This window comes from Cylas formicarius, unplaced genomic scaffold, assembly GCF_029955315.1.
Source record: "Cylas formicarius isolate icCylForm1 unplaced genomic scaffold, icCylForm1.1 PGA_scaffold_1__22_contigs__length_36826433, whole genome shotgun sequence".
Taxonomy (NCBI): Eukaryota; Metazoa; Arthropoda; class Insecta; order Coleoptera; family Brentidae; genus Cylas; species Cylas formicarius.
Genome location: NW_026844264.1, coordinates 4388570 through 4532748, shown reverse-complemented (window position 1 = coordinate 4532748; position 144179 = coordinate 4388570). Strand labels below are relative to the sequence as shown.

Genomic DNA, 144179 nt, shown 5'->3' with positions numbered 1-144179 from the left:
ATAAAAAGTGAACTTTTAACAAATTTAAATAATTTTAAAAATACTATGTTTCATTTGAAAAAATTTGGCAACATTAGGCACAACGAGTAACTGTAGAACATTGTTTCACGATCCGTTTCCATTTCAGAGCGTCAGATCCGGCTCGTTGCTACTGACCGCGACGAATCTCGCGCAGATTCATCAAAATCAGCAAGAAGCCGACAACTCCCTGAGCACCAGAGACCAAAACATACAATACTACCTCGAACAATCTAACAGAGACAACGATCTACTGGCCGCACTGCCCAAGAAGAACCCCGAGCCTGACAATGCATCGATCGCCAGTTCGATGCACTTCACCGTTGTCAACGTAAATACCAGACAAAAGCAGCCGAAACGTAGCTGCTGTAGAAGGCATCAACTGACGATACTCGTTATGACCATGTCTGCCTTGTTCACCGTAGGCATATTGACCGCCATATTTCTCTTAGAAAGTAAAGCTCGACATGGATGAGGAAAGTTTAGAAGAACTAACGCGTGTTTTTTTTCTTTCAGTGCGAGCCAGAAATCGGAATCACTAACAGACTTCCCAAATGAGATGGTGTTATTTCCCAGTATGCGAGAACTTCCATCCCGCGAGGACGGCTATAGTTCTAATTTAGAACAATTATTTATATTTTATTTATAAGTTTAATACAATTTTATCCTGTTTAGCATGTAAAGTCCCAAAGCAAAAACATTAAAATAATGAAATCAGTTCTTAAGTAATTATCAGCGGTAGCAAAATTGGTTGTAATTTTATATGCCCTTTAAAAATTGCAAATTTAAAAGTGTATAATCAATATCCACCGGCAACAGCCTACTTTAATACTTAATTTATATAAAAATTACTGTGATATGTAAAGCAAGCATTAAACATAATGTTGTGTTGTACAGTATTTATCAAGGTATTTATGCATAAAAAAATTGTCGCATGCTCTGTACCGCGATATTGACGTGTCATATCCTTGTTTGTTTAAAATAAATGTATGAGTAAATCGCCGTTTTTTTTTGCTATGCATGAACCTGTCATCCTGTCATTATCACTAAATACAGTTTGACCCACTTACCTCAATATCCTGTAAGGTCTGAGTCCATTTGTACTTCTCCAAATCACACCCATTCCCTTTATTGGGCTTAAGTTTGCCTTTCTCCGACTCATCCTCGTCCTCATCGATTTTCTCAGATATAGAAGACTTTTCGGCTGTAGAAATGCTGCTGCTGCTACTAGATGACGGAACTCCTACCAAATCGTTCAATATCATTAACGCAAAAATGAGGCTGGAGAATCAATTGCGGCTTTACCTTTGTCTTTGTCGATTTCCTTTTGCAATTTTTCAGCTTCTTCCTCTGTAAGTTCTGTAATTTGGGCGGGCTGCGCCGCTTGTGCGGTCACCTGTTTAGCTTTTTTGGCGGCTTCTTTCTCCTTTCTTTCTCTGATTTCGGCCTCATGGTTGGAGCGACTGATTTTTTCATGTTTCTTGAAAGTATTCATCACAAGCTGGAAACATTATTTAAACAACAGGCACCTACAAAAGCGACAACCGTACCTACCTTTTCCCAATCGCCTTCATTTCCCCCGGTAAAAAAATCAGTTTTACGCCCCAAAAAGCTTACAAATGTATCGAGAAGCTGAAAATTGAAAAATTAAGGTAGAGGTTAGGATGCGTGATTCTGTTTTTTACCTGGTGCGGTCCCTCTGGATGATGTTGCGCGATTGTAAGAAAAAGAGAATCGAATTGCTCCGTTTGTTTACAGTCTCCGCTCATATTGTAACTCAGACTTCTTCAGAATCAACGAAATATATTTAAAATATCGACCAAACGTTTTAATACAAACTTGCAAGCCGGTTTTGCTTTTGACACAAGCACGGATTAGTTTATACAGATTTCGAGACACAGCATCGCCACCAGTCCGTAAAGAAGATGTGGTTTATCGCTTGTACATTTTATATTACATTTTTTCCATAAATATTAGAGGTGTATAGTTTTGACGGCTAACCTAATTTCGTGTATAAAAATAATAATTTATACATTTTTTCAATAGTTAAGCCTAGATTAAAATAACACAAAATTTGAAAGTCTATGATGGAACGTATGAGTTATGTGATTCGTCGTATGTCACTCACAAAGGCTTTGCGTCTAGAATCCGTTGTTTCCCATCAAATAATTTTCTTGCCTATCACACTATTACATACGTTTTTTAATCATTTATAGTGCATTGGCAAGCATGACTGGAACATACAACGCGTGACAAGTTGTTTATCTGTGAAGAAGAATTTTCAAGTGCGGTTTATGATGGTTACGAAGGAGTAATCGAGTCCTTCGAGTTAAATACGTGTTTTTCTTTGTTCAACATTCATTGTTGTTTCTGACTTAGCTTAAGTTTAGTTTGGAAAAATTAATTCAAGAACTTTATGTTTTGTTTAAAAAGTTAGGTTATGTAAAAACGCATAATTTCTTTTTCATTTTTCGAAGTATTGGATACTAATTGCTATGGCTGAAGTTAACAACACCAATAATCCCAATGTGATGAACGAAATATCAACTTTGATAAAAAATTGGGAAGACGAGAATGGTCAGCCCAATTATGACCCCATCCCTACACTCACTAGGTAACATTCATTTCAGGCCTATATTCATATTGCATTTGAATTGTATTTTTAGGATGGCGGAAATAATAGAAGTCGAAACCGAGAATTATTTAAAAATGGACCCTGATCCTTTTGATGAAAGACATCCTTCGCGTACAGATCCTGACTGTAAGTTGGGACAGATTTTAAAAGCCATGTTTCGCAAGGATAACTTTATGAGCAAAGTAAGCTTTTCTGGAGGAGTGTGATTAATATGAGACATTTGATAATGTTTCAGTTGCTGAATGATTATTTACGGGAGTCATATTATAGTCGGTCAGGTATTACAGGTCAGGACATCGACCAACTGAATATAGCAGCATGTCGCTTATTGTTGGACGTTATGCCTGGCTTGGAGACATCGGTAGTGTTTCAAGTAATAGTTAGTGTCAATGGTAGTTGCTTTGATGCAATTTCACTTTTGCTTTTAGGATATGGACGGCCTGATTCATCGACTAATAAAATGGACCACAAATTCTATTGAACCGCTCCAAAGCTACGCCACTGGGGTGCTAGCCGCGGCGATGGAAATACCAGAAATTGCCACCAAGTTCAGAGAACAGAACAGCAGATTGGTGCCGCTGTTGATACAGAGATTAAAGCGATTGAAAAACTCGTCCGAGTTCTGTAAAAACTTTAACAACTCTAACACACAGCGACCCTTTGCCCATTTGTCTGTAATGAAATCGCCTCCTTACAGAGGAGATGGGATTATAAAAGTGAATTCCAATATGACTATAGGTAAGACCTCGAGTAAACTTGATTGACTGCAAATAATTACCCTGGGATAAGTTTAAAGGGGAATCATAAAAACATAAACGCGCTCTTACCATATTTGTGCACTTCAACTATAATCTGCTCATGAACAGCCCTTTATTGATAATTTCTTATCCTCACTCTCCTGCTAAAGTAAAAAAAAAGAGAAGAAAAACTGTCATTTTGGCTCTTTTATTTCAAGCGTCAGTCTGCGTCATCATGTACTGCTGTGACTCACTTTCATTATATATGGCCAGCTCCTTTTTTAGTTTCTATGGTATATAGAATATAGCATTTCCTTGGGAAAGTAATCCTTAACAATCTTTTTTTTTTTAATTATTTCTGATATGTTTAAGATACCTCAATAAAATTTAGACCTCTAAAACTTAAATTATTGTGTTACACACACATTGCAGGCCAATTCCAGAACTTCAAAAAGTTAGTACGAGAGGTTTACAAGTAGTGTTACCAATTCAAGAATTTAAGCGCAGTACCTATAATTGAAGTTTCTGTAGTAAAAAGGCTTAATTAATGTTATTATTGACTAACGATAATTCTGGAAAATGTTACAACGCGCAAAGCAGTCTCAAAAATAATCTGTTATACAGGAAACAAACTTGAAAACTTTCAGATTTTTTAACTATCGCCCTCTGGAATAGGATAGGACTGTTAAAAACATCTGCAAATTAGTCTAAAATATCCACAGGCTTGTTCAAGACCTGACCTTTGAGAATCATGATGTTTGGTAAAGCAGCAATCTCAAATTTACCTTTAATAAAAAACCAGGTACAACAGGTCCCTCATGACTTTACTGCACTCTCAAAATATATTGCTTATACATCATCCTACATCTCCTGTTTTCTTATAGTTCTTATGACATGTGACTTTTGCTTTAATATTTTTTATATACATTCGCTGAAATCCAAACCTATCTTAGAAATAAAAAACAATTTTGGGGGCTCGTTAACAGAACCCCGAACCACCTTTATTAGCGTTAGTTTTTATTATTCTATTTAGAAATAGTAGGAGCGTTTTTTGAAACACGCTGTATGTTAATATTTTTAAAAATCTATTAATTTTACTACAATGCTGATTTTGGTAAGTTAGTTCAAGAATTTCCACTAAATTTGTATCAACTAATCAAAAAGGAGGATAAAACTTCTTAAAACTTAGCAAATTGCTATTGTAGATTATAATCAACATTTAATAAGGTTGTCACGGATATGGGGTTAAACTAGTGGGCAAATAGAGTCCTAAACAAAATTTGAAGTACTGTTTTCGAAACTTTATTTAGAAAATCGCGGGACATGTATGTAAAGCTTAATTTTGGATTTTTAATATTAAATATAAGCGAATCATATTTTTTTCTATTTTTGGATAAGCAAAGCAACTTTTCAAAAAGGAATAGTCGTTTTTTATTTTAACAAAGCGGTAAGAGGTAATTATCAACAGAAGAATTTTGATTTTTTTTTTGAAGATTTTAATATTTTATGTATTATATTATAACTTTTTTTATATTATTATATTTCCTTTTATAATTCCTTGAAATTTGTAAAAAATATTTTTGTCGATTTTTTTCAATTTTGAAAAGTTTAATATGCGTACCACCTCTTATTGTTCGAAAAGACTCCAAAAAACCAAAGGCCCTTTCAAACTGTTACTACGATTGTCTTTCCAGCTAACGGTATCGCGTCGGAGTCGGTGGAAATCGAGGAAAACGCCGTCGACGACGAGATTTTAACGAACCATTCCTCGCAGAAGAGGAAAAAGAGCTTAGAGAACGAGTTTGCCAGCCCTCAGGTAACCATTTTTGATTAATGCTCAACGTAGATCTATCTGTTTCGCACCGCCGCAGTAATGCTAATGTCGTTGCTGTAAACATGTCAAAGATTGTGCTTTTATTGTCTGATCAAGTAAAGTTCTTGGATTTGCATTTGCATCACTCCGCGACTATTCTTTAGAAATTCTCAACTTTTTTGTGATAATTTGCTAACACAAACATTATTCTTTCCCATTGCTTTTCCTATATCCACACAGATTTGAGCTATAGTGTTGTCATCAATACAGAAAAAGATGATTAGGACTACAGTGAAAACTATTATATAGTATATTATTTTTTACATTAATTGGAAATCATTTTTTCAGAAAAATGTATTAGTAAAAAGTAGTTTTAATTTCTTTTTTCATATTTTATTTTATTTGTAGCAGTACGCCAAATAAACAATTATTAACAAAGAATCATTTAAAGGAGTTTCTAAAGTTGAATCAATTGCCTCTCAAAGTTCTGTACTGACTCGTATCTTCTTTAAATACTTTGTTTTGTATATATCGCCATAAAAATAAATCTAAAACTGAAAGGTCTGGAGATCGTGGAGGCCATCTTACAGATCCGCTGGTATCTATGCTTTTTTGAGGTTGTCTTCTAAAAATGGTCTTAAAAGTCCAGACTTTATGCTTTTATTTTGCAGACTACTTAATGTACCACTTTCTATAGAAAATTTTGAAAAAGAATTAAATATTCTAAAACAAATAGCTTTTAACAATGGTTACGACACATCTACTCTGAACTCTATCTATCCCATGTTAAAAACAAAATTTATAAAACAATAAAATACATACGAGAATCTAGCAAGAAATTTTCGAAACATCCATCTAAATTTGGTATTAATATTGCTTTTAAAACTGAAATTACCATAGGACATTTTCTAAGAAACAATAAAACTAAATTACGAAAAACTCAAAAATCCGGAGTTGAAATGTGGATCTTGTCCCAAAATTTATATCGGACAAACAGGTAGAACATTTAAAAAACGCATTGACGAACATAAAAGGGCGTATTAAAATAAAACTTCAGATTGTAGATTTAGAAATACACAGCTTTGAATATACTTTTGATATTTTACATAATCATTCAAAAAGCAAAAAACTAAAATATGACCTATTTTATTTAATTGATTGATTTCATAATTGTGACGTATGTATTTGTCAGAATAAGGGGTTGTAGAAAATCGACAATTTTGCATATTGCATATCGAAATTTTAAAAAAGTGGACGTAATTTTATATTTGCAATTTTCAATTTAACGTTGATCCCACGGATTCTAGTATTCTCTGCTTCAAAAATTGTCGGTCATTTTCAATGGGTCTTTGATATGTGACTTGGTTAAGACGCCGCCAAAGAAACATATCGCAAATTATCAAAGGCGACCATAAAATTGTACCATTGCAGCTTAAAATACATATTTTGATGGTACTGAGTACACAATTCTTCCTTCTTGTCTGATAAATATGTTTCCAGCATTTGCAATAAGAATTTGCGTTACAAGTGTTATCAAAAAAGTACATTGAGTCCATAGAAATATTTCCTTTTTTAAGTTTTGGCTGATTTTCTTTTCTTTACCATCTCACGTGTTGAGTGCCATTTATTGCGCCTTAACACATTTTCATCATATCTTTTCTTAGTCTCTACATTACTAACAGATCCAGTTGGGGTCAATTTATTTACCAACTTATGTATGGAATTTCTGCATAATGGAATATTTGGATACTTATAAGAATTTTCCCCTCTCCATAATTTTGGATTATGAATATTTCCGGTTCTAAAGTCAACATTCTTCTTATTTTGACAAATACGTTACTATTATGAAAGGTGCAATCCACTGAAATATAAATATTTTGGATTTAATTTTGAAATTTCGAATTTTTGCGTGAAAATCTGTAATGTGATGAATTTTAAGGATTTTGAGGATTTTGCTTTTAAGCTGTCGAAAATACCGCTTTATTCTTTCACAAATTTTATTTTTTTGTTATTTTGTTTTTTTTGTCGTAGCCTGTTTAAAATAAACAAAACGGGACACATTACCATATATACAGGCGCCGCGCAAGCTGATGTTTTCACAAATCGACTCATGCAGCGAAGGCTATAGTAATTCATTATTTTTGGTTTTGAGAAAAATACGTTTAAAGTATTTGCTTTATTACCATCCATTAATATTTTTTCTATCTGATAATATATCTCAATTTTGTTTTTCTGAGTCCTATTGACATGCTATATATGTCGTAGTAAAAGTTGTTGGTAAGTATATGCACTGCATAATAGTAACTCCAACACCGTCAAAAATGAGTTACTATAGTCTTCATTGCATGAGTCGAAATTATACTGTAGATATCGTGAATTTCATGATTTTAACTATATATAGTGTAGGGATCTGAATATCCTGCGTCGGTTATTGAATCGAACTTGCTGATAACTCTCTACATCTTCGATCTGTCAAAGACAAAATTCCTCTCGAGATACCAGTAGTTTACAGAATTCCATGCATATGTGGCAAAGAATACATTCGAGAAACAAGAGCTGATGGCAGTTACCCAACATATCCATGAAACGTTTTGACCCTTGTGGCAATAAAAGTGTGGTTCATGAGCGAATGTTTTAAGATCATGAAAGAAAAAGAAAGTACTGTTGAAAATAAAAAGGAAAGAAAACAACCGGTCATGGTTATCGATAGGATTAATTTTTGTATTAAGTGGTTTGAGTTTAGTTAGGTTATTGGGGCGATTATAAAGTTTCTATATATTTTCTGTTGCAACGTGGAGGTTAATTAAGTCCACGAAATCGAAAAAGCTAAATTGTGCACATCCTAAAAGTCCTAAAAGGGTTTTTTGATTTGATCGAGATTATATTTTAATCTTTTAAGCTTTGTTGGTAAAAATAAATTTTAATGCATAATCAGTTATAAATAATTAAATCTTGATGTCTCCTGCGTCGCAAACTCGCTGACGTTTCGCCAATCATCCTGCTTAACTGATTCTGGCTCGCATTTTACTGTGTACCTGTGTACCTACTTATATATTGTTTAAAGGGGGCGGAGCTAAATGAAATAATTCGAGATCTATAGAAATCTATAAGCAACCAAACAATTTTAACAGCGATAAAACTGAAATTCTTTCATGTAATCAATTCATCTACCAACGAGAAATCTTGTTTACCTTTTACCAATATGGCAATCTGTCCCCCTCCTTTAGTTCCCACCACCTCCAACAATATATAAGCAAGTACAGACCAGAATGAGAGTCAATTTCAGTTAAGCTCTGAACAATGATTGGTAAAACGATTGGTCACCTCATTAAAGTGCTTGCGAAAACTCTTTGGTTTTTGAATTTCCCGGATGTTGCATCCACATCAATAAATAACATGAAAGGTTTTGGAAGAGGAAAAAAACTTTAAAATCACTAACCTCAAACAGAAGTGATTTGAAAATTTTTAAACAGTAAAAGTTAATTTGATCGATCATACAGGAAATATTGGATTTTAAGACTGCTCTGTTAATCTCAAAAATCTGTAGGAGACACAACAAAATCTTTAATTTCAAAAATTTATCTGGTGCAAAAGAGTTGGCACCATCGCCCAATCTCAGATGGTTGACATTTTTCAAAGAAACTTCCACAGGCTACAGTAATTCTATTTACAAATCTGTTGGCTTCTTCTTCAGCAACTTTAACTTATAAACAACCGACGCAGGAGGAATCCAGAAAAATTGTAAATAGTATTACGGTAGCCTGTAGAAGTTTCTTTGAAAATTTTTTTTTAGTAAATGAACAATGTAGCTCTTCATCTTTCTATTGAGGCAGATTATTCTATATATGTATACCTGAAAAAAATTTATTTATTCAAATTGAAGTTGATTTTTGTGGAAATACCCATCATACTTTCTGATATTATAAAATGTAGGTCCGCTTTTTGAGCTTTTTTAATTTCTTTCGATATCTTTGTCTAATGATGAATGCCATTTATTTATTGATGGTATCAGCAAAACGAATGAATCAGATAATGTTCTCCTGTGCGATTGTATGTTGCATTTTAAGGTTTAAGTAGGTTTTATGGGCGCGTTTTCATAAATGAGAATTAAATTTTAAATTACCGGTTAATCAGTGTTAGAGTAAACCTTTGGAAGTTTCTTTTAAAAAAATAAATAAATTCGTCAAATGTGGTCGGAGCTAATTTGTCTACGATCTATACCAAACCGCGCTTTCGTCGCTTATAGACCTCCGACACGGAAACCAGCAGGAGAAAACGCCTCAAATTGGATAGCGGCTCGTCGGCGGCCCCCTCCCCGGACGCGAGCCCGCAGAAGGTGTGCAACGTTTCGGAAACGAGCAACTCGTCGTGGGCCGAACTAGAAAGTTTCATGATCGGCACCGTACAAATATTCCCTCCTACGATTGCGACGCGTCAGATACTGATCCTCAGGTATTTGACGCCCATAGGCGAGTACCAGGAGTTCCTCAGCCACGCATTCCACGACAACACCGCTCTCGACTTGATCCTGTGCTACGTCAACGTGCGGATGACCAAAGAGGCGCGGTTGGCCTTCGAAGCACTGAAATATTTGGCCGCGTTGCTGTGCCACAAGAAGTTCTCCATCGAGTTCATCCAGCGGCGCGGTCTCGAGGCGCTACTCGAGGTGCCACGCCCCTCGATCGCCGCCACCGGTGTCTCTATATGTTTATATTACTTGGGTTATTGCGAGGAGGCGATGGAACGGGTGTGCCTATTGCCAAAATACATAGTGACGAATTTGGTTAAGTACGCGCTGTGGTTGCTCGAGTGCTCCCACGATTCGGGACGCTGTCAGGCCATCATGTTTTTCGGGTTGACGTTTCAGTTTAAGGTCATCCTCGACGAGTTCGACGCGCAGGACGGCCTCAGGAAACTGCATAATGTCGTAAGTGACACGACAGCGTTATTAAAATACCTTTTCTCTATAAACTACTCGTTATTTACGTACATAAACTACTAGAGGGGGAAGTTCTAATATTAGGTTCAATTAAGTAGTAATCAATTAGGGTCTTCGTAAAATGGAGTTTTTTGCGGAGTCTCTAGTTCTATTTATTTAAGTTATTTATTAGAATGATAACAATCTGTGTGGGTGAAAGTGGAAACTTCTTAAATTAGGTTCAAGTAGGTGCTTAATATAATCTATCCATTCATTCAAGTAGGATTTTTTTAGAGCTCTAGTTTTATTACTAGATTTGCAGCTGAGTAACTTACAAAATGAGCAAGTCATAGAGTGGATAACAATCTGTTCCGGTAAAAATGGAGACCTCTTAAATTAGGTTCAATTCGGTGCCTAATTACAACCCATTAACTTCCAAAGTAAACAGGATTACACAGTGGATAAAAATCGGTGGTGGCGAAAATGGCAAATTCTTAAATTAGCTTCAATTAGGAAGCTTAATATCAATCGGCAATTTATCAAAATAGTGTTTGAAACTTACTAACTTACAAATTGAGCAAGGTCATACAGTGGACAATAATCTATGCCGGTGAAAATGAAAAAAACGTAAATTAGGTTAAATTTGGTGCTTAATATCAACCGGAAAACCATGAAATTCGTCCAATAAAGTATGGTTTTCGTAAAATAGGATTTTCTATAGTTGTACGCGTTTACTACAATAACAACGTATTAATTTATAAAGTGAACGAGGTCACACAGTAGATAACAATATGTGCTTGTGAAAATCGAAAGTTCTTAAATTATGTTCATCCGGCAATTAAGATACGGTTTTCTTAAAATAGGATTTTTGCAGTGTTCTGGTTTTATTTATTTATTAGAATTACAAGGTATTAACTTCCAAATTGAAAAGGGTTATACATTGGATAACAATTGGTGCAGGTGAAAATGGAAACGTCTTAAATTGGGTTCAATTAGGTGCCTAATATCGTCCGGCAAATGCATTAAACTAGTTTTTGCAGAGCTCTAGTTTTATTATTGGAATTGCTACTTATTAACTTACAAAATGAGGAAAGTCAAACAGTGGATAACAATATGTGCCAGTGAAACTGGAAAAATCATAAATTGGGTTAAATTAGATGCTTAATATCTCGACAATCCATTAAATCCATACTTTAAAGTGTGGTTTATTACAGTTACAAGGTAATAACTTACAAAACGAACGAGGTCACATGGAAAGTTCTTTGCTTTAATTGGGTTCTTAATATCGTTCCGATGTAGCGTTTTTGTAAAATATGTTTTTTTATGAACTCTAGTTTTTATTTATTTTGTTTATGTTTATTTATTACAATTTATTAACATACAAAATGAACGAGCGCATGTAGTGGGGAGGGTTTTTGTAGAGTTCTAGTTTCATTTATTTTATTTTTATTTATTTTAATTACCACTTGTTAACTTAAAAATGAACGGGGCCCCAAGACATTGCCCCCAGGGCCCACCTTATTCATTACATATCAGGAGGATCCAGACCACTCTTCTTAGTATGACGCTTGAAGTTTTTATCATTTTCTAGTTACTTATTTCTTTATAGTTTAGGTTTGTGAGGTATAGACCTGAGCGACGCACCTAGGACAGATCTTTTTAGACATTCAACAAAACGTGTATTATTTTTTAAAGCACCAATATATTTGTGTCTCGTTGATAATTTAAATTTTTGAAACTTCTAAACGACTTTTACGTATCTTTAGGACCTACCCTAGATCATGCATCTTTACCGGAAAATAATCTGATCTTGAAGGTGGATTAAAATGTGACGACTTTATACTAAGCGTTATTTTCGGCTATCACCCAATTTAAAAATATAAAAACAACTTTAAATATTCGCAATTACTAAATTCGCGCAGATATCAACGTTGCCGATATTACTTCCGGACACCGACACGGGTCAACTGAACGAAGACCAAGAGTGCGCCGCGAGACAAATCGTCAGACACGTGTGCGTCGCTTACAGGCGCTACTTGGAGGCCCACCTTTACACCAAAGCGGAGCTCATCAAAAGGTCGCAGATGCGACCCAGCGAAAAAACCAACACTCCCCTCCTACCGGCGCTGCCTCCTTACAAGGTACGTAGTGCTGTCAGGTATTTGACGATGCTGTAAAATTAATGCGAAATATCTTCTCTGATATATTTAGTTGGGTAACAACTCCAGCCATTCGGGGCACTAAAATAAAACCATTAAAAAAAAAATAAACAAATATCTGTACTGCTTAAAATAAGTTAATTTGCTGATGATTCTACACTACAAAATTGGATTTGAGTAAAATACATGATCACTACAAAATTTCGGGTTTTAAAATTGAACAAAACGGAGACTCCTGAACATCAGATTAGCCATTTTATTTCCCTTTAAAGGTCTTTTCTCACTTACTTCTTTATGTTTTCGTTTTTTATACGTCGTTCCTCCTTCCTTTGGTCATGTTCATATCACCTGGTTCATTCTTATTTCATGGTTATCTCGTAATAACGTGGATTGTTTCATTTGATATTCTTTCGACTATCGATTTTCCTGCCGCTGTCCTCCATTTCTGGGGCCTCATTTTATGGTCAGTGCTTTTTATAATAGAATTATGTGTTAGATGTAAATCATGCAGTCTAAGGTTCCTCTGTCTGATGTATTGATTCCCAGGTATTTGTGCTTCCTTCTAGACACTCTGCTTTATGTCAAGCCTAGCAACTCCACGTAGGCAATGACAGCTTCCAGAATCGTCTCCTTGATTACCTTAGGGGATGGATATGATTCACCAAGCATGGCTTCGCACCGAAACGAGAGGTTAGAACATTGGCACAGAATGTGTTCTAATGTCCCGTCTTCCTCTTCACACACCCTGCATGTGGGAGTGCTACTCAAGCCTTGTCTGAATTGTTGTTTGTTGATTAAGCGATGACCCGTAAAAATATCTCTGGCCATGCGTAGCTTTTCCCTGGACATTGGTATTGTTTGGCTGCCTTTTGGTTTGGATAGCTCAATAGCATCCGAGCTAGCGAAATAGTACTCTTTATCATCTCATTGTTTTTGAAATTGCTTCCGGGACTTTTTCTTTATCAACCCTTTAATAACTGACTTCGCCAGACCGACAGGAGGCCTATAATGTCCGGCAGCCTTAGACTGACACGTCAATGAGGGCACGGTGACATTCTAGTCCTAGTTCCGACGTAAAACGTGGTCTGTGAAGTACCAGAACTGCTGGTCTGCTATATACATAGGTGCATAGGGTGCATGCGGCTACAGTAATGCGATCGACCTCCGTCACAGCGTTACATCTATGAGAGTTTGACTACGACAGTTTCGAAATGTAGTTTCATTTCCCTAGTTAGAAATGCAAAGGTTTTGATCCATAAATAATGGGTTTGGGCTTAAGAAGCTCCCGAAGCGTTCGCAAGGTTACAAGGTTCCGCATTGCTATAACTCAGAGACGGCAGGTCAAGGATGTGACATCATCATTCATAACTTATGCAAAATGCGAAAGTTTGATGTGCAAACGGAAAGGCATTAAATTTCAATTCACGCGAAAGAGGTTACAAATACCTATTTGATGAAGATAGTGATTTTCGAAGTGTAGGCGCACTTGGAACCTAAGACAAAGACGTCGTGAATGCCTATGGTTATTTCTGGAACCCTGTTGCGCGCAGGCTCAACGCGTCACTTCCCCTCAGCAATAAATAACAAAACAGGCGTCTGCGGGCGCTACGGTGTACCTGTACTACCTTCGTTAAATTAGAAAATATACACTTGAGTAACGAAGTAACTTTCCACCACATGAACTGCAAATCCGAAGAATACCGAACGAAAGGTAGATGGAGGTAAGCCTCGGGTCCAAAAGTAATAAATAGTTGATGATTTTATTTATTGATCCACGACTTTGGTTATAGATGGTTATAGAGTTGATAATTCCGACCAACGGTTTTAGGGACCCTCTAAGGACACACAGATACAAACTACTGGAAGGATACCCTTTTCGTAGCCCTTCACTGATCCTTGAACGATCACAATGGCGGTACCAACCTTTGATCAAAAACTACACATAAAGCCCTATCTGGTGATATATCACGGACGAGAAAATGTTAACACGTAGCTAAGTATCCTAGACAACAAATCACAGGGATATCTTGCAGTTCGGAAAGACCCAAGGAAGGAAACGGTACCTCCTAGATAACCCTTTCTGATTGATTCTAAATTTGCGGCGGTTTCATCATTTATTATTATATTAATTGCTATATTTATATTATTACGGAAATTTTGGAATAACATATCGAAAAATGGTAGCGTTTTCCCTTTCCTTTTTTAATAATGCTTTTATGTTGTAAAATAAGGGCACTTGTCTCGCGCACCTCCGTAAAGTAAAAATTGAACCGTAGCACCCTCTTTTCAAAGAGTTGCATCTACTTTTCAGGCGTGCAAACTGTCTCCGGAAGAGATCCAAGGGCACATTGAGCTCCTGCTGCAGAACATGCCGTTCCGGTCGCACTGGTCGCCCGTCGACCACCTTCTCAAACTGGGCGGGGTCACTCTGCTCCTCAAAATAATCGCGTTCGCGTACGAGTGGAACTACAGCGGGCGCGCAGAAACAGTACGCTCCGCCCTCGACGTCCTCGCGATCGCGTGCGTCATGCCTAAGGTGCAGCTGTTGTTTTGCGAGAAGGTCGACCTGCCCGAGGAGAGCATCACCGTTGGATTTAACATCATCCTGGGCGCGGCAGAGGGCGAAATCGTCGCCGACGCGGACGTGCAGAAAGCCGCGCTGCGCGTCATAGTGAATTGCGTGTGCGCGCCGGTGAACCGCATCGGCGGTTCTGTCTCGAGGTTCTCGCAAGGCTCGACCGCGTCGCCGAATAAAAAAACCAAGTTCAAGAGTTCTGAGGAGTTGATCCAGAAGGTGTGGGACTGCGTGCGATCGAACAGCGGCATCATGGTGCTGCTGCAGCTGATGAACGCCAAGACCCCGATCACGGACGCCGATTCGATGAGGACTCTCGCGTGCAAAGCGCTAGCGGGTCTCGCTCGGTCCGAAACCGTCCGTCAGATAGTGTCGAAGCTTCCTCTGTTCACCAGCGGCCAGTTACAGAACTTGATGCGCGACCCGATCCTGCAGGAAAAACGGCAGGAACACGTAACGTTCCAGAAATACGCACTCGAGCTTCTGGAACGTTTGTCTGGTAAAACGAAGTACGCGGGAAGCGACCTGGAGGTTTCGCTCGCGAACATCCACCGGATCCACAAGGCGAACGTCGTCGCGCAGACCAAGATCCAGTTCAACGATCGCCAACTGCTCCAGTTGATCCACCAGCACCTAGTGACCAAGGGGTACGGCGACGCGGCCGCCACGCTCGTCAAGGAAGCGAACCTGAGCAATGCCATCTGTTCGCTGTCGTCGCAACAGCCGACCAAGTTCCGGTACACGACGAACCTCACACCATCGCGCACGAGATTATCGTTCACCTCGCCTTCGACGCAGAGGGCGCTGCAGGCGTCCGCGTCTTTGGAGAACCTGCCAAGTGGGAGCGGGGGCGTCGTCGTCAACGGAGCCATGCCCACCACGATCAAGCTGGTCAAGAAGCAGCCTCAGATGTTTCCGACGACGCCGCACACCGTAAGAATTTGCTGATGTAGATATCTGGTGTTCCAGAAGGGAAAACATGATTTTCCCTTTCATAGGTGGCCAGGGGGCGTAATTGTTATCTTAAGTTTTAAAACTCGCGTTCTACAAGAACTTGTAATTGTTTAATGCTATTTACTCAATCTCTGCAAGGAAAGTGGGGAGGGGCGGAACAATTTCTTAAGTAAATATTGGTGTCTAGAAAAAAACATTTTTATAAACTTGAAGTCGTTGGTATCACGATTGCGATTGCTTAGCTTACCACTAAGTGACTTTTTCCCGACATAATCTCGAAATAGTTAATTTTAAGGAAAAGGAATAAAGGCAACGATATCAGCCCATTGGAAACTACATCTCAATATCGGTATCCTAAGCTAAAATATGAATAAGATGCTCGGATTGGGTTTTAGGAAAAATTTCCGCTTCCAAGGGTTGTTATTAATGTCTTATTAGCCCTAATTTACCGAATGAAACGCTAATTTATTAGTTGAGGTTGTGACGGTCTCAAAGATACCTTTGAATAAATATTGATTGATCATATGTGCTATTCACGTGCGCGGTTATAACCACGCAGTAGATAAATAATTTTACTCATTTTTTTCTTCTCATTTCTCATTTCTTCTTGTACGAATTCGCTAGAAGCGTTAGTGGAGCGTTGATTAGAGTCTAGACCCGATACGGTATATATAACTATAGCATTTTAACTCGAATGAGGCCAGAAAGTGAAAAGAAACCAGTGATAGTAAGTGCAAGATTAGGCTCAGATGCCTGTTTGGATATCGAAACATTTACTTCTCCCTGAGGCGAGATTTCATTGACATTCTAAACTTTGACACAACCTGGTGCTTGTGATGCATGGATACATAACGTCAATCGCCCGTTCTTCTAGGCCTATTTCGCTGTTCTGGTCGTAAACCGATTACACAATCTTGGAGACCTATAAATTTGGCCTGCGTAAAATGGCCTGCGATCGAGATGTCAAAGTTTTGTAACCTAAACTTGTATTTATAGTTTTATCTAGTCCAATATTAGCCGCTAATTTGGTAATTTTCCATGAGGCACAATATCCTTAGGTTATATTCGGCCGTTTGAACTGTCAAGCCTCCACTATTTACAAATCTTTTGGATTACTCCTACGTCGGTTGTTTATAAATCAAACTTGTTAAAGAAGAAGCCTATAGGATGATTGGCGAAACTTCAGCAACAGATTTGAAAATAAAAAAAATGTCAACCATCTGAGATTGGGCGATGGTGCCAACTTCTTTCCACCAGATACATAGATTTTCGAGATTAACGATCGATCAAATTAACTTTGACTGTCTCAAATTTTTTAAATAACTTCTGTTTAAGGTTAGTTATTTTAAAGTTCCCTTCCAAAACCTTTCATGTTATTTATTGATGCGGATGCAACATCCGGGAACTTCAAAAACCAAAAAGTTTTCGCAAGCACTTTAATAACGTGACCCAATTATCGACAACATGGTATGCCTTGCTTTTACAAATAAAATGATAAACATTTTTTTTATAACACACACTTAACGTAATCCAGGAACGAGATTTCACTCTTAAGAATCGGAAAATTAATAAAATCTATGTCAAAACATCGAAGAAACAACAAAACGAAAGGAATAATTGCCAGCACGCACGGGGTGGAAGCTTGTCTGGCCTCTAGCGTATTTAGAATTTATTTTATTGTTCGGTCTTCCCGAACATCCTGCCCTGCGTTAAAAGCCTTACTTTCCAACTAATTTAATGATCAAGCGCATTTTCATCATTTGGTAGTACACATACCTTGGTAATGCTTCTGATGTATGCACTATTTTTATGACGTCACGAATTTGGTGAGCTCTTCGAATTTAAAAACTATTCTTTGTAAATGATATTTAGTACTCTTTATGGCCGCCTCCCATAAGCGACTACGATCAGACTCTTCGGTGGAATAAACTTCTACTTAATCTCTTTGTGGCATTGTCACTATGTATTACTGACGGACAACCTCTGCGGGAAATAAATCATTTAAGTGTCATTATAAATGCATCTGTAGAAAGATTCTAAACTAGTTCTATATGAACAGCCTTGGTGACCATACAGATGACCACGCAGCTATACGATTTATTCAGGGAAACACTTTTTATTCTAGAAGATTTAGTAAAGAATGGATGTCCGAAATCTACTCCCACCTTGGAAAATGGTGTAGAGGGTTGCGTGCGATTTTTACTAAAGATTAGCCATTAGTTGTTTACAGGATTGTGCCTTAAATCTATAACATATGACACAATTACGAATTGTCCTTTTTAATCTCTACTAAACCACTAAGAGGCCAAAATCTTAGCCGAAAGTTGGAAAGAACCGTCTGTGCACCTGCATGGGAAAGTTTCAGATTTTCCTCCCTTAGTATTAATGAAAGAAGTAGATTTTTGGACGGAAGTAACAACGGGTGTTTCTGTTCATAAGGCAAGTCTGCATATGCCAACCTGACTCGCATTCTCAGGAGTCCAGAAGCGTCTATAAAAGGAGATAATCTAAGGAGAACCTTATTGGAAGTTACCTTATTGGACCTTAACTCACGTAATTCTAAACAACTAACTCGTAACAAAAATCTGAACTTGGATCCCCTCCGATAAAATGGAGTACAGTTTTCACTGTTCTTTCTTCTGGTTGGTGGTCCCTGTGAAATCAAAACCTTTAAGATTTATTTCAGTATTTTTTAGGAAGTTTGGACCACCGAACTAGAACTCTGAATACAGAATCTAATTTGAAAGACCAGCAGAAATATGTCTCCAATAAAAGCCCGACGTTAGTCGTTGAATTTTTTGAAACTCGATTTGATACGAAAATAGACCATCTTGAAGAATGAGAATTTATTCAACACAGTACTGTCTGGGAATGTGTTGCAAGAATGTTCACTATTTAGAACTGAAAGAACCTTTGACGCCACGTTTGCTAGGAGTGGTACTCCACAGAGCTCAGATATTACCAATTTGCAAGGAACAGTACCATCTGAATACATTGCTCGAACATAAATTGCATCACAAAACTGACTTGAAGAAAACATACATCTGAAAATTTTCAAATTGTAGAGTTCCAGAATTTTCGAAAGAAATTGTAACCATTCTGAATGAAACTCGTCGTAAGCTTTTCATCTCAGTCAATTTTAGGCATCCAGGTCTTCTACATGAAAATTTTTGCCACTATAATAACGGGAACAATAACTCCTAATTGATCGAAATCTGAGGGAGAACATGCCTTTTCGTAGTATGACGTTTCTCTTCTTTCTTCGGAAGAATAATTGTAAACTGATTAAAGATGGAATCCGATGCGCTACACAAAACCTTACTTCAACACATAAAAACGCATTTTTGACGACAATTTTGATATTTTACATACAGCCACAAAAAGTAGAAAATTAAATTTATTGGGAGCCATGGAGATTAACAAAATGAGACATTCAAATGTATTGCTTAACGATCAATTAGATTGAAATACCTCCCCTTTATTGAACTTAAATTCTCACAATAACATTAATTATGGTGTTATGGTCACTTTTCCGTATATATAGTAGCAGGTAGTTTGCAAATATTACATTTGATAAAGACACGTTGTTGTCGAAACAATTGTCATGTAAAAATATATAATATCGTGAAAATCTGAACTTTCAGTTCTTATTTATTTTGTCAAATTTGTATTATTTTATTATTCGCTGGAATGCAGATTATTCTGTCTCACCTACCTGTCTTTGCCTTGTGCAGGTGTGCAGATTCTCTGTAATAGAACTTTAGATACAAATTTTAATTTTTATTTAATTTAATTATTTACATTTGTATTTGAATATAATTCATGTATTTCAAATACATCTTAAAAACATGTGTGTTTGAAATTTAATATCACTGCTCCTATAATATGGACTGGTAATACTGACTGAATTAAATAAGAACTACCATAATACAAAAACATTTTTTCACCTTCCATTTCAATATAAAAGCTATTCAAGTGGAATAAAGAGGAGATTTGGTTGGTGAATTTAGATGAACACATTGATTGGATTTTATCAATTTCAATAAAATGACGTATTCTGTTTGTCTATAGATTGGCAAAATCTTACACTGTCCGTCGGCTCAGAACTCACGGCTGCAGAAAAAAGTGAGCGGCGAGCCATTGATCTGGGCGCCCGGACGGAGTATCCAGGAAGACCCCGCGGACCATCCTAGGGTGACCCTCGACTCTATCATTACGGAATACCTGACCAACCAACACGCCCTATGCAAGTACCCGATGGCGACATGTCCGCAGTTTAACTTGTTCGTGCCGCACAAGTGTCCGGATCCGAAGCCGCGGATCACTACCGCCAACAACTTTATAGTGAGAGCCGCGAGGAGGACTCTGGGGTACCAAGCGAAGACGATGGATCGCCGGTTCGTCCACTCCAGGTTTTGTCCCGTCCAGACGATAAGGTCGTCGACGGACGAGGGGTTCTTTACGTGCGCGAAATTCCTGCCCGGCAATAGGTCCGTGATAGTTGGTGACTACAACGGCGATGTGCACGTATACAACAAGCACACGGGCAACGAAGAGAGTAGTTTTTCTGCACACGACAATTACATCGTCCACATCGAGCCGAACAGGACCGGGGAGTTCGTGCTGACGAGTTCCACGTGGGGTCATCCCGTGTCCGCCCTGTGGGGCATCAAGAATTTCGAGATGAAGTAAGTCCGTTGTCAGAGTCCGCTCGACGTGACCATGGTATTGAGTTATTTTAAGCTTTACAAAAATTTATTATTCTTTGCTACATTCGAGAAACTTTAAAGAACTTCTTAGCCCTTCTTGTAGGGTACAAAAACGCGCAATCTGGAAATTTTCCTTACTGTATGTCACTTTACAGCAAAATTGTTAACATAGTCCCTTAAAATGTTTTACTTGGGATTTAGGATTTATAATGTGTTTCATATTTCGATCTTCCGTTGCGGTCCACTTCCCTATCGACTCGGCCCTCGTAAAAGTTCGTTATTGCTTAAGAAGGATAACTTATTCAGATCATCAACCGGGCCCCAATTTAGCGCACCTGATGTTTCCCACCATTGAGCACAACATCTATCGTTTCGTCATCTTCATAGCAGAACCGATCTTGTACCCTCGGTATGTTAGGGTGCAGTGTACAGTGTACAGTCCTAAATGAATTTTCAGATTTGATCTTTTCATTGTTAGTAGGGCGCGGGGTCGTGAGATTCTTCGTAGGACTTTCTATTACTGTCAGTTTCCCCGCTTCATTTGATTGCATTGCCTACCGATTGGCATTATATAACCAACATCGGCTGTTGATCTGTTGATGACATATAGCTATCAGGTAATACAGTGACGCTGCTGCGAAAAAAGTTGATGCGCCCTAGGTGGCTTTTATGATATTGTACAATTGGGAATGATCTTTCATGTGTGTGTGTCATTCCCGACTGACTGAGTTGCGACATTGTCTGGAAAAGTGATTTATTTTGGTCTCTGAAATCACAGTTATTACCAGCGTCGAGTGAAGTCATTCCTGTAGTCACAAAATACTAGTAGTATATGCCATTTTTTTATTTGTTTCTTTATTTTTGAGTCCACTATCCCCTGATATGATGTCACTATAGCTTATTATGACACCTTAACGCCTCTTGGCGGTTTTCTACAGTCCCGAAAGCCTACGGGGGTTAAAATATTTTGGCCTTCAAAAAGCCTGACTGTCAAAAAATACGTTACTTCTTTTCCATACAAATTGCTCCCTTTCCAATATCCTTGCGCAAACCTCGATAGCATGCACTTCCATTTTAAAATATTCTGCAAGATTGATAATTCCGTCTTTCGGTGCTCCTCATAAATGACAGCCCCAACGTGTTCATGCGTACCTCCATGAGACTAGTCTTACACTGAGCCCACTCATCCCTGCTTGACAAGTTCACATCATAGTCATTGATATCTTAAGCATCATATTTGATGGCATCTCCAGAATTCCTTAAATTCCAGATATTTTTTCTCAGTTGAAAAATTTTTTGTTTCACGTAGTAAAGAAAAATATTTTCCTTGTGTGACTTATATGTTGTGCTTTATTAATGGCTTGATACTTCGTTTTTTGTTATTTTCTGGAAAATTGTATAAGACATTCAGAATTGTGTTGAAAAAATGTCACGGAAAATCTGTCGGTGTGTCGGTCTTGATGTTTTCTGGATATCAACATTATAAATTTGTATCCATCAAGTTGGTGTTCGGTTTTTATCTTCAGTTCACAGGTTCTGAAATTCGCTTATTCGCCCTACTTGAGGGAACCTCAACACTCGAACTACGTGTTGTAGACCATATTTGGTCCTCTTTTCTTATGTCATGAAGCCTTATGTAAAATTGTTTAATGTTGCTAAACGCAATTTTGATCTTCCTTTATTTGAAGCTAAACATCAAAATAACAGACAAGCTGATGAAGGCTCCAGGATTCCTCTGATAAAGAAGCCTAAAGGCGTTTTCTATGAACTATAATTTGGGACACTCTGGTCAGGTTCGAACGACCTATCTGGCGTTTTAGCTTAACCAGTTTCCGTTGTGATACAATAAAACACAGACAAAAACATAAAGCGTAAAGCTCAGAATTGGTTATTAATTTTGTATTAAATTGCGCCGTAAATATTGATACCTAACGATTAAAATCGTCAAATCAAACAAGGTTGGCGCTACGATAAACCCAAACGCACTTCCCCATTTTAGGTATCCATTTCACGACGAAGAACACGTCGAATACAGCAAAGTAACGCAGGATAGGATACTCGGGACCAAAGGCGAAGTAGCTACGGTAAACGACCATACCCTCACGTACACTCTACACACCACTAATTTGTGTGATTATAGATATATGATGCAAACACCGGTTCCTCAATTACTCGCCTAATACCGACGATCAGCAACCAGTACACGAAAAACAAAGCCACGTTCAGTATGAACGACGAACTCATTCTATCTGACGGCGTCCTGTTCGACGTAAATTCGGGCAAACCCATCCACAAGCTGGATAAACTGAACCAGACCCAAAGCGGGCTCTTTCATCCCAACGGCTTGGAGGTGATTTCTATTTACCCATCCCGCAGTGCCATGCTATATGTTTTACGTTTTAGATCGTGTCGAACACGGAAGTTTGGGACATTCGAACGTTCCACCTGCTCAAGACTGTGCCGGCGCTAAACCAATGCGCGGTAACCTTTTCTCCCGTCAACAGCGCCCTCTACGCGATTTCGATGGAACAAGAGATGGATGACGGCGACTCCTCGTTCGATTCCAGCTTCAAGACGTTCGATTCGAACGACTATTCGAGCATCGCGACCATCGACGTTAAGCGGAATATTTACGAATTGGCCGTGAATTGCTACGACACCCAGATAGCGATGGTAGAAAATCAAGGGATGTACAATTCGGTGCAGGAGTCGGTAGTGCGGCTCTACGATGTAGGCAGGAGGAGGGACGATGAAGACGAGCAGGTAACGTATGCCCGCAGCAGATGGGGGATATTGCGAAATTTGAAAGCGATTATTTGACCTTATATTTGATTGCTTGGCGTTGTTTTTTTATGTATAGGAAGAGGAAGACGACGATGATTTGGACAACGATAACAGCGAAGACGACGGATCGGATGGAGATGGTGAGTAGATTTTTTGATTAGCAATTGTAATGAATTTGCCAAACCCGCTCGTGAAGATAAATTGAGTCCAGATTCCACAGAGCAGTGTTTAGGTATTTCGACAATTAACTAAACTTACAATTACTTTTTAAAGCTACTCTGAAAAAAAAACAAAGTTCATGCTAAATATTATTTAAAATTTGCATGACAGATATGTATAAATCAATTTGATGTGCTTGTATATTTCGGAAGCCATAGCTCTGTATTATAATGCTATTCCTTTCGTTACCACCTATTTCTTGTAAAAAAATGTCGAAAAGATGTGAATTTAGAAAAAAAATCCCACTGACCAATAAGCAGCGTTATATGTGACGATGTTCTTATATTTATTTAAATGCTCCTGTTCCCTTAGTTTACACGTAATGTGATAATTTGACAAGTTATATATATAGTTGAAAATAAAAAAAAACGCAATTAAGGTAGTGTACCAGAAAAGAATTTCAACACAAATTATATAAAATGCATGTATATAAAGTGACTGCGCCCTGGATTCTACTGAGGATACTCCATCTAGACCAGTTTTCGATAAGTTTGTGCATAACAAAGAGCTACAAGGGGTGTCTAAAATGGCAAAATTTAAAAAAAAAACACTGTATATCTAAAAATCCAAAATAACTATGGCATGTAGCCTTGGCTCACGAAAGCAGCTCTATTAATAAGAAAGATGCACCGTAAAATCATCAAAAATGGGACACACTGTACCCCGCGATCCATTATAAATGTCCACACCCGCCCTACTTTTTTTCTCAGAAAAAATGTTAATACAAAAGTTTTATGGTACAATTGAACGTTTTTTTAAATCTTATGAAATCTCATACAGGGGGATCCGTAAAAATTATTTTACGGATAAAGATAAACATATTTTTTCTTCTTATGGGATGCTCTGTATATATTATATAACACATTATGATTATTTTAAATTTCTAAGGCAGAAAATGCCAAAAGCAAGTTTTCACATTATTTCCATTCTCCGTTTCATAACTTGTTTTGAGGTCTTTATTAGGCCAGAAACACATTTCTCAAACTGTTTAATATTTTTTATTATGTAAACAATAACAATAATTAATATGATTATAAATCAAACTTTGCCGTGGTTAACTACATTATTTATTTATTTATTTAATTATTAAATTCTGCAAAATGTAGAAAGGGACCACCATTCATTTCTAGACATAATTGATAGCTCTTTTAGTTTTTCTATAGCATAATTAGAATGATTGGTACGTATATGATTTATTTCAGTCCCTGTTTTCTTATTTTGCTGCCTAGTAAATAAAATTTAATTTTTTAAATGCTCCTAAAGAAATTTATGGAATTCTAAGGTCTGTTAGCTGGCCATATCGTTGTTCCGTGTCTTCCAATCACCAAACTTTATGCAAATTGCGAAGTCGATCACGTATAGAATTTTAATGATTGTTTAAAAAAACATATTATAATTATTACTAGAAAAGATCCAGCAAAAACCTGGGAAATATAAAGATAAGATAAACTTATTTGGAGACACCCTAAAGTTGCCAGTATCAGAAAACAACAACTCGTGGTCGTCTCAACAAGCAGCGATTTTAGTGGCAAAATTAAAAAATTCAAAATATATTTTGTCAATATAATATAAATTATTTGCATTTTTCTCCTTTTTAAATATTTGTTTCTTAGAAGTGATTAATAAATATTTTTCTAGATGGTATAGGAAATTTAGAAATGCCTTTCAATTTTTGGGGTTAGAGTAAGTGTCAAGAATCTAGGACACTATTTACAATACTTCTGGATTCCTCCTGCGTTGGTTGCTGTTGAGTCGAACTTGCTGACGTTTCGCCAATCATCCTGTTGGCTTGTTCAGAGCATCTTAGTAGCACAGTTTTAGTACTTTGTAACATTAGCCATGAATATAAAACAAATTGACAATATGAGAATTTGAGTATCCTTTCTTATTAAATTTAAACTTTTACTTTGTAGTCTACTTACAATGTAGTGCATAGAACGTGAAGGGAAAAAATGGTCAGCCGAACAAATACGATACAATCAAAAAACCTGTTTATTTCAAATATGGTTCGGTTCGGAACGTTAGAGTCAAAAATATAGAGGGTGTTCCATTTAACAAGAGTACATTTTCCTAATTTTTTCGTAAACCCTACATTTAATGGTTTTTCTGTTTTCACCAAGGTAATCAGTGGAAAAAATGTTGCTTCGTTTGCTAATTCAAACGACTTTGTATCTCTACTCATAACAAAGGTACCAATGATGAACACTTAATTTAGATCAACGTGTATAGTATATAGAATGTTGCCAACCTGCTAGAGATAGATATAATTGAATTAAACGATGCCTGCTCCAGATTTCTATTATACATATTTCAGATACGTTCATCGTTTCGCACCGAATCTCAAAATATACGGTGTTTCATTTGAAATAAGCAAGTTGAGAGTAAGAGGTACTTACTTGACACTTACCTTAACCCCAAATATTGAAAGACGTTTCTAAATATGTTTTTATCTGCCACTCTTTTTTTATCTCTCTCTCTCTCTCTCTTTATCTCTAACTCTTAACACCTAAGAAAACTTTCAGTTGTACCTACAACTTTTACATTTAACTTTTTTTTCTAAAATCCCAAAGAAAAAATGTCTGGACATTTATAATGTACTTATACTTTATGAATAATTCTAGATCACGTAGTAATCGATTTAGGGGCGGACAACGACAACGGGGCCAACAACGATAACAACGAAGACGACGACAATGGAAGCGACAGCGACGAGACCTGGACGACGTTGTCGAGCGAGTCCGATTCGTCGGATTCCGTTATGGGAGACATAATGTTTTTTTAGCTTTAGATTTAAACCGCGGCGAGCCATTTTTCTTATTAAATCAATTTTTATCGGGAAATTTTATATTCGGTACTTCCCTCAGCCCACACATACACAAACGCGAGTTTATGGGCGAACGAAAGTGTAGTGCGCGGTGGATCAGTCATCATATGACGATAAAATTTTCAATGAGTGATTACTGTTTTTTTTTTATGGACAGAGTTTTTATTGTAGTGGAGATTACGTAACGAGAGATAATATTGGTTTGTGTGGGCATCCTGTAATCTGTATGTCTATAGATGGTTAAATGCACGAACTATAAGTATGTACATACATATTCCATGTGATTTCAACCGGCGAATAAAAGATTGTAAATACACTCCGGTTATTTTATTTGATACCAAGTCATCCTTTTTTACAAGTATTTAACATTTCAACATAGAATGTTTATTTGGAGGTCGAAATAATTACAAAAACCAAATCGCATTAATAGGCTTTGTTTTCTTCTAAGCGTCATGGTTATTTCAGACTTTAGAGAGCTATATTGCTATGTACCGTGTGTCCTAATAATGGCAACGAAATAAGGTGTTCCATAAATGCGGGAATGGTGCTCAGGACACGTAATTGTTATCTTTAATTTTAAACCGCAGTTTCTACTAAAATTTACAATTAACCATAGTAGTGACTAACTGTTTTAAAGATGAGAGAAATTCAAACCACTTTTGTTTAATGATGCTGGTGGCTCTATCTATGCAAGGAAAGTGGGGTGGTGTGTGCTTTTTTTATTGACTAGAGGTAAAAATTAAAGGCGTAATCCTACAGTTTACGTATATAGTAGATGGGGTGATAGATAACAGAATTGTCGGTTTGCGCACCTACAGTATTTTATACCAATTTTTCGTCATCTGTTAGGAAATATTCAATTTTCGTTTCTGTCATAATTGTTTGTTGTAGCAACTGTTAAATCCTGGAGAGCGTAACGCAAAATTAATTTTCACGCCTATAAATAATACTCGTCAACGGCCATCTCCTCGTCTTTGAACAGCTCCCTCACTTAAATCTGGTACGCTGTGGCTCACTCTAGCAGGACCGTACGTATCTACTTCAATGATGCGTTCTGGTCGACGGCTAATTCCTCTGTGGGCGGATAGATGGTGGTGAGGGTGTTCATTTGTTACAACCTCCTCTCTGGTTTTAAGGCAGGCACGGAAGAGGAACCAGGATGGATGTGTGGGTTTCTTGGGTCGTGCGCGTTTTCGTAATGGTACTGTTGGTTGTATGTCCTCTTAAGGGGAACAATGATACACTCTTAATGGGACATTTTGTGAATTGAGACGAGCGACCTGGAATGAAGTTGGAGAGATTTCCTTGTTGATAATAAAAATCCCATCCCATTTTCGATCGAATTTAGGCGTTGTCTTCTTCTTGATGATCTTTCTAAATCTCTTACTAAAGTTGCTAAGAGTGATTTTAAATCATGATTTTCTACTTTCTACCATGTTCGCTTGTGGATGGAACACTGGCCTCAAATTTTGTTTAGTAGCATACTTGTCTAGAAAACTGTACCTCAGAAAGATTTTATCTATCAATATTTTGGAATATCCTTTTAGAAGTAGCGTTGACTAATCGGAACAGAATATCCACTGTTGTCAATTTTCGTTGGTTAGCAAAGGTCCAAAAAGGTCGATGGTACCACTTCAAATCTTCACCAGCTGGCTTTTGATTACTAGCTCTATCATAATGAGCTCCTGTAGGGGTGTATCATGATGTTCTTTCAGATGGTGGTAAGGGTGAACTTTTTGCCACTATTATTTGTGAGGTTAATACTGAACAAAGCAGAATATGTGAACATGGGGAATAGTTAACAGTGGTGATTATTATATTGTGTATATGGACGATAAACAGCAGCAATAACGCAGAAAGTTGACACTTGATGGTTAAAGAAAGTGCAAACAGGGCGTCGGAGTAAATTTGCTGCCTCTAAACCGCTTTTTGTTTTATCTTCATGAATTTATGACGACATTTTTCTTAATTTCTTTATAGGATCCTCCAAACTAGTGCTCAATAGCTTGAATTTTAATTTCATTTTGTGTAGTTTAAAGAAGTTTTCAAATATATCTTAAAGAACAGTTCTACTCACCATCGGCTATTGTATTGTGTTTTTGCGAAACTTTTTGAATAAACTCAGTTTGATCTAACTCTACTTAGTCGATTTTAAGTCGCATTATGGAAACAAGTAGTATTAAGTAACCACAGTTTTACATAATTTTCCTGTGTAAATCGAACAAATTTGGCAACGCTGTTAAAATTTCCCGTGCTACTTTCATATATGAATAGCTAAATTGCAGGATTATCAACTACAGAATACGTCTCTTAATTAATGATTTTTTAGTGAAATTTGTCGCTATGAGTAAAGTGAAAAACTAGAATTTATAGCGAAATATTACAGTTAAAAATATTTAAACAGGGCAAGTCGTATTACGCCAGGAAATAGATCAAATAGAGCTGCCAACTTTGGATTTCGGTTAAACATTTAACGCCCTCTTTCCAAAATGTTTCTACCTTCGACTGCGTTCTACTCCGCCACTGGTTCTACGACTGACTGACAAAATAGGGTGAAAATATTTACGCAAACTTGCGTTGCCTAATTACATTGAAACAAGGAATAAATAAAATAATTTTAGTTCACAGCGGTTACGATCATTTATATATTTTTTTAAATCGATACAACACGAGGCATTTTTCGGAAAGCATTTTCGCCATTTGTAGAATCACTGCGTCACGAGTAATGGTCGATTACGTAGTGAATCCATTCGATGTAATTAAATACGGCTGTGTAAATCCCATATTTGTTTTTTTCGCCGCAACCGTCCCCGAAGCTCGTGATTCCCTGGACGCTGTACTTTTGCCTCCTGGGCTTCAAATTGGAACACATCAGGCCACCGCCGCTATCACCCGCACACGTGTCTGACTTTCCTGATCTCCATCCCGCGCATAGCATGTTGGGGCTGATCAGGAACTCCTTGTAGGACTTCTTGCAAGTCTTATGTCTCACCAGCGGTAACTAGCAAAAAGATCAATACTAAGGGTGGTCTAGGCTTTAATTATATATATGGTAATCGTCTTAGTATCACGGGAGAAAAATGAAAAGGCGGTAATTGTTTGACTGGTGTCCCATGTTGCAATGTTGCTTAGTTTATATTTTAATTATGTGCAATCTCGCTGCGCGCTACTCAGTATGCAAAGCCCTTACGCGGTAAAACTTTGGTAAATATAAACATTTGTACCAGTAATTGTGATTCCCAGTTATACTTTTTCAAATATTTCGCGCACCCTGTAGCTCGATGCCGATGAATGGTTTTCTCGAAAAAAAAATTTGGGGCACATCTGTTGCATCAGGGTTTTGTTCGGTGGTCTATGGTGTTCCTATTCTACGGTCTTGAGAGGTTAGAATGTCGTACTCTTAGACAGGTATCTCGCGCGTTTATATTTGAACCTCATAACGCTGTTTTAAAAAAAGGTTTTGTAGTGAAGTTCTCTTTTAGTATAAAAAAGCCTCCAATACGACATCGTAGGTGTAAATGACATCAACGCGTCCAGAAAAAATAGTGATGTTAACATGGACAGCTGGTAACAGCTTAATTTATCGACAAAAAAAAAATTAGCTTCGCCACAAACAATCGAAAACAATCCTGATGGTTTAAATTTAGACTGAACTCACATGCCAGTAAGTCTCATTCCTGATGTCTACTTGATGTTCTTTTGGGATTTGCGATTTTAAACTTATCGAACTATGATAAATTAATTAATAATAAATAAAACAAACGGTTAGCAAGACATAGATATTTTAAACAATAACGAAAACAACAAAAATGCCTAACTGAAACACAAAAGAGATGTGCACAATCAGAAAATGAACTTTATGCAATTTGTTTTGATGTTAAGATGTGTTTATAGTTAACAAATTTCCGTGGAAACTGACAATTAACCACTATATCAATTTTTAAGAAACCTTTATACAAGAGCGCTGTTAGAATATAACCTATGATTAGCAAGTTCAGTCAGCGAAACGAAAACAATCCGAATTGTCTAAATTGAAGATAACACGTCACATGCCAGCAAGTCTCATTCCTAACATTTACCCGATGTTCATTTTGAATTTGCGATTTTAAAAGCATCCAAATGGGATAAAATCGTTAGTAGTTTTAAAAAACATAAACGGTAAGGACGACATTAATGAGAAACCGTTTCAATGAGTAGAATAACAATTCAAATAGATATATATTATAAAAAAATAATATAAATATCATTAAAATGTTGTTTACTTAAAAAGGATAGAAAATACCTAAAAAATTTTGCAAAACATTAACCGAAACACAAACGAGATAAGCACCAGTAAAAAAGGAATTTAATTCAATTTGCTTTGGTTAGTTTTGGTTAATTACCATCAGGCAGTAATATAAGTTTTTAAGAAACTTCAGCGTATGATGTTGCATTTACAAAAATTTCATATTGAGGTTAAGTTTAAGCCAGGTAAACAATTAATTTTGGTTGATACTCTTTTAGGTGCCTATTGGTTAGTTTCTGTCTGCTAAACGAAAACAATCCTGATTGTCTAAATTATTCCTAACGCTTACTCGATATTCCTTTGGGATTTATAATTTTGAAACTCTAGCTGTGAGTAAATACTTAGTAATCTTAATGGTTAGGACGACATGAATGAGTAACCGTTTTACTAAGTAGAAATGCTCAAACTCAAACATATTTGAATCAATAAAAAATTTATTAATATTATTCAGATGTTTACTTTGCTGAAGACGGATAGCAATAAAACGTACCTAAAAATTCAATGTAACTTTTTAACCGTTGTCTAAATAATCAGTAATCCTTTCCAACGCCCGTTAAACCAACACATGAGGCATTTGTTTTTACAAAAACGATGCGTACTTATGAAATAGTTTCAGCATTGCCATGTCATCAGAGAACTTACATGCCCAACATGAAATAATTAATACTCGTGTGGATAAAATATTGCAAAAATCATATTATTAACTTAAATCTTATCGTAAAATAAAGCTCCTTCCAAATTACCGTACCGCATCCCCCGGCATCACACAGCTCTGTTTATAAGAGGTCTTTTAGTGATAATACCGTAAAGTGTCTGCCGACATAAAAAATCTGAGTAACATTACTTTAATACTGTGGGTATGCTTCTTTTTATGTATAAATAATATCTCAGGTGTAACGTTTTACCGTTACCTAGGATTACGGGTGGAGTCCACATCGACGAAGAAAGCACAGAAGCCTTATATTTCGAGTGGCAAAAGTCAAAGAAAGACAATAGAAAAGCACCTTATTATTTTTTTCCATTCGAACCTTAATAAAGCGACTGGAATACCCAAAGAACCTACACTTAAGCTTGTTGAAAGTGTCAGAATAGGCAGAACACTCCATCAGAAAATCTAGGACGGGACTCCGAAGACAATGGACAACCTAAAAACGTTATTGGCCGTTTTGGAGGGGGTGGCGTTGGGATACAGAAACCAAATAGATTATATTACGATCAATCAAAGATGGAAATCTCATACCCTGGTCCGGACTGCAACTGGGACCATCAGTTGTTAGTTACAGTTCTTCGCATTGAATTAAATTCCTAAAGGAAAAGGACTAAGACAAAACAAATGGAGATATATTCGTCTGAAAAAAAAAAAAGCAAAACTGGACTTATCGAATAACAACAGAGACAAGAATATCAACGTCTCAGTAGACTTTTACAAAGAACAGTCAACAAGATAAAACACCTATTGTCCAGAGATCTGTTAAAAAAAGAAATAGTCAGATATTTGAAGCTAAAGACATCAGCTATTAAGGATAAAAACAGCATGTTGCCAACTGACAACCAATAACACGGAGATAGAAGCCGTTAAAAAATAATAAATAGACTGTTATATATAATCAACTTAGGACCTACGTGGACAACGAAATTGCAAGAGAACAGTCCGGTTTTGTGAAGGGTAGAGGCACCTAAAATCATATTCTTAACGTTAGACAAACGGTAATTTGCTTTATAAACTACAACTAGGCTTTCATCTTTGTCAACTGGTGTAGGTTATAGAAAGTATTCAATCAAATGGGTGTTCCAGGTCACTTAATCAACTTAATCCATCCACAAAGACGTGTGAGACCACATCGCGAAGCTATAACTCCCTAGATGACTGGGAGAGTGTAATTCTCGTTGGGAGATATCTAATAAGCATCTTGCCGTATGCTGATAACACCACCATATTTGCTACAATGGATGAGGAAATGGCGTTTCTCTTAAACAGGATAGAAGAAGAGTGGAAAGTTTGGTCTAAGAATAAACAGAAACAAGACAAAACTAATGATAGCGGATAAGCCTAACGTCGTTAACTGGACTCAGTTTTACATATCTGGGGTCAAAAATAAGCAACATGGTTAGAGGAAGTTAAAGGAAGAATAGCTGTGACTAATAATGCGACTTACCAGTATATGGGAAAGCTCATATGTAATCAAAAACACTAAAATGAATCTGGTTCGAACGTTGGTCTTTCCAATGTGGAGATTGCTTAGAAATCCCTGAACCGCGACGATAACTAAATAGTCTATACTGAAAAAGTTAAGTTTAAGTAAGAATGTCATCATGATGAACGAAGAACAATGGAAAGGGGAATTGAAGCATTCCAAAGAAGTCAGTATCATCATGACTAAGGAAACGAGCAAAGAGAGAATATTTCATTATTTCACAATTTTCTCCTGTATAATCTAAATTTTTTTTAACCTTGTTTACACATTGCTTTCTGTTGTCTTTTTTTTGCCTGGTGATTATATGGAAAAGCATATTGAATTCAAATATCACCACCTCCAAATTCTGTCTCACCTTGGTCTCGTGAAGCACAGGGACCCCGTACATATCGCTGGTACGTATTTTCCCCCACCCCATGACCGAACACAGCTGACCAGCTCTGGGTCTCCGATTAGGAAGGCAGGCGATGGGCGTCCTGACGCTTCTGGGCAGTAGAAGCAGGGCAATGTCATTGTCGACGGTTTTATAATCAAACCTGAAAATAAAAGCGACTTCGGGCTAGCTCTGCTAAGCGTGCGCTACAGTTCTTACCTGGGATGTGGAAACATTTTGGACACGATCATCTCTACGTCGCTGCCGTCGTCTGAGCGAAGATCATGAGCATTCAATTTAACCCGAAGATATCGACGAATGCAATGACTTGCCGTGAGCACCCATCGGGGTGCGATCAAGGTACCACCGCAGAACACCTCCTAGTAAATAATATCTTTTACCAATGAAAAAACGCAGATCGAAAAGAAAAGTAGATCACAATGAAACAGGAAACATGGAAATATAGGTATAGAAATTTCCTACACTTAATTACTAATGGTACAATGTGTTTATTTTTCGTTGCTATTGTCGTATCTCAGTTACTGTTAGAGAGTTGGTTTTCGCAGTCTTGTGCTCGATTTTCGTGAAACAAATGATGCCGTTTTGGAACAATATTAGCTAGCTTTGTTTTTGAGATATAGCGCGCAAATCAAATTACAAACACAGATTTTAAGTGGGGCGCAAAAGAAATTTCAAACACCCTGTAACCTCCTGTATTAAAACACAATAGAAAATGGTATAGTTGGGTTATAAGTACTCCTGAATAAGAATTTCTTTAAAAAATCCCTAATAGTACTTCTTTTTCTTGTCAAATTCAAAACATCAATGGATGAAAAATATTAAGTAGGCGCAAAGAACATGAAAGAGCCTTAAGAAATAATAAAAATAAAAATAAAATAAATAAACTCATCAGCAGTTTCCGAACAGAACCACGAAACCGCACATCAAATTTTATTCGATAAAACTAAAATTCTTGCATGTAATCAATTCTTCTACCAATGAAAAATTCTAGAATCTATGGAAATCTATAAGCAACCAGACAATCTTAATTGCGACTCAGAGCATTACCTGTCACACCAATATGGGAATCAGTCATTCGAGACGGTGTTTATGGCCCTCATTTAGCTCCGCCCCCCTCAAACAATATATAAGCAGGTACAGAGTAAAATGGAAGCATGGAAAACAGGATGATTGGCGAAACGTCAGCAATTTCGATTCTTCAACATAGTACGGTAGCCAGTGGAAGTTTCTTTGAAAAAATAATACTGCACATTAGATTGCAAAATTTTTTGATTCTGAAAAAATAACACTTGGTTATCAAAAAAACTTTTCATCTGAAACAGGAACAACAGAACTCGTGCAATATCTTTTTGACATAATTGATGAGAAGACTGTTGTTGCAATTTTGCTTGACCTTTCTCAACATTTCGTTAGGCTTTGTTACAGGAACAATAGATCACTGTATAGAGTCATACATATCAGAAAGGAAGATCGCGATAAAGGTTGAGGATTTTTATTCTGATCCATTCAGTGCTGAGCTCGGAATCCCTCAGGAAATATTAGTGACGCAATAAATGGAATGGAAATTGAAATCGCTATACAAAAATTTCAGACCTACTATATATTCATACTAAATCCTAAGAAAACTATACTAGTTGATTTTAGAGGCCAACAAAGATGATATATCCGCAGAACTTAATTGTCAATTAAATATTCTGTTTCTGAACAAAATTTAATAGTCCAAATTTTACTATATTACCATGAAAATATTTCTTAAGTTCTACTCTTCTCTTAAATTAAATTCAATCCAACAAAAAAGAATAATTCGATTAATATACAACCTGAAACCACTAGAGTCCAGCAAAGATGTTCTTAACTAAAAAAAAATACTCTGACAGGTATTTATTTACTTAAACTATCAATTTATGTACATAAGAATAAAGAAAACTACAAACTAAGATTTGGAAAAATTTAATAACTATTGCTATAAAAAATTACCTTCTGATTCCGGACAAATATACTACATGTCTTCTACTGAAATCAGAGACCATCCGACAGATGGCGCAGTTTGAATAGTACACGTACACGTCTTTCAAGATTAATTAGTTTTTACAAGTAAAAATATACTAGATGCTAAATCATGTTGACCGTATCGTGACAATATTTTTGTCATAATAAATGGCCCAAAAAAAAATTACTCATGATGATGCCGTTATTCAGAATTTGCAATTAAAACGAAAGTTAAAAATAATTTCGTGATTATGTTTTTTTTTTCAAATTACTATTCGGGTGTGTTGCTTTTGAGTAACAGGGTTTCTCTTTTTTTTGGTTTTAACACAATATATGTTACTAATTAGATTGCATTTGTTGTGTTGGTTTTCTAATTATTTTCTAGCTATTTAATTTTTTTTCTACTCCCGTTTGTAAAATACCTAATGACACACCGATCTAGCGTGCCGGAAGCGACACTTTTCCACGTCAGTTTCGTTTCCCACGGATCCGAGTCATTTCGGACATATCCGGAATTTTACCGCACGAGTTTGGGAGCAATCGGATGTTTTCGGAAATATTTCCCAGGCTTTGAATTTTGAAGGTTGTCAGTTCTAACGGTCATGTCAGTGAATGTATTCGCGTTGTTTTGCGAAAATGTACCCAAACACTAACGGTCGTAGGAAAAGTATAGTATGCAACACGATCGGTAAACTTTAAGTCACTCGTTTATTCAACATTCGCTTCGCTGCGCTCCGCTCGTATCAAATAAACTCGTGAGTTAAATGCCGTTTACCGCACTTGTTGCATAATATACTATTTTTGGACATCAAATATGCAGTACCAAATTTGGTAATTTTTTGGTGTGTAATCTTGGCTTAGTATTTGATGGTTCTTTTAGATTTACCGCTCATATAAATAGTTGTTGTCGAAGAACTTATGTCAGAATAAAACATATATATAGTAATCGTCACTTTATATGTTGTTTACACAAATTGTTTAAACAGTTCTGATTAAAAAAAAACTGTTAATTCAAAACTCATGTTTTAGGCTTATTCATGGAATAAGGAAGTATCGGCCAATTTCACACAAACTCTTTGAAACAGGGTGGCTTAGCATGGAGAGGAGGAGAGAATTATATTCTGCTTACTATTTTTATAAAATTATAAACTTCAAAAGCCCTAGGTACTTATACAGACGCATTGTATTCAGAAGACAATTGCATAATTTAAATGTCAGGTTTAGGGGAAAGATCACTCCACCATTTCATAGGACGGCAATGTTTAAGCTTAGTTTTTATACTTTTTAAACGAAAATATAAAAATTATTTTTAGCAACGCATACATGCATAGTTTCTAGTTTGTTTTCTGCAACATATAGAGCTTTTTATTTATTTATTTATTTAAGTTTTTATAAATTTTTTTTTATATATTATAGGTACACTTCTTGGCCTAGGTTATGTTTATAAATTAATTAATGTCATACTGGGTTAAGTAGTTGAGGGAGATACTCCTGTGAATTTCGCATCTGAACTTCGCCATTTTTTGAACATTCGTTTACTTACTTCTCGCTATTCATTTGTAAAATTTATGTTCGAAAATAAAGACATTATTATTATTATTATTATTTAACCATAGTTTATCTATGTCGATATTTTAATATTTTTATTTATTACTTTTTGTCAGGTAACATATTCGCTCACTGAAAAAATTAAAACGTGTGAAGCTGTTGTTGCCTGTCTTTATGTATATAATTAATTCAACTATTTTCAATAAAACCTAACGAGTTAGATGTATAAGATGAAGATTGTACACTTAAATATTAGGTTATTTAAAAAATTGAAAGGAAATTCTTTTAAATTATCATTTTGACATTTTCGGATTAAGTGAGACCTGGTGGTTAAATGTCAACATTTCAAATAATGTTCTTAAAATTGATGTCTACTCTTTTGTTCGTCATGGTTGCGATGTCAAAACTCTCAGCAACTCTATTGCATCTTATCTTAGTGGCGGACAATGAAAAAATATTAGGGGCGTGAAAAATTGATGTACCTAATATTAGCTAGCATGCTCTAGTTTACTGTTCTCCCTCGGTATTACGAAAAGATTTCTCTGCAAGATCTAAGAACCATCCAAAATTTGAATTTTGTTCAGTTTGATGCTGATCTAAGATCAATTTCGTGACGTAACTAACTTGTGTCTTATGTTGAAAAATAGGGATAAACCCCTTATTAAACATAAACGTTGTAGCTGATTTTGAAAATTACATTGAAAAATGTGGTTGCCGCTGCAGTTAACTTTAAATGAAAACACACTACAAATTAAAATTACAATAAAATAAAATGTGGTGTACCCTAAGAGATTTGGATCCGTTAACTTCTGACAAGCATATTCCATCTCAGCTCAGTGATGTAGATATAATTAATTACTTTGTTAACTCTATTCCGAAGTTCGTACCAGATCGAGAAACTCAAACGTTCTATGAAAATACTGTATTACCAGATATTATACTTATAACTTGAATTATTAATAATATTAAAACTAAAACTACCTGAATATTCTAACCATTAAGCTTCTTCTACCATTTTTGCTATTATGCTTTACTCATATCATAAACTTGTGTCAAGAAAAATCGGAATTTCCCAGCGAATGTAAGAGGGTGCGAATCGTGCCACTACCCAAGATCCCTAATCCTGCCACAGTTTGGGAACTTTCGACTATTACTAAGTATTATACTAACGTTTTCAAAGGGATCTGAGAAAATAATTGAAAGACAGCTGGTTAGCTACTTAAACAATTTTGATATAATCGCCGAGAAGAAATAGCGATTGAAGCCCTTCTCAATATTACTGATGATATTTTTAAATCTTGGGATTGCAGCAACGGTTAACTGTGTTAGTTTAGTTAGAATATTTTTTATGTTTTTTGGTTGAATGTATCTGCAAGAAAGCCTATCAAAAATCATCGTGTCAATCGTGAACAGGCCGTGTTAGTCTAATCGAGTTTTATATAACATTTGTATAATTATAATTATAATTTTTAAAAATATTTAGACATATTGCTATTCTTCCTAATTCACCACTCTTAATGTGCTTAATGCCATCTCGTGAAAGCTACCTAGTCATGTACGAAGTTGCATGTTAAAAGAATTTTATGCTTGAACCCCTGTATGTATGAAATACGAGATTTGATGGCCGTAACCTACTTCCTTGTCGACGTCGTAAAAATTATCTCTCTTGCGTTCAATACGAAATAAAAATTTTATTACTTACGAAAAACTGATTGACTATGGCCACATGCCACGGCCACTTGTAACGCTGAGCTTCGGTTCCGCCGATGATTTTCAGCATCCTCGGCTTGCTGAAAGACACTCCGCACTTTTCCGGTTTCGTTCTCGGTTCCCTGGTAATGAACTGGTTTTGGCTGTATGTGTAGTGGTACCTCCTTTTGTCTACGGATCAAGTAAATCGCTTTGAACCAATTTTGGGTAATAAAAAAAACATTGAAATACTACTGGACATTTTTCTAAAAGAAATAAAACCAAATTTTTGTAACACTATAAAGAAAATCTGAAAATCTGGCCCGTTATAGAGAATTTGAAGCTTTACTAACAGTCCATTGCCAGAAAAAAGCATATGTAGGGTGGTTCAAAAGAAATGTCAAAAATTGTTTAAAATAAAGGATAGTTTCTTACATAAACGTTAGGTCAAAAGCTCAGGGAGATTAGTGATATATTGTATTACCAACATGGCTTAAAATTGATGCTTTCAATTTTTCAACTTCCACAGGCTACTTTACAAAACTGCTGCGTCGGTTTTTGCTGAGTTGCTAACTTTTCGCCAATAATCCTGTCGGCTTTTTCAGAGCTTGACTGAAACTGGCTCGCATTTTACTCTGTACCTGCTTATATATTGTTTGAGGGGGCGGAGCTAATTGAGGGACATAAACACCGTCTCGAATGACTGATTCCCATATTGGTGACAGGTAAAGACCTGAATCGCGGTTAAGATTGTTAGGTTGTTTATAGATTTCTATAGACTCTCGGATTTTTCGTTGATAGGAGAATTGGTTACATGCAAGAATTTTAGTTTTATCGAATAAAATTCCGCAACTGCTGATGAGTTTATTTGTCTTAGTCTTAAGGCTCTTTCATGTTCTTTGAGCCTAATTGATACTTTTCATCCTATCTCTCCATGTATTTGCCGCAAATGGAATTTTGTCTTTGACGGATCGAAGAAGATGTGAGATTTTTGGACAAGTGGTAAATTTGGTTTAGACGTTATATTTCTTTAGAACTTTTGATACATGGTCAGTGATGTTTTGAATGTAAGGTAGGACCACAGTCGCAAGGGTAGGATTGCTTTCGGCCTGATTGCTATTGGAAGGATGTGCTGAAGTATATTTTGTGATGGAACGCTTAATATATTTAATGTGGAAATTATTAACGAGAACAGCAGAGGTAAAGTGTTTTAATTCTGAGTGCAGTGACTCGCGCTGAGATAGTTTTACGGCTCTGTAAAAAAGAGAGTTGATAACCAATGATTTTTGGGCCGGATGGTGATGTGACCATGCATTAAGGTATCGGTCTGTGTGCGTAGGTTTTCTGTGAACACAATGTTATGTTTGATTTTCTATTGATAAGAATACCTAAAAATGGGAAGTAATTATTAGTTTCCAACTCAATGGTAAAACGTATTTTGATTTTAGATCAAAGGTGTCGACAGCTTTTTTCTCGTAGGTTTCCATAAATACATTCGTGATGACTGGTGATAGAGGAAAACCCACAGCTGTTCCCTATGTTTGTTCAAAAATTTGACCGTTATAAGAAAAATATTTTCCGGGCAAGCATTTTTCAATTAAGGTGAGAAGGTTTGGGTCCAGATTCTCGAATTTTAATATATCTGAAATGATGTTGAGAGTTTCAGGAATAGGAACTTTGATAAAGAGGGATTCTACATCGAAACGAACAAGAATAACTTGTGTATCTAATGTAATGCTTTTTAATTGTTCATTGAACTGAAAGGGGTTAAGTACGAAACTATCAATTTTCCCAGTTAAGGATTTTAATAAGGAAGTTAGATATTTTGCTAGAGAATATGTTGGAGAACCAATGATGCTGATACTAGGATCTTTGGAAGTCCGTAGAGACGAGGAATTTTAGAGTCTTGAGGTGTGACAGATTTTTTCAGTCTAATAGAGAAGAAGCCTTAATAATAATTTTAAGGTTGCGTTCCATAGATGACGTAGGATCTTTTTTAAGTTGACGATATGGTCCGTCTGTAAGAATATCTTGAATTTTTTCTGATATTCATTTGTATTTATAACCACCGCAGCATTTCCTTTATGTGCTTTTAGGATTACGATGTCAGGATTAGATTTTAGAGATTTTAGGGCAATGCGTTCAGGCTCTGCATTATTAGATTTAGGAGGTTTTGACTTTTTTAAAGGATTTTTGCGGTTTCAAATCGAATTTCATTAGCTGTATTTTGCTAGTGAATATTTTGGAGACCAATAGTGCTGACAATAGGTCGGTTTTTGAATCTTAGGGAATCCGTGGAGACGATGAATATTAGAGCCATGATGGGTGACAGACTTTGTCACGGAGAAGAAGCTTTAATAACAGATTTAGGGTTGCGTTGCGCAATATTGGATTTAGGAGGATCGGGTTTTTTAAGGATTTTTGCGGTTTTAAATCAAATTTCATTAGCAGTTTGAGATGGCAGTTTGCTTAGGATAGACTCGACATTTGAAATGATTTCCTATCTCGGGAGTCGCGGTTAATATTGTTTGGTTGCTTACAGATTTTTATAGATTCTCAGATTTTTCGTTGGTAGAACTGCTAATGAGTTTATTTGTCGTAGTCTAAACTTTAACTCATCTAATCTAAACTCATCAACACGTAATCAATTCTTCTACCAACGAAAAATCTGAGAATCTATAGAAATCTATAATCAACCGAACAATCTAAACCGCGACTCAGGTGCTTACCTTTCACCAATATTATCAGTTGTCCGAGACAATGTTCATACCCCTTCTTTAGCTCCGGCCCCTCAAGGAATATATAAGCAGGTACAGAGTAGAATGCGAACCAGTTTCCGTTAAGCTGTGAGGATGATTGGCGACACATCAGCAAGTTCCATTCATCAACAACCGACTAAGGAGGAATCCAGAACATTTGTATTAGAGTAGCCTGTGGAAGTTTCTTCGAAAGATTAAGTATGCAGAACTCTTGTATGTAAAATTATTTTCTAAGCGTTAAGACATCAATATATCAAGTTGCTAGGTCTGTCACCAGCTTCATCGCATTGCTTCAAACCAGGAACCCTTAAAAAGCGATTTTCGCCCCGCCCTCTGCAAATAAGTAGCCTTGTCTTACCTCTTACCTAAAGGGTTTTTCATTAGCTTAGCTTCCATCAAGTTGAGCACGTACAACTCGCATTTGGTCTTCTCGTGGTAACAATAGGCCGTCTCCTTCTGCACATCTTTCCTGCACCTGCCAGGTTTCCTGCATCTCCTCGTTCTCGAGGTCCGACACTGCGGCGAACACGCGGACCACTTCGTCCATCTGCTCCATACGTCGGAAGGAGCTTGCTTGGTCAAATAACTTCTGCTCTGAATGGAATTTTTCGAGATTTTAATGAAACTTAATTGCTAAATAGCAATTAATAATAAAAAGTAAAGTTTAGTAACAGCGAGAACACGCGATTGAACAAGTGATTTGACGCAGCGATCTGAAACTTGCATGGAGAAAAGGTAAACGTTAAGAACTATTTCTTTATAATTAAATCCCTTCTTCAGAAATCCTATTTCATCTGCACGACAGACCTACATGTATAACAAAGAAACAAAAAAAAAATAAAACTTTTTTATTCATAGATACACACATTGCAACTCTTACATAGCAAATTGGAAAACAAAATCTAAAAAACTAAAATTTTACAGTGACAAAATATTATTCGCGTTTAGAAAAAAAAACAATATAATTAATAATCCAACAATACCATTATACCATTATACCGTTGATAAATAAATGTTTTTCAAAACTTCCCCATAGAAGATAGTGCCTTTTACAGAAGTTTTTTATTCAAATCCAGTTATGAATATTCTCCTTGCATTTTAAAACTTGTGTTATTTTCAACCGGAAACTTTTTTCATTCTGCCTTAAATTGATTTATTAAAGCCACTAAATCTGTCAAAGAAAACTCCAATTTCGCGAATGCTATACGTACCAAAGAAAAACGTACGTTAGGGTGTTTAAACTTTAAATGGCTAAGCAAATCTCTTATGGATTCTTGACCATGAGGACAAATAACATAACATCAACCCATAGCTCTCCATGAAAGAAAAATATATTCCAGACAATCATTCCAATCAAGATGAGAAGGTTTGGTTCCAGATTCTCAGTTTTTAATATATCTGAAATAATGTTGAGAGTTTCAGGAATAGGGAATCTAGTAACGTAGGATTCTACGTCGATACTAACCAGAATAAATGAGATATTTTTTTATTTGTTCAATGAAATGAATGACATCTATCAGTTTTCCCCGCAAAGGGTTTTATATATGTTTTGTTAGAGAATATTTTGGAGATAAATAGTGCTGAAAATTGGTCCATTTGTGAATCTGAGTAAATCTGTAGAGACGATGAATTTTAGAGTCATCAGGGGTAACAGACTTTTTCACGGATTCTGATAGAGAAGAAGCCTCGAGGGTTGCGTTCCACGTCGAGATTAGATTTTAGAGATTTTAGAACAATGTGTTCAGGCATTGGAATATTAGATTTAGGAGGTTTGAGTTTTTTAAGTAGTTTTTACGACAGTGTTTGGTAGTTGAGAAGAGTAACCATCAAACTCACTGGCGTGGACGTTAGTTTTTCAAATTTTGATTCTGGGTAGAAGATAAACGAAGATTTTTAGCTTTGCGATGAATCATATTTGAAAGGGTATCGAATTTGGGTAGATGATTGGTAGATGATTGGCCACCTAATGTTGCACTACATATTGGAAAAGTTAAGTAAATATTGAAAAGTATTAAAAATATTTATATGACTTACTTAATAAAAGTTATAGGTTTTTGCAAGATCTTCCAGAAAAAAAAAATTCATGGTGTGCTCCATAAGAAAATAGATATTTTTCAATTTAATATCATCTAAATATATTTATAGGAAAAGCTATTCGGTTTAGGTATGAATTATTATTAATAGAAAAAGTTGAAGGATTGTAAAACAAATTCATTTAAAAATCAGGTATTATTGGATTTTAGAAAAAATGAACTCATACATCTATCACATTTTCAAATTCTAGGTTAAATTTCACGCATGCAGAATTCATTTACCGTACAATGTGAGCAAAAAAAAAAATAAAAAATATGTCAAAGAAATTATTTTATTAGGTGTTGAAAATGCCCTACTATCAACTTCTTAACAATTTGCTAATCGTTTTAAAAACCCTCCCGAAACATTATTAACGATATATTCATTAGTTTGCCTTATTTGTAGTCAATTCTGTATATCCTCCCGTTCTATTGATCCCTTTCTATCAATCTACGTCCAGGAAATACCGTATTTAAATATTCACGCACTTGTCGAGAAAAATAGGGCGGAGCGAGAGTAGTAACTAAGCCATTTTGAAGCAATTGTAAATAACATTTTGATGGAAGAAATAAGGTCCAATAATTTTGTTATTCAAAATCCCTGCCCAAACATTTATTTTTCGTGGATTTTCTCTCATCCGTCGTTGATTATTTGTACTTCAATACATAAAAATTTGTTTATTTACACTAAACAAGACGTTGCTTCATTACTAAACAGTATCTAACGATGAAAAAATAGATTTAGGTTGCATGTTTCCATTATAGTTCCACGAAACTGTAATCTGCGGTGGAGACCATCTTCGTTCAGCTCCTGATGATAATGCTTTTCTTCTTTTATTACACACAAAGCACAAAGCTGTTCGTTGGCTAACATCAGTATTTGAAACTACTTCGAAAGATACGCGATGGGAATTGTCTTCAACTTCTAATAAAATATTTAATCTTGTCTTCCCATTAGTTTTTGGTTAGACGAACTTTCCCATGCCCTGTTTCTTTCAATTTTCTCTCAGTTTTCGTAAATGTGGATTTTGTAATGGGTCTTTTGGATATTTTGCGTTAAACAACTTCTTCAAACTTCTTCTTCTCGTTTCATCTACATATCCAATAAAAATTGAAATTTTCATTGTCTGGGTCTGGGACATACAATTAAATTTCTGTTTTTTAATCTATTGCTCATAAAAAATAAGAGAGAGGACATTCGAAAATGCATTTAACAAAACTAGTGTCCCATTTAAAAAAGGAACTTAGTAGACATTTGCTTGTTGACCCACTTTGTATATTTTCTGTTTGCTGCAATAAATTATGATGTGTGGGAGAAGTTTTCTTGAAATCCAATTATTAAAAAAATCGCATCATATTACTAAGATTAATTCTAAATATTTCAGCGGTTGAGACACTGGAGTTGATAGTACTAGACAACCCGAACGTATTTAAAACTTACCGTGTTCAAATGAACGACGTGGAATTCAATTTTCTTGCGCACTTTTCTCTTGCACCGTTTCTTGTGGCACTGGCGTTCCTCAAACAGCCTCGAATTGTGACAGCTGGGATTCACGCAATTCTTGATTCTACGCTGCAGACAGTCGTGACATCTGCTCCACTTACTCCAATCGCTGTACATAACGGAGGTGTTTTGCGTAGCCGTTCTCGAATCAACTAACCGCGTACCCGTAAGTTTCTCTTCTTCGAAGGTTGCGTTAAGAATTGCCCCAATTTTTTTGCTGTCCTGAAACCACGAATCATGTTTTACTAAATGAATCAAGGTTGATGCTATAGCGCAACTAATACGAGAAGGGAAGAATAAGAAGAAACAAGACATATATATATATATATATATATATATATATATATATATATATATATATATATATATATATATATATATATATATATATATATATATATATATATATAGTGTTCGAAGTGTTTTCGGAGCGCGAGCATTGAAGATGCCAAGTGAGATTTTGGCGAAACGTCTGCAGGATTCCAGTCGGATGCAGGATTTGCAGGATTCCAGTCGGATGCAGGATTCCAGTCGGAGTTCAACGAGCGAACGGATGATATCCCGGAATATAGTGTCATATATATATATATATATATATATATATATATATATATATATATATATATATATATATATATATATATATATATATATTCTCACGTATTGATTCACGGATGGAAAAATGTGATGACACTATATTCCGGGATATCATCCGTTCGCTCGTTGAACTCCGACTGGAATCCTGCATCCGACTGGAATCCTGCAAATCTTGCATCCGACTGGAATCCTGCAGACGTTTCGCCAAAATCTCACTTGGCATCTTCAATGCTCGCGCTCCGAAAACACTTCGAACACTCGTGTTCGAAGTGTTTTCGGAGCGCGAGCATTGAAGATGCCAAGTGAGATTTTGGCGAAACGTCTGCAGGATTCCAGTCGGATGCAAGATTTGCAGGATTCCAGTCGGATGCAGGATTCCAGTCGGAGTTCAACGAGCGAACGGATGATATCCCGGAATATAGTGTCATCATATATATATATATATATATATATATATATATATATATATATATATATATATATATATATATATAGTATTCGAAGTGTTTTCGGAGCGCGAGCATTGAAGATGCCAAGTGAGATTTTGGCGAAACGTCTGCAGGATTCCAGTCGGATGCAAGATTTGCAGGATTCCAGTCGGATGCAGGATTCCAGTCGGAGTTCAACGAGCGAACGGATGATATCCCGGAATATAGTGTCATCACATTTTTCCATCCGTGAATCAATACGTGAGAATATATATATATATATATATATATATATATATATATATATATATATATATATATATATATATATATATGTATATATATATATATATATATATATATATATATATATATATATATATATATATATATATATATATATATATATATATATATATATATATATATATATATATATATATATATATATATGTGTGTGTGTGTTAAAAAATATTCCGGGATATCATCCGTTCGCTTGTTGAACTCCCACTGGAATCCTGCAGACGTTTGGCAACACTTCGAGTGTGTTCGGACCGCGAGCATTGAAGATGCCAAGTGAGATTTATTTATTTATTTATTTATTACAAAGGTGCCCTAACATGAAGAACTAACTTCACAATTTACAAGGACACACTAACAATTATACCATTATTTAATTAACAAAGTAAAACTTATAAGCAAGTACCTACCTATATCTACGATAAGCAGAAGATAAAAAAAATAAATAATAATAATAACAATCAAACTTACCAAACTAAACCAAAACTAACACTGTATATTAAGTGCGTGAATTACAAAAAACAAATGTAAAAAAATAAGGAAAACAAATCAAAAATTAAAATAAATTTATAGAAAAACCCTAATTGCTTGATTTCAAAACGAATTAAGTGATAACGCAAAGATGTCAATGTGCGAAAAATAATTATTGTAATGTCTATGTAAAAGAGATATTGGGGAATTGTTACCTAAGTTTGTATTAAATCTAGGCACGTAAAATAATGAAGGAGTTCTTGTTATAACGACTCTGGCATTGAAGGAGAGTTTTTCCAACAGTAAAGGACAGTCAATCCTACTATTAATAATATTATGCAAAAATATAGCACTGGAGATAACTCTTCTAACAGATAACTTCAGTATATGGTAGAAATTAAGACTAGCTTCATACGAATGAGTTAGTAAGTTACGGTTAAATCTAAAATTTAAATGGAAAACAAACTTTTTTTGTATTCTCTCGATTCTGTCTATATATTTATGATACTGAGGACTCCATATCACACCGCCATAGTCAAGGTGAGATCGAATGTAGGAATTGTATAGAATAATAAGCGATTTGTGATCCTGAAATTCCTTGCTAACTCTTAATATAAAACCTAAATTTTTATAAGCTTTTTTTACTATATTCTCAATGTGGATATCAAAACTTAATTTTACATCTATAGTTATTCCAAGATCCCTAATCTGCTCTACTTTTTTTATTTTTACACCATTGAACGTGTAGTCAAAGTTTATATCATTTATCCGCCTGCTGAACTTAAGACAGTAACATTTATCAATATTTAAAAATAGGCGATTTTTTACACAGTATTCACAAAAACGATCAAGATCTTTTTGAAACTTATGACAGTCGTTAAGGAATTCCAGATGTGATGCGGGTCGTTTGGGATTTTGCAGAATTCAATTCTACAAACTGAGTCCGAGGACTGATGTAGGATTGAAGAATTTTATAAAGAAAACCGTGTACACAGAAATTTTTTAATTTGATCAACATTGTTGGGTGGTGAACCTTATCAAAAGCTTTTGAGAAGTCGGTGTACACGGCATCTATCTGCACCCTATTATCTAACGCCTCAGAAACATCCTGGACATGTAGTGAGAGATTGGTAGCAACCGACCTACCCCTAAAAAAACCATGTTGTGTATCTCCAAGAGCATGTTTTAATTTGAAAAATAACTCATTGGTATTATAGCTTCCAGCATTTTCCCTGGAACGGAAAGAATAGATATAGGTCGGTAGTTTGTGACGTCAACCTTGCTGCCACTCTTGTGCACAGGTATTATTTTGGCACACTTCCAAATAGTTGGAAACTGCCCTTCAGATAAACTTTTATTGTAAATAATAAAAAGTGGCTGCACTAAAGATTCAGCACATGGTTTGAATAATATCGGGGGTAGGTTATCAGGTCCAGGGCCTTTATTTATATCAAGCTTACTTAGCTGGATCCTGATTTGGTCCTCGGATATGAAATTTAAAACAACAGTGTCACATGGCGGTTCTAACAACGGAATTCTCGAAGGAGTTGAGATCTTGGCGAAACGTCTGCAGGATTCCAGTCGGAGTTCAACAAACGAACGGATGATATCCCGAAATATATTGTCATCACATTTTTCCATCCCTGAATCAATACGTGAATTTACATATAATCTGGCCTGTAAAACCTATAAACTTATAAAAAGTTTCAAGTATTTTCTATTTAGTGTCAAGTTTTTCACAGTCTTTCCCAAAGTGCTCTACCACGTTATGGTGGGTCCTCCTCTTTTCCTTTTTCCCTGCATTTTAATCCCTATAAATGGCCCACCAGCCAAGTTGTTTCTTTTCTATGAATTATTTTATTTTTTGTCCCTTCTGGTTACTCTTGTCACTCTGCTCGAGTTTTCACCTCTGCTGTTCCAGTGTTGATAATACCCAAATCGATTTGTAAAATCGATTTTAGATTCCTTAGAAATTTCCTTTTTGTTTACTCAGGGCATAGTATACCTTATTTGCCTTTTCTATTTTATTAAATTCTGTATGATGTCCTTTTGTTTCTCCGAACATACTGGCAGCTACTAACTGGTTCTGTTACTTTCCCACCTAATGTAATTTCTAATTTCTCTTTTTCGTTTGATAGTGCCAAAACATTGGTGCGTTTTCATTTTGTTTTGTTTCAGTATCTAGTCCCAATCATGTCGGTATCCAACGTAAAGGGCTTTTGATCGCTGTTTTGCCATTTTAATTAGATCGTCCTTATAAGTTATGAATAGTACAGGCCTTTGATTTCATGTTCTTACTTGTTATAATTTTTTTTGTTTCGTTGTATAAACAGAAATAATTTCTTATTAGTTTATTGTCAACCTTGTAGGCTTTTCCCGATTTTTATCCGCGAAACTTTATCAAACAGTTTTTCATATCTAAGAAGGTATACCGGTTCAGACTTTACCAACTTTCTTAAAACTATTTCTTTGATCTGGGTGCCTTTTCGCAATGTGCTTTGCATTTCTATTAGAGTTGGTTCTATTTTTGATCGTAGTCTTTTTTCAACTATTTTCTCAAACAGCTTCAATGATGTATATAGCGGTGACATTCCTCTATAATTATTGCAGTTGTTATCTACGTTTTTTTGCAGTGGTAGAATCAAACCCATTTTCATATTGAAAAATTTTAACAATAATGAGATCTGTTTAATATGGAGGTGACAGATGATGAATACAATACAATACAAAAAAGTGATTTTTCCCCTTCTGGCGACGAAGTTCAAAAAGCAATAGAAAACTGCTGAACTTTTCAAGCAGATCTGGAGCATAGAGACCATACCAGAAGAATGGAAGGTGGCTGTAATAATACCAATTCATAAGAAAAGCCCAAAAAAGGTGCGATAAAACTATTGAAGCATCTCACTGTTGCTTGCGACATCGAAGTACTCTCTAACATCTTACTGAATAGATGGATTCTATTTGCGGAAAGGTGCATTGGGGAATATTATTGTGGTTTTCGAAGGGATAGGGTCATAACAGATCAGATTTTCATTTCGAGGCAAATTTTGGAAAAACAATGAGAACACGCCCAACCCAAAAGCCTTTGGACCATTATAATCATAACGTCACGCGCTCTCACCATTACTTTTTAAAGTAGGTTTAGAATATGCGGTAAGGGTGCTTGATGATTTAGATGAAAGTATAGAACTGGGCAAAATATTCAAGGTTTAACATAAGCGAGCTATTTGAACTTGACGCCAATTAGATGCATTAAAGGGGAGTTTCTTAAGTGTCCTGAAGCAGAGTGGTCAGCGGTTTTAAAAATTTTATTTAATGTTAGAACTTCAAATAAAATATAATGCTTGAGTGGTTCTTAGGTATAGGTTGTTCAATAATACTTACATTATTTGTTGTAAAATTTAAATTTATAGCCCTTAATGGCAATTAAGAAGTTATTACCACCTGATTACTAAATAAAATATTGTATTTGATATGGACAGGATGTTGCCGAAACAGCTGTCACAACCCAATAAATAAGTGTGAAAATCTTATTATTTGTTCTAATTTAATTGTGTTGAATGGATTTTCACATTATTTTAATTTAATTTTTATTAATCCAATGTTCTGATCACACTGTGGATGTTTATTAATAATATATACATAAAATAATTGTGTAAAATAATTATTATATATAAAAATCTTTACATTCTGCAACGTTAAATAAGTAGATATGAATATTTTGACTTTGACTTTGATTTTGAGTTTATAACGTAACAGTCAGAGTTTATTCAATTATTAGTATATTTTTTAACATTAAATTATTATTATGTGAAAGATGACTTAAAATCTCATTTAGATTATGTTAAAGGTTAACTATGATATGAACTCTGATATAAACTTGAATTATAAATATATTTTCGATCATTAAAAGCATTTATTTTATTTCTTTTTCAATCATTTCCATTATTACCAATTTATATTGATCATCGGCTTCGGTTAAAAATGTAACTTTTTTCTTCTTTACAATTAAATTCATGGTTTGTTAAATTTTCGTGTTTATCTAAAGCAGTTGATGCATTCTGAGTATGATTTTCTAATAGGCTTCCTCTGTGGTTGAGCAATCCATGAGGCGCGTCCCCCGGGTGGCGGATGGGGGAGCCCAGGCCCTCACGGGCCTGGGTGGCTGGGAATAAGGAGGCTTGAGGAGGTAAAAATCCAATAGGGCTGACAAATAACCAGTCGTGGACCAGCTCACCCTGCCCAGCTGTCGTGTCGTGGCTAAGGGCCTGCACAGGGTATAACGGTGCCAACTGGCTTGTAGTCGGTTGATAAACCAGGCGTCGGGGCCGGCTCGACGAGTGGGCACGCGACGCGGGGGGTCTGAGCTTCACCACTTGGACCAAGAGGAGTAAACCTCAATAAAAATCCTAAATCCTACGGTGGGGGGTCGGGCCTAGGGGATGCATGGCTGAATAGAAGATCAGTCTCTACCGATCCCAACCCCGAGGCACCGGGCGCACCTCGGGGAAGGAAGCCTTACCTCTGCATGCGGGGCTCTGCAGAGGTGGACCGTTATGTTTCCCTAGCTACTCGTGGGACCTTTATGGAACCAAAAATGAAATGCGAAGTAATGAAGAAGGAGGAGGGGACCCAGAGGGGCTCCAGCAAGCAGGGGCGTCCTCAGGAAGGCCCCCTCCAAGGGCGATCCGAACAGGATCCCCAGGTCGCCAGCGGGGTGGAGGGCTCGGTACAAACCGGGAACACCACCTCGATGACACACCGCCCCAGACATAGGAGTGGGGCGGAAAAAAGGAGGGCGAAGAAGAAGAGACTCGCGGTGACGGTTTCGGAACCGCAGACGGGCTCTCTTCCGGCGCCCAGGAATCCTGCCACGCCGTCAACGGAGGGCTCCATAGGGGGCACACCGGAAACGGCAGGCGGGAAGCGGAAAAGAAAAATGGGAGAGACCACCCAGGTTGGGGCACCTGCCGGGGTCGGCGGCCGACACGTGGCCCGGCGAAAGCTAGGCCCGGGAAAGGCGGGCCGTCCCGGGGGGGCTCTGAGAGGGGGGCTCGGTCCTATGCACAAGCGGCGGCGGGGGGGGCCTGAACTGGTGGTGGGCCTCAGAGGACAGGAAACTGACCTGTCTTCCGAGGACCTGCTGCAGTTCATAGGGTCTCTTAACCTCCGCATAAGTATGTATATCATGCAGGGGGGGCAATACACCCCTCCCCGGATACGCTCGGTTAGGCTGTGGAGGAGCCACATCCTGATCGAGATGATGGATGAAGAAACCAGGGAGTGGGTTCGCAGGGAGCACTAGTCCGCTGCCTGGCAGCTCAGAATGGTCTAGATTGCCGTGCCTGGAGGGTCTGGCAGAGGACGGAGGATGTAAGGGGCACAAGGTTGGTGGTGGGCGTGGACGAGAAATCGGCAAGCGCCATCACGGCTAAGGGCTCACTTCTCTTCTGCCTGGCGATACAGGTAAAAGTGAACCTGGCGGCGCCGAGGCCGCAGGGGGATGAGGTGGCCGCGGGGGGCTCACGCGAGGAGGACTCGTCCATGGAGGTTGGCGGGCCTGTCGGACAGGCGGCGCCCACGGCTTCTGTGGAGGAGACCTCCGGAGGGCCCTCCGAGGAAGCGAGAACCGAGGAGGTATCTCAGATGGAAGTTGACCGGGGAATCCCATCAGGGTCCACCAGTCAGGAAGCGGAAGCGGAGGGAGGTGCTACCTCGGGCTCGGATTCGGGCTGAGGCTAGCATCGTGACCCGCAGGTGGTATTCCCGCAATAACATCTTCACGGGGATATTACAGATTAACCTGCAACACAGCAGGGCTGCAACGGCCTACTTATGCAGGAAAATTTCGGAGGGCGGTACATCTATTGTACTGATCCAAGAGCCCTGGATTGTAAAATCAAGGGTTAGGGGCTTATCTCTGGGAGGATCGATGCTGCATAGTGTCGACTCCTTAGAGGGCGGTCCGAGGGCCTGTATTCTAACCATGGGGCTGGAGGCCTTTTTCCTAAGGGATAAGGCGTCCAGGGACCTGGTTCCAATTCTGGTCAGATCCCCCACTCGGGATGGCGTGAGGGAGGTAGTGGTCGCCTCTGCGTACTTTCCAGGCGACCGCAGCTGTCCTCCGCAGGAGATCAGTGACTTGGTCTCCTACTGCGAGGAGGCGAATCTTCCTCTTTTGATTGGCTGCGACAGCAATGCTCACCACGTTTTGTGGGGCAGCGCGGCAACGAATAGAAGGGGGGGAGACCTCGTGGAGTTCATGGCCTCTGCAGGGCTGCAGGTGGCCAACAGAGGGGTAGAACCCACGTTTTTCACGACGGGTCGGAGCTCGGTCATAGATTTAACACTTTGTACCAGGGCTCTGCTCCCGGAAATAACTGGGTGGTGTGTCTGTGGGGAAGACTCTATGTCGGACCATAGATACATCACCTTTGGGTTGGAGATGGGTGTTCGGGAACCCGTTAGATTTAGGAACCCCCGGCCAACAAACTGGGAACTCTATAGAGAGGAACTTGCTTGGCGCCTAGGGGGCTTACCAAGGAAACACCGCACAATGGAGGAGATTGACGAGGCCGCCGACCGAGTCAGCTCCGCTATGATGCGGGCGTTCGAGAATAGTTGCCCTGAGACAGAGGAGCATAGGGCGGGAAGGACTCCTTGGTGGAGCTCTTCCCTGGAGCGTCTCAGGAGGAAAGTGCGGAGGCTGTTCAATACAGCGAGGAGCAGCAGCCAAGGTGCGGACTGGGATCTCTATAGGGAGGTCCGCAGACAGTACAAAAAAGAACTACGGACATCACAGAGGAGGGCCTGGAGGGGCTACTGCGACGGAGTAATGAATACCCCGGACGCGGCTAGGCTCCTTAGGGTACTCAGAAGTGACCCTGCGGGAAGACTGGGGGTCGTCCGCAGGACCGGCGGTGGCTACACAGCGGGACCAGCGGACACACTACAATAGCTGCTGAACACGCACTTCCCAGGGTCCGCTGATCCGGACACAGGGGGGAATATTGAAGCCGGGGGTCGTCTTGGAGGCGACTACGCCACGGCAAGGAGGGTGGTTACCCATAGTAGGCTGAGGTGGGCTATTGACAGCTTTGGCCCCTTCAAGTCGGCGGGCGGGGATGGAGTATTTCTGGCTCTGCTGCAAAGGGACGGAGGTCTCCTGACCAGCCCGCTGATGGACCTGTTCAGGGCCTCCATTGCGAGGGGGTACGTGCCCGAGCTGTGGAGACACAGCAGGGTAGTGTTCATTCCCAAGGTAGGGAAGAGTGACTACACAGACCCGAAGTCGTACCAGCCTGTTTGCCTCACCAGCTTCATTATGAAGACTCTGGAGAGGCTGGTGGACCGGTATCTGAGGGACTGGGTGGAGCTGGAGGCCCCTTTAGAGCCAGCGCAGCATGCGTACCGAAGTGGCGGGTCTGTGGGCTCAGCTCTTCACCATCTGACTTCCAGGTTGGAGGAGGGTATGGGCTCGGGACGGCTGTCGGTGTGCGTGTTCGCTGACATCGAAGGGGCTTTCAATAACACGGCCCTGTACTCGATCTGTAGGGCGGTGGAGAGTACTGGAGTGGGGACGGCCATTGTAAGGTGGATCCGCTCCATGCTAACCGACAGGAGGGTCGAGGCAAGACTGGGTGGGGAGCAGGTCTCCATCGGTTCATCACGGGGTTGTCCACAGGGCGGGGTCTTGTCCCCGTTCCTGTGGTGCCTGGTGGTGAACGAGATATTGCATATTCTGAGGGAAGAACACGGGGTCTATGCTCAGGCATATGCAGACGACCTTGTGATAATGACGCAGGGGACGGACGTGAGGAGGATGCAGGGGCTCCTGAACGGGGCATTGGCAAGATTCTCACAATGGTGCCTGGACAGCAAGTTGGCTGTCAATCCTAGCAAGGTGGAGATGGTCATCTTCACTAGGAAAAGGAAGATGGAGTGCAACCTCAACATTTCGATGGATGGGGTGCCTCTTTCTGCAAGCGGAAGTGTCAAGTACTTGGGCGTATGGTTGGACTCTAAGTTGACCTTCCAGGAACATATAAGATCAAGGACCAGGTCGGCCTTTGGAGCTCTGTGGGCGTGCCGGAGAGCGGTAGGGGGCACTTGGGGCCTGGGGCCGAAGATCATGCAGTGGATCTACGGTACCATGGTGGTGCCTATGCTCACGCATGGGGCAGTGGCATGGTGGCCGGGGACCAAAAGAGCGGGAGCAAGGCTAGTTCTTGACAGACTGCAGAGATTGGCTTGCCTCTGCATAACGGGCGCCATGAGAACGGCGCCCACGAGGGCCCTGGAGGCTCTGGTGGGGCTGCCCTCTCTGGCGGATCGGGTGCAGATGGAGACGGCCAGGACAGCTGTGAGGCTGGCGAGCTGCGGGCTCTGGAGGGAGGGAACCCTCAATCGGGGTCCGTACGACATTTTAGAGGGCTGTCGCGGGGATCGCGGGGTCATGGGCATGCCGAGTGATGTCATGATCCCCGAGATGACCTTCTTTGATAAATTGACCTTTCTCTTTCCATCAAGGGAAGATTGGAGAGAGGGCAGAGTCGGCTCCTGGGATGGACTTGTCTGGTACACTGACGGGTCCAGAATGGGAGATCTGGCCGGAGCTGGAGCGTACTGCGAGACAACGGGATCAAGCTTGTCGGTCCCTCTGGGTCAGTACTGCACTGTGTTTCAGGCGGAAATTTTCGCTTTATTGATGGCGGCCAGAGAGGTGCTTCGGCTCAACTACGGAAGCAGGAGAGTCTTCTTCTGCTCGGATAGTAGGGCTGCACTCATGGCGCTGAAGTCAGTGCGTACGCGCTCCTTGTTGATAAAGGAGTGCAAAGGGGTACTGAGGAGGGTGGCTGAGGAGAGAAAGGTCACGTTGGTCTGGGTCCCGGGTCACACCGGTGTCCGGGGCAATGAGGCAGCGGACGCCTTAGCCAGGATGGGCTCCTCGCATAGGCATATAGGGCCAGAGCCCCGCTTGGGGATCGCCCCGTGTGTGAGGCGGGGAGCTCTCGAAGCCTGGGCGAGAGACCGGGCCGCGGGGGGCTGGAGAGTTGCTCCGGGAATGAGGCAGGCGAGGCTTATGATAGATGGGCCCGCCCTTCCTCGGACCAGGGAGCTGCTTAGACTGACCAGGAGGGAGTGTAGAGCACTAACAGGGGCCTACACAGGACATTGCAGGCTTAGGAGGCATCTCTGCTTGCTAGGCATTGGAGACGACCCGGAGTGTAGGTGGTGCATGGAAGGGGAGGAGACCCCGTATCATCTGCTCACCGAGTGCCCTGCCTTGACATGGGCAAGATTGGGAGTCTTCGGAACGGCCCTGATCGATCCGGACTCAGTGCACGGTATTGGGCTAAAGGAGTTGCTGACCTTCTACAGGAGGGGCGGCATTCTGGACGCCCTCTAGAGCGGCCTGGGGGCACAACGGGCCCATCTGGTGGCCTAAGTGCTTGGACGCCCGCGAGGGCGCCCCCCTTTAATACCAATACCAATACCAAATAATAGGCTTGTCATTCCAATATATTATGTTGGGCAACGTAAACACGTTATTGAGTATACAATATTTGATTTATTGATGAGCAATGATGATTTATATATATGTGATATATGAATTTTTTTTTCAGATAAATTATTTATATACGATATTGCAACATATTTTTGAATATTTTGTTTAACTGTTTTGTTTTTACTTAAAGAAAAATTATTTTCAAGAAATGATTTTTAAGTGTTTGATTATTGATAACGTTTCTGATCTATATTTTGGTGATGTTTTAGAGCACGGTCTGTTAAACCAATAATATCTTTATTTTTTATTTCTTTAGTGATTAAAATAGCAATTTAGATATCTCTCTGTAACTTTAACTTCTGAATCCATTTTGTTTGCATGTGATCAATAAGATTTCTTATTAAAGTTAAATGAAGAAAAATATTTTTTTATCTTCTCAATTGCAATAGTGAATTTGTATTTTATTTTGTCGGCATAATTTAGGTGATGTTTGTTGGATAATATTTTGTTGCATTACTCTTTAGTTTTCTGATATGCAATTGGGTCATTAAGTAGTTTATTTTATCGTTATATTCATCGAACTTCATAACAGCTTTACAAAACTATAATGCAACTAACTCCTAATTACAATACAGTTTTTAGTGAATGCTAAAAAGGTTGCCTTTCAAAGCGTCTGTTCTGAATGTGAACTTATCTTACCAAAATCTACTGCAATGTACTACAGGACTTCAAGAAAAACACTTGTCTTATAAGTTAGAACACTTAATCTTAACTCTTTCAGTGCTGCAGAGATAGCTTCTAATAATCTATTTCATATGTTCAGTATCAAATAAGCTGGTTGTTATTAAAGCTTTTTTTTTGGCGCACACCGCATTTATTTTTTGAATATTCTTCCAAAATTTTATTTTGTTGATTTTTCCGGGGAGATTAACAAAGCATAAGAAAAACTCTTATTCCTAAGTGTTATGGAAATGTGACCCTCACACACCCTTAACACAAAAAATTGCGTTGTTTTAAACAATTATCATCAAAACATTCAGCTCGTCACGTGTATTTTGGTGTAGTTTAATTACGTAGGTTCTTGAGTAAAATTGCAATAATGATAACAATAAGTAATAAGGCGCAGTCGTTTTAATAGAACAAGGGAGAAAGCAGAAATAGCTTACATTCTTTCGCCTAAGAGTGATATTTACAATAAACTTATCATTATTATCAGCATGTCACCAGTTCTGTAAATTAAATTTAAGTTTTAACAAATGTTACTGTAGATCTCGTATGTTTCTTGTATTACCTGTTTTTAACCGCATTATCTAGATTTAAGTTAAGTTACGTTTTTACATTATTTAGTCTGGCAGTTTCCAATACCTTTGATATGTTCTTTGTTCTTGCGGAATACACCAAGAATCCCAAGCAAATTTGCAAACTTGCCTGTAGATAATATTTTATGTGCGTTAATTGGGATAATGTCTTTTTGCCAAATCGCATAACGATACGACCTGATTACTTGTCAACGAACCAATCACGATTCATTAAATGGAATCGGGTCAACGAATTCGATGACTTGTTATCTTTAAATAGTTCATTGACTACCTAGCTAACCAGAAACTTATTGCCGGAAACAAATTTACCAGCGGGCAATTCAATTGTTCATATTTAAACTAATCGGACGACAAATCAGCAAAACTTTGGCGGCCTTCGATTCCCAGGATTGTCAAAAGGTTCGATCCCCGATTCAGGAACCAAAAACTTTTACGTAATTGAAAGTATTTAGTGGGTAAATTATTTTTTATCTGGTACCGGGTGTTTCACATTAGGCGAGCCGTATACGTTTCTCAAAACCTGTAATAGTTATCAAGATATTTTAAATGCAAAAGTTGTATTTAACGGAATTTTTAAATCATTCACTTTTGCATTATACAGAGCGCTTGGAATGGAACTTTATAGCTGTTTTGGAATTGATAGTAAAAACAAAGGTAACTTTCATCAGACCGAACTATTTGATTTACGTATGGTTTAGGAAATATTTAAGGTTATGTGACTTGCAAAAGGGATATACAGTGTGTCCAAGATTAGCGATATTGGAAACCATCAGTGAGAGGATGGTTAAATTAGAAAAAAGTTGCAAAATTTAAAAGTTAATAAAGTTAATAAAATTTACTGATTTCCTTTTTTTCTGGTGTTATTTAAAGAGATATAAAAAAATAAAGGTGGCTTTCTAGTTCCCACTTTTTTAGCTCTACAGGATAGGGTTGGAATATTTTAGTGACGAGGTTTCGTTTCGGCAAAATCAAATTTATTTTATTTATTTAAGAGGAAATTTTGTTACGGATTCAACACTGTACGACACAACATTGTTTAAATCACGTGATTATTTTGTTATCTTATAATATTCTTTTATAGTATGTTAGTTATTATGAGTTACATTTATTTCATTTTTTTTTGGAAATAAAGTAATATAAACGCTATTTTAAGTTTTGTTCACACTTGGGAAGATCATGTCTATAAAAATTTTTTTTTTACTTGAAAACATTTTCTGCATAATTTCTTAGAATTTTTTAATTTTATTATTCTCAGAATGGATCCAGACGATTTTGAAAAAATAACGTCCGATACCTTTTATGAAAAAAAATGTACAAATTGTGACACGAAAAGTTCTTCACATAAGGAATTTGCCTAGTGAAAGCAAAGATTCCGAACTCTCCGACGACGAACTTCAGGAAAGTCCTAAACCAGAACTAGAAGATTTAGAAGATAATAACAGCAGTAGCAGTTATCAAGTTCCAAATGACACGATTTTCCTATGAGTCTTATGACAAAATTTGAATTACACCAACCTTTCTGAAATAAAATCTAGAGAGACCCGAACCCAAGGAGATGAAGTAAGTGCAAAATTTCTTGGCACTGAAGTTTCGTCTGATGAAATTTTGCAACTTGACACTCCTTAGAAGTTGTTTTATTTTTTTCTGTCCAAAGAATTCCTAAATGAAACTGCACGTCAAAGTTGCATTTACCGTGTTCAACAAAATTCAAATATGTCTTTGATAACAGGAGTTGAGGGAACTCCGACGATTTATTGGAATTATTTATTGGACTTCTCTTGTTCGCCAGTCTATAGCAAGTCTCCAAAGAGTCGACTTTTACAAATCGCAGATGCGATAGATATAGCCAGGTTCGCAAATATTAAAAGCACCGATAACATTACGGCTGTTTTAAATCGCATAAAAAGGGCCTGCAAAAAATTACCTCTGGAAGAACATATATCAAATTCTTATAATCCCAAAAAACTCACAATGGAAATAAAAAATATTGGTACTTTCTCTAGTTTTTTGAATATCCTACAACTTTGAGCTTTTTGAAGACAAAGATGCAACACAGGTTATAATTTTCGTAGAGATGTACCTACAAATTTCAATCATAAAATTTATTACGATAGATCAAAAAATTTCAATCCAATAACGGAAAGATAATGAGAGTAAACGGAAGAGAAGCATTGGAAGAAAAATCTGTAACTTTGGAACAGTTCAGTTATATGCCGATAAAATTGTAACTTTGTCATTATCATATTGCGGTATTAATCTCACACAAAAAGTTAAAAGATTATTTAATCCAGAGAACACTAAAAAGGCAATTGAATGGCCCGATGTTGTAGGAGTTTATAATAAACGCCAGGAGTACACCTTTACCATTCATTACTTGGCCTGTAGTTGTGGTAAATGCCTGGATATTAGACAAGAAAATAAAAACAACTTGGGCAAGGGAACAAAATTATATCACTTTTGGCTTTCAAAACCGAATTGGATGTGTACTTATGCTTGTGGCTTAGCAAATAGCCACAAAAGGGGGCACCCCAGACATTAAAAATTTACCTGTGCCATAACGAAGATGCCAAGACGCTGGAACATGCAGAACAGTTCAATTAAGCAATATTGGGCGTTAACCAAATTGGACAGTGGAACCAGAGCGATGTAAATTTCCACAATGTAACAGGAAATCAATAGTAAAATGTTCAAAGTGTAAAGTTCGTCTTTGTTATAATACAAAAAAAATGTTTCGTTAAGTGTCATATAATATAATAAAATATACAATAAAAATATTTAATTTATTTTACTGACCTTCATTAAGGGATCTCATTCGGAAACATTTTCTTTTTAACTCAAAAATAAAAAATGTTTTACAACGTTTACATGTTTTATTTTTTCTTCGGAAATTCATTCAAGAGAGGGGGTAATATGTGGGTTGTGATTTTTGGAATATAATTAATAGGCCTTTTTTTTTATAACGGTTCTCTTCATTATGAACAAGCATTAGACCATTACCGTTTGCAAAAGTTAGAAACTGTAGTTTTGAACAAAACCGCCCAAGCGCGCACAACGCACTAATCATGCGGAGATACCTATCGGACAAATTTCGGGAAAAATGGATAGGTACACTCTGTTCATGGATATAAGAAAGTGACTAACTATTACGAATTAAGGAAAGACCCGGGCAAGCGGTAAGAATGAAATATGATCGAACAGATCCGTACTTTGCTTAGAATTTAATTATTTGGGGTTTTGTTTAGGTTAAAATAAAATTACAAATTATTTTTATTGCCTATTTAAATTACTTAAAATTATTCACATAATATATCAGTATCATTATCGCCTGTTCTAATTATTATTTGTTCTATATTATTTGCAATATGGATATACGATTGTTCTGCTTTTTCTATATGTTTAACAGAATTTGCCCAACTTTGTGGAGGGATGTTAAAAACTTCGGTTTCTATAAGTTTGAGGACATTGGAGTTTACACGGGGCTAAGCATTATTACGACGAATGGCAGATTTCAGTTGGTGCCAAACATGTTCAATGGGATTAAATATACACTGTAAGCCCTAGATTTTTTGCATAATTATCAAAGACGTATTGCTTTTGTAGGTTCAAGCTTTGTAGAACCTCAATTAATTGTATAAATGTTTTTGGTATAATCTTAGTGAAAATAAATGTAGTTTTGGATTGTTGCTTTTGTGTCACATGAGGAAAGGGGTTTTAGTCAACTGTCTACTGTGATAACGTGCATTGTCCATTACAATTACGCTATTAGGAGGAATGATTGGAACTAGTTTGTAATAAATAATAATAATAAATCAACGGTGGTGTCTTCATGGTAATCCAGAGAAGAATCTTTAATATTTTTCGCAGACAGAGAAAGTCCATTTGGAATCCAACCATTTTTAGAGCCACCATGCAAAATAGTTATTCTTTTACCTCTTTTTGATGGCGCGTTTGTTTTACACTTATCAGTTGAGTCAACCCAACACTTTTCCGGGGTATCATAAGTGTCGAACCAGGTTTCATCTAAGTAAATAATTGGCCTTTGTTGTTCGCTGTAAATCCTATTTTTTTTTCTAGATATTCCAGTAGCCATTTCCGAATTCTAAAAGATTCCATTAAAACTTGCCTTTTGTCGTTTTTTCTTAATTCTAAAACCCATGTGTTGCATACACTTCCATAAGGTAGTTCTCCCACATTTAACACCGGTTTCATCTTTTTCAAGCCTCCTAATTAAGATATCTAATGTAAGCACGATTTGTTCCTCGTATAACTGGTAAATTTTACGCCGTATTATATATTGATCACTTTGATCTCTATTTTGGCGTTTATTTTCGGGATTAGAAAATATGACAGTGTCCCAAAAAATAAGATATGGTTAAAACTATACTTGGCCTTTTGTAAACTTAGCATAAAGTCTTTAAATAAAATAAAAATAAATAAAATTTGATAAAATCTTGTGATCCATTTCCATCAATTTAATATCTGACTTTTGGGCAATTAAAACGAAGTTCTTTGTTTTTTTTTTATTTTTCAGTAAACCAGTAATGGCTAGTTTTTTTATGTTAAATAAAGATTAATAAACGTAATATATGAGTTTATCTAGGGAAAGGGAAAAAACCTTGATAAGTGTAAGAACAGGAAAAAAATACTGACATAAACGCGACCCTGCCAAATTACGCAATCGGAGGAATAATTTAGTCACATCCGAGCCGTTGTAGGACAACGTTCATTGCCTTTTTCGTAACCCTAGCATTAAAGACTGAGAGCGCCAGAGATGGACGTAATAGTATCATCGGGGGCAGCAATTACTCCATGTCGAGCGGCAATCGCGCAAGGGCGAATTAATTTTAACATATGTCGCAGTAAACACGCATAAGGTTGTTTATCTATACCCGTCTGAGTGTTTTATATTTGTTATTAAGTTGAAACATAAATAATTATTTATTAATTAATTACTGTAATCCACGATTGCTTCTGCATGGTCAAAGTTACCAAAATGGAACAAAAAATTTTTCGAAGCATTTACCACACGATGTTAATGTTATGAATAAATATGATCGATTTACTGGCACTCCTGAAACATTTCCCCGATTTCTGAACAGAATAAAATTTAGATTTAATAATATTTCGCGTAGACAAACGAAATATATTTAGACGAAACTTTATTTGACACTCATAATACTGTAAAGAAACTATTTTTCATCGAGCTGCATTCATCTCCAAGAGAAAGAATATCCATTTTACACTGTGACTCGAAGAAAGGTTGGTTACCAAACGCTTTTCTACTTTCTTCAAAAAACATTAAAGATTTCTCATCAAGTGAATTTTTTGAAAATTTGCTTAAAAAATTTTCTTCCTCCTGCTAGGCAGCGTAATAATTTATAATATCACATTACCTTAGCGAAAAAAGCACCACAGATCAACAGCAAAAAAGACGTATTGTAAGATTAGTCAGCCTGATCTTTATTGTGAAAATACTTATAGAAAAAAAACAGCTAGTGGAAGTTTTAAGACCCAAAAATTTTCGGCCCTTGTAATTGATGTAATTAAAACTCAGAGTGATTTAGTACCAAAGACCACTTGGAGAGGATATGTTAATCATGTTCTTGAAGTGAAAAATAATTGTAAAAAACTCGGGAAAACGTAAAACTGTTATTAATATCTTTGGATGACAGTGGTATCACAGAATCAAACTATTCTGATGACTAACATCATTTAATACGTTTTTATAACTTATAGAATTACAATTATGCAGTACGCAGTGCAACAGAATTTATTAATATATTTTATGTTTCATTTTTCTTACTACTACCCTAGACCGGTTTGATTTATTGAGTCAAAATTGTCTACGAGCAAATAAAAAAATGTTAATGGCATTATTACAGTCATGACCGTTGATCATGTCATGTAATTTTGAATACATGTAGCTATGCAATTAAAACCTTGTCCTTTTTTGCCTTCTGCCAGAAAAAAATACGTGACGTTTGAGGTTATGTATCTACTGAAACCACTTTGGTCTATAAGACATAATAAATTAGTTTATGGGGGGAAAGATTATCTCTTGAAGACTTTTTTTGGTGAAAATTGAATATGGAAATTTGACACATATAAAAAAATGTGCTGAGGTAAACGCGACGATGCCAAATTAGGCAATCGGACTAATAATTATCCACATCCTAACCGTTACGGGACAACGTTCCTTGCCTTTTTCGTGGCTCTACCATTAAATCGTTTTTTTTCGCATCTTTTGCATCTGATATCGCCCGAGATGGACGTAATAGTACCATTGGGTACTATTACGCAGCAATTACGCGAATGGCAACCTCGGAGGGGCGAATTAATTTTAGCATATGTCATAGTAAACTTGCAGCCGGGTGTTTATCTATACTCGGGTGAGTATTTAATACTTGTTATTACATTGATAATGCCACTTTTCTTGACACAGCATGAATTATTAATTAATTAATTAATCCACCACAGATGAAGAGTTTTTAAGCTTAGGAATGATCACAGTTTGCAAAATGCAAAAAACTGGAGAAATATTCCTTGTCGGAACTCTAACTATATTAGGCCTTATTCACGTGCGAGAAAAACACAAATTGATTCTTAGTGTAATTTAAAGGTCGGGGAGCAGGTATTCTTATTAACTAACAGAAAGCAGATCTAACATTAAAGTACTTCAAAATAATTATATGTACAGGGAGGCCTGTTTAAGGGGTGATTGTACCTTACCTGGAAATCTATGAGTGTTCTTAAAAACAGTTTGAATACAAAAGTTGCTTGCAGTAAAATGATCTTTAATTCGTATTATTTCAATTTCAGTTGTCAATTTTTTTAAATGGAAATTTTATTACATTCTTAAATACCCCTTCAAAAGACGAATCTCTTCGGGATTCAGGTTATGTTGGAATGGTTATTGTTACTTTGCATATTAACTTTTAAAACATTTCTCCGGGTAAAATATGTATGCTTGCGGTGGTGCAAAGTTTCACAACATGTTACTTCCCTCTATTTGTTTAAGTCAAACACTCTATATATTTTTGCATTTTCGGATTGCCCTTTAAAAGACGAATTCAAGGATATGTATATAAACATTGGTATACGATACACCGTTTCGAATTTATTCACGATTTATCATTATTAATTAATTACTTAATTAATAATGACAATTTAATAATTATCATTATTAATTAATTATTTTTCTTAGCTTTCTGGTATCATTCTGGAAGCGTTTCTAATAATTTTTTTTTGGGAAATTGCTGTTTATTTAAGATAATGTTAAATATTTTAAAAATTCTTTATTAGAAAATAAATAAATGAATAAATATTTCATTTAATCATATTGATTTAATATAATTATAAATCGATATCTACAACATCAGTAACATTACATAATCGAAAAAATATGCATTACTGGAGCTGCAAAAATAAACTTTGTGAATTTGAGACAAATAAACAAGGTATAAGATTGGTTAAAGTGTGGTGCGGTATTTGAGGAGATGGAATTTTAGTGCGATTTTTAGATTTATTAAGAAATAATATTGAGCCGATTGTTCCTGAAATGGAACATGTAAATTAACTTGGAAACAAGATGGCGCTCGTAATCATTGACGTGCTCATATCAGTCAATTTTGAAATAGACACACAGAAACTTTGGCCAGCAAGGAGGCCGGATATAAACCCACTCTTTTTGTTGGCACTTTAAAAGAGATAATATTCAAAAATAAGCCCATAGAAGTTTTTGTATTACAACAACAATTTCGGGATGCCATTAACCAATTAAATACGACCGATTATATATTAGATGTCATAAATAAAATAAATGAAGGGATAATTGCATTATTCAAAATGATGGACATGTGGAAAATTTAATATAAAATTGTTAATTTTATTATTGAAAAGGTTTTTCAAATGTTAATGTTTTAAAAATAAAATAATCTATTATTTTTTTAAATAAACTTTCATATCCATAACCTGAATCCCGCAGATATTCGTCAGTATCACTGCATCAATATTATATATATATATATATATATATATATATATATATATATATATATATATATATATATATATATATATATATATATATATATATATATATATATATATATATATATATATATATATATATATATATATATATATATATATATCCATAAAAATCTCGGCTAACAAAGGACTAAATAATCTTGTTTCACCAATAGGTTAACTTGTTTCCGAGTTGGGGTGAAATCTACTAAATCTATCACATCCATAGCGTTGCGTTAGAAGTGATTTTGATTTCTTTAATTTTGTTGATTAATTCAAAAGAATTTTTTATTGCAAATTTTGGTTTTTGTGTGTTAAATTATTTACTAAATTTGTTGAGAGTTTCACTGCTGGAGCTGTTCCATAAGACACGACTGGTCTAATGGGCACATCTTGTTTTTGTTATTTAACTAAAGAATATAATTTCCGCGGTTGTGGATTGATAATTGTTAAAAAATACTTGTCTTTGTCACTAAATACCGTGGAGTTAATAATTACTTCCTTGATTTGTCTTTGATATAACTCGGCAGGATCGTGTTTGATACATTGGAAAAGTTCTGGTTTAAGAAAATTGTTGGTTTTTGAAATATATTTTGGGAGATCGATAGCTATGATTGTCTTCCCTTTATCTACAAGTGGTTATATTATGTTATTTTCAGAAGTTTTGTTTTTGATAGTTTTTACTAGTGATATTATTGGAGAAGAGACAAATATTATTCCTTCCATGTGGGACTACAGCAGGATGTTCTAGACCGTAATTTTGAAGAAAGGGTGAACTTCTGCACTATTATTAATGAAGCAATAGAGGCCGGACATTTTTTTTTTCTAAAATAATGTTTTCCGATCAAACTACTTTTCGGAGAAATAGTGCAGTTAATCGCAATAACAGGCATTATAACATTTAATGTGCAAAACCAAAACCATTGATGATTGGTACAGGAGAATAATGTTAAGGAACGTCCAAGAAAAAGATTAAACATGTGTATCCAAGTAGAAGGGCATATTTTTTAAAATTTGTTATAATAATTAAAAATGAGAAAGCAAATTTTAAATATGGCCGTTATTTTCATCAAAATAGCTAATAACAGTCTTTTTTTAATATATTTTTTTAACCTGTTGGCTAATAGTTGGTAAAGTTGGTTAAGTCTTGGAAAAGTTCAAATAAATGGTAAAGTATTTCAAAGAGGATCTTGAACTAGGGATAAATTATGCAATTATTTTCTTCATTGGTAGTATTCCGGTTTACCACTTCCCATTTTTCATATTCAATACTACAACTAGCATCAAACCGTTCTGTTAAACACTGAAGAGATTGTTGAATTGGTATACGTCTCTTAGCATGCCTGTAGAGTCTCACTGCCAACAAAGTATTTTTTCTGCAACACCCAGTATACAAATCAAAGCAATAAATTCAGCTTTAGGAAAACCCATACTAAGTTTTTTTTTGTAATTTGCTGACACCACAATAAAATTTATGAATTTATTTACTCAGTGCTCAGGTAAACTACAATAGATGTAAAAGAAGGGTAAATATTAAAGTTGAAATAAATCACAAAGTATTCAAAATAGGTATAAAACATACTAAATAAAAGCAGTAGGTTTTTGTAAGATCTTTCGGAAAAAATAATAATCAATATAAGGTGTCATTTAAGAAAATCTAGCTTCTTTAATTTAAAATAATAGTATGTATTCGTTTGTTTTGAACACCCTATAGCATCTAATTCAAATTCCGTTGCATACATCTTTTACGACACCGTCGAATAACGCTAATACCAAATATCAGTGACCTTGAAAAATAATTGTGCTATCGTATTTTCAATCAAATCAATATTTCAATTCAAAATGTTAAGCCCTCCGGATCCAATAAAATTTTTGCTTTTTACTACCACATTCATAACATTCTGGAGTCAAATGGACTTAAAATGCGAGTTCTGTTGTTGGATAATGCAATGAATCAAATCATCTTTTTGCACATTTCAGTCAGTTGCTTTTTCATTCAAAGTTCCGATGAAAGTTTCACGTAAGCCGACCATAGAACGTACACCATCCGTATACACTCCAACTAATTTTGACCAATTCTAAAACTTTTGAACTTTTTGAACTTCATTAAAAATGTCCTCGTCTGTAGTGGTTCCTTTTGGCAGCTTTAAAGCAAGCAATTCCTCAGTGAGAGTGAATTGTTTATCAACACATCGAATGAATATAGTCAATTGAGCTGTTTCGGACAAATCGGAGCTCTAGTCTAATGCTATGGAAAATGATTGAAAACCAGCCATAAGATCAATGGTGTTTTATATCATTAGCCATCCTTTATATACTTCGGACGACAAGTAATTTTTCCAAATTCATTTTTCTTTCCAGGATAGAATATAATGGAAATTCTAAGAAATTCTCCTTCAGCAAACGATTATAACCAATTTTGAACTAATTATAAAACCAGCTTTCACAACGTTATTATGTTGTAGTTGTGTTCCTTTAAACTTCTGTATTTTGCTTTTTCTTATTTGTCCTAGTAATTAGTGCAGCATAGGATGCTTAGTTGAATTATGCTTCTTTATATTGAAATTATTCATCACTGAAATGGATTCATTACACAGCAAACAAATAGTCTTACCGTTGTGGAAGATAAAAAATAATTATTAGGTTCATTTTTCTTGAAACAGACGCCCTTCTGCATATACTTTTCGTTTCTTTCCACCACAAATAATTTTTGTTTACCTCTCGCTCGATAAAAAATATACAATTAGTAAGTAGTCTAGATGCACACAAGTCATAAAGCTTGTTGAAGTTGTCACCTCGGGAGCTCAAATAGAACAGAACTAAAGTTCGGGCCTTCCACCCGCATAGAAGCATAGAACAATTGAAAAGCAATGACCTTTTGTGGTGCCGCCACTCTGCTTGCTCGCTGATCTGATTCCGTGATTATGAATAAGTAGTGTAATTTTTTTTCTGCTCCCTTCTGTAAAATATCTAATTATACACCAATCTAGTGTCATTTTACCACATCAGTTTCATTTTCCACGGATTCGAGCCACTTCAGATATTTCCGGGGTATAACAGCACGGGTTTGTCAATTCTGACGGTCACGTCAGTGAATGTATTTCTGTTGTTTTGCAAAAATGTACCCAATAGCAAACGGTTTAAGTCTCTCGTTTATAAAGCATTCGTTACGATCGTATCATATAAACCCGGTGACTAAAATACCTTTGACCACACTTGTTGCATAATATTCTATTTTCATTGGGTTTTTCAAAATGTCTAGCAGGCCGGATCAAATCTTACAACGAGCCGGGGGATGCACACATGTGCTGTAGAACATTTATTAGGTGCTTTAAGATTTATAAGGGTTTTACGGACTACGCTATAAACCTTAAGGGTACACGTTTTCTAATAAGAACGCTAAAAAACTATTAAAAAAGCTGAAATAACAATTATCAAAGGATTTACAGAGTGACGGCAACGTTTTAGATGCAATGTTATAAAACTTTTTTTTGGTATTTATTGGACGTCTTATAAAAATTGACCAATGTAACCCCATAAGGTTATGAAAACGCCTATAAAAGCAAAAGTTTCCTATAATCCCCTTATAAAAATCCGTTACCTTATAATATTAATAACAATATTAAGCTGAGAAAAATTTTAATTGCTGGGTCTTATTGATTGAAAACCAGAAGTAAAATGTCCGAGAGTATGCTCATACTGAATAATTCAGTGAAAATATCTATTTCTTCCAGTGTTACGAATAATAATTGACAGTCGGGTTTTTTTTGGTAATACCACTTTTATTTTTCGAACTTTCAATTACATTTAGTACTCTGATCCCAGAGATGTTTTCCGCTTCAGGACTCAAACAAGAATGCCTCCTAAAATCTCCATAAAAACCATCTGTCCTCGCACAAACTTTTACTTGCCGCCTTTTCGAAAATTCCCAATTGCTTTATTACTTTAATTGACGTATTTTAAATGTTATTGTTTTGGTCACGTCTTGTCGTTACTTTGTCGGTCTGTAATTTTGATTTTTGTCTCGTCTGTCTGATTCTGGTTTGATTTAATTTATTTTAATTATTAATTAATTAAAAGTGTTTTTCGAAAAGTTACTTAAACCTATGGTACGTTATTATTATATGACAACTCGGGCAATGCAAAGAATACACTCACAGCGACCGTAGAAAAAAGTGCTACGCTTCAAACGCGACTATACTACTGGACTAACAACTTAAAATAATATACGAGTGGTACAATTTATTACGCTTTTGTTTCTTTTTGTGTATATCTAGGGAGGTTGGCAAACATCTAGCTGACAAGGTCGTTGCACTCGATCTCCGCGCTGCATATTTAGAGAGCCGAGGTTTGTTAAAATTGTTGAATTTTATTGGACCATAAATTGCTACTCGGCGAATTTGAAGGCATTTCGGCCAGCGGAACGCGATGTTTCTTCGTCGCGAAGCGAACACCAAACGCACAGTAAGTGAAAGTTTAAGTGGGTACTTGGAGGATTATATAAAACGCAATATTCTTCATTTGAAAAGTGTCCGTAGTTTATGACTAATATAGTAATAAAGTTGTTTTCCTAGGCTAGGCTTGCGAATTGAGAGATTCGACAGTTGCAACCTGTATGGTTCAGCACACGCTAAATGGGCACGACCGAGCATTAAATCAATAAAAAAACGAGAGGTAATTTTATTTTAGTAGTGTCGACACCTAAGAAATTTTAAAATCGTTGCCCTGTGCCATTAGTGGTGTTATAGTCATTATTTGTTATGCTTAGACTGTGAGTTGAAGAAAATTTAGACTACGGGATGGACAAAAGTAACAGACCAACATCTACATAATTTATATAAAAAATAAAGTCTAACCGAGATAATGTAAACATTTTAAAACAACATACTCCACCTTCTATTTGTTATTTAATCTTTTTTTTCTAATATTTCCTTTGCATTGTGTTGTTTCTGCGTTTATATTTATTAAGTTATGTATTGCTTCGATGCTCACAGATAAAACTAAATTTTTGAGATTTTTTTAAAAGCACCTAATGATGTGAAAGTTGTGAATTTCTGCTTTAAGTCCTAATATAGGACATTATAAAAATGTGCATGTATAAACGTGTAAGCAATTTGGCCTATTTATTTGTACACTGATTTAACTTCTAGTTTTTTGGAAAATAAGTTTGTGGGAATATTATTGCATGATTTCCTCCCCATCGCAATATGCCATATTGTAAACGTTACTTTACTAATGCATTAGGTTTTCATTCAAAATATCTCTAAAATATTTGAATTTGTAAATCAGTGGCCTTACTGTTGCTTATACTGTCTGCGTATTTAAATTTTCAAAAACAGTTTGAAAAGACATTAGTCACCGTTTACTAGAACATTCCTGAAACTTTAAGATAACAAATAAAAAATTTCGGTAATAATTTATAGTTTTCAATGCAAAATTTGTCTGCAGGTCCTCTAAAAACTTCAGTATAGTTAACTAGCATTCCAAAGTCAACGGTTTGCTACCTTCAGCAAAAAGTAATTATTCAAATAATTACAATTATAAAGTACGCCATACAACAGAAAGTATTCATATGTTTTGTGTTTCAACTTCCTTACTACTGCCCTGGGCCGGTTTAATTTACTGGCCTAAAAATGCCTACACACAGATAAAAACGTTAATAACATTATTACAGTGATGACCGACCATTTATCGTGTGTCGGACTATACACATAGCTGTTTAGACAAAATTTAATATCTCTCACCTAGATGAGGTGTAATAATACATTAAAAGAAAACAAAATAAAAAAGATGATCTGATAGCGCTGTAGTTAAAAAAACTTTATCGACATTAAAGACGGGGTCGGAAAATTAGAACCTTTAGGAAACTATTATTATTATGAAACGTTACAGAAGACGGAGAGCTGAACTGAAACTGTTTTAGTTGACGTCAGCAAGTTCGATTCATCAACAACCGCCTTAGGAGGAATCCAGAAAATTTGTAAATAGTATTACAGTGGCTTGTGGAAGTTTCTTTGAAAAAATTTAAGTGGTAACGAGATCACCGAGAATGAAATTTTGTTGATTTTTAGAATTAATGGAATCAATAAGATTGGATTAATATTTTTTCTGTATTAAATTTTGGATGTCAATAAATGTTATAGTAAATTATATAAAAGCTTTAAAATCATTTTCAAAGGGAACACTTTACAGGGTTACCTATTTATAAAACATAATCTTAGAAGCTGTAAAAAATATCAAAAAAAGTTGTTTGATTTACATATACTTTTCAAATATTATCGTTTATATACAGGGTCTTTGTATTTTCGCGAGCAAGTAACAACTATGATATTTTAATATAATATTCTTAACCCTGAGCAGTAAATAATTTTTGAATTATTCGAATAATTTTATGTACATTTCATATGCAGTATGTTCACGGTATATTACGGTCTTTCTTTATAAAAGTTTTCGTATGCTTTACACATAAGGTTCGCGATGCTTGACGTTTATTTTGTTGTAGTGTTTTGTATTGTATTGTATTTGTATTTAACATTTTATGTTTAAGCTGTAAAAAACCACGACTTTACTCTTTAGCCAATTTTATATCTTTCCCCGTCCTCCCTCTCTATTTTTAAATTCAGAAGAATGACCTTTTTCGGTATCTAACTTGTTGGTCTATTTGTCCTCATATGTACTCTATCCGTGGACTTACTATATTTTTCAGCTGCTATCAATATTTCAACAGCTTTCATACGATCAATGACAATGTGCTAACGGATCTATCAACCTATCACAATTGTAATTGACTGTATTTACAGGGTGTCAGCCAAAAAGATTTGGCATCCTAATTAATTAATATAAGTCCCATAAACAGCAATTGTTGTGGAAAGTCACAATAATAATTAAGGGTGTCGTCAGCTTAATCGGAAGACGGGCGATTTGAATTGACCGACTGACTTATCTCGTCTCGAATAATTAGCCTGTTTAGTGTTGTTTTATAGAAATTAATGATCGCCGAGGTTTATGTATTTATTAATGGGTATTTTGATCTTGGGTTAAGATCTTTGATCCCGCCATGGTGTACAACCTTTAAACAACACAAGGTAATGGCTGTTGTTCGACAGGCTTGTGGTAAATTGATGAAATACACTTTATTAGTCTATCCTCGAGTGAATAACGTATATAAAGTCAGTGGCAGCTCGTGCATGATATCGGCTACAATTAGGATTTTCGAATAAGAATTAGTGTTTTAGAGTAGTGATAGAAGCAGTGAAAATAAAGAGATGAAGAATATTACAGGAGAATTATAATTTGCATACTTTGGCAGTTAATTAACTTTACAATTTTTTAATATAGATATAGACATTATAGAAGACTGATTGCTGTCTAACAGTAATAGCGATATTAGCAAAATGTCCAGCAAAAATCTTTGACTAAGGCACAAAATAAGCAATTCTAAGAAAATTTCACTTTGCATTTTGAAACTTGGGCAAAATTTTGAAGCTTGGTCAATGGCAGCATTCCTTTAATAATCAAAATAAAAAACAAAAACGTAATTTTCAAATAATAGGTAAGTACTAGTAAAGTTATTAAATTGTCACAATTACACCTCAGTCAGTAAAAAAAGTGAATATGGCGCATCTAAATGAAACCTAGACAATTAAAATTTTAATTTTTATTGGATGTAGAGACAAAACGAGAACGCAAGGGGAAGTAAATATTTATAGGTCGTCCAAAATCTAATAAGGACATAAGATTGAACATTCTATTAGAATTTGAAGATAATCCCCTTCGTGCATCGTTTGAAAATGATCCCCACCGCTGACTACAGTTTTGAGAAACTATGATGGAAAAGTGCAATTTAAATAATTTTTTTTCATAGTCAGACACAGTGCACAACATATAAAATTTTAAAGTGTATACGAAATAAGGAAAATTAGTGAAAATATCCCGAGTAATGTTTTGGAAGAGTTTTTAAATCGATTAGAATATTGTCAAGAAGTTATTGGTGGGTATTTTCTACGTCTAATAAAATAATTTTCTCTCAATTTTGCTCACTATGGATCTTCTAATGGATCTTTGTGAATATTTTGTTACCATATAAAATTAAAATCAATCAATTCTCTTTGTGTAATTTAGATACGCAATATTCACGTTCTTTACTGGCAGAAACGTAATTATGACAATTTAAGACTTTACTGCTCCTAGCTACTGACCTAAAATGTCCTTTGATATACATACTTCCTATTTTACCCCACTATATAAAATTGATTACTATATAATATTGACTACTATGTAGGATTCACTAAAGTTCATTGTTTAATTGTTTGATTTGAGACCAGCAGTTTTGTTTTATTATGATTTCAAACCATACAGCCCAACATTTTGGTTTACGTTTGTCGTTTAACCTGAAACTAAATAATGCAAAATATTATCATTTGTATATTTACAATCAGACGAAAAAATTATATATAGGTTGTTAGCTTGAATTCGAGTCACACCACCAGCAAAAGCAACTAAACCTTACACAAATTTAAAACAAGTATCTTAAAATTAAACACTACCTAAGACTATCTAATTAGGTGAAACGTACATATAAAAAATGTTATTTATTATATATAATTTTATGAACAGTTTCAATGGCTTAAAAACAATAAAGCAAAGAGCATTTCATTCTTTGATAAATCAAAATAAAATATAAAAGCCAATCGAATGCAAGCAGGGAAATTAAAAAATCCTTAAGGTGTTTCATTCAAAAACCATACATATGTGCAGGTATTATTCTCAAGACTTTAACTCCAAATGGTCCTATGTATCGTATACTTAAATCATATGATTTGATTACATTCATTTTGACTATAATCTGAGATAGTATAGTCCGACACACGATAAATGGTCATGACTGTAAGCTTTTTGTCTGCTCGTACGCATTGTTGGGCGAATAAGGTCCAGGGTAGTATTAAGGAAATTGAAACACAAAATAAATAAATACATTCTGTTGTATTGCGTCCTATATAATTGTAAGTATATAAATTACCAATACATATTGAATAAAATTAGTCGTCATTTAATTTAAATCTGTGCTATAACTATCATCCAAGGATATAATTAATGGTTTTAGTTTTTTTTTTATAATTATTCTCCACTTCAAGTACAAGACTAATACAGTCTCTTCAACTGCTCTCTTGTATTAATTTAATATGAATTTTAATTACATCAATTACATGGACATTTTTGTTGTTTAATTTGGCTCATATCTTTCCTACAGCATTCAAATCATAGTGATAAGGTGGTAATCTAAGGGGTATGTTACTGGATTTATGTATGACCTCGACTACGAAATAAGTTCAACAATAAAGGTCATGCTAAGTTCACTGGTCATGTCCTGATGTTATCCAACCTTCCCTCTGCGACAGTGTAAGATGGATATTCTTTTCGATGCAAAATTTTGCCACATTTTCTTTAGAGTGTCATATATATCGAACCAAGTCTCGTCTCAATAATGTTACATTTTTCTGTGCGAAATTGATGAATTTGAATTAAATATTTTTGTCTCCATTTCACTATTACCCTCATATAGCGCACACACTTCAGTGTGAATCCACTCCGCATCACCCTTTCATTGTACCGTTATCCCATAGTGCCTTTCTTTCTAGTTAATCATGATCAAAGACGCAAGGTTGACTTTGTGATGCCATTTAACTCGACTGTCTTTCCAATGGCAGCTCTTATGCCCTCTCACGTTTTTAGAAGACGTGCAGATAAAGTTTGAATAGAAATGTTATGGTTTTTTAAAATTTAAATAATTAGAAACAGTATAATAATAAAGATAAAAATACAATATTAATAATTATTCATATATTCGTAAAATGATTCTTTGGCAGCATATATTCAAATGACAACTGCTTTCAATCCACGGTCTAAACATAACAAACAATGACTGTAACACCACTAGTGGCAACGCGCAAATGATCTTTAAAATTTCTATGTAGTCTGCTTTACTAAAATAAAAAATACCTCACTGTACTAAACGCTTGTACATCGGCTTTTTATTGGTTTATTTTCGCCGATTGAGGGTAAAGGGGCTTCCGTTTATAACAGGCGAAGCAAATCATGACCACTTATCCGCTTATATCGAACCATGCAGTGACAATATAAAACGAATCTTGTATTATAAATACAAGACGATACGAAAGTTTTATATTAGTGTTGTTGATTCGAGTATAGCTGTTTAAATTGAAATTAGAATTTCAAACTGTCGTAATTCCTCACATGGGGAATTCTGTGATTATCATTAATCTGCAATAAATTGCACATTGCACACAATTATACAGTGTGCCTATTTTTGAAGGCTTTACAGCAGATAAGTATAGTGTGTTGCAGCTTTCGTGACTCTGAGGCTATGTTTTTATTCAATAAAAGGTGACACAAACAGAAGTGTTATAGCTAGCTATCCCGGATTTTTACATATAAGGTGTTTTATAGCATTTTTTGAGGCAAATTAATAGTTCCGTGATACATTAACTTAACCAACTTTCGAAAACTGGCCCGGATAGTTTTTTTTAGGAAGATTTTTATTCATAATTTGCTTCCTGTTAAAATAAATTTGTGATTGTGCAATATTAAATGGGCAAATATATCACTATTTTATCCAAATTCTCATAATTGTCATATTTGTTAAACATAAGCAAAAGGAACAGGAGGCAGAAATTAAAAATACAACAGAACATCAAAAAATACAAATTTTTTTCATTTTCTACTCATAAAATTAAATATATAGTGTCCAAGTGTGTCAAAGTAATATATCTCATTTCTTATGTTGCATGTTATATACAAAACTTATAGATAAGACTAAAAGAAACAATTAAACATTATTTTCTATATACAGTGCGATTCGTAAATATGTGGAATACCAAACTTAATTTTTTTTTAATGAATTATACTCGATTTCACGCAATGCAGGGTTGCTATGATCTATATTGGGTGTTTTCGGATTTATGGCCATTTTTTCATCAAAAATGCCCTGTGTTTAATGCCCTATATTTTTGACCCCGTTTCCGAGAGCTACATAAAATGTTTCCTTTCATTCCATTAATTTAGAAACTCGGCTCTTGCCAAAGCCCAAAAAATTACTGAACTATATAATAATGTTTTTGGATCCCGTCTTTTGCAAACGTAAGTTAGCAATGCAAATTTAAGTTTGCAATGCAAATGGTTATTATTATTATTATTATTATTATTATTATTACTATTATTATTATTTGGTGGGAGAAGTATCGAGTAATAAATAAAGTGAAATTTAATAAAACATTTTTTTTTGTTTTTAGTTTTTAAGTGGAACTATTAGCAATATTAATATTGGATTTTTAATATTGCCCCTAGGGAAAATACCGTTTAAATTGTTTTTCCCAAGTTGCGCAGTTCATAATTTTATTTTTGTTTAAATCTCGAATTTAATAATTTAATTCCGCATTTTTATTAACATGTAACGTATGCTATTATCTGAAAGACATACTTAATTCGTCTGTGTAGATTTTCACCATTCAAATTTTCAGTATTCAGTACCTCAAAAAATACTATGTTTGAGTATAGGTAATGCTTAATAAAATTGACAGAAGATTAATAGGAGTAATTAATCGAAGTATAATATACAGGGTGGTGCATTCGATTTTTTCATGACAATTAATATTTTTTATTTTGACTTACCCTGTATAAATCATATGAAACAACCTCAAGACAATTTTAGAAAAAATGAATGTACCACTTTATAAAATTGTTGGCATAGTAAAAACAAAGGCGACTAAATACGTTATTGACGAAAAAATGGCCATAAATACGAAAACATTTCATTTAAAATATATAAATTTCATTTTCCACACATTTAGGAATCACCATGTTTCTTTTAGTCTCATGTATAACTTGTGTATTCAATATTTTTCTTTTAACAAACTAGATTGACTTTGATACTTTGACACACTATTTGGCCACCCTGTATATGCTTATGTGCTACATAATATATATAGGCCTAAAAAAATAATTAATTAATTAAATTAAAACACAATAGCTTCGTTTCAACGTAAAAACCTTTTGATATCACCCTTACGCATAATCAAACCACAATGCCCTAGCTTTATTAATAAAAAATGGGACATACTGTACAGGTTGTCGAGCCATATTCTGTTTATTTCATTTATTTAACTTAGCGATCAGTATGATTTGTATTATCTCCATGTAATAACTTTTCTATGGATAGACGCGCTACTTAAACTACGGTCCTGGAGACTGTTTTGAGTTCACTCAAGTTCAAGGTATTATTACCGTAGGCCCAAAACCAAAAATATACCGAGCGAGCATATCCAGGAGAGTGACGGTTCGTATAAAACGAAACGCACGATGATAAAGTGTCGCGCCGCATCATTCTGAGTTTGTACCCCATTCATAAAAAAGGTCTCACCCACTCGGGACTGCTATTTTAAAAGAAAAATGTCATTGTGTTCGGGCGTCTTTTTATGGGGCCCCGATAAAAACATTTTTAAAGGCGCGCATTGATCGCCACGTATGATCGAGGCCTAAGAATAGCCTTTGTTTGAGTATAACGACCCGAAATAATGTGTTTATTTTCATTTGTTTCGTTTGTTTTATTTTTTGGAAACGGGCGAATTTAATTCGAATCGGTCCTCACTCGGTTCGAGAAAAGCTTTTTTTAAGTGACAACTGCAAATTGTTTTCTGCCAAATATTCTTCATTCAATTTTGAGGCCGGCAGACACGCTGCAAGATAGACAAGACAACCATTCTCCACAAACATCAGAAATGGCAGTCTACGAAGTGATAAACAGTTTCAACTATCTTGGTCAGTCGTCTGGCCATGGCAAATCTGTCACTAAAACATCTAAACTCCGTCTGCAACTTCCAAGGGGTACAAATAAAACGCAACAATGAAATGTTTAGTAAAATTTGAGGAATTACACAATCAATAAAGCGTTCCAGCTTTGGAGCTGCTGAGGATGCTAATGATTCTCTGGATGGCAAGAATTAGACATAACGAAAGTTAGAAAAACAGGATATTTAGATCACCTTGTCAGACACAAAATATACGAGTTTATCCCTGCTAATAATTGAGTTAAAGCTGGAAGGAAAACGGGGCTTCAGAAGAAATCGTCTATCTTGGATGCGGAACTTTACCGACCTGAACGTCTAACAAGTCAGTAGAACCTCACAAGATAGCAGAAAATGTCATAGAAAGAAGAAGAATCGCATGGTTGCTTCATGAGTTTAATTTTTAATTCACCCTGTGTAAATATTTATTAATTTACAGTTAAGTACAGTTCACATGTCATTTTTATCGGAAGGTCTTGCTCGTTGTTACAGTGTTCTAAAAAAATTATGAAAATTAGCTTAAAAATAAAAAAGTTGTAATTAGTAATATACCCAGACCAGCAGACGAAGCGCAGAGCTAAGTGAAGATAACACTTGCCTCACTTCGCGCTAAAAGCATTATGTATTCGCTTGTTGTATTGTGAAAGCACTCTTAATTATTCCAGCCCCTGTATCGGCAAGTTCAAAAACAATTTATTTCGCTTTCTGTGTTAATAAATGTTTTTTTCTACTCACTCCTGTAAAATACCTAATTATACACCGATTTAGCATGCGGAAAGCGTCACTTTACGAAGTTTCTTGTCCCACGGATACCAGCCATTTCTGATATTTCCGGAATATTCCGCACGAGTATGGGAGCAATCTGATGTTTTCGGAGATTTTACCGCACGGCTTGAATTTTGAGGTCAATTCTGATGGTCACGTCAGTGAATGTGTCCGTTGTGTTTTGCAAAAATGTACCCAAAAATTAAAGGTCGCTGAAAAAGTATAGCGTGCAACACGTTTGGTAACTCAAACTCGTAACGCAAATTCCGTTTTCCTCAGTTGTTGCATAATATACTATTTCAAACGCTCTCCCAATTTCGGAAGATTTAGTTCTTGTTTTAAAACAGAAGCATGAAGCACTGCTCACTAAACATAACCCAATCGATACATGCAAATTGAAGTACTTGATCAAGATAGCAGAAAACTGTCATATAGAAATAAAAGAAGAAAATTTTTTCTATAATGTTAACGAAAATGAACGTAATGAAGGTCTTGGGCACTCCACAGTCTTTCAGAAATCAATTTTGAGGAAATATACCAACTAGAAAGAATAATTCCCATGGGACCAAAGAAAAAAGAAACGAATACATTAATCAATCATGGCTCCAATTTTAGATTTTAACTGTAAGAAATTTGACAGATAAAATTTGCAGCTATTTTTGAGTGCAAAATAATTTCGAAATATATGTACTGGATTTCCCAGTATTGGTGATGAGGTACGATTTTATTGAATCGGTAGGTCCTAGAAATTTGAAAAAAGAAACGAAAACTCAGTTTCTACAGACATTTCAAATGTTCATGGTTAACCTGAGAGTGCTCTCTATATCTGTATGGGAAGGGGGGGGGATTTCAAACATTTCTTTAAATAAATGTCCATATTATGTCAATGTCCTGATGTAACGGATGATATTTTCGGTGTATTAAATGGTAACACTGTATGTGCTCTAATATTACTCAACTTCACATCATATCTCACACTACATTGGCTTTAATACACAGAGACCAAATCTTGTTCGCTTTGCTTAATAGCTCAGTGTCTCACATATTGCTCTATTCCATCGAACCACATAGTCGTAGGTCTCCCTTTTTTCCTACCGTTTTGGGGACAATACTCCATTGCCCTTTTTACTCTTCCATTATTTTTACGAGTTCAATACCATCTCCACTGTCTCGACCAGCTTTCCTTCTTTTGATGTAACTACCCAACATTCGGTAGCATACGTTCGCATCGGTTCTACGACTGCTTAATAAATTCTTAACTTTGTTTGGATTGATATTTTCCTTGACTAGAGGAAAGGGTTTAGCAGACCGATTACTTTCTTGCCTAATTGAAATCAGCTGTGAATGCCTTGGAGTTTCCTTCTTCCTATACAATACTTCCTAAATATTTTTATTCGATGTTTAATTTGGAATTTGTGTACTTCAGGATCTTCGATTTGTCCCTCTTCCACTTTCACGTATTTGGTTTTTGTAAGGGTGATATTAAGTCCCCATCTTTAATATTCCTCCTCGAGTTTCCTAAGCGTATAATCGGCATGCTCCTCACAGCCTGCGAAAAACAAAGTCGATAGACAGTGGTGGTCGATCTCTATTCCCATAGCTCCACTCCTTCTCCAGTTTTTCAATGGTTATTCGATACATTTTTTAATTAGCGTAGGTGACAAACTACACCTTTGTCCAAGTCCTTTTGATATAACTACCCCTATCTTATATTTTTTGGATTTTTATACATATTGCAGATTGCAGTTATATATGTTGTCTCAAATAAAATTTAATAAAAGATAATTTATTCAAAGATGTCACAGGCCTTTTCTGACTTTATAAATATCAGATGTGTGCCCAAGTGTCGAATTCCACCTTGTTCTTCTATTTCTACAAAGTCTCTCCCTATTTTCTCGTTAAATATCATGCAATAGAACTTTTTCATTGAGCTTGCGATTCTATAGTTGCTACATATATTTTTTGTCGTCTTTCTTAAATATAGAGCTGATATACTACAGAGTCTTCAGGAAGGTTGTCGTTTTGTATCAGGAATCTCTTGAATCAAGTCCCTGTTTTATCAGCTCAATGTTACCCGCCACTGAAGCTTTCTGATTTTTTGATGCTTCTAATTTGAATTCTGTTCCATTTTCTATTAATTAATTAATAGAAAATAATCATTACTTTACGTGTAAAAAATCACTGTCATTACAAGAGTACCCTTGTTTTATGAGATGCAAGTAATTACATGTCCTGCCAAATTTGTTAGAATCTACTTGTTACCTACAAACTTGTGCTTTTATGAAATAGACCCCAGGCCCTACATCCAATTGCCTTCGTTTTGTTGGTTTGCCTAGAAGATTTTGAAGATAATAAGGGCTATGATGATTTCTGAAAGAAGGTACACGATCTAAGATCTAAGAAGAAGATATTTGATTATTTTACAACAAGGAACGAAAATGACTATAAAGAACAATTTTAGTATCTATGACCTCATATAAAATACGTAAAAAAGGACTTCGATTGCAATTCTCCTGCTTGGTATGTATGTAAACGTGCGTTATGGAGATCGAAATATTTTGGAAATTGCAGTTATGCCGGTCGCATTCCGTTCGCTCCGCAATGATCTGCAAGAAAAATAATCGGAGCAATTAAAAGTCCGCGATCGGTATCCCTTAATTAACTTACATTTTACCGCATTTTTCGCTTCGATAAATAATACCGCGAGTTACAGCAACTTCGCAAAAAAAAATCTAACACATCGGAATGTTGTTTATTCAGTTTGTTAGCGTGTAATATTTTTTACGCCAGACAAAGGAGCTTGAAATTTCATCTTGCCCACGAGTGTTTTCCAAAGGCGAGAAATTCGCGAAAATAATACGCCGGCAGCGTCGCCATTGATAAAGAAAACAGCGTTCAAAAATATTTACAGTCGAAATTAAGTAGTATATAGAATAACATTTTGTTTTTCTATCGTGCTTCTAGGAATCACTATGGAACTTTCTCGGGACACCCTGCATAATATATCTTACAACTATACTAAATCATGCGATTTTTTTACACCCAGGTATTGAACAAATCAAGAAAGGTAAAATAATTTTTAGCTTCGTCACATGCATAAATCCAATTGTTTTTAGGATAACCGCAGGAAATATTTATAGGTAAATATTAACAAAAGTTATTTTCGAAAGGATCCTAATTTGAAAGAAAATATAAGGAGCTGTATTTGATAAAAATAAAATTGCTTTTAATTTCCTATAGATGTTCCATTTGATCAAATATATCTAAAACATAAAGTTTTAAAAAGTTCTCTTCGCTCTCCGAAAACCGAACGTTCAATATCCGTCACAAGTGTTACTTGGAAAAAGAAATAATTTTTTTTTCAAAGAAACTTCCACAGGCTACTGTTTATACTTTTTACAAAACTTCTGGATTCCTCCGGCTTCGGTTTTTGCTGAGTCGAACTTTTCGCCAATCCTCCTGTTGGCTTCCTCAGGGCTTGACTGAAACTGGCTAGCATTTTACTGCGTACCTGCTTATATATTGAATTAAAAAGTAATTTCTTCAAATTCTTCAAATTTTTAGGACTGTGTTTTTCGTACTACCATACCTCGTTGACTTTGATAGGCACTTGACAACTTTAATCACGGACCTTGTGAACTCGCAGTCAAGACATGTCTCTGGGACACAAAATCATCTATTAGAATATTTGATAACAGACTTATGTATAAGACGGCAAAATAACCATTTTCTAAGCAGCCAATACATCGCAGAAATTACTGCTCTACACAGAACCACTTGAGATACAGGCAAATTACAATCAAAATTTCAGGTTTCAAAAAATGCAACTCACTCAAAAAAAAGATTTTAAAATGGGGATCTGTTTGGGTCGAAAAATAGGAAAAATATTTAATATTTGCGAGAACGGATAGAGGTAAATAAGTTACAATAAATGCAGCAACATACAATTTGGTCCGTTTAAAATAAACAAATTTAAAATGTTCGAGGACTTTCGAGGAAAGTGAAAAACTTAGCTACTAAATTTTAATCCAGTTTACGCAAAACTTCTAATGCACTATCAACCTTGTACAGGGTGTCCCAAATTCGAGTGGAACTATTGATATCTCGGTAGTTGTTTATATTTGAAAGCCGAGTGCAACCGCATTCAAATTTGTATACTAAATTGGATAGCAATTTGTTGTTGTGCAGTTTTAGCAAAGAAATGAAATTCGGCAGTTTTATCGGAAAAATGAGCATGGTTGTCGAATGAATATAGTGAGATTTTAGACCTCTAATTGTTTTTTTTATATTGTTAATAACATTAGGTTAATAATACACTTGGAGTATCAATCAGATATTTTGAAAATTTCGAAAATGCGAATATTACCACTATCATGCCTACGAAATTCCCTTAAGTCAAAAACTTAGACCTGGTGATGAAATTAGGCGGCTAGATTTATGTAAATGGCTCCAAAATCAGCTTCAACCAGACGATGACTTTTTATTGTGTGTGTCTTTATATAAAGAAATCCATAAAACATAAAACTTTAGAGTCATAATATGACGTGATTGAATGCCCCTGGGTAAAAATAAAATAAAATATATCAAAAAATTGAACCATTGGGTACGTTTTTAGTCCAAATATATTTGTTGATACATTTGAAGGAACTTCTGCCACAAACTGATAATTTGATCTGTTTTAGAGACATAAATTTAAATTTATTTCATATAAGTGAGTATGGAGTTCGCTCATACTTACATCTCTTTTATTCGTTGAATTTGGAGCAGATCATCGATGAACCGACTATTGAGACTCATACCAGTAAGAAGTTAATAAATCACCTATTAGTTTCAAAAGAGATAAAAGTCATCAGATCAGGCACTAATTGTTTTTTCCGGATGTTGAGCTATGTGCGCGGAGAGATCGAGTAGAGCCAACTAGTTGCAGAGATTTCAAAAATAAAATACAGGTATTTATTTTATTTTAATTCTATTGATAAAAGAGTGTCTTGTTTTAACGAGAATATGAACATTCTACTGGATGTCTATTTTCGAGTGAAGACCGTTAAAAGGAAATAATTACCTTGGAACACAGAAAATACTAAATTAACAAAACAACTAAAAATCAGGAACTTCATAGAGAGCTTAGCAACTTTAACAACAAAGCGATCCAGTGTGAGAAAAAAGCATATATAGCATCTTTAAACAATAAAAACATCAAAGTATTTAAAAAAATTAAGCATCATAAAAAAATCAGATAACACAAGAAAAAAGATTCTTGCCCAACTCTCAGATCCAGATGTCATTTCTCGATTCGAATCTCAAATTCAATATGATCATGATCAACTACTAGAAACTCTTCGTAACCGGAAGACAAATTTCAGTTTTCTGCATTGTCAGAATCGTCGGAAGCCATATTAACTTTATCATTTTCTATTGCCCTTTTATACTAAAGAATATATGGTAAAACAGCCGTTCCCGACAATTTTTACTCGGAGTTACTGAAACTAATGGACGAGGAACAAATAAAATGGCTAACAACAACATTTAACAATTTCTACAACTCAGGAAAAATCCCGCGAAGCTGTTTAAAATCAACCTTTATCGCTCTGCCGAAAATACGCTAGAAAGTGCAAGGATTGTAGAATTATTAGTTTAATGAGTCACCTTCTTGGAACTTTCTTAAAAATAATAATATAACTCGCACATAGTTCGCCTTTCGAGACGCATTGGGCACACATGAGGCACTCTTCGCGGTTGAAGTTCTGTTTCAGCGCTGCAGGGACGTCAACAGCGAAATATATGTCTACTTCATCGACTATCAGAAAGCTTTTGACAGAATGAGTTGGTCGGACTAGATAAAACATATATTATAATCAAACAGCAGCTGTCAGAATCGAAGGCCAGTTGACGGAGCAAATAAAGATAGAGAGAGGGGTTCGACAGGGATGTGTACCATCCCCTTTACTTTTTAACTATCAGAATACGTTGTGAATCTGTCTTTGGATGGCGTGGATGAGGGAATACTCAGCTGAATAACATCACGTACGCAGATGATACTATCGTTTTCCCGAATAGCTTGGATAGTCTGCAGGAGCTAATTACACGTATCGCAGACTGCAGCCAGAGTATGCCCTTGACTTTAACATAAAAAAACAAAATATGTGGTTATCAGCAAGAATAATATACTAACGCGACAACTACTGGTTAATCAACAACCGATAATTCGCGTCTCAAGATACGTTTACCTTGGAACGAATGTTAATGACAGATGGGATCATTCAGTTGAAACCAGACAGAAGATAGAAAAGGCCAGATCAGGATTTATCAAAATGAAGAACAAGTTACTCCCTACCACTAAAAACTAAAATCCGTATGCTCCGATGCTACGTGTTTACGGATCTCCTTTACTAGAAGCTTTTGAGATGTGGTGCTATAGATGTATCCTGAAAATTTTCTGGGTTGATAGAACCAAAAACGAGGTTCTTGGCAGAATCATAAACAACGTAAAGAAGCGGAAACTGGAGTACTCGGGCCACATTATGCGCAACGATCTGTTGCAGCTTATTCTACAGGGTAGGGGATTTGGAAAAAGAGGCCCGGTACGGAGGAGAATCTCATGGCCGAACAATCCGAGAAGATGGCTATCTTCTACAACCACAGGACTTTTCAAATCAGCAGTCGACAAGATTAGAATAGCCATGCTGATAGTGAGCATTCGGAACGAATAGGTACCTTAAGAAGAAGATATCTGTCATCTTGAAAATGTTTGCATCACCCATCACCCCTATTTTACCTTTATTTGGAGAGTAACCACCTGCAGTCATTAAGTGATTGCCATGCTAATAGTCAGCATTCGAAACGAAAAGGCACCTTAAGCAGAAGATATCTGTCACCTTGTAAATGTTTGAATCACCTATCACCCCTATTTTCCCTTCATGTGGAGAGTAACCACCCGCAGTCATTAAGCGATTCCATTTTGATTCTGCCAACATTATCTAAAATTATAGAACGTGTTTTAAAAATCAAATAGCGAATTATGTTTAAAAATAGATACTAATAGACAAAACAGTGCTACAGCTCTTCTTAATTAAACAGATGACATCATTAGAGGCATTGACGAAGGCACTGTGTTGGTCCTACTCAACTAATCCTAGGGTTCTTGATACCATTAGTTACAATATTCTGTTCATCATTCCTTAGGGAGGCGTCTTTGAATTTAATAGAAAACTACTTAATAGGAAGAAAGGAAATAGCGGTCTTAAGGTGGTCGAGTCTGCTTGCCTAGTCACGAGAAGTGGAGTTTCACAAGGTTTATTATTTTCAAAATAAAATTCTTAAATGACGTCGAGTACTGCGAAATACAGTGATACACTGACGCAGCTCTACAGAGGTTTTGACTCCTCTAGCTTACAGCTTGAATGCCAAAATATCAACAGTGACCTTGAACGAATCGATTGAATATCTAAAGATCATGGTTTGTTCTTAAATCCGAGAAAATCTACGCTAATGTTTTTCGGCCGCCCGATGGCTATTAAACGTCTTCCTTCTGAAGTATTCGTAAGAATATTATTCTGGCATTAGAAAACGAGGCAAAAAATTTGGTCGTCTAAAAGGTTTTTGTAGCTCAAAGCATTTTCTAAATGAAAATTTTTAAAAAATATTAAGCGGTGCTCTTGTTTTCTCCGTGTTTAACCACAACCAATGTCGTATAGGGGCCTTGCTGGACAACTGATTCTTCCCAACATATTACGGTGCGGTTTCTATCTCAAAATAATTAAATCAACATACCCTGAATACCTCTCAGAAAAAATAAATTTTAGAACAGACGTGAACAACTTAAATCTAAGATTTAAAGGAGTCATTATTCCTCATCACCGATCTGGTATATTTGACTTACAAACGACTTGACTAAACGGGTAAACTATATGATGCCCGCCCTATTTCCTTTAGAATGCGACAATAAATTATTTTCCTAATAAAATAAAAACCTGGTTACTTTCAAATCTAAAAAATGTACTGGCATTTTTAGCGGTTAGTTTGGTTAGAGAGGTAGGTTCGCGTCACGAATATGAAATTTTAGTTGAAACCGTATGGGAATTTTGGGATACGTCTTCTGTTTTTGTATGGATAAGTCTAGAAATCAGCAAACAGATACTTCTGGGCCCTGCACTTCTGCCTTGTAATTTCCTTTGTCCTGCTCGTATTTGGGACAACCTGTATATCATTCATTCTTTGACATACATAACAAAAAAGCGTCTTGAGATTTAACGCCGTATTAGGCATTCGGGGGCTGGTGGCGTAAGATTTATTATGCCACTGCATGTTTTAAAATTACCCTCGGTTTTATTGCAATAAAACTTTACCATATTAACAACAATAAATTATTCAGGCCGGTGAATATTTGAATACGGTTTGCATACGAAATGTCCGTTACTATTATCCGCAGCATCGTACAATATAGCTTCGAAAGGTCCATAAATTCTCCGTGTTTGTAGAGCGTTGTCACAACAATAATTGGTGTTTCAATTAATTATGTGGAGTTTAACCCGGTGCAGTTTTTTTTTTCGCCGGAAGATTATTTATTGATCGACCGGACGAAAGTGTTTCTGCATTTATTACTGGCGCTTTGCGAGGCAAGGGTACCCGACACAGAGGCGTATCATTAAGTTAATTCGTTTCACTACTTGGAAATGATGGAGTGTTGCTCAGTCCTTTCGTAATTTGCTTGTCGATGGTTTCATTTAATTGGAATAAAGCCTGAAACGAATATGACTTTCTGATATTCGTGTTCGATATTAGGCATGCGATAGTTTTATTGTTGATCTCTTGATATTTGGTTATTTCATTCTTTGTACGGGGTTACTGATTTATCGGTTGATTTCCTAATAGACGAAAACCTGTAGTTCAAGTATGAGAAACATTCCACAAATTTTAATGTACAAATAAGTTCGCAGACTGCGTTTAAAAGTGTTCATAATTTTAAACGACAGATATCAGATATGGTCTTCTTTGTAGACATCGCACAACTCGACGTCTTCAAATTTAGATACGAGGAGCGACTTTTCTTGAATCTCGATCAACTCCATTTGCAACTTTACTGGAGCATTTTATACATAACTTTTTGTTGGGGTAGCAAATAAAATGAATCATGTTTTTGAAATAGCTAAATGTCTTTGAAAATTAACTTGACTTCTTCAGAGAGGGTGTTGAAACGGTAAGTGTTACCAGACAGCATCTGTGCCTCCCACAAGTTGATTTTGATGTGAAGCGCTTTCAAATGGCTATACAGATCATTTACTAATTGTTTCTGTTATTGTGAAGTTTCAAATTTAAATAATTCAAATAGCCTGCAAGGTTGACCAAAAAGTCACATATCCATTTTGGGTTACTCAATTCGGATAGCCATTTGACTTTACAATAATATATTATGTCGTCATATTTGAATGATATTTCGTTAAGCTGAAATAGAATTAATTTAAGCTATTATCTTGATTCGGGTTTAAAGGCCGTCGTCGACAGTCTACGTCCAACATCGGAGATGGAAGGACCTCTGAAGAAGCTTGCCACTCGTGCTAGCGAAACGTTAGGAAGTAATTCCAATCGACGACGGCCTTTAAACCCGAATCAAGATAATAGCTTATCAACGGGCCGCGAAAGCCTTAACCAATTTGGAATTAATTTGATGGATTTTACTTCACATTCATAATATTCTGGAATCGAATGAAGTTAGAACATAATCTTCTGTTGATGGATAGTGGATGACTATCAAATCATCATTTTGTACATTTGGTTCAGTTGCTTTTTCAATCAAGATTACTATGAAACCTCTACGTAAGTGCGCCACAATTAGGCTTGCTCGTTAGCTTTCTCGGATTCTTCTTTGGTAGAAGTATTGGTTACATGAAATGATTTTAGTTTGGTGTCATAAATATGTTCCCAACTGCTGAGGAGTTTATTTGTCGTAGTCTTAAGGCTTTTCATGTCCTTTTAATCTAGTTGATATTTGCATGGAATATTCTAAACTCTTGCCTGATACGGAATTTGGTCTTTGATGGTTCCAAGATATTGAAAGATTTTTGGCAAATCTGATTTTAACATATTTCTTAAGAATTTTTGTATGTGGTCAGTGATGATGTTTCCAATGTAAGAAAGAACCATAGTGGCAAGTGGACTCATTTTCTAGAGGAGGTTGTGGTGATGAAACGCATAATATCTATAATATGGAAAATATTTCAGAAAACAGCCGATATTAGGTGCCCAAATGATTTGGGTTAAAATAGTTTGCTTGCTTAGAACATATTTTTCTTGTAATTTTTCTGGTCACGAATCTCTCCGCAATTCAACCGTTGTATGATTTTGAATTAATTTTTCTCTTCATTCTAAAAAATTCTCATTTAGGTAATAATTGTTATTATCATATGGGTATTTCTTTTAGGTTAAATAAAAATTCCCAAAATTGTTCCGTTTTAAATTAAATTAGAATTTTTATTTCATAACCTGTCATGTATAATTAACAAAAACGTAATTTTTTCAAAACTTAAATATGAAGCTTAATATTAAATATAACCACAACTCAATCTTATTAACCAAAAACATAAAAAAAAATTAAAGATAGAAAAAATCTGACTATGCCACTGAAGTCTGCGTAAAAACGACCACTTTTTATTTTTCTAATAAACTTTAGAGTAATCAAGATACGATAGGAATATTTCGTTTGTGGCGTATTTTGGTTTTCGAATAACTAGCACAGTGTGGCAAAAACCGCACCCCTCTTCCCTAATAAACGAGGTATCCCGTTAAAACATCGAGAAATGGTACCCGGTAGAGGGTGTAGCAAGTATTTTTTATTTATCATAACCTATATCCAAAATCAACCGTTTTTGTAATTAATTAATTATTTTAACTAATAAAAGGTCATTTAATTTATGAACGACATAATTACTGATTTAACCAACCACAATTATAACGAATCATAAAGAGGTTCAAAATGTTTTATTATCATCTATACATAAGGCACAAACACAATTAGTTGCAGATAACAATAAGTTCAAGGCATACCATACCCCTTCAACAATTTTCCGAAGATGATCCAGATCCACGAATGGAATTTTGTGGTTCTCTTATGGATGAATGGATAGAAGATCGTACCCATTATGCTCAAAAGTTAAATGTATGGATTGGAATAATTGTTGGAAACATTATATGGCCTTTATTTATCAATGACATTCTCACCTGTGAAAAATATTAAAATATACCCTTTTAAGGACTCAAGTTATACCCCAACTAACTTTGTTATATCCTAACATCAGAAAAAGGCAATTGACAACCAAATATGTTTTCAACAAGATGGGGCACCTCCCTATCATTCACAAGAGAGTACCTGACTGAAATGATTTCAAATCGGTGGAACGGACAAAGAGGGACTATCGAGTGGCTGCCTCATTCACCAGGTGTAAATCCTTTACATTTTTTTCTTTGGGATTAATTCAAAACTAAAGTGTACAAAACTAGATCCAACACCTTGGCTGACATAGAAGACCAGATAAAAGCCGAAATTCGAGCTAGAACACCGAATGCCGAATTTACAGATCGTGTAGAACATTGCCAAGCACCAGAGGGGCTAGAATTTGAGCATTTATTAAAATAATTATCTTTCTTCTTTGTTTTTAAATAGTGTTTATTGTTGTTTAAGTTTACCAATTCGTTAAAATAATTGGTTATGTCTTTAATAAATTAAATTCTAATTTTTGATTAATTTATTAATTATTTTCGATTTTTATTATTTCTGCAAAAATGATTGAATTTGGGTATAGGGTAAGTTACATGAATTATAGACATTTAAGAGTAATCCAAAAATTGAATAAGAACATACACTTTGTATTTAAACTACAAACATTTGGGAACTTAGGGAAAAACCGTAAACACGGCAATATCGCCTATGTCACTATTGGATTCAGCCTAATTAGAAACATGGAATGCTGAAAACTTCTGGCATCTCAAATGGAATTTTGTCTTTGACGGATCGAAGATGTTGAGAGATTTGAGTCCTAAATCTGGTTTTGACGTCATATTTCTTTAGAACTTTTGATATGTGGTGAGTGATGTTTTGAATGTAAGGAAGGACAACAATGGCAAGCGTGGGATTGCTTTCGGCTCCATTGCTAAGGTTGTGGTGAAGTGTATTAAGTGTGTTTAATTAGTTTTACGGCTCTGTAAACAAGAGAGTTGATAACCGATAATTTTTGGGCCGGATGGTGATGTGACAATGCATTAAGGTATCGGTTTGCGTGGGTAAGTTTTCTATAAATACAATGACACAATGTTAGGTCTGATTTTCTATTGATAAGTATATCAAAGAATGGGAGGTTGTTATTAGTTTTTTCTCAAAGGCTTCCATAAATATATCCGCGATGACTGGTGATAATGGAGAACCCATAACTGTTGCCGACGATTGTTCAAAACTTTGACCGTTATAAGAAAAATATGTTCCACACAAGCATTGTTCAATTGAGTGAGAAGATTTGGTTCCAGATTCTCGGATTTTAATATATTTCAAATGATAGTGAGAGTAAGAACTATAGTAATAAGGGATTCTACGTCGAAACTAAATGTGAAGGGAATTAAGTACGAAACTGTCAGTTTTCTCTGTAAAGGGTTTTAATAAGGAAGCTAAATATTTTGCTAGAGAATATGTTGGAAAACCAATAGTGCTGACAATAGGTCGAAGGGGTAATCCTGGTGTAGGAATCCATAGAGACGAAGAATTTTAGAGTCATGAGGGTTGACAGATTTTTCACGGATAGAAAAGAAGCCGTAGGATCTTTTTTAAATTGAAGATATGAGCCGTCTGTAAGAATATCTTGAATCTTTTCCTGATATTCATTTGTGCTCATGACCACCGCAGCATTTCCTTTATCTGCTTTTAGGATTACGACGTCGGGATTTGATTTTAGATTTTTTGTTTTGATTCACCACTTGTCCAAAAATCTCTCAACATCTTCGATCCGTCAAAGACAAAATTCCATTTGAGATGCCAGGAGTTTACAATATTCTATGCATATTCGGCAAAGAATATAGTGGAGAGATCGGATGAAAAATATCAACTAGACCCAAAGAACATGAAAGAGCCTTAAGACTAAGACAAATAAACTCATCAGCAATTGCCGATCACAATCACGAAACCGCACATAAAATTTTATTCGATAAAACTAAAATTCTTGCATGTAATCAATTCTTCTACCAACGAAAAATCCGAAAGTCTATAGAAATCTATAAGTAACCTAACCGTGACTCAGGTCTTTACCTGTCACCAATATGGGAATCAGTCATCCGAGACAGTGTTTATGCCCCTGATTTAGCTCCGCCCCCCTCAAACTTTATAAAAGCAGGTACAGAGTACAGAGTTTCAGTCAAGCTCTGAAGAAGCCAACAGGATGATTGGCCAAAAGTTAGCTAGTTCGACTCAACAAAAACCAACACAGGAGGAATCCAGAAGTTTTATAAAAAGTAATTAGAAAACCCTGTATACTTGAAAACTATGCCTTTCGGGTGACTACTAATAGGCTCTGAATAACCTACGTTTCAAGCAATTTTAAAATAAAAATGAAAGACTTTTTTAGTCAGAATGTCATACAACGGTACAAATTGTATTTTGTGTACTCTTATATATAAAATATATAATAGTTATTTAGTTACTTCTCCAATGTTTTGCTAACTTAACTTAACTTAGTTAACCAAAGTTCTATTCTATTCTATTCAATTACGACCAATCTGTATGTGCGCGCTGCTTGCGATTCGTTTCATTTCGCGTGGTATTTGTCACGGTTTGGCGTTCTCGCACCTCCGGGGAGAATTTCATCAAGTCGCCTTTCGGTAGACATATTTAAACAGCCGAAATCCCGAGGACCTTCGTAGATAACGCATTTTTACGCCTGCGTATCGGATAAAACGTTTTTGATAGCGAGACGTCGCCGGTAAATGGCTATTCCGAGAAATCGTGTTCCTACATACGAATCATTAACGAGCCTTTTTAACTCTCGAGAAGTATTATTTTTAAAACCAGTATTTTTTTTTAGCTTTTCGGATATGTTCACTCGTTAATAAGAGTTAATTGTGAATGCGTTATCTGCGCCCGCTAACTCGATAAATAACTTTCGGTTTAAGGTAAACGTCAACGAACTTTTACGAAACTCCGTTCGCCGGATGTTCGACGAACGTTACACAATTCTAAGTTAATATTTAAGGGGAACGTCACTTAATTAGTAGATAGATAAGTTTAGCATATACATGAATTTCAATCAACTTGCATCCTCAGGCAATGACGGATTCAAATACATCAAATTTTGAAAGAAAATTTTCAATAAAACCAACTATTTTGGAAACAGCGAATATAAGAATTAAAAATGTTTTCTACTGACAAGGAAATAAAAACTAAAATTCGTTAAGTAGAGTTAAGTCCAAATATAAAAAAAAAGATATTGAATCAGTTTGGTTACCCAATAAATGTAAATAATACAAAAATAAATCACTATGATAATCGTCAAGTTTGATTTTTTGAAGATCTCTTTTCTGCTAAATGCTGAATTGAACTTGAACCTTGAAAAATAATTGTATTTTTATATTTGTAAAAATTTTATATATATTAATATAACCAGGTTGAAGAAATTTTGGGATATTTTCAATAATTTCCTAGTTTCCCATGGAATATAGAATAAAATACAGAATAATTAGCATATTTAACTTTTGTACTAGCCAATATGTGACAACCATATTTTTATTTTTTTCATATCTTCAAAAGATTTTTCATTCCTTGCAAATGACGATTCAAATCAAATTCAAAAGTTAAGAACGATTTTTTTTTCAATTTTTTACTTGTAATATTAACAAACATGCAGGACTAAAATTTAGTTTAACATTACTTAACGACTTAATTTAAAAATCATTTAAATTAACTGAGAAACACACGAGTTAAATGCACAGATTAAAAATATGGTCACTATCTGAATCGTGAATCTATATTTTAAATTTGAATTTTTTGCTTTGCTTTTTTGCGGTTTTATATTATTGGATACAATTATTAGTATGTATTCTTCTTGTACTATTTGATATTTAAATAGATGGGTAAAAATCACTATCACATGAGAATAAACTTCGACATTGTGAATGTGATTTTTTAATTTATCTCAATTTTGAAAACAGTGACTTAAATAGTTCTTGATGATTACGAAGATCTATTGTCTGTTGAAACCTGAATTGAATCTCTTGCAAATTGATCCTTTAAAAATAATCATATTTTTATATTTGCAAAAATTAAAAAAAAAAATGAATTTTTCCCATTAATATAACGACGAAGGAAGCATTTCCAAGAAATGCCGAGTTTCTTAGAGAAAATAGATGCACACACAAATACACAATATTTTCCATATTTCTTTTCTAATATCAACAAGCATAAAGGATTAAAATTAAGTTTAACATTATTTAATAAATTAATTTTAAAATAAATTAAACTAATTAATTAATCTGAATTGTCAAATTCAATACTTTAAATTTGACTTTTTTGAATTATCTATCGCTCATACATAAACAATTTTGAAAATCCTGACTTTATGTCAACGGGTACTAAATCTTCTTTAAGAGTTTCTTCCAGATGCTTTAATATAGTGGCTAGCCCTGCTTTTAAATAGTTCATGGTCATTACGAAGAGCTCTTTCTGTTGCAGTTTGGATCTTGAAACAAATTTTTTAATTAACTTGGATCTTTTATTTATATTGATATTGAGCAGGTACACGTTTGAGGTATTTCTTTTATTCTCATAGAAGAAAGATTTAAGAAGTTTTTAACCAGCTACTACATACGAATCTACAATAAGAGAATTGAGTTTTTAGTATATTGAGTTAAATGTTGTTCACCATTGCACATATTTTTCTAGAGAACACCCAAACATTTTTCGAAAAGTATATTTTTCTTTAAAAAATATTGATTCAATTCTTTATATTTTAAAAGCTAACAACCTGACAAAACGTGTCAATCTGTTTCGTCGTTTCCTGATGCTAGTAATTAATTTCGAATATTGTAACTGGAGATTTTTGGCTAGAATGTCAGGAAAAGCAAATTTGTAGAGCAGAAATGTTACTACAACGAAGTTTGACAAGTTCAGCTGCGCATTCAATTATTTCTATTGCTGATACGGTATTATCATTAATCTTGGTTTTCAAGGTTTTGATAACAATGAAATACATATTTTGAGTTTAAATTGAATTATTTAAAACTTGAAAAACTTTTCCGAATGTTTCCCAAAATACAACAATATTCAGCAGTATAAAAAACAGATGCTCCAATATACTAAACATAAATTATTCCAGAAATTCAAACGCACACTTTGTCCACCATAAACTTCGCCATAAACTTAATCTGCATCTCTTTCTTATTCTCTATTGTTTGCCTACCTAGGTTTGCTTTAATTTCAGAAATAGGACTAAAAGAAAATTCATTTAAACAGCAAATATCTGCAGTGTAAAAAATTTAGACCTTTTTATGAATAGTGTTATGAGGTATCAATCGTACTTGAAAACTCTAATCCAAAACAGCGGCTATAAACTAAGAAACTTGTATCGAAACAAAGAAGTTTTCTCTAATGACATAAAATTGAGGCTTTGCAACCTGATGATTATTGGATCGCTTCAGCTAGTACTGCAGTTCGGCATATTACAGATCAGCTTGAAGACGGTTCTGGACTCCTAGATTCGATTTTGCCACTACTTAAGGAAGTTTGTTCGTATCGCTGAGAGCTTAGCTAACGTAGATTACTGTTTATCGAAAATCGTCATTTCATAGTATGTAATGGGTGTTTTTTTTTCGATGTATAGAACTTTAAGTTGGCATTACTGTTCAAGATGGCGACCGATTTGACAGCTGTCAAGTGATTTATTCTCAGTTTGGTTTGGCAATTCATTATGAATAGACTCACGCCTGAACAACGCTTGCAAATAGTGTAACTTTATTTCGAAAACAATGGTTCTGTGCGGAATACGTATCGCGCACTACGTCCATTTTATCGTCGACAAAATCGTCCATCAGAGCAGTTCATTCGATTAACCATGGAACGTTTTCGCACCACGTTCACTCTTATTGATAACTCGCATCCTCAGAGACGCCGTACGGTGCGTACCGAAGAAGCTATTGCTGCTGTAGAGCGTAGCATTGAGGAAGATCCGAATGAGTCCTTCGGTCATCGAGCACAGGAATTGGATCTGTGTCCATCCACTTTATGGAAGATTTTACGGAAGGATCTTGGTTTACGTGCTTACAAAATCCAACTCGTGCAAGAATTAAAGCCAAACGATCATCAAGTAAGGCGTAGATTCGTCGAATGGGCCCAAAACGAGATTGCCGTTGTTCCCGATTTTCATAAGCGAATTTTGTTTAGCGATGAAACGCACTTCTGGTTGAATGGCTACGTCAACAAACAAAACTGCCGCATTTGGAGTGAAGCTAATCCTCAAGTGTATGTCGAAACAGCGTTACATCCAGAAAAACTGACTGTTTGGTGCGCTTTATGGGCTGGTGGAATCATGGGTCCGTACTTCTTCAAAAACGATGATGGCCAGAACGTTACAGTCAATGGTGATCGGTATAGAGCGTGTTATTGCCGATATACGGCCACAAACGTTGGAAAAAGTCATCGAAAATTGGACGTCCAGATTGGACTACATCCGCGCAAGCCGTGGCGGTCATATGCCAGAAATCAAATTTAAAATGTAATATCACAAGATTATCTTTCGGATAAATAAAATTCATATCAATCGAATAATCCATCGTTGTATTATTGCAACTTAAAGTTCTATACATCGAAAAAAAATACCCCTTATAATGTATTGTTTTAGTGTATTTAGTATAAGGAAGGTACTATTTATTTATTTTTTAGTTATTAATTACTTACAAGCGATGTCTGTGTTTGGAAAAAAATGGTCACTTGTGTCAATAATCTTTAGTAGTAAGTTCTTTAAAAAAATTCTTTTATGAATTAACATGTGACGTGATCCACCTATCATTTCATCTTTGTTTCTATTATTATTTATCATGTCGGTGTCTACTACACCAAAATATTTAACATTTACTAAAAACCCTTTTTTGTGATTTAAACAATGTAGAATCATATTGTGTCTATATTATTTAATACGTGGTGTAGTTGTTTCACGGACCATATGAAAAAATAATTTTACAAAAAAAAAAAACGTCGTAGAACGCGACCTTCTTTAAGTAAAGCTAGTTTTGCGTATTTTCGGAGTGATGTAAGTTTTTTAGTTTTCTCAACAGCAATTTTAAATTATGCAACATTTTTTCAATTTAACCCTTACGGTTTCCAATATTCCTATGATAGACATCCTGAACTTGGACACAGTTTATTTGAACGCGGTTGATATTACCCCAATGTAGAACTTGCAAAATGTTGCAAATAGTTTTCGCTCATTTTCTCAGTGTTTCCTTTTGCTTCCCTATTCATTGACTGGTAAGTCTCTGTGCCCCAACTCGGTATACTTCATTTTAAAAAAATGATAAGTTTAAATCACTTAGAGCCGAAAAGGTTGATGCCTTACAACGAGATCTTCAATCAAGAATGGCATTTTCATATTGGTTAGTGAACAATTGTAATATTGACAATGATTTTCCATTACGTATAATGTGAAGACTTAATAGGTAGGTTTAATGACTTTAAAATATAATAATTATTCCTGAGTGCAAGAAAATCCAGATAAGGAAGAATTCAAATCCAATCAATGGGCTAGATGTGAGAGTAATAGGGACCCTATATATTTTTGATGGAAATATGAACCAAAACAGGTAAATTTAGATATCGTACTATAACTTGAAGCCAAATTTAAGCAGTGGATTGGGAAAATGTCTTATACAGGGCGTTTCAAAACAAATGCGATAAACTTAAGGTGTTGATTATTTGTTTAAAATAAAGCGTAATTTGTTGGATCGAAAGCCTATCATTAGGGAGATATCTCCCTACAAATATGGCCCAAAAATTTTTATTTTTCATCATAAAAACGAAAATAAATAGAGCAACAAAATATTACGGAAGTCTTATAATAAATTCACACACTTTGTGCATACTTATTTATTTATTAAAAGTGAGGACTACCCCTATAACCTTCGTTAACTAAATTTAAGGAAAAATTTATGCAACGGCAAAAAATAATAGTATATTATGCAACAAGTGTGGTAAAAGGCATTTGAGTCACGAGTTTAATTCAAATTGACGACCATTTTCTCAGCATGCAAAATTGCCACATTTTTATATGAATAGTGTTAAAAATCATTTACAGAGATATAATATAGTCTACATAAGATTTTTAGAAAAACTAAAATAGAGTTCCAAATGTATTCATTTTTTTAAATATTGTTTAATAAGCAGGTTTTGCTAAGTCGGTTTTGGGTCTTTCTGCTTGTACAAGGCGTTTCTTGCCTACATTTCGTGAATCTTCCCGGCAATGATTAGGTGGCGGCCCAGATTGATCAGTACCTTTTAATAATTTTAAAGCCATAAACACAATTACGCTAAATCCAAATATTTATTTTGACACTTCAAAATACATAGATAAATAGATCACTTAAGACTATTTTTTTCTTTGACTAATAGATCAAACATTTTAGTTTGTTTAGTAGTTGATTATTAGAAAACATTCACAATAATAGTAATAATATTAAAAACAATAATAAAAATACGGGTCTTTATTTAAATGAAAAACAAAAATATTTTTTTCTACTCCCGTCTGTAAAATACCTAATTACCCACCGATCTAGCTTGCGGGAAGCGTCACTTTACGACGTCAGTTTCCTTTCCCACGAATCCGAGCCACTTCGGACATTTCCGGGATTTTACCGCACGGATTTGGGGGCAATCGGATGTTTTCGGAGATATTTCCCACGTTTTGAATTTTGACGTTTGTCAATTCTGACGGTCATGTCAGTGTTGTTTTGCGAAAATGTACCCAAAAGCTAACGGTGGTAGAAAAAGTATAGTATGCAACACGTTGGGTAAACTTTTTAACTCACTCGTTTATTAAAAACTCGCTCCGCGCGTGTCAAATAAAATCGTAAGTCAAATGCCGTTTACCGCACGCATAATATACTATTTTTGACTCCCGTCTGTAAAGCACCTAATTACCCACCGATCTAGCGTGTGGGAAGTGTCACTTTACCCCGTCAATTTCATTTCAGAATGAATCCAAGAATATTCTTACATTTCCAGGATTTTACCGCACGGATTTGGGAGAAATCGGATGTTTTCGGAGATATTTAAAACGCTTTGAATTTTGACGTTGGTCAATTCGGACGGGCATGTCAATGAATGTATTCGTGTTGTTTTGCGAAAATGGACCCAAAAACTAACGGTCGTAGAAAATGTATAGTATGCAACACGTTGGGTAAACTTTTTAACTCACTCGTTTATTAAAAACTCGCTCCGCTCGTGTGAAATAAAATTGTGAGTCAAATGCCGTTTACCGCACTTGTTGCATAATATACTATTTCCTATTCCCTTATGTAAAATTCCTAATTATAAACCAATCTAGCGGGAGGAAAACGTCAATTCATCACGCGAGTTTCGTTTCCCACGGATCCCATCCACTTCGGACATTTTCGGGATTTTACCGTACGGATTTGGGGAAATCCCGATTTGGGAGCCATATGATAGTTTCGGAGATATTACGGCATTTTGACGTTTGTCAGTTCTGGCGATCATGTCAGTGAATGTATTCGTCTTGTTTCGCAAAAATGTAACCAGGAACTGAGACAAAGTAACACGAAAATATTCACTGATATGATCGTCAAAATTTAAGCCGGACATATCGAAAATGGCTCAGATCCTTGCGAAACGAAATTGACGCGGTAAAATGGCAGTTCCCGCACGCTAGGTCTGTATATAATTAGGTATTTTCCAGAAGGGAGTACACAGAAGTATTTTCCATATATTATCTTTTATTTCAAAACTTAGCATTTACAGAAAATGAATATGTGATTTCTGCATTAGTGTAAATTAATTTAGTCGAATTTTGTATTTAAACTAACTGGCCAATGTCAAATACAGCAATAATAAGAAACGCCTTAAGAAGTGACAACAACCCACCAGATTTAATTTTTTTTAGTTGGAAATCGAAGGAAACAAAAAGTTTCTGAATAAAGCCGAAAATTAAAAACATACTTGGTTTATGTCATTGTATAAGTTTTTTCTTAAGTTTAGTTAGGAAAAATGATACGGGTAGTGTTTCTATAACTGTAATACTGCCGTAATATTTTATTGATTTAGCTATTTTCATTTTCAAATTAAAAAATAAAAATAAATCCGCCATATCTCTAATGTTTCACTTTTGAACCAACGTTTATATAAAAAACCACCCTTTGTTTTAAACAGACAATCACCTCATTATTTTTTTGTTATTAGTTTTTTTTTCTCATTCGAGAGTACTAATCGTCTGCTGCTAATAAACGCTCCAAAAAATACAACCAAAAAGTTGCCGACCATGTTAAATAAATATAGAAAAAATAATATTTATTTCTGCATTTTTTATGGGTAACAAATTGGTTTCTGTAGTTTAGCATAACTTCCATATACTCTTATACTTCAAAAACATCTGCATCTGATTCACCTACACCATCTGGATGAATGAGAATTTTCGAAATTAAATAATGTAGAAGTTAGGTATCACGACATATTGTATTCAGAATATTATCTTCTAGCGAAAAACGAAAAAATATACGGAGTGTCTCAATTTAAGCAACTGAGCACGTCAATTCGTTTGAATTTATCTCATATTGTGACATACCAAATTGGAAAACAAAAAAGGTATGCCGCCCTCAAAAAAACACTAACTCAAACTTCGGTTTTCACCTGCTAAAATCTCTCAAAAATCAAGGGTGGTCGGTTTTCTATTTCCACCCTGTGCAACTTATTCTTTTAGTCTATTTAGTATAATAAAGTCACTGTTTATTTGTTTTTTTTAGGTATTAATAATATTTTTATCAGCAGTATATTTCAACGTGGTTCATAGTACCCTAATATAGTATTCGGTTCGGGGATGGCAACTAACCAAATTTAAATCTTTTGTGCACAAACACCGCCATATTTGCAGTAGGACACAAGAGCCCGCAGGGTACACAAAGAAGCAAGAAAGAACTATTAATTTTTTATTGTTGCTTCTCTTAAAATGCATGTCTAGGCGCTAGCAAATCCAATCAAGGCTTATTCAATATTTAAAATTTTAAATATCAATCGGTAAGACACAACAGCGGTCATTTTACTAAGTTAAACATATTTTTACAATAAGTGAAACAAATTTGGGCCGCATTTTAGCAATTGATACAATGATAGAGACGAATTTTCAAATAATAAAAACATCTTTAGTTTAAAATTTAATTGGTTTAGATCAAATAGGCAACCTGTTAAACTAATGAGCCATTTTTTTGTAGTTTTTCTGACAGTATGTTAGGATTTTTTTGATTTAGAATTATCTTGTTAACTTAGTTTTATAGTAACTCAGTTTTTTCGCTTATTTAATAAGCGGAAACGGAATTGTATATTTAAGGTCAGTGTATTAAGTATGTACTAGAATATGTATAACAAGGGGCAATTTAGTTTAATCCTTTTTTAGTCAGTTTTTTAGGTATTATTTCTAAAATTAAATAATTTATTTTTAGCTATGTCTAAGCGAATTTATGAGTGTGACACTAAAAACAGAAAATACATAATATAAAAAAGTTTAAAAAGAGTTCTAGTTGAATTCTTAAATTAAGCGATATTGTAGTTCAAATTAAAGATATTCAAATTCAAGGTGAAGGTGTATTTGTAGATACGTACTCGTCCACATCAAAAAGTAATCAAGATAGCGAAATAAATGTATATGTATATCTCAATGATTTCCAAAGTTATGAGGAAATCATCAAAACAAAAGTTGTGAAGATAGTTAGGATGCAGAATTTAAAATTATTTTTAATCATGTGGTGGTTCAAAAAAGCATGACGAATGAAATATATTTTTCTAATAATTATACATACTCAAACCTAACAGGTTTTCCAATATTTTAATATTTCGAAAAAAATACGAGTTTTCACACTTTCAAAAAAAAAAAAATAGTGTCATTATTTTTGAAAGTAGATCACTCGAATTTGATGTTAGCGTTATTCGAAGACGACTACGATATATGCAAATGAATTTGAATTAGATGCTACAGAGTGTTCAAAATGAATAATTTTGGACCATTTTAAATTTAAAAACCTCGACTTTCTTAAATGGCAGACAAACTTTTTTTTTATTTGTTTTGAAATTTTCAAACTTTTTTATTAATAATAATAATAATACATACATAAAAGTAATAGTTTTGGTTACAACTACAACTTTTATGAAGTATGTCACATACCTATCATATTTTGCCATTTATTTTAACTTTACCAATATTAACCCTTCTTTCTGTCTAAGACTATTGCTACAATATTATTTAACCATGACAAAACTATTCGCCACGCATCCTATGAAGATTTAGAAATGAACAGGAGAATGAACTTTGTTGGAGAGATAAAGCAACAGGGAGTTATTAGCAATTTTGGTCGAAATAACTGAAAAATTTTAAATTCAGAAAAAGGAAATAATATTAAATACCAATTATTACAAATTAACTTATCTTCCATTTCTACCAATCCATTTCTGTGGGTAACGATTATTTAAAAATTCTCATACTTCTCGATAGTAATGCGGAGCATATTTGTTGGATCTCAATGTTAGTTTTGCACTTTCAGTTCTCATTGGTAGCATCCCGTTTTTCATATTCAATACTAACACTATCACGAAACCGTTCTATTAAACACTGAATACATTGTATATATATATATATATATATATATATATATATATATATATATATATATATATATATATATATATATATATATATATATATATATATATATATATATATATATATATATATATATATATATTCTCACGTATTGATTCACGGATAGAAAAATGTGATGACACTATATTCCGGGATATCATCCGTTCGCTCGTTGAACTCCGACTGGAATCCTGCAAATCTTGCATCCGACTGGAATCCTGCAGACGTTTCGCCAAAATCTCACTTGGCATCTTCAATGCTCGCGCTCCGAAAACACTTCGAACACAGTGTATATATATATATATGTATATATATATATATATATATATATATATATATATATATATATATATATATATATATATATATATATATATATATATATATATATATATATATTATGATTTTCACTAATCTTTTAATTTGAAGAATAATCAGCTTTTTATTCATAAAAATCGATTTTATCGGTCTGGACAACTTTTTCGCGCATACAAACATCACGTGATCCTTTGCTCTGCAAAACAGCTGAGATCTCAGTTATTCTACAATACGAAGTACCACACGTGAATCTAAATAAGTTCTTATGGGTTAATATTTCGCTTCAATTACTGAATATATATTTGTTTTGTGTTTTAAAATATGAGTTCGTCAAGAAGAAAGTGTAAATGTAGTACTGATTTGTTTTGTTATATTTGCGGTGTTTATTTAACAAAAAAACAGCAGGGAAAAATTACAGGCTTTCTTAAGGAGGCTTACACTGAATATTTCGGTTTTAAAATGGACAAACTAGAAAAACCACGGGTTCCTCATAAAGTTTGTAAGTTATTCGCCGAGTCTGTCTGAGTCTGAGAACGTTCTGGATTAGACTTTGGTATTCCGATGGTCTGGATGGAGCCCACAAATCATTTCGATGATTGTTACTTTTGCGTTGTAGAGGCTAAAGATTTCAATCGCAATCAAACCTGGAGATATCCAGATTTACAATCTACAAAATGTCCTATACTGCATTCGAATGCCCTCCGAAACAATGATGTTATCAAATTCACAGAAATCGGGACAGTCTACAAGTGGAAGTGAATGGGAAGGTGAAACATCTCCGCCCAAGTTATTTTCTCAAAATGAACTCAGTGACTTAATACTTGATCTCTATTTATCAAAACAAGGATCAGAATTATTAGCCTCAAGATTAAAAGAAAAAAAATTATTGGCCCCAACAGTGAGAGTTATTGCAATTTTTTAGTGAAGACGAAGGACTAGTGTACTGTAATGATATCGCGAAGCTACTTTTAGACATGGGTTTAACAGCATACAATCCTACTGAGTGGCGACTTTTCAATGACAGTTCTAAAAGAAGTTTGAAATGCGTTTTACTGCACAATGGTAATAAATTTGCATCTATTCCAATTGCCCATTCAATAAAACTCAAAGAGGAGTATAAAAAATTAAATACTCGGAGCATCAATGGCCGATTTGTGTAGATTTGAAAATGGTTAATTTTTTACTCGGTCAACAGAGTGGATGCACGAAATACCCCTGCTTTATTTGTATGTGGGACAGTAGAGCAAAGCAACATCATTGGAATCAAGATGTTTGGCCTATGAGAGATTCTTTAACTGTCAGTAAAGCCAATGTAATAAGAGAGCCATTGGTAAGCAGAGACGAAATCATACTCCCAACATTATATATTAAGTTAGCAATGATCAAGCAATTTTTAAAAGCATTAGACAAGGACGGAAACTCTTTTAATTACATTTGTAGAAAATTTCCTAAGTTTAGTATGGAAAAGTTGAAAGGTGGAATATTTGATGGTCTTCAAATCCAGCAAATGATGTTATGATTGTAACGGAAAGTAAAGCTTGGGAAAGTTTTGCATTGGTAGTCGAAAATTTATTACGTAATCATAAAGCGCCAAATTATGAAGACATTGTGCAAAATATGATGACAATTTTTCAGATTCTAGGAGCAAATATGAGTATCAAATTACACTATCTTCGTAATCATCTAGATAAATTCCCGGATAATTTAGGGAATTATAGTGAAGAACACGGAGAGTGGTTCCACCAGGATTTAAAAGTGATGGAAGAACGGTATCAGGGTCGCTGAGATTGTCACATGATGGCAGATTACTGTTGGCCTTTAAAAAGTGATTGTTCGAAGAAGAGTTATAAAAGAAAAGCTAATAAAAGGCGTTTTATGGAAATATAGTATAAGTTTTTAACATTTTTTTCTTTATTTACTTCAATGTTTGTTAATCTTTTAAAATAAAACTAATATTTTCAACATTTATGTCATTTTATTTCTTGTTTTCCGATTTTTTTGAATTAAAATGACAATAAAGATTTTAACAAAATTGAGAGCAATTCTTACAAAATCATTGATAGTTTCATGAATTGTGAGCATAAATATATCTAAAATTAGTCTCATATCGAGGGCAACAAAACCACTATATACCAGTGTAATAGTTTCCACCAATTTCTCTTTCTTATCCGACTAAATAAATCGCGAAGTATTAAAAATAGGTATATAACATATTTAATCAAAGTTGTAGGTTTTCGTAAGATTTTTCAGAAAAAATCATTTCAAATTCAAGGAAATCATGATTTTTCAAGTTAAAACGATGCCAAATATTCGTTTATTCTGAACACCTTGTAGCATCTTATTCAAATTCCATTGCAAACGTCTTTTACGTCAGCTTTGAATAACGTTAATATCAAATATTAGTAACCTACCTTGCAAAATAACGGCGCTATCCTAATTTTTTTGTAAGTGTGAAAACTAGTATTATTTTACAAAAATTGAAATATTGGAAAAACTATCACTTTTAGGTATGTATTGTTATTATTAATAAAAAAAGTTGTAGAATTTCAAAACGAATTTTTAAAAAATCTAAAAATGGGGTGTTCCATTTAAAAAAATGTATGTTTTATTCGTCACTGTTTTTTGAGCAACGCTGTATATTTTCAAATAATAACAATTTTATCATCAATGAGATCATGAAATTTACTCCATCGTTGACTCGCCCTGTACACTAGTAGAGGTAGTACAGTCACGTTTTTCTGGAATCATATTCTGTCCTTATTTGATAATTTAAAAATATAATTGATTACCTAACGCAGTTAAGCGATAAATTTGATTATTTAATAATAATAATAAAACGATCTAAATTTAAAAATATTAATATATTAAATAATTTCAAAGTAAATATTTATTTTGCTATTATAGATACGATTAATAACGAAACGCAAAAAAGGTTAGAAAAGTGCGGTTCAAATGCTAAATATTTCAAATTTTAACCCAACTGACTGAACTTCATAAGGACAAAAAGTACACACTTTAATAAAACTATATAAAAATGATATGAGTGATGATGGCTTATTTTTAAATCATTTTTAAATATAGTTTAGATATAGATTTTGATGTTTGTTTGTTTTGTAACAATAAACAGAGACAAAAGCTGGCAAGCTCCGAATTTTTGATTGCCCAAGGGCCCATAGGTATGAAAATGTAGGGCCCTACGAGAAGATTTGAATATTTCATAAATTCTTTTCATATCCCTTTTTATAAATTATAATAATGTGTTGTGAATAAATTATTAATTATTACTTACTGTTTGTATGGTCGATTCGGAATACGTAAGAGTCGATATCACCACGACCACTACTAAGCGGAAACGCATAGTGTTACCACGGCCGAAAATTTATCACAAAACGAATATTAAATAAAAAAAAATCACGAACGTAAAAATAGTGAACACATTTGGTCGTACCCCTGGGGGAAAAAATGTATATTGCGATCTACATGATGTCGGCCGATAAAAAAATGCTGTATTGTTTATTTGGATTCGTTTTCACTGATAGCGAATAATTGAATGGATCGCATTTATGGGGACGGATCAAAAATCGCGCGTAGTCGTACGCGCGGGTCTCGACCGAGCGGCAGGACGCTCACCCTGCTGCCACGATATTCTCCGTTGGAGTTGAGAATCCAACTGAAACCGATGTAACTCGTCCGAGTTCAAATAAAAGCTAAAACGCCAAAACCTGATCCCAGATACGATGCGCTTTATACCGGTAAAGCTGCCACACACGTGCCGCGTTTTAATGCCGCGATAAACGCCAAGGTTTTAGGAGCACATCTCTCAAACACAATCCTTCAATCCTTATTTTTTCGTGTCCCATAAGCAATGGTACATGGCAAAGTTGGAGATTCTTTAGGGAAAAATATTACGCTTCAACGAAACTTACCTTAGTCCAGAAGTTGCTATTAACCGAGATACAGGGTGTCAAAGTTGCAATTTTATTTTTGATTTTTTAAAATAAAGTTTAGCAAAGCGGAGCTTTTTGACGTGAGAAATCGATTTTCGTTAATAACTTTTCGCCAGATTGTAGAGGGTTCTACGTGTGGTACTTTCGCAACATTTGATACTTCCTAACTTTTTTGTACCTCAGTGTATGTAGATTTTTAATAAAGATATCTCTTCTTACACCTTTTTTAAATTAGTTGGTAGCTCGATGGGTCCTAATATGCAATTATCGATTAATCCGCATCAAACGTTTACTTTAAATTCCTGTTGGAAATGGCGTTCAGTTGTCAAATGGGGATTTTCTAGGTCCCACGCAAGCTTATTTCTAAAGTTATAGACACTTTGCTTCATCTGTAACCATTATTTTATTAAAAAACATTGGGTCGACGTTTTGGTTAGGTAGGAAAAGATTTTGCACAGTAGTCAAGTGATACGTATAAAGCCTTTCTTGCTGAAAAACGCTAAAAAGTGTAGATTTGCTCACTCCGGTGTAATAATTTTTTAGTCGCATAAAAGAATCCCTTTTAGAGCGGAACGAACCAGTTTCACCGATTCTGTTATAAATATTCCTAAAAATGTTAATGTCTTTGCGCTTTCGGTTTGGAAACATCTCCCAATGAGCTCGACGCCCATTATAATGCTCTTGTCCGTATAAACATGTTATGTCGCGCATCTCCACGTTGGAAAACAAATTATGACTTGGCAGTATCGGAAAACTATCCAAAACTTTTTTCAAAACGTCAAAAATACTGACAAACAGCGAAGAAATAAAAAAAGAAATTCACCGAAAGCGCCTTTATCGTATTTGCTTCAGTTAGTTTAGTTTAGTTTAGTTACATTGGACAATTTTCGTAAAATCGTAATATTTCTACTTAAAGAATCTCCTGTTTTGCCCTGTAATATTACTCATGGGACACCCTGTAAAAGTACCAGAACGCTGAAATATTTTGAAAATTTGCAAAGTTGGGGCGATAAAAATCCATATCCGTAGATTTTTGAACATGCAGAAAACAAACATGCTAACACCATTGTTGTAAGATTTACCACTTTTACGGTAGTCGTCATAATTTTATTATTTTAAATGGAATGCCCTATTCATTTTTTTTTAAATTAATTGAGCTATTCTCATAATTTGAAAATTTTGATTCTTTTAACTACTGAACTACGGCAACGCCGCGTTTTCAGTAAAAAGTAACATTGAACTTTATCGTTCCAGCTTTGCCAGTTTTGGCGTTATTTGAGCGTAATTTTTTGTGAAAAGGCGACGTTGCCGTAGCTCAGTAATCAATAGAAAAAAATCTGAATTACAACACCTTAGTCATTTGATTGCAATAAAAATAATTAGGGTATCCCATTTAAAATAACAAAATGATGAGGTTTAAAGTAAAAGTGATAAATCTGACAACATTGTTGTTTTGAATTCCGCATGTTCAAAAACCCTGAGATATTGAATTTAATCGTTAAAGCTTTGGCAATTTTCGAGATATTTAGGCGTTCTGGTATTTTCATTCAAAAAGCAGTGTGGTATATATATATATATATATATATATATATATATATATATATATATATATATATATATATATATATATATATATATATATATATATATATATATATATATATTAGCATTTAGAAAAAGGATGAAATTTATATAGTAGCAACAAAACGTTTTCCCAACGAAAAACAAAAATAGCATATCAGAAACGGCACCTAATATTTTCATTGATATTGTTTTAACATATTTTTCCTGGTCATTAAGTTATTAACACAAACGTTATTTAAACATCTTTAATTTCTAAAAATACAAGATATTATAAAAAGTATTCAAATGGACAATAATTAATAGGAAACACTGATAGATAGAGAGTTTTAAAAAATATCTCATTTATATATATTTTTGAATTTTATTTACTATTTGTGTTTTCTCCATTATGTAGATTATTGTAGAAAATCGCTGTACAAATATGAGATTATTCTTTTGTATTAAAAAAATCAATAACAATGAAAATAAACTAGGGTGCCATAAAACTGTCAAACATTGATTCCCAAACATGACGTGATCGCCATAAATGACGTCAAAATTCACGCCGTGGTTAATGCTTCCGGAAACAATTGCTGCCGAACTGGTATTTTAGGTATATTAAAGAAAAACTGTTAACACGATATAATCTGACTTTACCTCAGCAATAAGGTCGGAATAAAGATATTTGTTTGCAAGCAAAATGAGAAGTTACTTATAAATTACGATGGTTTTGCTCGCTGTCTAACAAAAGGGGTCTTTGCTACTTTCTTCGTTGACGCGGTTCAGTTTAAATTAAAATTTAAATCTGAACAGAATCTAATGGCAAACTTACAGAACTCACAATTTTTTTATATTATTTTTATATCTGGGACTTAAATATATACAAACAAGAAACGAACATTAATCTCAACTTACCAATGTGTTGGAACAATTCACTTCTGCATTTCTGGGTCGGTTCTGGGCAATTCGTTTACCCAAACAAACAATTGCTCTTTCGCTTTTATTTGTTTCTGCCAATACCATTATTACTACATTTTAATTTTTGAAGGGGTACTTTAGTAACGAAATATTGCTTTGATCCAGAAAATATTTGTATTTTTCTGTTTCTGTAGAAAGATAAAGAAAAAAAGGACATTTCGTCTCTCTTTTGACGAAGAGAGTGTTTAAAGCATAGTGCATAACATAATCTGCTGATACTAAGTTGAAAAGGTAGAAAGCTGTCCATGTGGGGGGTACATTTCGGTCAAAAATCTCTGGGTATATATAGTTTAGCTACCAAGACATTGGAATAGGAAATCGATTGAGATTAAATTAGTTAAACTCAAATCTTTATTTGTGTCTAAAATGTCGATAGGTCTGAGTAATATAGTTTAAACTAGTCTATTTTCAGCGTAATAAGGAACTTGACCATTTCTTTTTTTAATTAAAATGTGTGTATATTTATAAAAACACATTATACCAAATATGACAGTAACTTTTTATTAACACTTAGTGAAGCTCGTAGTTGTGGTCATAGTGATGTGAGTGAAGAACTTTTTGCTGAAAAGAAAAATATATATAAGTATATATTCACTTTTTACAGTAAAGAAGTTGCAAAATAGGCCTAGATCGTACTTGGGATTGACTGATGTAATTCGGTAAAATGAATTCTATGCTTCTATTTTTGACTTAAAAAAAATTAGAACCGGAAGTACATTTGTTTGCTTAGGAGACGTAATATTTAAATAATTTCAGCTGATAAAAGCTAGTAACGTGAAGTTCAATTTAATTTAACCACGCAGTTAAAAGTTGGGCAATTTTAAAATTAAATTAAACTTTAAATAATTTTTTGTATAAACTCTAACACTAAATTTCAATTAGCGAACTTTTTATATTAACTGAACTTTTAAATTAAATCTCTGTACCTACAAACTCACCTTAAGAATGGCGGTATGTTACTATTTTTACTTACTTGCTAGCTTTTACACCACAAACTTCAGTTTAAGAAAAATCCTTCGAATTTTTAATGTCGTAAATATATCAACTGTAGATAAATGGACTAATTGCCCTTTTATAAGACCCTCATCAACCATTTTCAGTCTTTATAAAACTTCCAAATACTAAATGAAGCAAAATTAAACAAAAATTTCTCCGAAAACATCGAAATACCACGTTCTATCAATGAGATTATTTTACCTGTTATTTCAATGTTTGTATACGTGGGGCCAGATGGGAACTTCATTTTGATAATACCTTACGATTTTAATTGTTTTTAAATAATTTTATTTTTTGTGCAAGTACCCTACTAGCCATAAAATATCTGTAAGTTACTCTCTTAAAATTCCGAGCCACTCCCATCTCCAAATTTGTTATTTGGAATCTAAAGGTTGGAAAGACGTAAGTGGCCGCACTCATTGAACACACAAGAGGAGGATTTTTTTGTTATTTAGTTTTTCACGGAGGCACTAAAAAACGTTATTTTCTTTCTGTTATGGCGAATTTATGGTGATTTCTAAATCGAATTATATTTAATTCACTCACAGTCTACCTAAAAGGGAACCGCGATGTCTTTTCGAAGGGCGCGGTAACTACCGTTATGTCCCGAGATGCGTGGACGCCTTTACCAGCGCCTAATACATTTTTAGGGATGGATTGTTTGATATCGGTGTTATTAAAGGCTCGTCTTTGTTTTTGCCGTGATGAAACCCGATGTCGAGACGGTTTTTTCTCAATTTGGCTCTAATTTCGCTCAGGGCCGGACCAGGACGATACCGCCCTGTTTTAATGTCAACTCGGTAGGGGTCCAAAGTTGCAGCCGTTCGCTTTCGGTTTTCTTGTTACAACGTAATGCGTTTCGTTTGATCTGGAACACACGCGTCCCGTAACTAAAAATATTTTCAGTTTCGCGAAAGATTAACGGCGGTAATATTTTCCACGTGTATTTATGTTCCGATCTGTTATACTGCCGAAAGTTCCAGTGAAAGAATGCATGTTAGGTTTTGGCGTTTTTGCGCATGAACGCAGTTTTCGTGGTCCATTCAGGAATTTCTTATTCTTTTTCTTAATAATGATGAAAAAAAAATTCAAAAAGTGTTTGATCCTAAGTTCACAGGGTTATTCACGGTGCGGGTCCTATTAGACGTTTATGGAGAATGACTTACGATAAAAACCTGAAATGTGGGTTATGGTCTGTTCATAGATATAAGAAAGTGACCAATTGCTTTTGAATGGGATTATCCAAGGGTAGTCATTAACATACAATGCAACAAAATTATTACCTAAAGTTTCGGAATTTAAATTCAGGTAAAATTGTGGTCCGTAATAGAAAATAATATTCTTTGGTGTGGTATACTACTTAGTTTAAGTTTATTAGTAATCATTCTTATTTCGTGTGTAATACGGCGTGTGTTGAATCGTGTGCGAATTATGCAAAATATGTGCGAGTCTAGTGTATCTCAGAAGGTGCTCCCGCCCAAATGTAGAAAACAGTATTCTATTGAGACTAAGGAAGTTATAAACAATGTTTATTTGACTCTCATTGAACATGGTGCCAGCAAGCAAGCATCTTTGGAAGAAACGGCCACATTGACGAAAATTCCAACATCAACTGTATGGAAAATTGTGAATAATCCCATTTCAGCGAGGGATAAAAGAAGCGATGCTGACATTTTCTCGAGTATTATGCTTGAAATGACCTCCATTTGCTTTAAGACATCCTTGTATTGACTTCATAACATTGGAAACTGTTGCCCTTTGAATTTTGTTTGCCCTTCTGACACGGCGTTGCAAATCTATCGTTCCAACTGAAGTTTTATACACACTTTCTTTAATAGCGCCGGTGTAATATCTGACTAACGCGGCGTCAATTCCACGGACCTAGACGCCTTATCCATCAGTTTTCAAGCATAAGTTAAAGTAAGTTTTTGACTATTTGTGCAATGAGCCGCAGCTCCATCAAGTTGGTACCAACATGTACGATGTAACGCTAATGGCAAATTGTCTCAAAATTCTGTAACTACTTGTAGATACAAAAATCTATTTTATTATCCATCATCAAACAAAACACTAAATGTATCTTCAAATCGCATATCTCGTCCAATTTTGGATTTTCTGATGACCAAATGATTATATCTTCTGTTAAAAATACTCTCCCTTGAAAATTTTTACTTGTGCGTCCAAATAATTCTATTTCAAAAATCTCGATCTTTTGGTATTCTAATTATTTTGTAATTATGCATATTATGTTTCTTCACTATCCGTTGAATGGAAGCGCAAGATATGACTAAATCATATTTTGCACTCGGAATAGACGCATGTAGAAATGCGTCAAAATATGCATTGGTTTCATTTTGTAACAGGTTTTGAAAGTTCCCTTCTTCGTTTCTTTCGTTTCTTATACATTAGTGGCAAATGCGGATATTGTTCATTAAATCTTCTGCAACTTCTTGAAACAATTGTATAGCTGTACGGGTTGCCCTAAAAAAATATTTTTGTATTTAATCTTTGTTTATTGTTTTTCTTTATTGTAATATATTGTATTGTAATTTTACTGAAATTTTTAATATAACATTGGTGTTTTAACAGTAAATTTTGCTAATAGTACTAATTATTATAGGTTAGAAAATAGATATTGAAATGCGATGCTTAGAACATAAAGTTTTCAATACTTTCGAATAGCGAAATGTGCATTCAATTATATCTTAAATAATATTTCATCGGACAAAAATTCCACCTTGCGATGATCTATCACACCACTGGAGGAATTATGCTATGTTATGTTTGTATATACGAAAATAATTTATTTTAAGAAAGAAAATTATTATTAAAAACTTAGTTAATTGAACTGAGAAGACTTTTACTTGATGAAAATCCATTTATCAAAATAAATAAGAACTAAAAGTTCAGATGTTCACGAAATTATATATTTTGACATGACAATTGTTTCGACAACACCGTGTCTTTATCAAATGTAATATTTACAAACTACCTGCTACTATATATACCGAAAAGTGACCATAACACCATAATTAATGTTATTGTGAGAATTTAAGTTCAATAAAGGGGAGGTATTTCAATCTAATTGATCGTTAAGCAATACATTTGAATGTCTCATTTTGTTAATCTCCATGGCTCCCAATAAATTTAATTTTCTACTTTTTGTGGCTGTATGTAAAATATCAAAATTGTCGTCAAAAATGTGTTTTTATGTGTTTAAGTGTGTAGAATAATTAGAATCTAGACTATTGTTTTTAAACGCTCTTATATGTTCGTTAATGCGTTTCTTGAAGGATCTACCTGTTTGTTCAATATAAACTTTAGGACAAGATCCACATTTCAACCTGTAGACACCTGATTTTTGTGATTTTGGACATTTATTGTTTCTTAAATATTTTCCTATTGTGTTGTTAGTTCTGAAAGCTATTTTTAAACCACATTTTGACAAATATTTTAAACATTTTGACTAGGTTCTCCGATGTATGTAATTCTTTTAAATTGTTCGTGTTCTGTATTATGTTTCGGATAAATAATGTTTACTGTTGTCTGTATTTGTTTTTTATTTATAATTTTATCTCTAATGCCGTTGTTCAGTGCAATTTGTTGTTTGTTGAGTTCTTTGTTGTAATTTTCTTTGGGGAGTGGCGTATTAAGAAGTCTATGTATAAAAGATTTAAATGCAACCATTATGTGTGTATAAGCGTGATTTGAGCTGTTATGTATGACTGTGTCCATTTGTGAAGGTTTATGATATATTGAAAAATCTAATTTGTTTTGCACTTTCGTAATAGTTAAGTCTAAAAAATTAATAGAGTTATTCTGTTCAATCTCGATAGTGAATTTTATACGATTATGTATTGAGTTAATGTAATTTAAAAAAGAACAACAACAAAGCAAGCAAAGACATCGTCCACATATCTATACTACCATAAAAGACTTTTACTTAAAGGATGTTCTAGTATGATATTTTCCAAATTATCCATAAAAATCTCGGCTAACAAAGGACTAAGTGGGTTTCCCATAATCAAACCTTCTCACACACTCAAACACAGAAAAACACATTTTTGACGACAATTTTGATATATTACATACAGCCACAAAAAGTAGAAAATTAAATTTATTGGAAGCCATGGAGATTAACAAAATGACACATTCAAATGTATTGCTTAACAATCAATTAGATTTAAATACCTCTCCTTTAATGAACTTAAATTCTCGCAACAACATTAATTAAGGTTTTATGGTCATTTTTCGGTTTATATAGTAACAGGTAGTTTGTAAATATTACATTTGATAAAGACACGGTGTTGTCGAGACAATTGTCATGTCAAAATATATAATTTCGTGAAAATCTGAACTTTTAGTTCTTATTTATTTTGAAAACTTAGTTAGATAGTATCGACGGATATACGGGACTGATTATTGGCAACTACAAAAACATTTTATTTCTAATAGAACATACAACGCTGTAAATAAAAAAATAACATGTTTGTCACAACGGAACACTTCAAATCGGATAAGGATGTAATCAAACGGAATTCCACCGAATTCCACTAAAATTCTTCGGAATTTCTTTGAAAATATATTTTTTATAGAATTTATATAACTTGTATAGAATATAGAATACTTTTTTTTATAGGAAATATAATAGAATTCTATTTTAAGTATTTATTGTTTATTTATTTCGTATGCATTTCACATACAGAGAATATTTCTACATAAAAACTTATGAAAAATGCACAATTAAATTAGAGGTTTGACCCCTAAAAAAGTAAAAAATGAAAGCCTAAGTTCATCTTACAGCTATGTTTTGTTATATTATGCTTGCTCGAATATGATTCTTAAACCTACTCTCAGTAATGAAAAAGTTTAATGCTCGTTCTTGTTGACCAACCGGGAGCTGCCCTTGAGATGAATGAATTGCGCCCCTAGTTGGTTCTGTGGTACGGTACAAAAAATATGCTATTTAGACGAGTTATTCCTATGGCTGCCAAAAACACAATTTTTGTCAGAAATAAGGGGCAAAAACAACTGCATGAGGTGGGCTTCGTCACGACGGGCTGTAGCGTTTTCAGACCTAATAAGTTTTCAATGACCACCAGGCTTTGAAATTATGTTGGACCTGTGATTGTCAAAGGTAAAACCGTTCTCGAAGACGCCTTTGATACTGCTTTAGATTTCCATCGATCCAAGTGTGTTCGTAAATTATAGGATCGCGAAGGCAGGTATATCAATGATAAATGCAAAAAAGAATTACGGCCCTGTTAGAGCCACGAGACACCCTCGAAGTAACTGGAAAAGCCTTCGACAAGTAATTTTTAGTCTAACAACCTGACTGCATCCCCCCAGATACGACGGGATCCATTGCAGAAGTTTGCACACTTTACTAAGCGACACTGCCATGATGCACCCTATCAAAGGCTTTGCAAAAATCTGATCCTGATATCCTGTCTTCAAAGCACAAGTGATTGAGTATGTAATTAAATTCAAAATTGTTTATCTTCCCGATTGAAAGTCATATTGATGGTCTATAATTGCATTTTTCAAAAAGGGAGTTAAAAATTGAATTTTGGTGTGGCACTTAATATGGATACATTTGTATAATTTATTACATCGGGACCTTTTCCTGTTTTATAAATGGGAACAATGTAACATAACATATACTAAACTAATAAGGAACAATGGAATACTATCATTAAACGCAATACATAAATAAACAATTCAAGATGAGTTAGCATAATTACGAAATAAAGCATAAATAGTGAAATTCAATTCAGTATACTAAAAAGCAACCCATACCGGTATTTTCACAATTTTATTTGCGTATATACGGCGTGGAACATATTTTTATTATTAGTCATCATTCATAATGTCTATGGCGTATTATCCACGTGGAAGTATTTTTTAATTAGTTTTAAAATAACTGTCTAAGATTTTTAATTCATAGCCTACTTGCTCTTAATGATTTTTTTTTGGGCCAACAATTTGATTGAAATAAAAAGTGCAAATGTCTTAAAGTATAATTTTTCGAAATGAATGTGGTGTTCTGTAGTTGTTCTTTTTTTATAATTTTCAAAAAAATATACAGAATAGAATTTAATCGTTTTCCCCATCTGCAGAAAAACCCAGACTCTAAACCTTCATGTCGGTGTTTCAAAAACTGCTTGACTCATACAGAAATAACAATTTCAAGAACTAAACTTTAACCCTCCGCATTTCGCTAATGAGCGACATTTTCCTAAGGCATCTTTGGCTCTTTGGCGTTTTTTAAGTTGTGTGTGTAGTTGTGTAGAATAACACATAAATAAATGTACTATATATTTATTTACATCAACAAAACAAACCATTTTTAATTGATTAGTTTTTAGTTATAAGAAACAATATTTATAAATCTAAATAAATTCGTTTTAATTAATATCCGAATTCCAGAATAAAATTGTTAATAAACAAAATTGACTGGGCCGCTGGCAAACTTAGGGTATTATTTCTATATATTAATAATTTTTACAGATACCTTCTTGGTGTAATAGTACGATATCATCTGTGTGCCACGTGGTAGGTCGGGGTATTTTTTTTTATTTCTTTGGCTTTTTCAAAAATCAATTTGCTTTGATCTCAATTATCGTTGCAATTTGTGTATCATGAAAAGAGGTGAAAGCCGGAAATACCATAAAAAGAATCTTAAAATGCTTAGCAATCACGGTTGGGATTGTTTTTTCGATTATTTTTAGGTGGTTTTAATGTTTGAATTTGCCCTGAATTTTTTTGGAATGCTGAGAAATTGTAACAAATTTCAGGAGATGTTCATAAAATAAAAGATATTTAGTCGTATTGACAGGGCCTGCTGGTGCACATGCGCTGCAGAGTTCCCAAAAAATTAAGAACTTTCAGGTAATTAAATATCCTAACTAAAATATTTTCCTTTATCCACAACAAAATGCATAATATTTCGCATTCGTCATAATGATAAAAAATGGAATGCAATGTAAATGCAATGAATGTTTGAGTAAAATCGTCCAGTAGAATAAACAGCCTATAATCGCGCTGGCGATGTTGTCGAGTTGTTCTTTAGCTGGACTACATGAACGGCAGCGCACAGATTTCACTAAGTAACTCAGAAATAATAACCTTCCTAAAACTTAAAAATGTCCTTACAAACAAAAATTGGAGCTTTAACCTCAATAGGAAATAAGAAGGAAGAAGCCATCCTGACTTAGTAACATTCGTCAGATCTCGAATAATTGCTGCTATAAATAGAGATATTTTATTTGGTTTACGACGCTGCATATTGAAAGTAAAAATAACAATAGAATGCACGTCATTCTGTTTTTGTGCGTTGGTGACACTTTATATTCACTGTGAACCCTGAAGGTAGTATTTAATATAATTAATGTGAAGAGATATTCTAAATATTCCTACAAAAAAAGTTAGAATTAAAAGCACGCATTGCCAGATATTTACCATTGAAAAACCTGCCCTAAGTAGAAGAAAAAGTTATACAGGCAAATCTACTTTAAACATTTACTCAAAAAATGAATGGAGTTGTGTCTAACAAAAAAAAAGTTCTATAGCGTTTTTCCTGCTTACTGTTTGGTAGCGATAGAGCTCGGCAGGAAATAGGGGTCACCGATCTAGAGCATAAGTTTGAAAATAAAAAGACATAAAAATTTCATAAATGTACGGAATTTGCGTTATTAGGGTCTACCAACATTAGAGCTCAAGAAATTATTGATTGCATTAAATTTTGCGGAGCTCTTGAATTGGCTCTCCGGGGATATGATGATATTAATTCTTTGGCCTAATTAGATGCAACTCTATGTGAGCACCTACAAAATTCTTCGATATTTGAGGGCACTTCCAAAAACATTCAGAATGATCTGTTATAGTGTATGCTTGTAGCTTGTCATGAACAAACAATTGAGACAATTAATAATTTTCCGCTTTTGCCTTAAAAACTTTCCCACGAGACGCCACTGCGTATTGATTAAACATACCCTGACAAATGACATTAAACCAATGAGAAGAAAGAATCAAAACGGATTTTCCTGTCGCTTAAAGATTTTCAATGATATAGAAAATGTGAATTAATTTAAGGAATTTTAAAGAAAAGTATAACAGTGTTTAATGAGGCTAACGTAATTGGCCGTCGGAATTGGCAAACCTCAAAATACCGTCTCTGAAACCTACTGAAAATATGCGATCGCTCTTAAACAGTGGGCTAAAATACCCCAAATATCTGTAAGTAATACTTTTTGCATGCTTGATCTATGCATAATAGCATATTCTAGAGTAGTGAGTAAAAAGAATAATATAAGGCAACTAGGGGCATATACTCCATCATCTGCGCATGCGATTTCTTCGATACGAGGATCGGCCAGACACAAATAATTTTTGATTTTTATAACTATATTTTGGTCATGTATAGTCTGTCTCAATCTTCATCACGTTGGCTCTCGAAGGACCCTTCTCAATAAAACTTTAACGATATTATTACCTATTGGGTAAAGCTTTTAATAAAAAATATATTCTTACTTGAGTGACAAAGCAGGGGTGGGTCAGGTATTTTTTTTATTGTGATATATTTCTTGAGTGTTGACCCCTTGTGGCAGTGTTGAATAATCGTTTTTACTGTGCCTTTCGAAAAAGTTATTTAACGAGAATATAACAATGTCGCGTCAAAACTGTCAGACGAAAGCACCTCCAAATAAAGGAAAACGCTTCACCATAATACACGCGGGGTCAGAAGACGGATTTGTCCCAAACTGCTTGCTGTTGACCGCAAAGAATATTAAGGTTTCTAGATTGGTTTATTATGAGGATACAAGTGACGAAATCTTTTAAAAATTGGTTTTAAAACAATCTTTGAAAAAATATTCCCAATAACAGTGTCATTGTCATGGATAACACAAGCTACCGCAGCCGTCTGCTACGCAAAGCACCGGCCTCATCAAGTTCAAAAACTGAAATCTCCAGGAATATTTGTTAGAAAATTATATTTATTTTGTTAATCTGTTACAAAAAAGCGCAACTTTTCGAAGTCCTGAATTCATGTGCCTTCCTCCATATCATTGCATGTTTAACCCCATTGAGCATTTGTGGAACCAAGTAAAATTAAAGGTCGGAATAGAAAATGTTATTCCTCCTTTATGTCACAGTTTTATAAATTTAATAAAAAATGTAATTAATAACATCCCAATTGAGAGCTAGAAAAATTCTTACATTTCTGTACAAAACTATATAAATCCTATACTATATATATATATATATATATATATATATATATATATATATATATATATATATATATATATATATAAGGAACTTTAAATGCAGATCGCTATTTAAGATTTCTTCAAACTACACTTCCGGAACTATTAGAAGAAGTGCCTCTTGACACTAGAATGAATATGTGGCTACAGCAGGATGGAGCGCCTGCACATAATGCCCAAATAGTAACGAGGTATTTGAACCGAGAATATCCCAATAGATGGTTTGGTACTAATGGACCGGTAAGGTGAGTGGCGAGGTCCCCGGACATTACACCACCAGATTATTTTCTTTGGGGTTACCTAAAAAACGTTATCTATGAAGAACCTATCGAAGATATGGCTGATCTCATTAACAAAATTAGTGCAGCGTGTGCCGCTATCACAAGAAGGACTCTCCTACAAGTGACCCAAGCTCATCTGTTAAAGTTTTTGATAGTTGTGGTCGAGCAGATGGACATAATTTTGAACAAAATTTTTGAAATGTCTTATTATGTAGTTAATTGCAATAATAATTTTGGTTATTAACTTGTAGGTATTTTACTGTTTTTTCATTTATTTATCACGTTATCAGAACTAAATCGATAAAAAATAATAAATAAAATCATACTAAAATAGTTGAAATCTATTATTTGTAATTGCACTAACTAACATTCATGGCATACTTGTAAAAATAAGCGTTAATCACATTTTTTATTAATCAAGAAATGTTTACTTTAAATCGGTATAACTTACTAACGGGTAGAGTAAATAAGTTTGAGCAAATAAAAAAAAAGTTTTTAAATAATATGTGCTTTTGTATGCGCGTATTTCCAAAGTCTCTGCAATCGAATAATTTTTCGACGCGTCGCGACGCCCAGCTCTTTGCAGGCGTCGAATTTTTTAAACTTTAGGAAATATCTACTTGACCCCACACTTTGACTACTTTTTACATAAATTAAATATTTCTTTTCGTTTTGGAGTTATTGGCGTGCGGAGTTTTAAGTGAAAAACCCTGTATATATATATATATATATATATATATATATATATATATATATATATATATATATATATATATATATATATATATATATATATATATATATATCGAAGATCATATCAATCTTTTGCTCTGTAGTAAACATGATACGCAAGCAATGGAATAAATTAAAATCATAAACGCTAAATAAATAAATCAATAACGTGTCAAAAAATATTTGAATTATGACAGTCATAAACAACAAAACACGAGTCCATGGAGGCAGCATTCTAGCACTTGTTTTGTTTAAATGCCGCCATAGCCATCTTACACTGAACTTGTATGGCAACAGCATATTATTTTGTGATAGACAAATGTTTAAAAGGAAATATTTGAAAAAGTAAACATATTCGGCATATACAACCTAATATAAAATTGCCTTTATTTTTAATACTAAATATGAAAAAATTATAGAAACGGGTAGTTTCCATTAAAAAAAAAATTTTTGACCGTTTTCTTAATTTAATTTTTAATCTTATTTTTCGCTTGCCCTGTGTTAATATGTATTCAAATTTCTTATGAAATTCGTTATTCGAGTCCTTTGTCTACAGCAAAACTTACTCAAGTGAAACAATGAATGCTTCCGAATGAAGAATTTGGCAGATATTTTACGTCTTACAAAAGTCATTTTTCGCATAAAAAATTAAAAATCTCAAAATGTCTAGAATTTTGTATAAAATTAAAAAATGAAGTAATATATATTATAAATGTTGTATTCCACCCGGTTCATGTAAATAATGTATTTATAACAGGAGATATCGTAATGGTCTGATCCAACGTTTCTTTCGAGGACAATCTGGCTAACAAAAGATTTATTTCACTTGCAAACGCCCTGTGTTCGGTTTTCGATTTTGAAATTAGACTACACTTTCTCCTAATTTGCATTAAAAACATAAAAGTTCGTAGTTACTTCTAACTTTTTTCCCAGAATTTCAAATATACTGAACATTGTTAACCTTTTGTTCTTCAGAAGGCCATTGGTTGAATTCTTAAAAGTAAGTAAACAATAGGTACAAAAATTATTATTTTCTATTCACCATCAAAACTCCTAAAACTGCAAATATACTAAATTGTTTTTAAACTTGTGTTTGTGCTCCAAACTGCATTCCTAGTCTTTATTAAATTTAAGATAGAGACTTGCATTTTGCACACATATTTTGTTAAGTTAAAAACCTTGTCGAGTTCAAAAAAATAATACGGGCAGTTTAAAATTAGGATACAGATATATCAAATTCAGGAAGATTCAGAAATTCAAAACAAACCCGAATTTTAAATAAGTTTATGTGGTTATTTAGATGCATGCGCAGGTGAAGGTCTAGCCCTTTTTAACGTATGACAAAATTCGTTCAACCATTCTGAAAATATCCAGTCATCCCCTACCACTTTGTCTAAAGACAATACCAAGAGGCGCCAAACTTTTGGGTGTTCGTTGAATTTACCGGTAGACATCTTAAATATGCAATTTAATAAAAAAACAATTTAAAATACTATCGACACCCCGTACATCTAAACAGTTGAGTGTGAATGCAGTGTGACCTTCTGAAAACAAAATATCTGCGATAAAAATGTTTATAATTAGATAGCGATAGACATCGATAAAAATTGTTTATTGCGGATTATTTTTGGAGGGCAAGAACTAACTACCTTGAAGGTATTTTCGTTTCATTTTGATATGGTGAAATATTGTATGGGATAAACTCTGTATAATTATTGTTCCTCGGCTAGACAAACGTTGAAATTATTAATCAAAATCCCTAATCCTATAAATTTATGCATAACTCATGAGGAATGAGAAAATAAAAAATTTGGATCAGCTCAAAATGCGTTTCAACATTTTTTACCGTATAACTGTATGCTTTGTCAAATGACGTTTATAATTTTTGGTCAATGATGGTGGATCTAAATAATCGTTAAGAAGGCACAATTCTTCCATTTTCATAATGGTCATCTTAATATGCGTTGCTGCAGACTCGGATGACAGGCTGAGAAGAAAGTATACCTATAAAATGCGTTTTAATCTTTAAAACAAGGAAACGATTATTCATTGTTCTTTGATTAAATTTGACGAGTATGTTTGGCGAATTTCTCCATATTGCAACACACCTGCATATAATTGAAATGAGATTTTTTTATAAACGCTCTTTAGTCTTGCGCATTCACCATTCTGATTCTGAATTTAATTTTAAAAACTTGTATTTTAATTACATTCGGAACGTTTCGGTATTAAAAATGTTAATATTGTACATCATATACAGTGTGACCAAGGCAAGGAGGTACGATATTTGGCGAACTGCCGGTCCTAGAAATTCGAGATAATAAATTACTTAGTGGATCGGCCAAGGCAGTAGGCAGCAAATTATTTTTGAAAATGGCCACCAGGAGGCGTAATTGCTATATTAAACTTTGAAACTTAGTTAAAGTGATTACTAACTTACGGCTTAGAAAAATGCGAATAATTAAATATTTAATTATTGAATAAATGTATAGGGTGAGTCAATGATAGAGTAAAGTTGCTTAGTATGAATTTGAGTACATGCGAGAGACTAACGCTGCGGGTATACAGACGGTACAGATGGTGGTAGTTGGAAAATCTAATAAACCACGTGCATTGAAAAACATTGATTTACCTGTAAACTATTATGGACAAAAGAGTGCGTGGATGACAAAAGATATTTTCAAAAAGTGGTTTGATGAATGCTTCGTGCTAGAAGTTAGAAAATGGTGGAAAGATCATAATTTACCTCAAAAAGCGCTATGCTTCTTGATAACTCTCCCGGTCATCCGTCTGAAGAAGAACTGACAACTAAGGATAAATGCATCACCGCAATGTTTGTTTCTTCCACCAAACTGAACTGCACTGATTCGAGGAGCAAGGCTTCAGAGCAGGCTTGGATCACATATTTAGCCTGGTGCAGCTGAATTGGGAAAAAGGTGGCAAAAAACAGAAAAGTTCACTTTTTGTTTGTCGATCTAACGCAGGCGTACAATATAGTCCCCATCCAAAAACTATGGCAGGTACTAGAAGAATCCCCGGTCAATAATACAGCAATAACAACAATTAAATAGCTCTATGGGCAAGCCACATCTCGAATTAAGATAGGAAAGAACATATCGGAAAAATTTCAAGTCTCAAAAGGCCTTCGATAAGGATGCTGCCTCTCCCCGACACTGTTCAAGATTTATTTGAATGAATCCTTAAGAAAATTGGTAGCATTCCGGTGTGCCACTTTCCATTTTTTTGTACTACCACTATCATCAAATCATTAAACATTAAACATTAAAGAGATTGTCTAGTTGGTATACTTCTATTAGGGTACTTCGCCTGAAGTTTTACTCCCAACAAGTATTTTTTTCTCTTCACCCAGTATATGAATCGTATCAATTTATTCAGCTTTAGGAATATCCATACATAATTTTTTATTTCATTTGCCACAATAATTTTTCTGAATTTATTTACTCAGTTGTCAAGTAAAAATGTACAATGTCATTGTGTCATGGGCAACTAATGTTATAGCAATGGTTTTTTCAGAAAAAAAGTTAAAACAAATCGCAAAGCGTTAAAAATAGGTATATGACATAGTTAATAAGAGTTGTAGGTTTTTGCCAGTTCTTTCAGAAATAATGGTGAATTTACAATTTAAGATGATCTAAAAATGGTACCCGCAGTCTAATAACGGTTTCTTTTATTTTTTATTTATTTTATTCATATTATTCATCTACAGTACTGACATAAATTAAATTTGAGTTCTAAAATCATTTAAACTCTTTGCGCTATGTCATCAACTCCATGTTTGTAAACAGTTCTTAGATGACGTACTTTCAACCTGACTCGCTGGACGTTTCATAAATCTCAAGGTAGATGGCGCTAGAGTCATGTAAATTCAAAATCAAAAATTGTTAAATTTTAAACACAAAAGTTACTTTACCGGAATTCACTGTTAACCTAAAACGTGAAACAAAAAACTGACATTTTTTTTAGTTTTATATTTAACTGTACTAAAATAATTAAGGCAAACAATGAAATATACAGAGTGTAAAAAAATCTAAGTATTTTCACCAAACTTGAATTTTATTTCTCATACAAACAAGTGTATTATCATAGACAAATGAAAACATTTTAGTAAAGAGTATGACAACCTAGATTTTTAACAGCTCTACATCTACTTATCTGGCGTCTAATGAGGTCATCATGGTCTTCTTGGGGAATTAAACGCCACTGTTGCTCTGAAATTTTTAGGAACTCCGAAACAGTTTCAATTAAGCTCTGAAGAAGCCAACAGGATGATTGTCAAAACGTCAGCAAGTTCGATTGATCAACAAACAATGGAGGATGAATCCAGAAGATTTGCAATTTGTTATTTAGAAACTCATTTCTTGTTTTAAATATTACATTTTGTGGTGATAAAATTCTCTCTCTTTTATTCAAAAACGTTCTTAATGTGCATTAGAATGAAATCACTGTTTGTTTGTCGATTTCTTGGATGGTTTCTAAGCCAACTAAGGTGTTCTCCAAATTCTTCTTCTTTTCGAATCTGAGCTTAAGAGGAAACGCTCCATATTTTCGTCTTCCTACTCGAAGTGTTACCGAATCCCTTTTAAGCGCCTACCATTAACGTTGATGTCGATAATTTTTGGAGATATAATAATACCGGATTGCATTTATTGGCAAGTTGCCAGTTTTGAGGACGAACGCTTGCTTCTCCTTCTTCGTTATCAACCGAGGCAGTTAAGCTACTTCGAGTGTTAAACTACGCCCATCGGCGTGGGGTTGGGTAGTACAATTTCTTGGTCACGCAACAGGATTCGCTTCGCAGGAATCATCTAATTTATCGCCCTGCTCCTTTATACGATAATTTAGCGGGCTGATTTCACGGTCGAAAATTGACATCGCATTATTTAATAAAGCCTTACGTACGAATCAAATTTACACACACACTCGGCGTACGTGCGTAGGTTTTTTTACCAGCCACTATGAGTTCTTGTTACTTCGTAATCTGCTTGATGCTGATTTCGGCGATCAAGGGAGATTCCCCCGCGTGCGACATAAACGCGTGTCAAGCCCTCGAGGAGAGTTTGATACGCTTGAGGGAATTTTGGGACAAAGTGGAGGGAAAAAATAATACCAGCGATCAGTTGAGGAGTCTGGAAAGAAGACTACGATCTCTCGAGCAACCCGGTAAACTTGACAGGATCCAAGCGTTCGCCATTACAAAACTCTTTTCCAGTGTGGCAAGTAGTCAAGAGCGAAGGGAACTGGATGAACTGCGCTAAAGGACCTTGCAATTGCTCCCCGGAAACCAAGACCTTGAACTGCTGGCAACAGGGGCTGACGCAGTTACCAACCGCTCAAGTCGTGCCGTATGACGTCAGATCGATGTAAGAAACTGCGCGGAGCGGAAAGCTTCCAGCTGTTTCTTCTTTGTTCCAGCGACCTCGGAATAAACCACTTAACTACATTGAACAAAAACACCTTCAAGGATCTGAGTTACCTGACTGAACTCGATTTGTTCGACAACAAAGTGGACTACCTTCCTCCTAATGTCTTCGATCAGCTTAGTAGCCTGATTTACCTGTAGGTAGCACGCTTTTGAAGTAAACGTCCAGGACATTGTTAATTTTTGAAGGCGCCTGCATAAGAACGCAATCGAAGTACTACCTCCGGAGTTATTGGCCAAGTTGCAGAATTTGAGAACCTTCGACGGGTCTACCAATTCAATCAAAGAACTGGCGCCCAACGCGTTCAGACAAAACAGAAATCTGATACTCGTGCACCTTTCGAGGAACCAAATCAGGCATCTTCACGAGACTGCATTCGACGGTCTGGAACACCTCGAGGATTTGGACCTCAGCAACAATCGTTTGGAAACTCTACCGAAGTTTATATTTAGCGACCTAAGGGCGCTGAAGCGGCTTCATATTGCTGAGAATAGTATTGCTTTGCTGCCAACTGGTAACTTCAGAAATTTAATTCAAAGGCTTTAATTCATCGAATGATCAAAAACCATCCAAACCAAACCTTTAACATTACGGTTCTTAAGAAATTGTGATATATGACTATTAATGTTTTGAATGTGGGGAGGCGCCAGAGTGGTAAGTGTGTGGATGCTGTCGGACTCGTTTTTTTGAGACCTTGTGACTCAGGTCTATATTTTTCACCAATTAGTCTTCCGAAACATTGTTTACGACCCTACTTTAGCTCCGCCTCCCCCAAACGTCAGCAAGTTCGGTTCTTGATGAATGATGCAGGAGCAATCCAGAAAATTTGTAAATAATATTACAAGCCTTGTGGAAGTTTTTTCCAAAATGTACTCCAATCTGTATTCCAACAATGTCAGTACTTTTTTGTACCGACCGACCGAATGATCCGGGCAGTCGTGGCCAATAGCCAATAGCCAACTGCTATTACTATCGTCTAATAGGTATTCTTTTTCTAATTTGGGAGATCCGGTTGAAGCTACTATCTATTTCAGAAAGGTGTCGGGTAATACACGCTCATTTATTAGGTATACAAAGGGACTACAAAGTGACCCAATTCATACTTATGAAACAATTATTAATCGGCATTGATTTGATTGCACAATTTTTTCTTTTTATAGAGTGCAAACTTGGCCCAACAAAGGTACAAATTCAATATTTTCAGTGGTTATCCATTCGATAATTTCTGATTTCCACAAAATGAAGTTGCTTCTTAAAATAATGTGTGGTGCCATATAACCTTTATGAATCCAGCTATTATCAAGATAAAAAATTCTTGTTTATTCTTCGGTACTGCTTTTTTATTTTTATTTTAAACACTTCGTATTTCGTTATACAGTACGTAAGCAATTTAGATGTTTTTAATAAATAAAAATTGTATTTTATTTCTCTTATCGTTTTTATCTTATTTGCTAAGATCAAGTTTCCGTGTCTGTTTCGGCGATAAGAAAGATGTGCTGTTTTTTTCCAAATCGCTTTTTGCATTTCTTTTAAACGCATTTTTTTGTTCTTGCTCTATTTGAACTAAATATTCGTCATTGTGTTTGAGGTGGAGATTTATCGTAGAGATAGATATGAGAATCTGTATCTTAGTCGCTAGTGTATTACCCTTGATGGCTGCTTGGGTTTTCAAAAACACCTCCTTGTAATCTCTCTTATGGCACGACTGAAAGGTTAGTCAAACCTTCTTTTAAAAATCCTTCGTCGCTTCCAAAATCTCTCTATTTTGCCCGTTTTGTCTTAGAGCCCTTAGTTCCCGAGATATCACACAACTTTATATTTCTTTAAATGGGATACCCACAATTTTTCTAAAAAATCTAGAAGACCCTTATTTCCGATGCAGTTTTCGGCAGACACTTTATTTAGCAAATTAGTAATGTCTCGTGCATTGTGAGTAGGTGCACCATGATGTTGAAAGTATAGCTCATTATTTTGCTGAAGTGGCAAATTGTCGATAAACGGAATTACCGCCTCTTCTAGAATTTGTTGGTATCTTTAGGCATTTAAATTTCCATCAAAATTTGTCCTCTATAGATGCTTATCCATACCTCAAAACTGAACCTTCCCTGATTCGCTTTTGCTGTTTCCAGTAATAGCAGTTATAGCTTGTGAATAGTCCATCATCAGAAATCGTTGCCCCATCCATTCAAATAACTTTCCTGGCAAAATCGGGGTCTTCTTGGCATTTATTTAGGTACCACCTGTAAAGTGCACGTCTTGGAGCAAAATCTTATTGCCGTAACCCCCGTCGGGGTCGATAGGGCCTAAACTTGTGTTTTTTAAGCGCCCGCACGGCATTGTTGCGTGGAATTCCAATGTTTCTCTTCATAGCCCTGGTGGAAGTATTCCGGTTAATTTCTATTTCTCTCAGAAGCATTAGTTCTTCCAACTCTCTATCCTAGGCCGCGGTGTTGTAGATGAGGTTTTAAATTCAAAAATATTTTTGAGCTAGGTTGCCTTCTTTCCAGATATCTCTGGAAATATAGATTTAACGCCGTCCGTCGATTTTCGTTACTTTCAATTTATCATGTCGTACTTTTCAAAGTTTTCAAAGCACAGCCTACTATGGTAATTATTAAAAATTGCAGATATCTTTTTAACTACTTAATAAAAATAGCTGTATAGTACAGCGTTTCACAGGAAATTTTATTAGAAGATTAAAAAAAAGGGTTATTCCATTTAAAAAAATGTTACTGTGTGCTATATCTTATGAACTAAAGACTTTAAATCGGTGAAACAGGTAGATTTGTCCTTAAAAAATCTTCAAAAAATGTTGTTAATAAAAATCTCTATCTTTACAAATAAAAAAGTTATAGGGGGTTTTTAAAAACGCACATTTTTAAGAATCACCCTGTAGCTCAGAAACGCTTTAACATATCATGATGCGGCTTTTAGTTTTCGATTTCTCTGGAAAATCGAGACCTTAACATGCATATTAGTTTTGGGCAAACTAGGCTGCATATTCTTAAAGCCATAGAGGCCCCTCGAATCTGGACCGCACTGTACAGTTGCTTTCTCATGCGATTTTTCAAAAAACATCCAATTTTTAAGACGACTTTATCTAGATTCTGTTTAAGTCGCAATGTAATTTATTGATTAAAATATGTTTTAGCGGAACAAAAAACGAAACATCCAATGGTTGGATTTTATGGGTGCAATGGGCTGGCAGACAGAAGAGAATTATTCCGCTTTCTTGGGCAACATTTAGTGTATCAATTTCTTTGTGACTAATCTGTCCTTCTAATATAAGCAGAACTTTGTCGTATTTGGAGGTTTTCATATTCTTTAGAATGAATATGAGAAACGGAGGTACGTGCAACAAACAGCAGTTACGTTGGGTCCTTTATCAGCACTTTTGATCGGTCCAACTTGATTAGGTCCATCTGTTGCAAATATCGTCTGAGGCCCTTGAATGGCGATAAGCCCGACTAATCAACGTTCTCTATAACTTAAGTATTTTAAAAAACTGTTCAACCTGATGCTTGTTAATGGCCTGTGCTCTAGCAGCAGTTGGTTCCGATGTTCTTAAGATGATATCTTTATTTCTTTGTCGAAATCCAGATAACCACTCTTGACCTGCTCTTGTTTTTTCCTTAATGAAGCGGTTGCTCAAAACCATTTTTTTTTCTGCTAATCGATAAGCTAGCTAGTTATATGTCATAAACGTTTATCAATTTCACCGGATGTTCTAAATTTTTGACAGCAGTGCTTAAGGTCAACGGTGTTTTTAAATTTATTTCGCGATTTTAAATGCTTTGTCGTTTTACTCGTATATGTCAATTTGTACCTACTTCCACTACTTACAGTAAGATATAAAATTTGCTTCTTCTTATCACTATCACATAGGAAGATTTCACTTTTTAACTCCATATTTTTCACTTGCCGAGTTATTCAGAGCTTGTTTTTCTTTAGTTAGGATTTCCTGAAGAACGATACCACTCACTGCCTTTTAACACGTTCTTATTATTAAATACATTTTCACGTTTCCACTTTTTCGTAAATAGAGCGGTTTTCTTCGACCTAATATTCGTTTTAGTTTTTATCACATCGACCACCTGTCTCCGAAGGATATCCGTCTCCCTTTCTACTAGGTCACTTACTACGACTCTATTTTAAAGACAGCTGTTTTGTTATTTTCCTACCTTTCCCTGATTAAACGTGCAGCTGTCTTGGATCTTCTTTAGTAAAATTTTAATGGAGTCTAGGGAATTCTTGTATGGATTACTCGAAATTAGATATTCTATTAATTAATTCACTGTTGCACTATGGTCTGAAAGACCATAATTTTTGCAGAAGTATTTTATTGCAAGAAAACTTATTAGAAAACCTTTTACTTGTTTAAAACTAATAATTCCAAAGTAAAATATCAACTATTATTTTTATTTTATTTTTTTCGAAGGAAGATAATGAATTATTATTATGTTTCATAATAGTGTATTATAAAAATTGGAACAATAAATTTTAACCAATACTAACCACAAAATTTGTATTAAAATTGTTCAATAATTACTTACAATTTAGTTAATTTATTAATCTTACTAATTTTTATTTAATTGATCATAAAAATAAAATCTATTTAATTTAAGAACGAATGATGAAAACAATATAGAAGTTTTTAGTGACCCAATTACAGCACACACGATTTTTTGTTTCAATTTTCTTTTTCTAGAACGAAGGCTAGCACTGGAAGTAAAATAATCTGAGGCATCTATAATATAATAATGTCCCTGTATTAAAGCAGTGCGTTTCAAAATTTTCATTATGAAGAGGTAGTTAGAATTATGAAATTTGTTAGAAATTTCGTTATGAGTTCAAGTGAAACACCCTTGATTTCTGTGTTACTTAGCTTCTCCCAAAAGTGATTTTGTACAATTTTTGTCCTTTCATTCAAGTTTGTTAGTTTGTCCTCTACTTTTCTCCATACCTTCATTTCAATTCTGTAGTTGATGTGGGGCGCACATTCTAAAAATCTTACCCTACAGTGTAATGAACTAATTTTTAACCTTCATGGGGGATACTTAAAAATTTTTCCGTCGACTACTGTTAAGCACAATGTGTGCGAGTAATTTCTAGAGTATGGTTTCACATATTGCATTCCAGTGGACTTAAAACCTTAATCTGTTCGTCCAAATGTGCCATTTCTTTTAAAATGTGACTTTTTGTTTCTTTTCTGTTCTGTTTTTTAAACGGCCTAGAAAATGCTTTACCGAAAGGGCGCCACTTATGGAACATAAGAACCGAAGTGGTATTATTTTGGTGGCAAATATACTGTAGTTATCACAGAATGATTTGCAAAATTCTTGTTTATAATTAGAATGGTCAGAACAGCCGTCAAATCCATAACTACAAATCATAGTAGCTCTCATGTTATTGGCATTTAAAAATTTATAAGAACATTTTCTTGTAGTACAATTATTCTCGAGACAGCGTGATCCAGCAAATCTGGCAGTGGAATCGATTCTTCTTCAAACTTTGAATCATATTCCTGTGGAGAATAAGGCACTCCTGGATTCCTCGTACGTCGGTTTTTGTTGACTCGAACTAGCTAACGTTTCGCCAATCATCCTGTTGGCTTCTTCAGAGCTTGACTGAAACTGTATCGCATTTCACTCTGTACCTGGTTTTATATTGTTTGAGGGGGCGGACCTAAATGAGGGGCATAAACACCGTCTCGGGTGACTGATTCCCATATTGGTGACAGATAGAGACCTGAGCCGCGGTTAATATTGTTAGGTTGCTTATAGATTTCTATAGACTCTCGGATTTTTCGTTAGTAGAAGAATTGATTACATGCAAGAATTTTAGTTTTATCGAATAAAATTTTATGTCCGGTTTCGTGATTGTCTTCGGCAACTACTGATGAGTTTATTTGTCTTAGTCTTAAGGTTCTTTCATGTTTTTTGAGCTTAGTTGAGATTTTTCGTCCGGTCTCTCCAATATAAACTTCTGGAATCTCAAATGGAATTTTGTCTTTGAGATGTTGAGAGATGTTTGGACAAGTGGTAAATCTGGTTTTGCCGTTATATTTCTTTAGAACTGTTGATATGTGATTGATTGCTTTCGGGTTCATTGCCATTGGAAGGTTGTGGTGAAGTGTATTTTGTGATCGAAAGCTTAATACCTTTAATGTGGAAATTATTAGAGAGAATAGCAGAGGTAAGGCGTTTTAATTCTGATTCTTTAATTTTTTGTTTCGAAAGCAAAGTTTTAAATTTGCCGGTCTGCTAGGGCACACTGCAGCTTCCTTCATTACCACAGACAGATGTTTTTGGCCGCTATATGGAATATGGAGCAGCAATGTTGGCAGCTTCAACCATTAAATTTGAGTTATGGCATTTTAAAAAGCTCAAAAAGTTAGGTTTACTATTTTGCGTAGGTTTTTTTGCCCAACATACAACAAATACAAAAAATACAAAAACTTGCCAAATATCCAACTATATGCAACAATTTTGGGTACCGCTGTAAACTAGACCCTTTAAGCAATATAATACAAGCAAAAACTGTGTTCACAGAATTTTGGTGTTCTATGAAACATCAATTAACAATAAAAGTAATAGTAGACTTGCTTTCGTGTTTCTTCTATTGTTGTAACGTCAACTTCAGAGTTTACCTCATTTTTGTTGTTAAGTAGGTATTTCTTTCGATAGTTTTGAAAATAACGAACCGAATAAATTTTAGCAAGTATACCGTTTTTGTTCGAAATATTAACTACAATTCAAGAGATTAGTAGTCTATTTGCATATCAGCCGCTTTTAATTCATTGTAAGTAGATGGCCGTTTTCAGGTATATTCGACAATTTAATCAACTTGGAACTGTTAAATTTGAGAAAAAATCGTATAATGCATTTGTCGGACAACTTGTTCGCAAAGATGGAGAATTTGCAGATACTGCAGCTGACGAATAACCAGATAGCCGAGGTGAATCACTAACAACGTTTTTTCACTAATTATGTAATCGTTGTTCGAGCGCGATTTTTAGATAAACCTCAACGATTTTTCCAAACTGACGAATCTGGTCGAACTCCATTTGGGACAAAATCTATTGTCTGACTTACCCGAGAATATTTTCCTGCGCAACAAGAACCTGGAAAAGCTCTATCTGTTTTCCAACAACTTGGAAGAGCTGAGAGAGAGGAATTTCAACGGGCTGGTCGCGCTAACTAATTTGCTGGTCAACAATAATCTATTGAAAGAGGTTCATTCCAGGGTCTTTGTTTACACGCCCAGCTTGCAGAAATTGTAAACACATCGAAATTAATATGGGGTGGCCCAAAGAGAACTTTGTCGAACTGTTATGCAAAAATTATAACTATTGATTGAAAGTGTTTCTAATATGGCACCAGTTCTGGTTATAAATGGAGACATTTTGCTTATTTTAAATTTTTACAAAGTTGTGACACATTTGGTTGTAGATTGGGCAATGTTTCTTATGTCATCTGTTAAAACTGCAAAAAAATTCACGGAATGGTAAAGAATGCATCTCGAGCTAATGTAAAATAAAATAGTGTCAATGTATTACAAACTCACCTAAAATATTAAAAAAATATATTTCAGGTAATATATAAAACGTAAATATCAATTCGACAGCAAACAATAAACATTTACAAAAATTAACGTCTAATTAAATAATGTCTATACATTATTATTTTAGTTTTTAACTTTTATTATATCCTGAGATTATCGGACAAGAGTCGAACAAATCTAAAACTTCGAAAGACAGTTTAGCAATATCCCTTTTGCAAAATACTATATAGCTGGCTGATTTTTTCTGGCATTAATGAAACTGTAGAATATGCATAATTTTGGTTAGCTTGCTAAGCCTCCTCACTTAGTTGACCTATGAATCAAACTGGTCCAAGGTAGTAGTCATTAAATTGAAAATGAAAATAATTGTAATAATATTAATAATACATATTCTTAAGTGCCGTCTTCGTTCCGAAGGTTGACGATCATCAAAGCTATGCTATGCTTATTATATAACAGTTTTTTCTTGTTAATAGTCATTACAATTCTTTTTTTTTTCATTTGTCTTAGCACCTTAGTATTGGTTATTCTCTGCACCCATGAAATTCGTAATATTCTGCGATATACCCAGAGCTCCAAAGCTTCTATTTTCTAGACGTTGTTTACCGTCCAAGATTCCATGCCTTATCACAGAACTGATAAAAAATAACATCTCATGTATTTTCGGTTCGAAGTTAAAATGTCTACTGCAGAATACTTGTGTCATCTTCAAAAAAACAAACTCCTGGATTTTTCGTTCCGGGTTTTTATTTCTCGAGAGCTGTCAGCATTTTTATTAAAGAGAGTACCTAAGTAATTCTAATTTCTAACTCTTTTAATAGGTTCGCCTAGTATAAATACATGCCGATGTTCCTTGTGTGCTTTTGTTATGAGCATAAATTTGGTTTTATTTTTGTTTAACTTCACCGACCGTATTAATAAGCGCCTGTAGGTCTTGTATAAGGTGCGTACTTTATATTATTGAGTCGATTTATATTCTTGATTGTCCAATTTTTTATTCATAACATCTTGTGAATACATATTGAAACTGATGGGTGAAAGACGCAACCCTGCCGGATTCCTCTATTTATTTTATATGCTCAATTGTTTTTTCTTGTATCTGTATCTGTATCTTCTCTAGAATCTAGAAAAACTAAGTACAAAAATGCATGTCCTGGTTCACGTCCAGGAATTTCTGGGATATAACATTTAACGCAAAGAGTGCCCAGACCGTTTCTGAATCCAAATTGCGTTTCATCGTTATTTTGTTCTAGTTTTTAAGAATGCCTTTAATATATGTCGTATCAAGCTCAAAGTGCAATAGTCCGGGTATTGTTTAGCATTTCTTTTTTTTGGTAGCGTTATAAAGGTTGATGTCAGTCATTCTTGTGGTATTATCCCTGACTTGTAGATGTCATTAAACAAATCCACCAAGACGTCGGCTGATAGCTTATCTGGGCATGATGCTTTCTATTCAGTGCATGTGTGCTTTGTTATTTCAGGACCTTGATCTCCTTCCATATGATCAATTTCAACTTTTTGTATATGATCTTCGAAGAGAGTCTCCACATAATTTTGTCCTTCGTATCGCATAACGTAAATGAGTTGATTGCGTTTTTGTAATCCCTATAATTTTTTTATTTTTTTGTGTGTATTAAATAAAATTAGCCGTCGGAATAATTGGAACCTGCGCATTTTATATAATGTAATTTTGTCCTTCGTATCGCATAACGTAAATGAGTTGATTGCGTTTTTGTAATCCCTATAATTATTTTATTTTTTTGTGTGTATTAAATAAAATTAGCCGTCGGAATAATTGGAACCTGCGCATTTTATATATTGTAGTTTTTTCTAATTATTTTCTACTTCAGGTACATGGTTAACACCTTGTTTTCAACTCTGATATTAATTCACACAGAGCTTTAATTACAACAATTACAATGGGCCGACATTTTTGGGTTAGTTTCGGGTATAATATTTTTATAGGATTCAAATAGCAGTGATAAGGTGGTTAAGGGGTATATTACCGGTTTTTTTTAATCGCATACACTTCCCTGCCAATCTACTCTGCACCACCATTCCCAAACACTTTCTTATGCCTTCATATGTTTTTTTCAATTTCATCATACCCTATGACGTTTTTAGAATACGTGCAGTCAAATCTTGCATTATTATATACATTAAATACATGATATACATTATGTTATAGTAAACTTGGACTGATGTCTTTGGAAACGGCTTTTTCAAATTTAAATACGTTAAAGAATATGTGCCATTGTCTGATAATATAGATTCTCTTGCCCTGATTCTCTTCTCTATACAGGGATCTTTATATATCTCCTATTATACCTACATCAAAGTTTAAATAGGGAAAGTTTTAGAGGAAACTTAATGCATTTCATCACCGGCTTCAGATTTACCATCGGTCGGTAAATCCAGCGGTTAAATTGATAGTTGTCAAAATGTAACATTGTTCAGACACTTTTTTAAGACATGTTTTAAATGTTTTTTGTTATCTCCAAACCCGCTTTAACTCTGATTTTTCTTATGGTCGTCGATTTTTGGAAAGAGCATTAAATTTCCAGTGCAATGATGTCTCAAAAGATTTTATCTCACTTCGTAAAGTTTGGTCTTAATTTTTTATTCATTAATTTCACATTAACATTAAGAATTTTTAATACAACATGAAAGTGAAGGACGACTCACCAAGCGAGACTGCTTGCTTTTAGAAAGCAAAAGTCAGAAATGTCTTCGTTAATTTAATTTACACTTGAACAATGTACAAGTTCGACAAAAATTGAAAAAAAAAATCGCGGCAGAAATAATTTATAAATAAATCTAATCACAATTACATAGATTTTCAAAATGGCGTCCATTTGCATCGTGACATTTTTGACAATTTATGACTATTTGTCTTGCAACCCTAGTAAGTGTATTTCCGTTAATGTTTCTCAATTTGTCTAAAACTCTTTATCTCAAGGTTTCTATAATCTCGGGAGGTTGCGAGATAACAAAAGACGATTGAGTGTTTGAACAATGTCACATTTTCACACCTATCAATTTAACCGTTTTGCATTTACTGGCGAAAAACGAAATCCGCCATTTTTGGGGTTGTCCAAAACCAATCTCTGTATTAAGAAGCGAATCCGAGACACATTACACTTTCTTTTTGGTTCGTTACTCTCCTGCATTGCATCGTCGAAATTGTCTTCAACCCACAGTGAACCACCACCAATGGTGCAGGGTAAATGGTTTTAAAATTTGTAAGGTATCCATGCTACTAAAATAAAAATACCTCCCTGTACTAATAAACGCTAATAACAGCTTCATTGATAGCACACCAAGATATTATCCGGGTATGGCTTAACCTGCAAGATTTGAATATAGGGAACAAAGTATCGTTAATAATAGATTTTGTGTGTAAAATTCAATATGTTTTTTGGAAAAAACTTACAAAATGAATTTCGGTTAGTTTTTGTTACTTGTAATAATTGCTGTATTTTAATGAACGGAGGTTTTATAACGGTACGGCTTATTGGTCGTTTCGTTTGTGAATATTTGAGTCAAATAATAACCATTAATTATTAATTAATTAAACAGCCCAAAATACGATTGAACTATAAATTAAGTTTTCAGATCGTGTCTTTTGGTGTCGTTAGTGGACTTTAAATGTTGAGTTTAATAATAGGCAAGAACACTTAGACTTTTTATAGCAGAGCAGAGATAATGTGGTTCCTACATGATGGAGCTCCTGCACATCATGCCCCTCAAGTTAGGAACTATATAAAGAAGGATGGACTATTTTCTGTGGGGATATGTTATGTATAAAACTGCCTCCACAACAAAGGAGGACTTGAAGCAGAGGATAAGAGAAGCCTTTTAAAGTGTAATTCAAGTATTTTTCTGGGACTATTAGCAGTATTAAAATTGCATTGTTAATATTACTCCTAGCGCAAAATACTGTTTAAATTGTTCGTTGAAAATTGTGCAGTTCATAATTTTATTTTTGTTCAAATCACGGATTTAATGAATTATTTTGCCATTAAATTTTGTATTAACATGCTATTATCTAAAAGAATTATACTTAATATTTTTCATTTTTACTCACAAATTATTGACTTAATATAATAACAGCTGTCGGAAACGGCGTCAAAAATTTAGGGTATTAAACACCAGGGATTTTTCACGAAAAAATGGCCTAAATCCCAAAACATTCTTTAAAGCCCATAAAAACCCCACTTTGAGTGATTGACTATAAAAGGAAGTATATATTTAATGTCCTAATATACGGGATGTACCATTTAAAAAATACATAATTTTGATTTCCCACATTTTGATGAAAATAATTTTAAATTGTTTCCTTTAGTCTTTTATATAACTTTTTTATTTAACATTTTCGTCTAAAGATAAATAAAAAAGGAGATATATTACCTGGACACATTATTTTAGTGAAGTGTACTTTGTGATGGAGTATATCTAATGCGGAAATTATTAGAAAGATGTTAGGTGTTTTAATCCTGGGTTCAGTGACTCGGGCTGCTATAGTTTTACGGCTCTGTAAAAAAGGAAGTTGATAACCTATAATTTTTGGTCCGGATGGTGATCTAACAATACATTACGGTATCGTCTGTATGCGTGGGTTTTCTGTAAATTGAGTGACCTAATATGAGGCCTAACTTAATATTAATAAAAATAAAAATCTCTAGGAATGGGAAATTATTACGAGTTTCTAATTCAATGGTAAAACGTTTGTTAGGGTGTATAGAATTGTAGGTAAATTGTATTGTAAATAATTATACAGTAAATTGTTAAGAAAATCTCGGAGGGATTCTTGTCCTTAAGGCCCAATGACAACAACGGTACCATCATCATTAACGTAGCGTTTCCGTAATTTTGGTTTTAGATGAAAGGTTGAAGGCTTGCTTCGCACATACTTCAATAAATATATTTGCGATGACTGCTGTTAATGGAGAAACAATAACTCACTCCTCATTGACCGTTGCAAGAAAAATAAGTTCCAGAAAAGCATGTTCAAATTAAGATGATCCCAGCTTTACGAAGTACAATATATCTGAAATAATGTTGAAATTAACTAGAATATCTTTTGGATCTGGATTTAAATTATGCAATGAATAGTCCGTAGAAACCAGTAATTTCCCCTTGTGTTCCGTTCATTAAAGCTTTTTCATATATTCTTAAAACGTAGTGTATATTTGAACATAATTTCCGCCTTTTTGAGCATATTCGATATATAAGCAGTTTACATTCTTGAAGTAATTGATGGTCCCTCAAAAAACAGTCGAAGACAAATGACAGTTGTTTGAATAGTAAGTTTGGTCTATTTTTTAAAGGTTTGATGGGAATTCCTGTTATCCTGGGAGTTAATTTTTCATTCTGCCAAGAGTTTTTCTTACTTCTTTTTCTGTGATTAAATATCACTCATATAATATATATCACCCGTATAAGGCTGAAGGCTGATAGTATTTCTGATGCTAAAACACTTAAGTTACACAAAAAAAACTCAAATGGTAGCCAAGTTCCGCGGAGGGATAATTAAATATGTGGTCATAAGTCAGAAAGGATGCTATTTAAAAACGTGAAAATTTTAGATTTTGTTGGTAGAAAATATTTCTAAGGTGGCAACAGTTCCTCATATGTTGGAAATGGAAGCCATTTTGATTATTTCAAATCTGTACAAAGTTCTCGGTGGCGGACGCCTTATATTCCTGCTGTATTAACATTTTTTTTTCAGGCAACTAGACAGCAACAAATTTCATTACTTGTCGCCGAAACTTTTCGATCCCTTAACCGAATTGGTTTCGGTAAAGCTAGGGAAAAATCCGTGGCATTGCGACTGCAACATCCTGTATTTGGCTATGTAAGACCGACGGCCGTTCCGTCACCTTATTAATCAGTTTTGTTTTCAGATGGGTCGATTCAAATCCGGAGAAAATTTGGGACTCTGAGCCGACGTGCAGAGGTCCGGGTGATTTTGGGGGATTGCTGCTCAAAGACATGACCTTCGACAAGTTATGCGAAGGTCAATGGGCCAGCATGTTGAACTTGTCACCCCGCATACCGATCAAGGGGGGCTTTATCGGAGAATCTAGCAGGACCGTTAATTATCCTCCGGTAGCGTAATATGCTCTACGATGCTGCATTTCATGTCCTTTTAGATTTTAATTTTAAAGCGTGGTTATTTAAATCGTTGTGCATTGGAGGCTCTGTCTACATTTAATTGCAGCTTTATTGAATAACAATTTAAATAAATAAAAAAAATCAAAAAGGTGTTTCTTTTCGCACAAGATTAAATAGTAAAAGATGTTTCCAAAACAAAAATGAACTCTTAAACCGACATGTTTCGATAAAATAAAATTATCATAATAGAGGTTAAGCTTTTTTAGTAGTAGTACCAGAACTGTCCTTCGCTTTTAATTTTTTTAACTGGTGATTGTGACTACCCACATGCCTCTGAATGACCATAATTTTCGCCGAAAGTCTCAATTTTCAATGTAATATACAAGACATTTTAAAACAAGTATGATATCAGGTGATAACTGCTGTTTCCTTTGTAAAAGGTTAAAAGCTGTGTTGCCAATTCTTTTATTTGTGTACGTATAAGTCATTTTCTCTAATTTGGAGGATTATTTGCAAAGGAATTGTTAAAGAAAATAATTTGTTTTATAATAATACTAATAATAATATGGTTTGAAGTTTCTAGTTTGTAGTAGGACCTAAGAATTTTGCATATAGTTAAATATTTGGCAAATTTTTGTATTTTTTGCAGAAAAGCACAGCTCGCCTAATCAGAAAAATCTTTATGTTTAGCAAAAAGAAACGCAAAATTCAAAATTTCAAGTTTAACCAAATTTGTATTAGTAAGTAGTAATTTGTAACGTCGCAGAAGAGAATAACAATTTTATGGAAGAACAAGGTAAATTTTTGTCTTCGAATATAGCCAAAAAAATGGAAAAACGGAACAGAAATAAAAATCATTTTGATAAAAAATACAAAGACTGGGTTTTAATGATTTTTAATTTATTATTATTTAATTTTCAATATATATGCTTTGGTTAAAACCAAGGCAGGCCTATTTGTTAGAAACTAACTTTGCAAAAACTCAGTACGGAAACCCCATAATTGAAGCTAAGGAGAGGAACTGCTATATTTACCCAAGTTATGAAAACATTTTGCAGGCAAAAAATGGAATGTCGACCAAATGGCACTCAAATTTCGGAGATAATTACATCGGTTCCGCTGGCAGATTTGTTAAACTACAGAATATTAAGAATAATTTGACTACAAGAAATTGTTCCAATAAATTTATTTGAGTTTTTTAATTGCACTAACATGACAGCTACCACGATTTTTAGTTATGGGTTTGGTGTAAGTTCTGGTTGTTCTAATTGCAACCACAAATTCGAACAATGGCCATTACAAAATGGGTTCCAAAAATAATGTCCTTTGGGATAACCCAACACCACCATCTAGATTTTGTAGGCTACTTAAACAGCAATCAATAGCAAATTTTTAAGTTTCCTTACCAAATCATTCCAAGCTTGTCCGCTATGTGGAGTAACGCCTTCAACATTCATGAAGGATAAATTTGTTATCTGCCATTGGTGTGCCCAACTTAGACTTAGTTAGACTTAGTTGTTTATAATAACGAGTGTTTCCTTCATAATGAAATTTCAAACAATTTTGATTGCTTTCTGGCTTGTCGGTTGCCTCTTGATCTTGCAAATTTGAGACGCACTGCTTTAATACAGGGAAATTATTTTTAAGTTTATAGCTTTGGTTTCCCATGTCGGATGAAAATTGTTTACTGCCTGTCGGTTACTTTGGTGAAAATGCCAATGAATCAAGAAATAAACAAGATGGTTTGGATCATGGGAGAAAAACTAGCAGATTAAATTACTTAGAAGGTGTATTTTGTCGAGAAGTAGATGCCTCAGATCTTCTTATTTCCAGTGCTAGCCTTCATTGAAGAAAAATAAATTTTAAAATAAAAAATCTTCAAGTGCTGTAATGGGGTTACTAAAATATTTAAACTTTTTTTTTAAAATTTAGCACTAAACACATGGAAAAATCTAAAAATGAACCAAATTTAAATTATGATGATCTGGAAGATATTTTAGATATTGGAGCTTTAGAGTTATAGTCTGAAAAGAACTTTTAAATCTACATTGTTTTTGTCATTTGTTCTAGTATCGAATACAATTTATTTTTCTAACCAATTAAGTACAAATTAGGAGATAAGTAATTTAATAGTTCATTAATAATTTAATTAAATTGTTAATTATTGAACAAGTTGATTTTAATAAAAAATTTGTCTTTAGAATTAATTAAAATTTAACCATTACTTTCCTTTCGAAAAAAAATAGTTTTTTGTATTTTGCGTTTGTATTATTAATTTTAAACAATTAAAACGTATTCAAATAATTTTTCATGCAATAAAATACTTCTCATATGGCCATTGTTGGATAGCAATATAGACCTTTTGGCTTTGTACCATTAATTAAGATTTCAAATGATATTTTTATCAAATATCCAGCGCACCCTGACGAAAACTGTAAATCCGAAAATTGTGGCTCTCGACACAGTTTATGGTCCTATTTTTTACAATTTTTTATTTACACACAAGCGGCAATTTAGAATTTTTGCCCATAGCCGACACACCCCTTACAGAATCGAAAAATTGCCTGAAGTTAAAGTTATAGCTCTGGATGTCCCACGCCTCCCAGTGAATGAGGTTTTCCAATGGGGTAAATGGTTTCCGAGAAAATATTTTTTTTCTGGAACTATTCAGCGCACCGAATGTCGGGAACGGGAGAAATAACGATGTAAACATTTTTGTTTCTGTTTTTCATTATTTTTTATTTACAGCTAATGGTGAACCCTTGAAAATGCAATTTTAAGGATTTTTGGTTATTTAACAGAAAAACCTTGTACCTTGTCGAAGAACTATTCGAGCCCCGGATCTCCAGCGTTACCTAGTTCAAGAGTTTTTCGAATTTGATAAATGTTTTTCGAGAAAATATATAGCCAAAATAACCCAAAAAATTCATTTTTTTTTTAAATACTACGCGATATTCGATTGTGAACAACTTCAACAGACTGAAAGTAATCGCAATCTTCGACGATGGCTGCAATGTTCAGCAATTTCCAGTAACACAATTTTTCGGTAAAATAAAACGTCGGAAGATGACTATCCCTGTGTATTTTTACAAAAGCACATTATTTTAATTCTGTGTTTACTGCGTTTATGTGTGCGATTGGGAGACCGACCGACTCTCGACTGCTTAGAAGCAAAGGCACCCTGCACGGAACCTTACAGGCATGCACTCTTTGAAAACTATGAAATTAAGCAAAAATATTTAACATGCCCAAAGCCTTGCAAGCTGTCACTAAAGAAAAAAGAAAGGGCAAAGCCAAAAAACTGGCAATACGACACTTCATTTCACTGGTAGAGGGCAAAGTTTAGAATAAGCTCGTTTAAATGTTCCAGCCTGAGTTTTCAATGACGCTATGCGACTAACACCATCTTTTCCAGGATGCAATATCGTACTCTTCCAAGTTTCCAGCACATAACTGGAGAGTGCTTTGAGACTTCTTTCATTTACACCTTTGTTGCAATTCGGACTCTTTACTCCATCATTCCCAAATATGCTACCTCATTTGCTGCACGTGTTGGTATATTGACAGTCAGGAATGTTCTTTAGATCTAATTCCGATATTGTAGACAATTGCTTGGTCAATATAAAAAGTGAGAGGGAGTCGAAGGACTAAGGTCATGTGAACTTGGACATAATGGAGAAGTAGTTCGTTTTAAATGATGTTTCATACTTTTCACGCCTGCCTCCCATAAACCACCAAACATTTTCTTTTCCAAAGGAATAAATTAAATCATTGTTATTTTTTCTAATTAAATAATACGAAGCATTTAATTCAAAACGAGCTGCCGCAAAATTGGCTCGGCTGTTCGAGAATATTTGACTCGGTTTCCTCTGCGAGACACAAATCTACGTAAAGCTAAAATAAATGCATCTTTCCTGAGATCGGTTACCAATTCCAAATGAATTGCTTTGTCCAAACATATAAAAAGTGCAACATAAACCTTTTCACTTTCAAAACCACTACCTGTTTTACTATTCATGGTTGGTTTTGAAATTTTTGGGTT

At 34.8% G+C, this 144179-nt stretch overlaps 5 protein-coding genes and 1 pseudogene across 7 annotated transcripts in view; 3 read left to right on the top strand and 3 right to left on the bottom strand.

Moving 5' to 3' along the window:
• The window catches only part of LOC132696827 (uncharacterized), a 42307-nt gene extending 41307 nt beyond the window's left edge, over positions 1-1000 (top strand). The window contains exons 3-4 of the mRNA XM_060661879.1: positions 128-473; positions 535-1000. Coding sequence (XP_060517862.1) covers positions 128-473; positions 535-560 — 372 coding nt within the window. The 3' untranslated portion in view covers positions 561-1000. The remainder of the gene's footprint in view (positions 1-127; positions 474-534) is intronic.
• The window catches only part of LOC132696904 (nuclear migration protein nudC), a 181214-nt gene extending 179318 nt beyond the window's left edge, over positions 1-1896 (bottom strand). Inside the window, exons 1-4 of the mRNA XM_060662036.1 lie at positions 1704-1896; positions 1573-1650; positions 1324-1519; positions 1089-1261 (exon numbers count right to left, since the gene is read on the bottom strand). Of these exons, the coding sequence (XP_060518019.1) occupies positions 1089-1261; positions 1324-1519; positions 1573-1650; positions 1704-1787 (531 nt within the window). The 5' untranslated portion in view covers positions 1788-1896. The remainder of the gene's footprint in view (positions 1-1088; positions 1262-1323; positions 1520-1572; positions 1651-1703) is intronic.
• A 377-nt stretch (positions 1897-2273) lies between these two features.
• LOC132696681 (protein mahjong-like) lies at positions 2274-26636 on the top strand. Of its 3 annotated transcripts, none has more exons than XM_060661660.1 (14): positions 2274-2632; positions 2685-2835; positions 2889-3026; positions 3082-3391; positions 5085-5206; positions 9450-10130; positions 12044-12262; positions 14592-15788; positions 19881-20497; positions 22518-22602; positions 22659-22868; positions 22922-23281; positions 23379-23442; positions 26164-26636. In XM_060661660.1, the coding sequence occupies exons 1-14, from the start codon at positions 2514-2516 to the stop codon at positions 26301-26303; spliced, it is 4413 nt and encodes a 1470-aa protein (XP_060517643.1). In that variant the 5' UTR covers positions 2274-2513; the 3' UTR covers positions 26304-26636. The 3 variants fall into 3 exon arrangements, with proteins under 3 accessions (XP_060517643.1, XP_060517642.1, XP_060517641.1); XM_060661659.1 differs by having other exon boundaries at positions 26152-26636; XM_060661658.1 differs by having other exon boundaries at positions 26143-26636.
• A 2341-nt stretch (positions 26637-28977) lies between these two features.
• Positions 28978-106905, bottom strand: LOC132696823 (plasminogen). The gene is made up of 7 exons (XM_060661876.1): positions 106540-106905; positions 44718-45002; positions 41570-41798; positions 38459-38637; positions 33418-33578; positions 33181-33361; positions 28978-29346 (listed from the first exon to the last, which is right to left on the bottom strand). Exons 1-7 carry the CDS (start codon positions 106606-106608, stop codon positions 29062-29064), a joined length of 1389 nt encoding a protein of 462 aa, XP_060517859.1. The 5' UTR covers positions 106609-106905; the 3' UTR covers positions 28978-29061.
• Positions 106906-107412: 507 nt separating this feature from the next.
• LOC132696272 (uncharacterized) lies at positions 107413-110981 on the bottom strand (annotated as a pseudogene).
• A 14990-nt stretch (positions 110982-125971) lies between these two features.
• Positions 125972-140237, top strand: LOC132696749 (leucine-rich repeat-containing protein 15-like). The gene is made up of 8 exons (XM_060661757.1): positions 125972-126197; positions 126247-126397; positions 126450-126593; positions 126646-126971; positions 133281-133414; positions 133476-133735; positions 139752-139877; positions 139927-140237. The coding sequence occupies exons 1-8, from the start codon at positions 125993-125995 to the stop codon at positions 140138-140140; spliced, it is 1560 nt and encodes a 519-aa protein (XP_060517740.1). The 5' UTR covers positions 125972-125992; the 3' UTR covers positions 140141-140237.
• The last annotated feature ends 3942 nt before the right edge of the window (positions 140238-144179 follow it).

Excerpts from the sequence above, each read along its gene's own strand:
- LOC132696681 (XM_060661658.1), top strand. The coding sequence starts at position 2,514 with ATGGCTGAAGTTAACAACACCAATAATCCCAATGTGATGAACGAAATA. Across the intron at positions 3,392-5,084 it reads GAATTCCAATATGACTATAG|CTAACGGTATCGCGTCGGAG; the intron begins GTAAGACCTCGA and ends TTGTCTTTCCAG. Across the intron at positions 15,789-19,880 it reads TTCCGACGACGCCGCACACC|ATTGGCAAAATCTTACACTG; the intron begins GTAAGAATTTGC and ends GTTTGTCTATAG.
- LOC132696823 (XM_060661876.1), bottom strand. The coding sequence starts at position 106,608 with ATGCGTTTCCGCTTAGTAGTGGTCGTGGTGATATCGACTCTTACGTAT. Across the intron at positions 41,799-44,717 it reads ACGTCGTTCATTTGAACACG|AGCAGAAGTTATTTGACCAA; the intron begins GTAAGTTTTAAA and ends AATTCCATTCAG. Across the intron at positions 33,579-38,458 it reads CCATAGTCAATCAGTTTTTC|GAGGTGTTCTGCGGTGGTAC; the intron begins GTAAGTAATAAA and ends ATTATTTACTAG.
- LOC132696749 (XM_060661757.1), top strand. The coding sequence starts at position 125,993 with ATGAGTTCTTGTTACTTCGTAATCTGCTTGATGCTGATTTCGGCGATC. Across the intron at positions 126,198-126,246 it reads ACGATCTCTCGAGCAACCCG|TGTGGCAAGTAGTCAAGAGC; the intron begins GTAAACTTGACA and ends ACTCTTTTCCAG. Across the intron at positions 126,972-133,280 it reads TATTGCTTTGCTGCCAACTG|GTATATTCGACAATTTAATC; the intron begins GTAACTTCAGAA and ends GGCCGTTTTCAG.